Raw genomic sequence first — 142,452 nt, forward strand, 5'->3', positions numbered from 1 at the left:
ATAGAAGAAAAGGTTCTCCTCAAAAGGCTGGCTAAGCTAAGAATAGAAAGGAATGATAACAAAGGCAGCTGTCCCAGACTCTCTGTCTGAGCCAGCTGACTGTGATTGGCCATTAATCAGAAACAACCCCATGAGACCAATCCCAGATGCACCTGTTGCATCCCACAGCAGCAGATAACCATTGTTTGCATTGTGTTCCTGAGGCCTCCCAGCTTCTCAGGAGGGAAAATCCTAAGGGAGCACTGAAACTGATTTTCCATAAAAGATGTGTGTGACACTGTCCCAGGCCAGTGGCCGTGCCTGGGGCTCCCATCCTCGCTGAGATCCCAGCCCAGGGTGAGCAGGTACAGCTCTCCATGGAACACACACCCTGCCTGGCACCGAGAGGGGCACACGCAACGCCTGGGGCTGGCTGTTCCCCCTCCAGCACCTGTTTATGAGCTGGTGGTCCCACAGCTCCCGTCCCACCCAGCTCTGTGCCAGCTGGCAGTGTGCCACCAGCCCTGCTTCCAGCTGGGTTCCAGAACTCCAGCCTTTGAACGCTTCCGTGCTTCCCTGCATCAATACCCTGGGAATGACACCAAATCCTTGGCAATGTTAAAAATACACATTTATTACCCCACATGTGCAATGGCTTCCGACAGTATCTGCAAAAACACAGCCTTATCATAACTTAAATATTCAGTGATGTGGTAAAATTGTCATGCAAGAAAATTACAGGAATGTATTAACATAAAATACAATGATATATTTACATATATCTGCACTGAAATAGTTTTTAAAAATACCCTCTCAAGGCAGCAGGATTTCAGTCCAGGGTCAAGTCCATATTACTGGTATTTTTGCTATTATTTTATTACTCTTAAACTCTTTTGGCAAGCTCTGGAGTAATAGAGAATTGGCAACAGAAGAAACATCAGGACCTGACCTGCCATTTTTCTTATGCACAAAATTCCCAGTGAAGGCTGTGGAATTCAATGCAAACACTTAAAAATACGCAACTTTGCAAAACTTTGTAACACAACAGAGATAAGAAAACAATCTCATGGCAAGTGATTAAAGGAGAATAATTCATAGGTGCTGTAGACTTTTCACAGCAGATAATGGCACACACCGTATAAATCTGTCATACAAAAAATACAGGTATTTAAATATTTATGTACAGAAAATTCCTGTGTTCTGGCTGTGGTGGAGGTGCAGCCCAGAGCTGGGACGTGGGACCAGGGCTCTGTCACGAGTTCACTGTGAGGTTTGCTCAGCAGCAGCAGCAGCAGCAGCCAGGGCTCAGCCAGAACAAGGGCACCACCACGGGCACCACAGCTATGCCCAGCCTGTGCCAGGGCAGGGCCAGGGAACACCCACGGGAGCGGCACAGGGAGCAGAGGGGATCAGAGCCCAGGACTGCGTTGTGGATGGGGTGAGCCGGACATGGGACGCCGTGGCAGGAGCCACAGAGATGTGCAGGGCCAACAGGACTGAGCTGGGCTCAGCGGGCACTGGCTCCTTACAGGGACACGGCAATGGGGACACAGGAGGGGCCCAGAGTGGGGCACGGGGGGCAGGAGCACTGAAACCCTCCACAGGGGTTCTGACAATGACAATAACTCTGAGCTGTTGTCACTGCTGCTCCTATCATTTGTCCCTTTTCCAATTGCTCTTTTCGTGCCATTTCTACTGCAGGAGCTGAGTGCAAACAGGTGGCAATGAAACCTTGTCCCCTACGGGCTCCGGTGAGGTTATGCCCTATATTATTTATGACCAAAGCCAAGCACTTCAGCGCTGTGTCCACGTGTCACTCCCAGCCAGCACAGTGACCCACAGCTCTGTGTCCCGGGGCTGCTCTCAGGGACTCAGGTCCAGCAGTGTCCCCAGCACACCCTGGGATGCACTGCTGGGTTCCAGGGCGCTGCCCAGGCAGAGTGATTCCCCTGGGCAGGAGCCGCTCCCTGGCATCCCCAGAAGCCCTCCTGGTTGGTGCCAGGTGCTGCTGAGCTGAGTTGCACAGAGCACTGGAGAAGGGGAGCGCCGCAAGGGGAATGGGTGAGCGACAGAGAGAGGGCTTGGGCTGAGAAGGCTCAGCTTGAGAAGCAAGCCAGCTCCTCCCCACACACACCAGCCCCCAGCACACTTGTCTCTTGTCCTAAGGAAGCAATGAAAACATCAATTACACACATCCTGTAACTGCCAACACCTCTCCTGGCCTGACAGCTTCTGGCTGAAGAGGATGTATCTTCACACTCATCTGTGGGATGGTTTGGTCAAAAAATCAGCACTACTCCTTGTCATTCCAATAGTCCAAAATTTTGCTGTTATTTACAGGAAGTTTCCAAATAGTGCAATGGAATTCACTGTAAAACCCTACCCACAGTGCTGGAGTAAATCACCTGCAATTCATAACTGGCTCTGCCCTGAAAAAAAACATGCAACTGGAGCCAGAGCTGCAGCTCCCCTCCTCCTGCACAGCCCTAAAGAATTCACTGAAAACACATCTCTGCACAAGTGCAGCCACACACTGATTCCCACATAAAACTGTGGGAGACACACATGCCGTGCCCTTGCCTGTGGAAGATCATTTTGTACCATTCTGCCTTTCTGGTTTGTTCATGGAAACAAAAACCGCAGCAAAACTGGTGCTGACAGAATGTGATCTGTTAAAAACACCTCCCATCCGTTTCTGCATCAGGAATGCCCAGCAGGGGTGCAAACACTGCAGCCTGCAGTGCCTGGCACAAACAGCTGCTGATGGCTGATGGTGACTGTGGTCCCACCACACACCTGGAGCAGTCCTGTGGCACTGCAGGGCTCGGGCTCACAGCAACCAAAAACCCCTCCCTCTGCAGCAGGGTCAACAACCAACACAGTGAAGGACCTGCAACAAGAACAGCAACACCCACAGCTGGAGCAAGGGAAGATTTCCCGTCTTAGTAAGAAGTTAAGACAGGTATTGGCAAATTATATACAGTACTTGTACTTTACACTGAAAATAAAGTAAATCGAAGGGTGAAATACAATATTCCTGTCTTTCATAACCAAGCAGCCTTGCAAGGCCACCCACTCTGCCTCCAACAAAACCTCAGCCTGTGATAAACTGTGTCCTCTGAGCCTGGGCACACGGAGCCAGACCCTCCAACCCATTCCACAGCTCCTCACTGCCTGCAGCAGCCACGTCAAGGAAGAAAACACTTTAAATGCATTCTGCATCTCAAATACACATTGAACCATTAGCCAGCCCCTGAAGAATCCGTGGAGTGCACACAAAACATTTATTTGCCTTGAATCTGAAGGAACTGACAGGTGACACAGGGACAATGAGGTGCCTGGGACACCCTTGTGCTGCAGGACCCAAGCAGCTGGAGGCTCCCAGGAGCTGGTGCCAGAGCCCTGGGGCTGCTCTGGTTTGCACAGGGATTGCCCATCCCCAGAGCAGCATTTGTGAACAGGGAGTGCCAAAGCCAAGCTCACACCACCTCTTTGGCCTTCCTCCCTGCTCCTTGTCTCTCCCCGTGGGGCCCAAGGACATGGCTTCGTTCCCTGTCCTCTCACTGCATTAAAAACGTGTGGATCAGCAACCTGACACAAAAACAGAAAGACTAAATAAGTTGATCTCCTCCTGACAAGTTGCATAGGCCGTATCTTCCCCGACAGGCAGCCATGGCCGGGGCAGTCCTGTGTGAATCTGGCTTGCTGCAGCTCTCGGGGGCAGCTGGGCTGGGCTGGGCTGGCCATCCTTGGTGCGGGGCAGTCCTGTGTGAATCTGGCTCCTGGGCTGGCCATCCACGGCCCGGGCAGGGGCAGTCCTGTGTGAATCTGGCTCCTGGGCTGGCCATCCACAGCCCGGGCAGGGGCAGTCCTGTGTGAATCTGGCTCCTGGGCTGGCCATCCACAGCCCGGGCAGGGCAGTCCTGTGTGAATCTGGCGTGCTCCAGTCTCGGGGCAGCTGCCGGTGCTGTCCGGCGGGCTCGGGTGCTCGGCGCACCTGAGGACAGGTGAGGGCGGCGGCCGGCCCGGCCTAGCTGCTGCCCGAGGAGCACACGGAGCTGCACATGTGCAGGGGCTCGGCCTCGGCCTCCTCGGTGCTCTCAGAGGCAGACACGGACTCGCTGGGCTGCTCCTGGCTCCTCTTTAGCCTGTGGGAGCGCAGGAACGGGAGTTACAGAGCTGTCCCCAAGCTGTCCCCACTCCCTGCTCCAGAGGTGCCTATGGCACAGCCACGGAGAATGGAGTCCTCCCAGAGCTCACACGCGGGTCACAACAGAGCCCAGAGTATCAGCAAACCACAGTGACCTGCTCTGAAATGCCCCGAAGCAGCCTGCAGGGCTTCAGCCCAGCCAGACCTTGGCCATGAGTGCCCCAGCACAGGCAGGCTCCTGCCAAGCCCTCCTGCACAGAGCCTGCCCCACGCTCTGCTCGCAGACCCAACAGCCCCAGCCCTGGGGAAGCCGTGGCTTTAATCCAGCACTTTCACTGCCTGCTGATTCCCACCAGGACTTCTCCAACCTGAATGATCCTGTGAATCTATTCTATGTGTTAAAGATCTCCACAATCAGAGTCCAACCCTCCTTGCCTTCATTTCCCAAAACATCATCTGCTGAAAGCAGGATGGGTGAGCAGGTGCCGCGGGGGAACGGAGGCAGTGTCACACACACGTGTTAAATCCCAGAAGTCTCTCTACAGCATATTTTATTTAATGGCACTCAATAATCCTTGATCTTGCCTCCCATTGTGGCTGGAGCCATTTTTCACACACAGGCAGACCTGAGCTCCTCTGCTGACACCAGTCACCTGGGGCTAAGCCGGCAGCAAGGTGCTCCTGGCTGTCAGCCACTGGCACTGATTCCTAAGGGAAGTCAGAAAAAAGAGCATTTTTCCATAAAAAAACACCCCACACACTCACTTCTCTCTGTTGAAGATGACAAAGTCCTGCTGGATAGCTTCAAGGCATTCCTGGAGATAGTCATTTTCCTATTGAAGAAAAACAAAACATGCATAAGCAGCCCCATCTGCATCTCAGCACTCCCAGCTGTGTGCAGGAGCCTCTAGCTGTGGGCAGGAGCCCCCACACCCCTGAACCTCAGCCCAACAGCTGGAGGCAGCAGGGCTGGTGCCATCCATGGCAGCAGTTTTCCATAAAACACAGATCACACCGTTCCTGAGATAAACATAACTCATTTCCCCATGTATCCTGTATTTTGGGAGTGCTGTCAGCCCGAAGGGAGCTCAGGCAGCGCGGGGAGAACCCAGCACACAGCCCACGTGTGGGAGCTGCTGCCTCGTGCCCAGCCTGGGGCTGTGCAGGGACAGAGGCTGAACACACCAGACCTCTGCTGCTCATCTCACTTCCCAAAGTACACACTACTGTGAAAGTCTGATCAAACTCCATAAGAGGATATGTGGTTGTTGGAATGACTCCCTGGGCAAACGTTTTCATCAAAACAAACCCATGGCTCCCGCAGTGTGGCAGTCACAGCTGCAACACCCGCCCAGATCCAGCCTCTCCCAGCTGCATGTTACCCCAGGGAGCACATACAGACTGCGAGCTGTCTTTGCTGTTATCCCTTGACTTGTTCTTGGCGAGCCTCTTCTTCTTCTTGTGCAGGGGCCGTGACTCCAGGATCATCTCCTCCAGCTCGAAGGTGGGGTCGCAGTGCAGGCGGCCCTTCTGCCAGGACAGGGGACACACTGGGTGAGGCACAGCGAGACCCGGGGCCCCCTTGCCCCCCAGCAAAGCTGCTCTCACAGCGGCTCCCGCAGCGCGAGGAGCAGCCCCTGCTCACGCAGGCCAGGTCCCCACTCACGTTGGGGACGAAGGCCGGCTCCACGCGCTTCTCGCTCACGTCGCTCCACACCACGCCCGAGAGCTGGGCCGAGGCCTGGATGTGCGCCAGGCAGGAGAAGCGATGCTCAGGATTCACCGTCAGCAGCTGGGGAGGGAAAAGCGCTGCTGAGACAGCGCTGCACGGAGCAGCATCCCTGCCAGAGCAGGGAGGCAAGGCAGCCAGCAGCAGCCTGCACGGCCAGCTGCGGGGCTCAGCCACGCCAAGCAGCCTTTCTGCTGGGGGAAACAGAGACCTTACTGCAGGGAAAACACCCAAGAAAACGTTCTGCAGGCACCCCAGCGCTCGGGGGGGACATGGGGGTCCCCTCCTGGCTGAGGGGGCTGCTGGCACACACCTGGTGAGGATGGATTCCCTGGCAGCCCGGCTGCCCAGCAGATGGCAATGCAAACCCACCGAATGCACTGCCACAGCCTCTGCCGGCAACTCCTCATTAAACTGAATCTAATTATGCAAATTGCCCACCCAACATTAACTCATATCAGAGGCACTTATTTGCTGCCGGCAGCAGCTGCATCTTTCCTACAACAAACTCACCAGCTACTTTTCAGAGTTCTCAAGCAAGCCAGAGCTAAGCCAGCTGCCCAACACATCCCAGCTTTCTGCAGCAGCAGCACGAGGAAAGCAGCAGAGCACTCCACAGAGCTGGAACCCCCAGCAGCTCCCACAGCCATGTCAGACCCTTCAGCCCCAAAGAACAAGTGAGAGGGAGCAGCCAGTGCTGCCCTGCAGCTCCACCTCAGCTGCCATCCCAGCCAGAGGTGCTGCCTTTACAGGTGACACTGACCATGGAGAGGATGGGATGCTGGAAGGCACAATTCTAGCTCAGCTGGGAATCTGACTGTCACACCAAAACCAGATTTTTTGCTTCCCTTGCTATCAAACATCATGCATCTCATTACAGGGATAATAAACACACAGCACACATAATTAATCATAGGGTCCCAGACTGAACTGGGTTGGAAGCTCACCTTGCCATGGCAGGGACACCTCCCACTGTCCCAGGTGCTCCCAGCCCCAGTGTCCAGCCTGGCCTTGGGCACTGCCAGGGATCCAGGGGCAGCCACAGCAACAATTCCCAGTTCCCAATATCCCATCCATCCCTGCCCTCTGGCACTGGGAGCCATTCCCTGTGTGCTGTCTCTCCATGCCTTGTTACCGTCCGTCTCCAGCTTCTCCTGGAGCCTCTTTAAGCACTGCAAGGTGCTTTAAGGTCTCCCTGGAGCTTCTCTTCCCAAAGCTTAACATCCCTAACTTTCCCAGCCTTTTGTAAATTACTATAATTACTCTTATTATTCATTGTTTATTAATACGCTGATAATTCTCCAGCTAGTCCTGCCTGCACAGCAGCTGCCATCCAACCCCAAGCCACCCCAGAAGGACAATCCATCCAGCAGTCCATGCAGCTCCATGCAGCAGGGCCCTCACCTTGCGCAGCAGCGCGACCATTTCCTTGGACCAGGCCGAGGAGTACTGCACGCTGACGGTGCTGAAGAGCTGCACCAGGGACTCCACGGGGTTGTTGGAGTGGATGTCGTACGGCCTCTGGGGACAAGAGCACAGGGGTGAGGCGTGCCCTGTCCCTCTGGGCCAGCCAGAGCACACGTGGCGGGCCGGGACGGCCGGAGCCCTACCCAGCCCCGCAGCAGCTCGTAGGCCATGATGCCCAGGGACCACCAGTCCACCTCGAAGGAATAGCCCGTCCCGCCGCTCAGGAAGGAGTGGAAAATCTCTGGGGCTGAGCAGAAAGGCACAACACACAACAGGTTATTCATTGTTCTCTACTCCAGTAGCTCGTGTCAGTCAGTGCACAGCGCTTAGGGTGATCTTCCTGCACGGCTGCTCCGGGGCAGGCTGTGTGAGGCAGGGGAGCACAGCTGTGTGCCTGCCCTCACTGGGAACTGGGATGGCAGCCACCTGCAGGGACAGCCCTCCCAGCACAGGACAGCACAGCCACGGGCCCCAGCAGACACCGAGTGCAAGGCTGGAGCCAGAGAGGGATGGGGAGCGCAGGAGGAGGAGGCTGGATGGGATGAGGAGGGCAGGGCAGGATGGAGGGGACTGGACAGGATGGACAGAGGGCAGGCCAGGACAGGACAGGATGGGATGGGGTGACATGCCAGTCCCGATGCCTTCTCATTGGGAGTTCCCCTTCTCAAACAATTGGGCTCTGCTGAAGCACTTGGACACGAGCACCAATGTCCTAAATTAACAGGAGGGCCCTGGCTGGGGCAGCGTGTGCTGAGCACACAGAACGTGACACAGGCACCAGGGCAGTGATTGTCTCTTACCCATGTATGGCTTTGTCCCAGCCAATGCTGTCGCTCTTTCCCCGTCCCTAATGATGGTTGCAATATTAAAATCTGTTAAATGGGCATGACCTTAAATAAAGACACATTTTAAGAAGGAATTAATGGCAGTGCAGTGTCAATGCAGAGTCAGAACACATTTGTTTCATAAGCTTCTGCCCTCAGACATAGTAGCACAGACACGGGCAGGTCAGGGTCAGATCCCATGGATCCCAAAGGTTTCCCAGGATTTGGGCTGGCCAGTGATTGAAGGGTAGGCAGCTTTGGGTTTTGATTTTGAATCAGACTTGGAGCTAGCCAGCAACCCCCAGCATCTTCAGCACTGGCCAAATTGCTCTGGCCAGAAGCTACAGGAGTGAAAAAGACACCAGGGAAACACAACACTATCACAGAACCACAGAATGCTTGGGTTGGAAAGGACTAAAAGATCATCTTGTTCCAAGCTGCTGCCATGGAGCTTCCACTAGACATGGGTGCTCCAAGCCACTGAAACCACTGAACTGCAGTGACTCCAAATTCCCAGGGCTGAAGTTGGGCTGACCACAGATCACTGCACAGGCCAGTTGGGTGACCCTCCCCACATTAAAAAGCACAGGGATGTTCAGGCAAACATGATCCAGTAAAAGCAGAGCAGCTTTTCCCACACTTTCCGCAGGTAAAAAGATATCCAGTACTCGGGACAGAATCTGTCCCTGGAATGAATGAGGGAGCAAACAAAGAGGAGCAGAGTGATCCTACCTTGTTCATCGAGGAGGATGTTGTCTGGTTTTACATCTCTGGGAAAAGAAGGAAGATTACAGCAGATGGAATCTCAGTCAGGCCAGGGATGAGACTCAATGACAAAAATCCTGCAACTGTTTGTCTATCAAAAGTTAGGAACAAATTAAACAAAAATATTCTAAAATAAGGCAAGCCCCTTTATGATGGACTAGAAATAAGCATTTCCTGGGCAACTTGGTGAAAAACTGGAAGGATTAGACTTGTTTAGGAAGGAAAGAAATTCCCAAGGAAAAGGAATAACAATACTGGGGATATTTGTGCGAAGCCCTGGATGGCTTTAACACCTGCCCTGAAATGTTCAGTGCCCAGTGAAGCGTCAGACTCCCTCTGGGTGGTGGAGGCAGGACCAGCCAAGGGGGATCCGGGAGCAGCACCATGAGCACCCTGGCCAGCAGGGTGGGTGCAGCAGGCCCAGCAGAGCTGTGGAGTTACCTGTGGATGATGTGCTGGCTCCGCAGGTAGTCCAGGGCCAGCGCCATCTCACAGATGTACAGTTTGACTGTCTCCTCAGTGAACTGCACGTTCTGCTGCAGGTGGTAGCGCAGGTCGCCTCCCAGGAGCAGGTCCACCACCATGAACATGTCCTCCTCATCCTGGAAGGAATACCTGCAGCACAGGGGAGGGGCTGAGCCTCCCAGGGCTCACAAAGCCAGCCAGGCTTTTCTCCTCTCCTCATCACACAGCTCCAGGGAGAACTGCACATGGCCCCACCAAGGGCACAGAATCCCAGAATCATTTGTGCTGGAAAAGCTCTCTCAGACCTTCGATGCCAACCATTTCCAGCCCTGCCAAGGCCACCACTGCCCACGTCCCCAGCTGCCACAACCACATGGCTTTTAAATCCCTCCAGGGGATTTAGAAGCCATAGGGACTCCGCCACTGCCCCAGGCAGCTGTGCCAGAGCTGGGCAGCCCTTTCGGATAGAAAATTTTCCCTTACATCCACCCTGAGCTGCCCTGGCCCAGCCTGAGGCCGTTCCCTCTGCTCCTGTCCCTGTTCCCTGGAGCAGAGCCCGACCCCTGGGCTGTGCCCTCCTGGCAGGAGCTGTGCAGAGCCACGAGGGCCCCTGAGCCTCCTTTGCTCCAGGTGAGCCCTGCCCAGCTCCCTCAGCCCCTCCCGGGGCACCAGCCCCTTCCCAGCTCTGTTCCCTGCCCTGGACCTACTCCAGCCCCTCAAGGTCCTTGCAGAGTTGGGCCCAAAACTGAAGATGTAGCTTTGCTGCTTGCACCTTCACAATCAAGTAGGTCCAGCTCAAGATGCTTGCTTGTTTTTTAAATCAATTCCTACACTAAGCAATGTTTCCCTGAAAGAGATGAGTATCCCAGGTGATGTCCCCCTGCTCACCCCGTCACTGTCCCTGAGCAGCTGTGCCATGTCAGCCCACCAGCACAGAGCTCAGGCTCTGCCAGCCAGACACTTCAGGGAAACTTCACATTTTCAACTGCAAACAATCTCATGAAACCTACTTAAAATATCTCAGCCTATCTTAAAGATGAATTGGAAAACACAACTGCTAATTTAACCAGATAAATCAGGAAAAGAGATTTATATTTACTGTGGAGTAAACCGCCTCTCTAAATCTGCTGTGGGTCCCACAGGAGACTGACAGCAGTGGGGATACACCAAACAACGCTCATTGTTATATTTGGTGACTGCACTTCCAAGGAAAGAGTATGTGGGATTGTATAATACTTATGAATCACTCACTTCTGCTCCCATCTTAAATGTAGGTTTATTCTAAAACTATGAGACTAAAGGGTTCGCTACGAGAACAAATTCTCTCCAGAATTTCATTGCTTGTCGGGAAAAACTTTTGCAATTGCTAAGAAACGGAAGAATATCAATATTAACTCAATTGGCTATTCTGGAGCAATGGATCAACAAAACAAATGTGCCACATCACCCACTCCCATCACTTTGGGTATAAAACTTCCTCAATTTTTAGAAGTCTCCCCCTCCCCACCAGGCTGGCTCACATGCAGCACTGCAGGAGGGGAGGGGACCCTTCACTGGGCAGGAAGGCTGAGAAAGGACAGATCACTGGAGCAGGGGGTCCAAGGCCTCTGCCTAGGGCTCATCCCAAACTAACCAACGACACTGGGATACAATGCTCTGCTTTCTAAAACTGTAAATTAGTTTTTCCTGCAAAATTTCATAATGATGTGTCTGAGCTCCAAAGGAATGTGTTTGATTTGGCCAGTGAGTGTGATGCAAAGCGTGCCAAGGGATGCTGGTGGGCTGAGGGGTCGATGTGGTTGTAGGGCAGATGAGACAGACTGCAGCCTTTGGCACTGCCTAGACAGGATACTTTTCCCAGGCATTGCCAACTCAAGCTATTTGTTAGATTTCAATCTGATTTTAAGAATGTTTTTTAAATTAGATGTTGCTCAGTAATGAGGATATTTCTGCCAGTGCACACAGAGTGAAGTCATTATTGAGCAACTTGAAATGCCAGTATTTGTAGTGATCTGCTGCTGAAGAAGTTATGAGAGCCCCTGGGATTATCGGGTGTGTGGCTCTGCGAGGCTGGGGAGGGGATGGGGAGGGAGCTGCTCACCAGAGATTGACCAGGAACACGTGCTCGATCTCCTGCAGGATCTCCAGCTCTCGGAACACGTTGCGCACCTCATCTCTCTCAATGCACTGCTGCTTGTTCATGTACTTCATGGCGTACATCTTCTCCGTGTCCCTCTTCTGCACGATGCACACCTGGGCACGGAGGAGAAAACAGTCAGGAGCACGTCCACACCCACATCTGCTGCTCTGGGAGCTGAGAGCACTCTGCTCAGCACCTCACGCCCCACACATCCCTGATCCCTAGGCGGGCACTTGTTCCTACGGACAGCAGCATGCCTGCTCTCGGTGTTGTGCCCAGCTGGGGAGTGCGTGGGCTCTGCTCCAGCCCACTGCCCATCGGACACTGCAGCTGCCTCCAGGCCATGATGGCTGGTCCGGAGAGCTTTCCAAAGGGACAGCGCTTCCAACAACTGTGTGGGAGCTGTGAGACACCTTGGGGCTCACTGTGCCCGGATGGAAAGAAGCGACAGACAGCCACAGCCACAGGGTTCTGTGCCAGCCTCGCTGCCCCGCTGCTCACACAGCACTGTCTGCAGGGCAGCTCTCACCTGCCCGCACATCGCTGGGCTCCCAAAGGGGACAGTAATCCCTTCGGGCAGCAGAAAGTGACCAAAATGCAAAGTGGTTACAACAACAAAGACCTGGTCTGGAGGGATACCCAGGTCTGTCCTTGAGCCCTGCTCTGCTGTGGGCACAGAGCCCCTGGGCCAGCACGGAGCCCCTGGGCTTGCACCGAGCCCTCGGGCCTGTCCCCAGAGCCCCCGGGCTGGCACAGAACCCTCGGGCTGACATGGAGCCCCTGGGCTGGCACCGAGCCCCCGGGCTGGCACCCAGCCCCCGGGTTGACATGGAGCTCCCGGGCTGGCACCGAGCCCACAGGCCTGTCCCCAGAGCCCCCAGGCTGACTCGGAGCCCCCGGGCCAGCATCAAGCCCCTGGGCTGGCACTGAGCCCCTGGGCTGACATGGAGCCCCTGGGCTGGCACCGAGCCCCCAGGCTGGCACCGAGCCCCCGGGCCTGTCCCCAGAGCCCCCGGGCTGGCACAGAACCCTCGGGCTGACAAGAAGACCCTGGGCTGGCACCGAGCCCCTGGACTGGCACCCAGCCCCCGGGTTGACATGGAGCCCTCAGGCTGGCACCGAGCCCCCGGGCTGGCACCGAGCCCTGAGCCCCTGGGCTGACATGGGGCCCCCAGGCTGGCACCGAGCCCCTGGGCTGACATGGAGCCCCCAGGCCTGTCCCCGGAGCCCCCGGGCTGGCACCGAGCCCCGAGCCCCTGGGCTGGCCCTGCCGCCCCCCTCAGCTCTGCTAATGACACCTTCATTACCAAGGTGACTGCTTTCCCAAGAGCTAATTAGCTAGCACGGTAACTCTTTAAATTACTAATGGCATGTCTACATCTGCTACAATTATGCCTGCCCTCTGTTAATTATCAGCCCTGGCGGTAATTAGGATGAGCTGGATACGCTCCCTGGGCAGCTCGGCCAGGGTGAGCAGGCAGGGAGCGGGTCCTGCTCACACTGAGCGGAACACGGAAAGGGAATTTCTGTGGGTGGCAGGGAACCGAGACAGGTGGGAGCCGCAAACGCTCCGTGCTCTACACGCTGCCACTAATAACCATGTGCAAGTGCTGATGGTGCTCGGTATAATATCATCAAGGACACGCTGCCGCCAGGAGGTGACAAAATAATGGGTGGTTATCGTTAGCCCGATATACCCCCTAATTAGCGATGCACAGGAATTACCGCGATTATTTTCCGCTGTCGCTACAACTGCGGTGAGAGCTGGAAATCAGCTGTTGTCATCACTCTCTGCACACCTCAGAGCTCACGACAAGGGCACCTCGTGGGCAGGGCGACCTGCGCTGCTTCCCTGCGTCTGGACCCCTCCGGTGCCCATGGGCGAGCAGAGCCAGCTCAGCTGCCACAGACTGTTCCAGATACAAAACAGAAGGGAAAACCTTCTTCATGCAAACTTAACAATAATAATAAACGACCTACCACATGCACACCACCGGCAGGATCCAGCCCCTGCCTAGAGCAGGCTGAATTGGTTGTATGTTCAATAAACCAGGCAAAAATATATTTTATATATTCTTTGAGCAGCAAAGCCCTAACAATTTTCCTTTAAAACATGGTCATTGCCGTAGAACTGCTCTGGAAACAATCCAGTCCTCTGGGTAACAGCCATCAAGGCGCTGAGCAACATTCTCCCCTGATGTCGGCTTATTCCACATTACTGCTGGAAGCTCATTAATTTCTAGGTCCTTTACTTTTTAGGTTGTGACTTGCTGTACCTTAATGAGTATTACATGTTATTCTGATGTCATTTGTCTCTTGTTTCTCCACAGTGAAAATGGGAGCCCAGCATAATAAATGAGAAAATGATGAAAACTTCATGTACTCTGTAATTATGATAAACAGTTTTCTGCAATGGAACAGCATCACCTCCACTCAGAGCAGCACCGGTTCCGGGCACTCTGGGAATGTTTGTTCTCTGATTTCTGCGAGAAAAGTGGATGTCAGTGGAGAGGCTGCCCTGCAGCTGAGCCCGTGGCGTGAGCGGGGGCTGCCCTGTGCCCGTGGGGCTGCCCGAGGGCACAGCGAGCCCTATGGACAGCTGGGCAGGGCACAGCGAGCCCTATGGACAGCTGGGCACAGCACAGAGAGCCCCAGGGACAGCTGGGCAGGGCACAGAGAGCCCCAGCGACAGCTGGGCAGGGCACAGAGAGCCCCAGGGCACATGGACAGCTGGGCAGGGCACAGAGAGCCCCATGGACAGCTGGGCAGGGCACAGAGAGTCCCACGGCCCATGGACAGCTGGGCAGGGATGCTGTGTCTGCAGCACAGCCACCAGCAGGTACTGATCACATCACACCGCTCTTGGTCGGGGTCTCACTCGGGTCAAACCAACACCAGGAGCAGTGCTGGTGCCGCCTGGCTGGGCTCAGCCACTCGGTGCCCCTGCCTCAGGCAGCGACCATTCCTAAAGTGCCCCTGCTTACAGACATGCATCAGTGTGTTTGTGTCCCCAAAATGGCAGTGACACAAAACGTATCTTTTTCTTTTTGTGCTTCTCTGTTCATGCATCAGTTCCTGGGGAAGGAATAAACATCTATTTGGTCTCAAGTCAAGAGTGCGTTTTTTAAATTAATCCATTTTCAGGCAAGTCTACAATGCAGAGCAAGGCAAGAAGCAGAAATGACTGTGTCCTCGTTCTGCACATTGCAGCCACACAAAGGCAGTGTTTGGTGGTTAAATACAGCCATTAGGAGAACGAGTGGAACGGAGCCAGCCCTGCGAGGCAGAAGGCGGGCAGCAGCTGGGAGCGGATTGCTCAAGACACGGCACATAAAAGCTTTCCCAGAGCCCCAGATACCCGGGCATGTGGGCAGCTGCCCATCCCGCAGGGACGGCTGGAGCCCCCAGGCACGACTGCAGCCAGGACAGGGACGGGCGACAGCTCCGGGCCCCCTTCAGCCCCGGGATGAGACAGTGACAACACCTGTGCTGCCACAGTGACATTACCTGAGTTATCCCAGTGACATCACCTGTGGTATGCCAGTGACATCACCTGTGCTATCCCAGTGACAATACCTGTGCTGCCACAGTGACATCACCTGTGCTATCCCAGTGACAATATCTGTGCTGCCACAGTGACAACACCTGTGCTATCCCAGTGACATCACCTGTGTTATCCCAAAGACAACACCTGTGCTATCCCAGTGACAATATCTGTGCTGCCACAGTGACATCACCTGTGCTATCGCAGTGACAACACCTGTGCTATCCCAGTGACAACACCTGTGCTGCCACAGTGACAACACCTGTGCTGCCACAGTGACATCACCTGTGCTATCCCAGTGACAACACCTGTGCTGCCACAGTGACAACACCTGTGCTGCCACAGTGACATCACCTGTGTTATCCCAGTGACAATATCTGTGCTGCCACAGTGACATCACCTGTGCTATCCCAGTGACAACACCTGTGCTATCCCAGTGACATCACCTGTGTTATCCCAAAGACAACACCTGTGCTATCCCAGTGACAATATCTGTGCTATCCCAGTGACATCACCTGTGTAATCCCAGTGACATCACCTGTGTAATCCCAGTGACATCACCTGTGCTATCCCAGTGACAATACCTGTGTTATCCCAATGACAATACCTGTGCTGCCACAGTGACATCACCTGTGCTATCCCAGTGACAATACCTGTGCTGTCCCAGTGACAATATCTGTGCTGCTATAGTGACATCACCTGAGTTATCCCAGTGACAACACCTGTGCTATCCCAGTGACAACACCTGTGCTGTCCCAGTGACAATATCTGTGCTGCTATAGTGACATCACCTGAGTTATCCCAGTGACATCACCTGTGTTATCCCAAAGACAACACCTGTGCTATCCCAGTGACAATATCTGTGCTGCCACAGTGACATCACCTGTGCTATCCCAGTGACATCACCTGTGCTATCCCAAAGACAACACCTGTGCTATCCCAGTGACATCACCTGTGCTGCCACAGTGACATCACCTGTGTAATCCCAGTGACATCACCTGTGCTATCCCAGTGACATCACCTGTGCTGCCACAGTGACATCACCTGTGCTATCCCAGTGACATCACCTGTGCTATCCCAGTGACAACACCTGTGCTGCCACAGTGACAACACCTGTGCTATCCCAGTGACATCACCTGTGCTATCGCAGTGACAACACCTGTGCTATCCAGTGACAATATCTGTGTTATCCCAATGACAATATCTGTGCTGTCACAGTGACATCACCTGAACTGTCACAGAGACAACACCTGAACAATCACAGTGACAATATTTGTGTTATCCCAGTGACAATATCTGTGCTGTCACAGTGATATCAACACCTGAACTGTCACAGAGACAACACCTGAACAATCACAGTGACAATACCTATGCCATCACAGTGACAACACCTGTGCTGTCACCCCAGCTGGCAGCTCAGCTGAATCCCTACCCTTCCCAGCCTGGCACACTGCCTCCAGCAGGCTGTGTCTTTTCTCCTTTAGAAATCCAACAACTTCTTGCCCTGCTGATTCTGAAGGAATTCATCAGGCTGAAATCCCCTCTCAGATGAGAGGTCACCTAATCATTTGACCACATGTCCTGACTTAGCCTTGCTATGCAGGGACAGCAGAGTGTTCCTGGGCTCAGCCAAAGCCATTCTGGGCAGGATCCATGCAGCTGGTAAACAGTGGGGATGGCTCTCCCTGGGCTGCACAAAGACCTTTTTTCCTCCTGCATTTGCAGAAGTGACACAAAGTGAAGGCACTCGTGGCCCCTGAGGGACGTCACCGTCACGGCTGGTGACAAACCCACAGCTGACTCAGGGATCTGTCTTTGGGTCTGAACTGGGAGCACTGGGTCTCCTTGAACTTCTGCTCCTTTGGCTTCTGCCTCTGTAAGACGAGAGCGATGCCCTGTAATCCTCCCACACACGGACGCTGTTGACTGCAGCTGAGCCACGGGGACATTTCAGCGTACAACCTGGATTTCACTCTTGTTTTCAGAGCAGAGGCAAGGCTCAGAGTCAGCCAACACTACACGCCTACATCAAACACCTTAATCTCCCCCAGTTCTGACCTGCAGCCACTGCTCTAGTTTATAAAAATGCTTCTTTGCAGTGGTTGCACCTTGCCCACATATATTGATTTCTCCTCCAGCTTCTGCTGGGTGTTTATCCCTCCCTGTTTTCCCCAGTATCCACAGAACTGCCATTTACCAGAAAGACTGAAAATTGAAATGAGGAGCATTAACATGAAATTGCCCATGGCACCCAGAAGCATCAGCAGGCTCTGGGACTGCGTGGGGAGAGAAGTCTCTGCTGTGGGGGCAGCACAGCAGCAGCCTCGGGGTGCTGGGGACACGGGAGATTTGTAGCCTCTGGAAGAAATGAGTCTTTCATCCTGAAGGACCAGAAGCAGTGAGAAGGCACTTGGCATGATGTAGAAACAGCTCAAGCTTTTCTGACAACTGATTTCATTTTGAGCACTAAATTTTACTTTGGAGATAAACTGCAAGGGCAAAGATAAGCTGGACAATTGTGTTCACTGGTTTTCTGAGCTTGTTGAGCAAAGAGTAAAGCAGGTGAGAAGGGCTTTATTGCACCTGCGCACTGCTGAAAGGATAACCTCAATACTGACTTCTAACAAGTTCATCTCCTTTAGCCAAGCTCTCTTGAATGGCTCAACTCTTACACCAAGCCATTATTCACTTTTCCCAGGGTTTTCATCCTTTAGAAAGTGGCTGGAGGGAGATCCGTGTCACCCAGCATCCCCAGGTCCCCTCTGCCTTGCTCTTGTAACAAGAATTGCAGGCAGAATCTTGTCAATTAGCTATTAAAAAAAAATAAAAAATTAAACTCTCAGCTGCTATCAGGAAAGCTGCAAACAGGGATCACTGTTCTGGGCATGGCCACAGCTGCACAGGACACAGAACTACTTCCCCTGGCATTCAAATGCATCTTTGTATCTATATTGTATTATGATGGTGCTGTTGGCAATTAAAATGCAACCCTTCACTGGTAATTAGCATCTGTGTAACACTGGTAATCAAAAACTTCATAACAATTTGTTCTACAATCCTCACAAATATCAAGATAAAATCAGCTAATCCAATTATTTTCTAGGCATAGCCAAGAGAACAAAGCCTACAGCTGTCTCTCAGGTGTATCTGCAGTGACACGATTCAGTGGCAGGGATTCACCCAGCACACGAGCCATGGGCACAGCTGGATGAAGCTGCTGGAAGCATCTCCCACAGGCACCCCAGGAGCAGCTCCCTGCACCAGCAGGCCCAGAAGGGGCAGGCAGTCCCTCAGGGATGCTGCTGGTCCCTCAAAGGGGCTCCCCCTCCACAATGCTGACCCAGAGCTTGGTGCCATGAGCACCAAGAGAGATGCAAACACTGATGGATACCAGCACCTGCAGCCCCTCTGCATCCCCTCAGGGCTGTCCTGGGAGGGAGCTCTGGGCACAGGAATCCTTTCACACCTACCCTTAGCGGGCAAGGGGCCCAGTAGCACCCAAGGGACGGTGGCACCACGTGCTGGCCCGGGGCTGCAGCTGCACACAACCTGCCCGTGACAGCGACACTCGCCCCACGCTCAGCGGGGACACGGAGCACAGGTAACTGTGTGACCCTGAATAAAAACTGACTCTGAATCAACCCAAACCCTCCACTGCTGGGCGGCAGAGCTCACTGAAGCAGCACTCTGTCCTGGAGCAGCTCTGCCAGCAGTGTCCCTGGCAGTGTTCTCTCAGCCATTGTCTCCAGCACACAGAGACCCGTCTGCAGGAGCAGGACATCTGCTGCCATCCCCACCTCCCCATGTGCCAGTGACCCAGCCCAGGGGACACCAACATGACAGGGCTGCTGCCTGTGACAACAGCACCCCTCAGTCTTTCCATCCAGCTCCCAGAAGGGTTGGGATGGAAGGACCCCAAACCCCCCCAGTGCCACCCCAGCCATGGCAGGGACACCTCCCACTGTCCCAGGTGCTCCCAGCCCCAATGTCCAGCCTGGCCTTGGGCACTGCCAGGGATCCAGGGGCAGCCACAGCTGCTCTGGGCACCTGTGCCAGGGCTGTCCACCCTGCCAGGGAACAATTCCCAATTCCCAATCTCCCACCCAGCCCTGCCAGGGAGCAATTCCCAATTCCCAATATCCCATCTGAACCTCTAAAGTTGCAGTGGTAGCCACACAAGAGGGACCCTCAGGGGCCATGCTCTAAGTACAAGGTTATCAGCTTGACAAATCTGCCTTCACATCTTTAAGTGCTGACTTTGTTTCCATTTCCAGACACCTTGCCACGTTTCACTCCTTAAGATATTTTTCATGGAGCCTCACAACTTTAGTTTTTCCCTGTTGAAAAGCTGTGCTTTTCCACAGGATTGATGGACTCATCTGTCAGAACACCATAAATCATTAAAATCCCTTTTATGCAGCACTGCTGTTCGCTGCAGCCAAGTTGTAACAGCAGCTGATGAAACTTTTATTCACAGCAAGTCTGTTGGTGTTTCCAGGTCGTGTCAACACTTCCATAAAAAATCTCTTTCTCAGCTGCTTATGCTAGAGCCAAAAAAGTCTTCTGACCCAAAATAACACCTGCTGTTCCCAACAGCCCTTCAGTGTGCTGTGTATCGGAGGATCACAGACTCCCAGACTGGCCTGGGTTGGAAGGGACCTTAAGGACCATCCAGTTCCAGCTCCCTGCCACGGCAAGGACCCCTTCCACTGTCCCAGGCTGCTCCAAGCCCTGTCCAAGCTGGGCTTGGATGCTTCCAGGGCTCCAGGGGCAGCCACAGCTGCTCTGGGCAGTCTCAGTGCCTTCAATCTTGAGTGCTAAGGATGTGTTTCGGTGCTTCTGAGCCTCCCTGGGGCTCAGCAGCCCCCTGTGGATCTGTGTCCCCTCTGGGTGTGCCCACACTCTGTGCAGGCAAAGGAAACCACATGTGCAGGTGCAGCTGGAGTGGCTCAAAACACGGGAAAAGCTAAGCATGTCCATGGTTTTGTTGTTTTGGTTTTTTTTTCCAGAATGAGCCTTATTCTGTTTCACTCACACAAATGGGACAGCCAGCACACTGAAACTATGTCAGGGAAAGCTCTCCTCATTGGCACCCTGCAAATGGGGCTGAGGCATCTATCAGGGAACATTTCCTCATTTCCCTGCAAGGAATCATGGAACGGGGCTGCAGAATGGTATCTACAGGGCCTGAGTCCTGACTTAATGCCATTTGAGGTGGTTCAGAGCAAGCATTTCCCTTTAATGTCACGCTGAGAAAATAAGGTCCCATCAGACATTAAGCAGATGTTTCTGTAATTGAGTTTGGATATGGGGGATTATTTGACTTGAAGCTCCAAAACACGTGTAGATTTCTCTTCCTCAGGAGAGACACTAATCCAAATAAACAAGGAGAAACTGCAGAAGTGACAGCAGAGAGCCCTGAAGAACAAAAAGGAAAGAGAAGTGGTTTTCCTTGCTTTTACTTGTCCTGGTTCTCCACCTCTCCCCCTGCACACCAGCTGAGCCCCATCACCAGCAGACACCCCAAACCTGGCGTCTTCCCTCAGGGCTCAAACACAAATGCAGACATTTGGGATGCCCCTCTGGCCACAGCCCTGGGCACATCTCTGGTGGGGCACGGGGTGATGTGCTGACCCCCAGGCCACGGAGCAGCCCCTGAAGGGCACAGGGCCATGCTGGCACCATGAGGGAGGAGCACAGCCCAGGAGATGTGTTCTGGAGCTGTCACACTGCCTACAGAAAGGCTGTCAGGCATCCACATTCTGTCTGGCTTTAATCACATGCTCAGAGATCTCTACTGGGCTTTTCTTTCTCAATAATTAAAGTAGAACGATGAGAACTCAGACCAACCTGCAGAGATCCCTGAAGACACTGTGACCCATCTTTCTGCCTTTTGGGTGGATCCAAACCTGGATCCAGCATTTCCTCCAGCTCAGCAGCACTCCATAGATTTATATGAGCACCTGGACCCCTGTGCACAGCCACAGCTAACGAGCACTGTCTGAATAAATCGTGCAATGTTTTCCTGTGGGCGACACACATTTTGAGTTATGTCTAGTATTTGGAGCCATCTCTCCTTATGGCCATGACTACATTCTGTGATAGGCTGGTTAAAGAGGCAAAATGATTTGTTTTAGCTACATATTTGACAGATATTGGGAACAGAAAGAAATCTAATTACTTCCAACGAAGATTGGAGGGCCTTATTTAATCTGTGAACGTAAATTGATGTTGAAGTTCCCTGACCCCAAGGCAAGAACACTGGCTGCGCTACTTTGAAAAGCCTCATCACTCATCCTGACCCGGCCCTGATGGGCACTGGCACTGAGACCCAAGTGGCCCCAATGTCCTCGTTTGTTTGTGCTGCTGCCACAACACGCCCCCAGGCACCAAACTTCCCTTCTGCGCTGAAGGAAACAAACACAGGTCTTTCTTTTCAGCCAAGAAAGGAGGGGATACTCGTGTTTCACAGTGCAAAACCCTCAGGAGGAATCAGCGCCACTTGCAGCCAAACGCTTGATTTTCCCTTGGCAGAAACTTGCTCCGTTGAGCTGGTGTTTAGCACCAGGCTGCACAAAGGGATCAGCTGAAAGGGCAGCTGTGGAGGCTGGGCAGGTGGAGATCCGTGCCAGAGTGAGGGCACAGGGCCACGAACCCCCTGCCCCTCCTGGCTGCTCCCCTTCCCCTGCACTGCAGCCGCCCACCAGCCGAACCCCAGCAGGCACTGCCTGGCCCCGAGGAGCCTGCACAAACCTCGTGAGCCTTTCTATCACACCCACCAAACAGCACTCCACTGCCTCAAGCTACCAAGACAAAGAAATGCACTTTATATTCCTCCATGTTTCCAAGGACAGGACTCCTCTGCCCAGGAACACCCTGCAAACGTCAGAATCTCCGAACCACAGGATGCCTTGGGTTGGCAGGGATCCTAAATCGCACCCAGTGCCACCCTGCCATGGCAGGGACACCTCCCACTGTCCCAGGTGCTCCAACCTGGCCTTGGGCACTGCCAGGGATCCAGGGGCAGCCACAGCTGCTCTGGACAATAACCTTACCCTGACAAGCCCAAAGACAGCAGCAGGGGCTAAAATCGAGTTCCAGAGCAGAGCAGAGCTGATCTGAGAGCCTGAGCATGCAGCAGCCCCCCAGAGCCCTGCATGGGCACACAGGGGGCACCATCCCACCATGGGTGAGGGCTGCCTCCTGGCAAACAGCGCTGCTCCAGCTGGGCTGGTGCTGGGTAATCCTCACTGTGGTTTGGTTTCACTGCGCCACTTGCTGTACATGAACAGATAAGTATTGCATACTGCACGGCCCTTTGTTGAGAGGAATTTTTAGCACTTACTTTTAAAAACAATTTTTAGATCAAAAGTAATAATATGGCACAACAATCTTACTGCAACTCCTTGAGAAAACGACAGGAACAGAAGGAATCTCGATGAATTTTGGACATAAATAGTAAGTAAACGGGAGGTGAGGGTGGAAAGCAGAGACACAAAAGGCTTCTGTTCAATAAATATGGTTTCCTTCCATACTCTTCTTTCTTTAAAAATTCTCATGGACTTACACTCCAGAGTGCTCTTCAAAGGGAGGTAGAATCCCTGACCATACAGATAAAATATAGTCTATCCCAAATGTGACAGGTCAGTAAGAAGAAAAAAGTATTAAGAAAAAATAAGAAAAGCCAATTTGCAATTGTCAAAGTGATCCTCTACTTACAGTTTCATTTCAGAGAACAAAATGGCCAGTTGGTACAAAAATGGAAAGCACTAAATTTAGAATTTGTCAGCATTTTCAACCCTGATATTTTAATTTTATGGAACTATTGAAACAGACGTGATTTTGCTGTGCACATTGCATAAATAACAATGTCCAGGCCTTTTCAGCAGGTGAGTCTTGCTGGGTTGCACCTGAGGGCCCCTCACCCCAGGCTTGGCAACAGCACCACGGATGGACAGAGCAGGGGGAAGGAACCCAGACCCACCAAAAACCACAGCCCAGTACCCATGCTGCTCCCAAAGCTGTCTGTGTTTCCTGGCTGTGCTCTCAGGAGCCCTTTGCAGTGACAGCCTGAGCAGGCTGACCCTTTGGGGCCCATCTGCAGTGCCCCGTTCCTGGGCTGGCAGTGGCATTGAGCACACAGAACATGACACAGACAGAAAGAGCAGGTGCCACGGGGCTTTCTGTCCCTGTCCCTGCCCCTGCCCCTGTCCCTGTCCCTGCCCCTCCCTGTCCCTGTCCCTGTCCCTGTCCCTGTCCCTGTCCCTGTCCCTGTCCCTGTCCCCTCAGCATGGGCAGGGAAGGCAGCGTGGAGCAGCCCCAGGCACAAGGAGGGCTCTGGTTTTGTAGAGCAGGGCTCTCCAGGCCACGGGCAGTGCCTGTCCCACTCCCAAACACAGCCCCACAACCCTTGAGCCCACACCTGGACCCCGGGGGCTCTGTGCAAGGGACCCCTCAGCTGGAGGGGACACCCACCCCTCCACACCACCTTTCTGATCCCCCTCCACAGGTCTACCCCACAACAGCCCTTCCCACATCCCCTTCTCGCCCTTCTCCACAGTCCAACACCGTTCATTGGGGAAACAAGGCAAATGGCGCCTCAGAAGACAGGAACAGAGGGGATTCCAAAGGTGAAGGGCTGTCAGGAAGACTGGGAGGGGTAGAAGCACCTGGTGTGCTCATCCCTGGGAAGGACCGTGCCTGGCAAGCCTGGCCCACACCAAGGCCCTGTCCCCTGGCACTGCCGCTGGCTCCAGGTGCCCAGCGCAGGCCGCGGTCCCTCAGCCTCAGCAAAATCATGTCAAATCCCCCAACACAACACTGTTCCTATTGTGAATTGTGCACCAGTTGCATCAGTTTCTGCTTCTATTTTTCATGCTCCATCTTTAATTCATTGCTGAGACGCAGGAAATCCCAGCGGCCTTGTAGTGGCTTGTGGGCAGCTCTGCCTTCACCACAGAGAAACCAGAGCAGAACTGTATCTGGCCTTTAGGAGCTGTGTCCATACAGCTCCCACGAGACTCAGACCAGTTTCTGAGCAGCGCGCGGACACTTCAATAAGAATTCATGAACTTTAGACCCACAAGAAGAGACAGATCCTGTGAAGAAGCGGACGAAGGCTCCTTCCACAGACACCATTGCCCAGAGTAACAACAGGGTACACCCATAATGCTCTGGACAAACCCAGGCAGTATTTCCTTAATAAACTCTATTTGCTGTATCATGCTGCTGTACCCATAATTTCATAGGAACCGAGGACACTGCTCCCTATCATTTTTGACATTAAGTGGTTTGTAATTGGATTGTCCAACCATGAGCATTAACACAACATCCCAAGCTCACAAGCTGCAGCTTCCAAGGACCTGTAGATGACCTCGATGTCCAACACAGCTTCAATTTTATTGTTGTCAAAAGCTGCATCTGACGCTGGAACCTTCCATCTCTCAGCTCCATTTATGAGCTGGTGGGGGTGTGGGCTATGATGGCTTGTCAGAACAAAAACAAGATGCAAATGCTGGCCACATTTCAGCCTCTGAGAAAATTGTAATTATCATTAGTGACAAAGGATGGGGTTTTTACTTTAAAAGTAAGAGGTTTTCATGTTGGCCATGTGAGAGCTGCAGTCTGGTGTGGCCGTGTGGGCCCTGCTGAGGGCAGGAGGAGCCTCTGCCAGCGGCACACAGGGGTACGGGAGGTTCTCCTGAGGGCAGCCCTAACAGAACTACCATCACATTTCCAATCATTAATCTGATCAATACCAAAACATTCTGCTCGCTGTCCTTTTAGGTGGGTGAATGTTTACAGAATTCTCTGATGCACTTAGGCTATAGAAGTCCCATAGAATAACAGAATCTTTTCAGCTGAGTTAAAAAAAGCCCTCCAAGACTGAGATCCAGTATTTGACCAAACACCACCCTGCCAACCAGAGCAGAGCACAGAATGCCACATGCTGTCATTCCTCAAACGCCAGCAGGCAGGGGTGGGCAATGCACCACCTCCCTGGGTAGCCAATTCCAACGTTTCTCCAAAGCCAGGTCACCCTGACCCAGCTCCATCCTCCCCTGCTTCCTCCGCAGCTCCTCCTCCTCCTCCTCCTCCTCCTGTAAGGCCTGTAACTCTGTCCTTTACCCTTCTTCAAGGCTGGCCCTGCTGACAAAGGGTCAGGGCTGGATTCAGGCACATCTGCCACTCAACAGGCAGCATATGCTGATCCATGAAAAGGTTTCCTTAATCAAAGACCTCAGAATGAGATCTCTTTGGGTTCAGGAGGGGAGGGGGAGCAGGGAGGTGTGGGTGGATTTTGTTGCAGAACCTAATGCTGAAAAACTCTCACATAAGAGCCAGAAAGAGCCTGAGCAGCCAGCTGCTGTCGAGGCTCGGTGCACACACAGGAGTCCACAGAAAGCACTGCTGCTGGCACCAGGCACAGCGAGCTCTGTCCCTGTGGCCCAGCTGTGGGCACACTCCTGCTCCCAGCCTGAGCAGAGCCCGTGCAGCCAGCAGGCATCAACAGGGCACTGACCCTTTGGGGACATCAGCCACCTCCTCCCCACCTGCCCCGAGCCACTGCCACACTCCAGCACCCACTGCCAGCAGTGCCAGCCCCCGGGGAGAGCTGGGGGGCCCAGGGCCATCAGTGCGAGTTGGGTCAGGGACCAGGCTGCTGCCCTCTGCTCTCTTACACCTCTTTCCTGCCCACAGGCCCCTGGCTGCTGCAGTGAGGGTCTATCCCTCCTCCCAACCCACAGCAGCGTGACTCACCCACAGGGAATGATGGGGGCTCAAATAACCCCAGGCAGCTTCTAATGCAAACGTTAATAAGGCACCGGGTGTACAATAATAACAAAGGTGGGCAGCTTGTTCGATAAATCATGGTCTTTTGAAGTCTGATCTTTTAGAAACCCCCCCAAACAGGTCCCCAGTGGGGAACTGCAGGATAATGCCCAGCCCCTTCCAGCTGAGCTCACTGCTCACCCAGTCACTGCAGACCCTTCAGTGGCATTCCCACTCTGTAATTTTCCTGCTGCTGCCCCCACAGCCTGAGATCCAGACAGTGAGGAGGTGCTGGACCCCACCACCCCTGCGCCTTTCATGCTCTGCCATTCTCTCCCGTGGCTTTTACCAATGACACACTCACAGCTTAGCAACATCCAGGAAAGAAGAAAAATCCCTGGGTACTACTGGGGACACGGTGTCAGCGGGTGGGTGCTCTGTGCTTTCTCACCCCCTGCTCCTGGTCACTGTCCCCAGCCCAGGCTGGGGTGCAATGGTGGAGCACGCTGTGGAATCAGAGAATCCCACAAAAATGGAATATCCTGAGCTGGAAAAGACGCACAAGGAGTCCAGCTCGTGTCCCTGCACAGACCCCCCAACAATCCCACCCTGGCATCCCTGGCAGCGCTGCCCAAAGGCTCCTGGAGCTCTGGCAGCCTCAGGGCTGTGCCCATTCCCTGGGCAGCCTGGGCAGTGCCAGCAGCTCTGGGGATGAACCTGTCCCTAGTGTTAATGTCCTTCACATCACTCCTGCTGCAGGCCCCATCTCCTGCATCCTGCAGGACTCCCTGGGCAGCCTCGGGGCCGGGCAGGATGGGCCCTGAGCAGCACGGGATGGCCCCACAGCAGCAGCTCTGCAGCACCCCAGCAGCCACAGACACCCCTCAGGCTGTGCCCTCTCCATCACCAGGCTGCCCTTTGACAAAGCCAAGGCAGCCCTGGCTCCAGAGCCTGCCAATGACATGGTGTGGGATCAAGTGACAGGAGCAGTGTCCAGCAGGGACAGCCTCTGTCCAGTCCTGGAGTGGCTCCAGCAAACCCTCAGCCTCAGGTGAGATCAAGGACAAGAAAGGAAAAATCAAGGGCAAAAAATATGTGTGGCAGCTAAATACCAAGGGATTAAGTTTCCAGCCTTTCTTTAGGGGGAAAAATCCAACATTTAAAAAGCTGGAAAAAAAGAAAATGGATCAAGCCAGTGTTGATGTCAAAGAGGGATTCAGTTGAGAATAGACTTGAAGGGAATTTTATTTATGGTGCAGCTACTGGGTGGGCATCTGTGACCTTTAGAAAATGGATTAAAGCCTTTCTATACCCAGCTCCAGGCTGTGTGAATTATTAAAGCAACAAAATCATGAAGTTGAAGCACTTGTACAAAGAAACCCAGACACAGCCAGCCCTCGCTGGGAGGGTCAGGGGAGCTGGGCACAGGGACCAGGGCCCCAGCTCCTCTGGAGCAAATGAAATCCAGGCCCCCACAGGCTCCCACCCCAGCATACTGGTTCCCTCTGGAAGATTCCATTTCCTGCTGCTGCCCATTCCAGCCCCAGCCCTGGTTTAATCCCCTATTTCCAACGGCACACAAAGGCACAAATCCACGCTGAAAAACTTCAGACGTGTTCTTATTTCTTCTCAGCAGTGAAGTGTAAATAATGAATTCCCACAGCCCCTTGGAAAAGGCAGCTGGGGCTGCAGAACCACGGGGGAAGCCAGGTGGGAGGAAGAGGTCAGGAGCAAACAGCCCCAGCTGCCTCACGGGGACTGAAGCCACAAGAGCCCAACCAAACCAGGCAGAGCTCCCGGTCCTGCAATGCCATCCCTGCCCTGGGACACCTCTGGTCTCATGCTGGCTCTCGAGAAGCACAATGAACCTCAGAGCATATTTCCCATGAAAACAGGGCCACAAACTGCACCCCATTCCAGAAACCCCCTCCTGGCTGCTGCTCCTTGGGAAATGGCATCTGAGCAGCCAAAACCTGGGCAACTGCTGCTGCTGCTGCTTGGAAAGGAGCCTGTGCTGCAGGAGGAACACTACGCTGATATTAAATCACTGAAAATCAAATAATATCACCTCTACTATGTGTGGAAAATATTCCACACTTGCTAATTGGTGCAAACATGGAATTGAACCTGACCTTCATTTGATTAACTGTATCTTAAAGCTGATTAAACCCATCTCTAAGAAACAGAAATTGGCCATTTATTGCAGATATGCCAGAACCACAGCTCTGGGGCTCTCAGGCTCTTCAAAAGGGATTTCTGAGCTCCTTTTCTCTTCCTTTCCTCCAGTTCCCACACTGAGGATGTCACCATCTGTCCTGAGAGGTGGACAAAGTGACTGTGGAAGGAAATGCTGTGCCCAAGGCCAGCCCAGGCACTGGCCCCAGGTCCTGTCACCATGGGATCACACAGTGCCACAGCTCCCACAGGTCACCCACACACCCAGGGTCTGCTTGCACACTGGCTCCTAAATATCTTCCTGAACGGGGCCAGAGAGTGGCTTAATCAGGCAAACCAAGTCATTCCTAAACTTTTAGTAACACTTGCCAGGTAGGTAGTTTTATGTTTTCTGTGATTAAATGTGAGTTGTAAATGACTTGGTAAACGCAAATGCTTTTCTCAGTGTCAGAGGAAATTCAGCATATTGACAAAGTCATCCAGAAAGATGACAGATGAATCATGTCAGCATTTTGTTGAAAGTGTGTGTACAGTTCTGCTGCCTGATAGAGTGCTCTGTGCTAGACTTAACCTTCCTGCAACACAGAGCACAGAGCGAGCAGCTGCAGGGAGCAGCCACAGGGAGCAGCTCTCTGCAGAGCCAAGGCACTCCTCTCCTGGGACAAGAACTGGTTTTTCTCTGTTTCGTATTCTGAGCAGAATTAATTTTCCAGGTGCTGCTCCTTAACAGAATAAAACCTCCTTGTCTGGAAAGTTTATATGTGAAGTATGAATCTTCTCCTATTGGCTCAAAACAAGCTGCTCGTTTTCACTGAGGTTTGGAGTTAGTGTTTGGTCTTTGATTGTGAGCTGAAGACACAAGACCTTGAGTGTTCCTGTTCTCACCAGGAGTGTCTGGGGAGACTTTCTTCCGCTGTTTGCCTTATCCTCACAGCACAAGGGCTGAGCTGGTATTTAATCATTCACCATCATTCAACAGAAGCCCAGCAATGTGACAGAGCTCTGCTGCACGCTTTCCCCTCTCCTTGCTCGAGGGATGTGGCTGCAAAGAGGGGTGAGTGTTTCAAACCACCCCCTCAAACCGTCACAGTGACTTGCACACGGCTGGCAATCCATTTCCATTACCCCAGAAGTCCCAGGCAGACTCTGATGGAAGCCCAGCAGGAATTCACGTGGGTGGGCTGTGCCAGAGCAGGGTAATGGATCTCCTGGTGTTCATCAGGGAGCTGAGGCTGTATGGGAACATCTTCTCTAGAAACAAGCACTGATGGCAGCACTGGGACCGAGTGTCCCCCTCTCAGAACAGCAGGACCCTCCCCATACAGACCACGGCTCATTTTGTGCTGCCACTGTTACATAGCACCAAAACTGCTTAATACACATCAAGTATTCAAAAAGAGATTTTGGTGATTGATAAATATTTGGGTTCTTCTGACCAAACAGGTCTCAGATCTCCTGGGAAAGTTCTGCTTTTGCAAAGTTTCCATCTTCCAGCCATCCAATCATCCAAGTATCCAAGGTCAGGCTGCTCCCCAGGCCATGGCCCAGTGGAACAAGACCTCATCAGGCTGTACCACAGAGGGAGAAGGCAAAGGACAGTGTGGGTCATCTCCAGAGCCAGATCTGCATGTTCTCACCATCGTGGCATCAGCTTTTATCAAAGTGTGATGGGAGAAACCAGCCAAGATGACCTGACCAGAGGGTTTGCCCCAGCACTCAGCTGTCCTGTTAATGTCCCAGGGCATGGGGACACCTGTGCCACCCAGTGAGCTGGGCTGGGCCCTTCCACAGCTCTGACACTGCACGTTTCACACTACTTCCATGGCCACGTCTGCCCCCAAAGCCCCAGGGCTGGCACACAGCCCCACCCACACACGAGTCACTGGGCAGGTGACTCTGCTGAGCCAGCAGTGTTGGGCTCAGCGCTGGCACTGCGCTCCCAGCTCGCACCCACCACACACAGGCGGGTGAGGCTGCACAGGGGCACCCGTGCTGCTGGCTGGCAGCAGAGCACAGGGACAGGAGCACTGCAGAGCTCCCAGCGCAGCCCTGTGCTCGTGTGACATCCCACGGGCACCGCACTGGCACTGCCAGGCAGGGGCAAACGCCAGAGCCACCTGCACAGGGACAGAGGGCCAGCCAGAGGAACAGGGAATGGAAAGGACTGACACTGGGAAACCAACAGTAACCGACTCCAGAGATACACAGCTTTTTGATCATCACCTCCCACATCCTCCCACATGCTTGGCAAGAAAAGCCAGTTAAAAATAAACAACAAAACCTCTTCAGCATAACGGATTTCTGATTGGGAAAACAGCCCAGAACTTCACAGAACCCTCCTGACCCGTGTGCCAGCTCAGTCAAGCATCAAGGACAACTTCCAGCACCTTCCTGCCTCACTGCCCCGCCACAACCCAGACATCCCCACTGAAAACACAGAGAATGCTTGCTGTAAAATGGCCACAATTGTGCTGGTAACTTACAACACATCTGTTGCACCAAGGTGCCAAGAATTACAGCAAAGCCAAATGGCAACAAGGTATTTTCCTGAACAATTTTTCCTGTGTTGACTAAGCAGCCATCATAAAAAATACAAAAATAAGCCAATTTCGGCCCCATTACTGTTCCAATAAACCACAAGTACATAACAGCAGACACCTGATAAACCATGCAAGACTGAGAGCTCCAGCCTACCTTGCCAAAGCTTCCCTTCCCAATGGCCCGGAGAATCTGGAAGTGGTCAAAGTTCACTACAAGGTAAAGAAAAAAGAATTTACATTTGTAAATGCTTTACTACACATAAGCTTGCATTTTAAAGAAGGCAGGGAGACAACTACAGAGCGTTGGCCAAGCTTTTATTAAAAGTTTTCCTCTGGGGAAGCTGCAGGACAGCAGCTGCTTTCCTTTCAAGTCTCTTCACGAGCTGGCAGAGGGTTGCATGAGGTTACTAAATAGTGGTTTAGCACAAAGTAAAATACAGCTTTAACCTGTGTGGATCTGGGGGAGCTTCACAGAGCTCAGGGGCAAACTGAGAGTGGCTGAGTGGCGAGCATGGTGAGACCCTGCCCCACGCTGTGCCCTGCCCACTGCCCACTGCCCCACTGCCCTCACTCCACAGACACTGACTACTGCCCCACAAACACTGCCCCAGCCCCACAAACACTGCCCATTGCCCCACAAACACTGCCCATTGCCCCACAAATGCTGCCCATTGCCCCACAAACACTGCCCCTGCCCCACAAACACTGCCCACTGCCTCTGCCCACTGCCCCACAAACACTGCCCATTGCCCCACAAACACTGCCTCTGCCCCACAAACACTGCCCACTGCCCCACAAACACTGCCTCTGCCCCACAAATGCTGCCCATTGCCCCACAACACTGCCCATTGCCCCACAAACACTGCTCCAGCCCCACAAACACTGCCCACTGCCCCACAAACACTGCCCCAGCCCCACAAACACTGCCCCTGCCCCACAAACACTGCCCACTGCCCCACAAACACTGCCCATTGCCCCACAAACACTGCCCCTGCCCCACAAACACTGCCCACTGCCTCTGCCCATTGCCCCACAAACACTGCCCCAGCCCCACAAACACTGCCCCAGCCCCACAAACACTGCCCCAGCCCCACAAACACTGCCCCTGCCCCACAAACACTGCCCATTGCCCCACAAACACTGCCCCACTGCCCCACAAACACTGCCCATTGCCCCACAAACACTGCCTCTGCCCCACAAACACTGCCCATTGCCCCACAAACACTGCCTCTGCCCCACAAACACTGCCCATTGCCCCACAAACACTGCCCCACTGCCCCACAAACACTGCCCATTGCCCCACAAACACTGCCCCAGCCCCACAAACACTGCCCCTGCCCCACAAACACTGCCCATTGCCCCACAAACACTGCCCACTGCCTCTGCCCATTGCCCCACAAACACTGCCCCTGCCCCACAAACACTGCCCCAGCCCCACAAACACTGCCCATTGCCCCACAAACACTGCCCACTGCCCCACAAACACTGCCCCACTGCCCCACAAACACTGCCCACTGCCCCACAAACACTGCCCCAGCCCCACAAACACTGCCCACTGCCCCACAAACACTGCCCACTGCCCCACAAACACTGCCCATTGCCCCACAAACACTGCCCACTGCCCCACAAACACTGCCCCACTGCCCCACAAACACTGCCCATTGCCCCACAAACACTGCCCATTGCCCCACAAACACTGCCCCTGCCCCACAAACACTGCCCATTGCCCCACAAACACTGCCCCAGCCCCACAAACACTGCCCCTGCCCCACAAACACTGCCCACTGCCTCTGCCCATTGCCCCACAAACACTGCCCCAGCCCCACAAACACTGCCCACTGCCTCTGCCCATTGCCCCACAAACACTGCCCCAGCCCCACAAGCACTGCCCCAGCCCCACAAACACTGCCCATTGCCCCACAAACACTGCTCACTGCCCCACAAACACTGCCCCACTGCCCCACAAACACTGCCGTGCCCCCTGTGCTCAGCCAGCGCTGGCTGTGCTGCAGTTGCTGCTGCCAAAGGGCAGCATCAGAGGACAGGGCCAGCCCTCCTCTCCCTTCACGGGCACACCCATCTGGAAGACATCCATGGCTTTTTCCAGAGCCAGCGTGGAGCAGTGAGGAGCAATGACAAGAGATGATCGTGCAGCTGTAACACTCAGCCACTGACTCCATCAGCTGCTGCTGAAACAAAATTATTTTTATACCAAAGCACTGCTGTGATTTAATTTAATATCAGTGTTAAATAAAGAAGACAAGGTGAGGAGGAGCTTGCTGATGGACTGAGCCCACCTGCTCAGATACAGCTGTCAGCCCTTGCCAGCTGTACCATGAGACCCTTCCCATGCATGGGACCCTCAGCACTCCTTGCCACATGTCTGGATGAAAAGAAATGCTTGGCATGGGCTTGGGGTTTGCAGCATGAGATGGTCAACAATGAGCACTGAGCCTGTTGGCTGGCCACAGAGACCAAAATCACTCAGGAGGAGTGGGAACAAAGAATTCACTATAAATATTACGAGTCCCACTCCCAGATCTTAAATAAATGCACATCTGTCATCTGTGAGGATGAATCAAGAGCCCACGCATGCTCATGGAGTTCCTATTACCCTTTTGTGCTAGGCTTATATCCAAAATATTGTTATTGTCACTTTTGTGGGACGTTTTCTGCAGGAGAGCTCAGAAAACTTTGCCAAATGAAACTGAGAACAGAATCTGGGCCAGCTCGTACTCCGTGTGTCCCTGCACTCCCAGTTCCCTCCCTCGGGATGCTGAAGGGCAGAAGCACCACGACTGCTCCATGTTTAGCTGGTTTAGTTGGTTTAGCTGACTGTGTGGTGATCAGTCAAAGGCTGCACTCCTTGATCTTGGATAAGGATTTTATTCCACCCTCAATGACTCTGTGATCTGCTCGAGATCTCTCCAGAGACCCCACAACAGAGCCCACGGGGACACCAGTATCCCCACAACCTTCTGACAGCCTCCCACATCTCCAGGGAAGGGCTCAGCTCCTCGGGTGCTGTGTCACCTCCTCATCACCTTCCTCCTCTGTGGGCCTTTTGTTTCAGCAGTGATTTTATTGAGGATTTTCCTATCACCCCACTAGAGGGGACGCAGTGAGCAATGCAAAACTGCAGCTTCAGCTTCGTAAGTATTCTGTCTGAAATGTTCTGGCCGAAGCATTTGGAGCAACAGATCAAATGTTTTCCAGTGCAGCCAAGTCCACTGGCTGACCTCCTGTCACCAAAAGGATGCCCATTCACAGGGAGCCCCTTGGAAGGGGGGCTTTTCTTGACAATTAAACCACATGCAAGTGCTCAGGATCTGCCGTCACTCCAGGAGGAGAGCTTTTGGTAATTCTTTGTTATAATGTTTGGAATATTGTGTAAAAAGGCATTGCCTCTGGGAAAACAAACCCCAAAGTGTCATTTCCATGTATCCATGACTACAACTGATCTGGGAAGCCTGCTCGAGTCAGCAGGCAGGAAACAAACCTAGAAATGAATATTCACCAGGCCCTTGAACCTATCAGAAGAGATGTCACTTTTAATAAATTAATACAGAGTTCTGCTGATGGGAAGTTGGGATGATGCACTGCCTGGCTTCCCAGTTCCAGTATTTTCTGCAGCATTCAGGAGGCAATCTGATAATTCTGTGTAGGTAAACAATTCTATGATTACACGATCCCGATAAAGCAAAAGCAATCTCAGCGTGTGAAGAAGAAAATCATAGTAGCAGTGTGCTGCTTTCTGTGCACAGCACAGTGGATTACTAAGAATGTTAACTTATCACTACGGCATTTGTGATTATCCCTAAAATAGAAATGTGAACCTGCCTGGAACAAGTGCGTATGCTCCAGAGGCTCTGCTCCCGGGGCTGACAGGAGAAAGCTGTCACTCACCCACGGGCAGCAGGGCTGGCTGACTCTGGGGCGCTGCTACGAGCCTGAGCCACAGACACAGCGGGGGCTCGGGTGGCAGGAGCAGCAGGGGACAGCTGCTGCTCTGCCAGGCCCTGCTCTGCTTCTGCACAGCTCCAGCAGCCGCAGGCTGGAGGGGCAGAAACAGCCCTGGCTTCACGAGGGGCCAGAGTCACTCACAGGGACCTGGAAACCCGGGGCTTCAGGAACCATTTCTGTACAGAGGCTGCTCAAGCCTGGAACAGGCCTCCTGCGGCCATGGTCACCATCCAAGCCCGGCAGGGCTCAGAAGGCACTTGCACAATGCCCTTAATGGCATGCTTCAGCTTTGGGCACTCCTGAAGCACCAAACCCAGGGACTAGGTCAGTCTAGGTGAGTGGGACTAGTAGGAGCCTTACAACTGAAAATATTCTGTTCTTCTGTTCCACCCCATCCCACCCCATCCCACCCCATCCCACCCCATCCCATCCCATCCCATCCACACCTGCAATGTGCAAACAGGAGGAGCTGACTTGCCCCCCAGAGCCAGCCCATGGCCTGTGCAGTGTGCAGTGCCCAGGGTGCTCCCTCAGCTCCCCACAGGAACAGGACACTCACTGCTCCAGCAGCTCCTCATCTCCGTGGCACCTCGGCAGGGAGGGGAACCACGGGACAGGAGACGCTGGCATTTGCCATGTGCCGCTTCCCGGCTCTGCCTGGCACCAGTGACAAACCATGAATCACAAATAAAATAAATACCATAGCCTGGCTTTGCTGTGGCTCTGTTCTCCAGTTCCAGGAATGCGTGACGAGCGGGACGGCAGGGGTGGCAGGGATGGATGGCAGGGATGGCAGGGGTGGCAGGGAGCAGGGATGGATGGCAGGGATGGATGGCAGGGATGGATGGCAGGGATGGATGGCAGGGCTCCACGTGCCCACAGGACCTCCCCAAACCTCACGCAGCCCAGCCCTGCCCACTGCACAACAGAGTGCCAGGTGCTGCTCTGACATGCCTGTAATTAAGATCTCATTGTAATCACAAGATGTACTGTGGGACAAAGCCGGCTGGATACACAGCTTCCACTTGTGAAACAGAGAATGAGGAGTACATTTCCCAATTTCCCTGCAAAAATTCATTGCACAGAAGGATGAGGGATGCAAAAAACAAAAAAAGGGCTCTTCACTATTTTAAAATTATTAATGTTTTCATTACATTTTGCTATTTATTCTGCATTCATTTGCAAGATACCCAAAAGTAATACTTCAGAGACACAGTGGACTCCCAGAGAGTGTCCAACATCAGGACCTGGTATTAATCTCCAGCAGCAGGAGAACAATATAGTAGGATGCAGTTAGCAAACCTGCTCTACAACACCCTCAAATCTGGGGAAGCCAGCAAAATAAATCACATGTTAAGGTTCAAGTCAACCTTTTACTTCTCAGCTGCATGTTTTCCAGCATCATTAATACCAACAGGAACATTTAACTCCAAGAATTATTCTCTTCAACACTAAAGGCCTAAGAAATAATTTTTAAATCTTGTAACAGCAAATGTGTCAGGGTAGTATGACATGATCCACTTTCTATTAATGTATTTCTAGACATTGGCATAATAAATAGCATTTCTCTACTCAATGTCTTCTGCAATGTAGCTTGGAAGAAGCACCCCACTAACTGATGTGGAAACATTAAATTGTGCCCACAGAAACCCCAAGTTTGCTGCCACAAATGCTGAGTTTGATCTGGCAGGAAGGAGAGGCTCAGCTTAGCTGCAAAGCCACCACTCACAGGGTGACAGGGGAGGTGATGCCACCTAGGCAGGGACAGAGGGGGCATCAGGACATGGGAATGGGCACCTGCACGGGGGCCTGGGCAGGCAGGGCAAGGGGACAGGAGAGGAGCCCAGCAGGATGAAGAGATGGGATCTGGGCAGCTCTGGAGCTCTGGGGGCCTGGGCAGGGACAGAGGGGGCATCAGGACATGGGAATGGGCACCTGCACGGGGCATGGCAGGCAGGGCAAGGGGACAGGACAGGAGCCCAGCAGGATGAAGAGATGGGATCTGGGCAGCTCTGGAGCTCCGGGGCCTGGGCAGGGATCAGGCCCAGAAGGGAAGGAGGCAGAGCCACACGGGCAGCAGCAGCAGCACAGAGAGCATCCCCAGGGATGGGATGAGCTGCCAGGAGCAGCAGGGAGAGGGGCAAGACAAGGGAGGGCTGGGAGGACTCGTTTGGAAAGCTCTCACACCGGAGGATCGGCCTGGGTGAACTGGAAGGGGGGGAAGATCAAAGGTGGGGTTTGTGCTCAAACACAGAGCTATTGATGGAGAGAGGGAGCACAGGGCCTTGGGGGAGATGTCAGCAGACCCTCCCCAGCCTGAAACCCCTGGAACACAGGGCATCCAGCCAGAGGCCCATGCAGGGCAGGACACCACTGCTTTCCCTGCTGTCCCTGCAGAAAGCACAAGCAGCAGCCTTGGTCTCCAGCATCTCGGGCCAATCTGCTTTGCCTATTCATAGGCACAGAGAAGATTACACAGGTGAGGGAAATGGAAATACAGTGTAACATGGCTGTCAGGAACCTCGAGTGAGCATTCAATACCCAGGAATCCAGAGAATGCTAGTAGATAATGGAAGAAATTAAAGGTACAATGCCAGCCCAGTGCTATAATGAGCCCCTTTAGGAACCACAGACTCAAACCTACTATTAGGAAGCAACTCTAAAGTCGTGTAAAAACAGAGACTTTTTGTATAATTAAAAATGAGTCCCTGCAACTCTGTAAGGAATCAAATGCACCATGCAAAGCAACTACCTAGGAAGACTGGGTAATGGATATGCAATACAGAAATGTTTGCATTGGCCAGAAACCATTCCTAAACAGCAAAAAAAATACCCTTTGCATTGGCCAGGAGCCCTTCCAAAGAGTGTGAGCAGGTTGCATTCACCTGATCTCCATCAGCGAGCTCAGGAGGCACTGGAGAAGGAAGCCCAGCACCTCATCCCTTGTGCTCCATGACCCTGACCAGTGCTATTTCTGTTAGAAAAACATGTGTAACTGTGCAACAGCAGCCAGGGAGGCCAGCAGGGCACTCATTAACCAGCTGGGCCCTGGCTGGGGCGGGTTAACGAGCACGAAATGAGTTCACAGTGGTCCCAAAGCACAGGAGATGTGGTCACACACACACAGGAGGGTGAGCAGGGCAGCCACTGCACACCTGGACACACTTCCTTCACCTGTTCCCAGGAGCAGCCACTGCACACCTGGACACACCTTCCTTCACCTGTTCCCAGGAGCAGCCACTGCACACCTGGACACACCTTCTCTCACTGTGCACAGCAGCCACTGCACACCTGGACACACCTTCCTTCACCTGTGCACAGCAACCACTGCACACCTGGACACACCTTCCTTCACCTGCTCCCAGGAACAGCCACTGCACACCTGGACACACCTTCCTTCACCTGCTCCTGGGAGCAACCACTGCACACCTGGACACACCTTCCTTCACCTGTTCCCAGGAGCAGCCACTGCACACCTTTGTTATCATTCTTTGCCATTCTATTCTTAGCTAGCGTGCTGCTCCTTTCTTCTACCCTTTTAGTATAGTTTCAATGTAATATATATCGTAAAATAATAAATCATCCTTGTGAAACATAGACCCTCATCTCCTGCCTCATCTCAGACCCCTGTGAGCACGGTCACAGCCAGGCTGTCCCCAGACACAGCTGCAGGCAGTGCCACAGCAGCACCAGCAGCTCTGCCCCACAGCAGCACTCCCACCACTGCACTTCTTGGGTTCTTGCTTTTTTCCTTATTTCTACCAATAAGAAAATTTTATTTCAAGGAACTATAATTGATTTATGCAAAAAAAAAATTAGAAAGCCTTTATAGCACATGTTTTTAGTAGCATAATGTTAGCAATAAACAGCTGCTGGATGTTACTTAATGTTTCTGCAGCATATGTTAGGAATGATAAATGGCTGGGTTTCGGTGCCTCATGAAAGATTGAGGCTGTACCGTGTTCAGGGCTCGCCTGGGACTGCTGAAATCCCCAAAGTGAACAGAAGCACCTTTGTAAAGCTACGTGAAAATTAATTTTAGACAAATTAATTCCAACCAGGTTTGTAAAGTTGGCTGGAACAGGACACTGAATTAATTGCCTCCATTCATTTGTTGACAACACGTAAAATTGCCTCTTCTAGAGTGTTTTCAATACTGGCCATGCCAGTACTTTTTAGCACAATAAAGACTCTTCTGCAGTTTTATTTTAAAAGATATAAAAGGAATAAAGAGTTATACAAAATTAAGTGATTGAGCTCAAAGGAAGTCTTCATTTCTCCTCTGAAGAAATCTGAATTTCAGGTGAAATATCCAAACTGGCTATTATTCACTGCTACTCTCAGCTCCTCGCCCAGCTCCACATCCTGACCATGCAGGATTCTGCAGCCCCTGCCCTTCTCTGCACACTCCAGGCCCTCAATGGCAAATACAAGGCTGAGAACAAAGTTTGGGGTGCCTTTGCCGTTTCCATTCAACACTAAAAGCTGACAAGCAGTTCTGCTCAGCACAACAGGAGGTTTGGGGTTGATCAGCCTGAGCTCACCCCTGTCCCTGGGAAAACATCCATGGTTTTATGCAGGTTCTGCATGTTCTGGCCCTTCAGTGTCCAGGTCTGCTGAGCAAGCCCAGCTTAAACACAATTAAGGAACTCTCACAGGGATGTAAAAGCCTTTAGTAATCAGAAATAAAATCCAGCCAGCAGACATACACTGTTTCCAGGAAGAGACTCATCACTGCTATTCTAAGCCAGCTGAGTCCTCCCAGGTCTATGAGATGATGGCTACCAACATCTGATGAAGCAGGAGTCCACAGGGGACACTAGTGACGAAGCAGGAAGCTTGAGGAGGAAGAAATGCAGAAAATATTGTTGAAATCTTTAATTAAATTCAGGATGTGGAAGTTCAAGAAGCATCTCCAATATTAAATGTAGCAGAGATGGATCACAGAGTCACAGCATCCCAGACTGGACTGGGTAAGAAGGGACCCCAAATCCAACCCAGTGCCACCCCGGCCACCTTCCACCATCCATCCCTCCATCATGCATCCATCATGCATCCATCATCCATCCATTCATCCATCCATCCACCATCCATCCATCCCTCCGTCCATCCATCATCCATCCATCCATCCATCCATCCCTCCATCATCCATCCATCCATCCATCCATCCATCCATCCATCCATCCATCCCTCCATCATGCATCCATCCATGCATCCATCCATCCAACCATCCATCCATCATCCATCCTTCCCTCCATCCATCATCCATCCATCCATCCATCCATCATCCATCCATCCATCCATCCATCCATCCATCCCTCCGTCCATCCATCATCCATCCATCCATCATCCATCCATCACCCATCCATCCATCCATCCATCATCCATCCATCCATCATCCATCCATCCATCATCCATCCATCCATCATCCATCCATCATCCATCCATCATCCATCCATCCATCCATCCATCCATCCATCCATCCATCCATCATTCATCCATCATCCATCCATCCATCCATCATCCATCCATCCATCCATCCATCCATCCATCCCTCCGTCCATCCATCATCCATCCATCCATCATCCATCCATCACCCATCCATCCATCCATCCATCATCCATCCATCCATCATCCATCCATCCATCCATCATCCATCCTTCCCTCCATCCATCATCCATCCATCCATCCATCCATCCATCCATCCATCATCCATCCATCCATCCATCTATCCATCCATCCATCCATCATCCATCCGTCCATCCATCCATCATCCATCCATCATCCATCCATCCATCCATCCATCCATCATCCATCCATCCATCATCCATCCATCCACCATCCATCATCCATCCATCCATCATCCATCCATCCATCCATCCATCATCCATCCATCATCCATCCATCCATCCATCCATCCATCCATCCATCCATCCATCCATCCATTATCCATCCATCCATCCATCCATCCATCCATCCATCCATCCATCCATCCATCCATCCATTATCCATCCATCTATCCACCCAGGTGCTCCCAGCCCCAGTGTCCAACCTGGATCCTGCCAGGGATCCATGGCAGCCACTGCTGCTCTGGGCACCTGTGCCAGGGCCTCACCTCCCTCACAGGGAAGGAATCCTCCAGTATATCCAAACTAAATTTAACCTCTGTCCGTTTAATCTTTTAAAATCAAAGAAAGTAATTTCATTAGAAATCCCTTTGATGGGATGTGTGTGTAGCCTCATGGGACCCCAGCTCAACAGCTCATGTCCCTGAATTTAACTCCAATAAATGTTTTTTAGCAAGAGAGGGTTTATGTCACTGCAGCCCTCTCAGAGCAGTCCTCCCTTAAGTACAAGTGCACCCTTGCACTGTACCATCAGCCACAGCCCCCAGAACACACAAGGGGTGGAAGCTGAAGGTGACCAAGTCCTCAAAACTCCCCTCCTGGCCCAGGCTCTGCAGAGGCTGCACTGGACCCTCGACTCATTCCCTCATCCCAACTGTCCTCACCAGACCCATCACTCATAAAATATGGATACTGCAGCACTCCTCAGCCTCCACACTGGAGCAGGAAACCTGCCCTGCACCCTCGAGCTGCAGCTGAACTCTAAAATATTTAAGCCCATCCAGAGATGCTGGATGAATTCTGGAGGCGGGACAGCAGCAGGGCTGGCAGCTGAGCTTATGCAAACCCAAATTTAGGTGGAAGGAGGATGTGTCTGTGCTGGAGAGCTCTGGATCCCCATGCTGAGGACACCACCAGTGCTGTCCTGCCCACAGGGAGAGAGGCCCTACAGCCAGGAGGAGCAGAGCCAGCTGCTCTTATGGCAGCCTGGCCAACAGCCACTGTCCTCTTTGGCTTTGGCAGCCGCTCCAGTGGGATGTGGGATGGAATCCCCAAGAGCAAGGGCAGGATCAGCATCCCACAGCCTGTGCTGCAGGGGCAAAAGGATGACAGGGACCTGCCAGCCCGTGTGGCACACATAACCCTGGGCACAACAGCAGGAGCTCTGTTGGGTTCTCTTCTGAACACAAGCAGGAAAACAATTAATGGCAGGTCTTACTGCTCTGTGGGGAAGCAATTCCAGCAGCCAAACTCCATTGCCTTGTCTGAAATTTCCAGAAGGCACAGCACTGGAAGGCAGTGGTACAGGATCCTCTGGCTACTGAGCCAGTGAGCTCCATCCTGCTCCATCCCTCCATCCATGGATCTATCCATCATCCATCCATCCATCCATCCATGGATCTATCCATCATCCATCCATCCATCCATCCATCCATCCATCCATCCATCCATCCATCCATCCATCCATCCATCCCCTGATTTAGTGTTTGCTCTAAGGTTTAATTCTGTCTGTGCCAATCAGAGTCACACTGCCTGGGTGAGGGGCAGATTGAGCTGTGCTGTTCTGGCACCATTTTAAAGCAATAACCACAGTTCAGTTCTGTCTGATACAACAAGGACAGATTTTTTTAACATGTATGGCATGGTAATAGTTCCACTGAGTGTCCCCAACTTGCAGTGTAATAAATACAGGGATTATATCAGAAATAAATCTGCTTATTTCCATGAGTTTTGCTCACCCTGTGGTTCTGACTGTACAAGGGAAACCATTAAACAAGAAGTTAATTCTTGAAAGCATTTCAATTCACAATTTAGAGAAAAGTTGTTCTGTGACAAAGCCCCCTCTGAGGGTCTGACACACAAACTGCTCCCCACCCTCAGGTTTTCAGTCCACCTGTGCCCTGAGAATGAGACCAGCCTAAATCCTGGCCCCTCCCTCAGCAGGAACCTTCTTGGAGTGAATTCACAGAGCCGAAAGGATGCAAAGGGTTTGTGCTGCCATCCTGCCCAGGAGCGTGTCTCACTCCACCTTGCATGCTCCAGCCTCGCCTCTATGTTAATCACTTCAAAGTTGCTAAATTATTCACTGCTCAGAAAATACATTTTCATTTCTTAGAGCTGGCAGCCAAGAATGACTTACAGAAATAGGTCATGCTCATCCCATAGAAGAATTACCATACACTTCATCTGCTCCCCTCCCCAGTTTCCATTTTTAAGCTCTGCTCCACGTGAGGATGGGCCAAATTTAAACAGTCTGCATTTTTCATGCTGCTCCCACTGTCTCCACCATGTGCCCTGACTTTCCATTTTTAATAAACTGTACCCAGCAGAAATATTAACAGACCAACTTCTGTCTGGTGTTCCTGTAAACCCGAGCAAAGCTTTAATGATAACTGCAAAGGAAACAACCTCAGTTTTCCAATGGCACCACCCTGGCTTGGGAAGGCTCCAGGATGTCCAGCCAGGATGCTGCCAACCACTGCCCTTGGCCAGGAAGGGCTTGCACCTGCCTTGAAAGGGGGAGCAGGCTGTAGTTTTCCTTCTTTTCATGTTTGCTACCTAAATATCTCCAAAATAAACAGATTTTAATGCGAAAAACAAACAAACAAACAAAAAAAAAAAACCAACAAAACTTCTTGCTGGCACATTTAACTTTCTGGTTTTACACATCCCCAAACAAAACACAATTGGCTGAGGCCTGCTCTCAGCAAGCTGCCAGCCAGGATATGCCCAGGCTGCTGCTGTCTGTTGGGTCCACAGGAATTTCCCCTCACTGGGAGAAACAAGAACAAGGGCCCAGTTCAGGCTTTGTGCCCCTGCTGTGCTTTGCACAGGCAGAGCCAGCACTGGATTACCTGGAGACCATGCTGGTGCCTGCAGGGACTCAGCCCAGGGGACACAAGTGGCACATGAAACCAAACTACAGCCCAGGGGACACAAGTGGCACATGAGAGCACAAAGCAGACCTTAAATAGCATCGAAGACTCACAGACTGGTTCTCTTGGAAGAGACCTTAAAGCTCATCCAGTTCCAATCCCCTGCCATGGGTAGGGACACCTTCCACTAGAAGAGGCTGCTCCAAGCCCCATCCAGCCTGGCCTTGCGTATTTCCAGGGCTGGGAATGCACAGTACCATCGCTAGAACTGATGAGACAGAGGAAAATCAAGACTGAGCCCATCCTGAAGGCAGGGGAGGGAAGGAAACTGAGTGTGGCAGGTGCAAGGGAGGATGGAGAGGATGGATGACCTCAACGATGCCCCCGAGGCCATGGACAGCCACCAGCCCTGTGCTCTGCTGCCGGAGCCATCTCCGACCCAGAGTGAATCGCGCTGCCTGGCTCGCTGCGCTGCTCGTTGAACATTCTGCAGCGCCAAGCGTCCCCGAGCTGTGCCACCCACAGCACCAACGCAGGGGCTCCTGTTGCCCACAGGAACGGAGCAAAGAGTGGAGCAGAATCATCCCCAGGCTGGAGAGGCTGCAGCCCGTGGGGCACGCCTGCAGCTCCCAGGGACAGAGAAGGGAAAAGCAATGAGGAGAGCTCCTCTATGCACAAAGGCAGAGCTTGGGCATGCTTTGCCCTCTGGAATCCTCAGGAGACGTTTCTGACTGACTTTAATGGGACACAGATTCTCCCCGCAAGGCTCTGGGAAGCGCCACCCGCTGCAGCAGCCGGTGCTCGGTCTGGTTTAGCCAGTCTGGTTTAGCTCAGTCTGAGCACCATTAGAACCTGCCTTAAGCCAGCCCAGAGAGCCCAGCGCCCCCAGCATGGGCCAGCCCTGCAGTGCCCAGCCCTGGCACAGCCAGTCCCTGCAGCCTGGCTCTGTGCTCCGGACACTGTTTGTTTGTGATTCACACCACGAGAGGGGTGCTGAAACACAGCGCAGCTGCCCTGCCATATGCAGCGGATTAATTACTGTATCATTTGTTCCCATGGCAGGTCAAAGAGATCATTACCAACTCAGGAACAGGGTGCTAATAATAGTATTGCTCCCAACCATATTCCAGCATTCAGCTTGTTCCGATTGTTCGGCTCAATAACAGCTTACACTAATTCCCACCAACTTTTAGCACCGTGTATTGAGGAGTTCACACTCAAACGGCACAAATTCTAATTCACAGCAGGATTAACTCTTCATGCTTTCAACTTAATTACGTGCAGTCAGGCGGCTCTTGATGTTCCTTCCTCCTTAGCTAAACCCAAGCACACACATTTCATGATTCCCGTGTACGTTCACTGATGGAGCTAATTAGGACTCCTGGGGGGCCAAGTGCAACTTTTCCAGTGGTGTGTAAACTGAAAACAAAATGTTCCAGAAGCCACGCTGCGCACCCAGGCTCTGCGAGACAGCTCGCTCCTGTGACTCTGCAAAACCCGACCGTGTTTGCTGGGAGAAAGGAAAAAAGCTCAGAAAGTGCTGCCCACAGAATCACAGAATTGTTTAGGGTGGAAAAGTCCCCTGAGACCATTGAGTCCAATCATACCTCCAGCACTGCCAAGGCCACCACTAACCCATGTCCCCAGCTGCCACATCCACAAGGGTTTTCAAATCCCTCCAGGGATGGGACTCCAGCGCTGCCCTGAGCAGCTGTGCCAGGGCTGGGCAGCCCTTTCCAGGGAGGAATTTCCCTGGTAGCCAATATGAGGTCTCCATACTGCTGTTACCAGCCCGTGCAGCATTTCCATGAGCACTCCCAGCCCCGGGCAGCAGAGGCAGGAGTGCAGGCACAGCAGCACCTGCAGCAGGCAGGGCTGGGAGGGCTCTGAGCACCCCGGCCCATGCCCCATGCCCCGAGGCGTGTCCCAGCCAGGCACACCGGACACGAGGAGCAGACAGTGGGCACACAGCGGGCATGGCCTGGCAGGCAGGACCGCAGAGCACACTGTGCCCCTGGCAGCTCGGCAGACACCCTGATCATGGACCAACAGCCCATGGACACAAACATCTGCAAGGCTGAAGCCACTGCAGAAAGCAAGGCAGAGCTGTGTGTGCCCAAGAGCTGCTGGGCTCTCTGTTAAACACTGGGCTCTGTGACTGCAGTACCAGCAGTGCCTGTTTGGAACAGCCTCAGGGAACCCTGCTCTGAGAAACTGCTCAGCTGCCTCCCGAGTCTGCAAAAAGAAATATTCAAACCATTAAACTGCCATCAAGATACTGCTGATTGAAGGATGACTCCAAACTCGGGGGACTGCCCCAGCAGCTGTGCACCCCTCTGGATCCCAGCCACAGCCCCAGCTTCTGCACACGGGCAGAAAAGCAGCAGCAGGCTCCTGTGCTGCTCCCCAGCCAGCCCATGGATCACCTGTCCAGCTCCAGGTGGGCATGGCTGTGTGAGGGAGGAGATGCTGGGATCACCATGTGCAGGTGGAACCATGGCTGTGTGAGGGAGGAGATGCTGGGATCACCATGTGCAGGTGGAACCATGACTGTGTGAGGGAGGAGATGCCCAGGATCACCATGTCCTGGTGGAACCATGGCTGTGTGAGGGAGGAGATGCTGGGATCACCATGTCCTGGTGGAACCATGGCTGTGTGAGGGAGGAGATGCTGGGATCACCATGTCCTGGTGGAACCATGGCTGTGTGAGGGAGGAGATGCCCAGGATCACCATGTCCAGGTGGGCATGGCTGTGTGAGGGAGGAGATGCTGGGATCACCATGTGCAGGTGGGCATGGCTGTGTGAGGGAGGAGATGCCCAGGATCACCATGTGCAGGTGGAACCATGGCTGTGTGAGGGAGGAGATGCCCATGGTCACGGTGCCCAGCTCCGGGCAGGAGCGCTCCGTCCTCCAGGCATCGATGCCCGGGAGTGGAGCCGCCCTGCCTGGCAGAGCCGGTGCCCAGTGCCCGGTGCCAGCACAGCAGGAACCTGCCAGAAACCAATCGGGAGCCTCCTCCCAGTGCTCCTGGTGACAGGGATGCCACGGGGAGACAAAGAGGATCTGCATTCGGAAAAGCCCAGGATCAGTGTGGCAGACAAGCAGACGGTGCCATCTGGAGCTGAGGGCTCCTGGTACCTGTCACTGCCATTTATCCTCCCGGTGATGCGGCTGTGATGCGCTGCATTTACAGCAGCTCCTCTCTGACAGGGTCCTGAGCAGCAGCTGCACACCCACAACCTGCACACAATCACTGATTTCCACAGAACCAGGGCAGCCCTTGAGCCAGGACTGCCGGGGCTGGCACTCGCTGTCCCATCCTGGCTATCAGTGAACCAGAGTGATTAAATACACACACACCTCTGGCAGGGTTCAGGCTCTCCCATCCCATCCTGGCTATCACCAAACCAGAGTGATTAAATACACACACACCTCTGGCAGGGGTCAGGCTCTCCCATCCCACCCTGGCTATCACCAAACCAGTGATTAAATACACACACACTTCTGGCAGCCCACAGGCTTTCCTATCCCATCCTGGCTATCACCAAACCAGAGTGATTAAATACACACACACCTCTGGCAGGGTTCAGGCTCTCCTATCCCATCCTGGCCATCACCAAACCAGAGTGATTAAATACACACACACCTCTGGCAGCCCACAGGCTCTCCCATCCCATCCTGGCTCTCAGTGAACCAGAGCAATTAAACACACACCTCTGGCAGGTCTCAACCTCTCTTATCACATCCTGGTTCTCAGCGAACCAGAGTGATTAAAAACACACCTCTGGCAGCTCTCAGGCTCTCTGAGCCCCCTTTGCCTGCCAGGACAGTGCACAGTGAAGCCACACCATGACTCACCTCCAAACAGGAAAAACCTCAAACCCAGCATCCAGCTGATGCCAAAAGCACCCAAGTAAACTGACAAGGGAATGAACTCCTATGAAACGCCATAAATATAACTTTGAAATACCCAAAATACGCCAGTGAAGCCCTGCCTTTGCTCAAACTGTGCAATTACCCCCAAAGAGAAAAGCAGGGGAGCAGCTGGGGACAGCACTGGGGGCCATCCCATGCTCTCACCTGCCTGTGGCACTGCCCAGATCCCTCCCCCGTCTCCTCACACACCCTCTGCTTTGCCTACAGCTGGGTCACATCTCACTGTGAACAGCAGTGAAATATCAAATTCAACAAATTCCTGATAAACTGTAGAATCAATTGAATGAAATCAAAACCTTTCCCTTCTCTCAGCCTCTGTTTTCACACTTGACATCTCGAGCATTTTTCAGATAGATTTAATGAACAGAAAGTGTTCTCTTTTTTATTCCCTGGAGGCAAATACTATTTTCTACCTCCTGGGGAAAAAATTGTTCAAAATCTACTTCCTTTTGATCAAGAAACAGAGAGTAAAAGACTAAATGTTTCTTAAATTAGCCTACTAGTATCCAGAAATACCAAAAAGCCATTATAATGGCTACATATATATATCTTCATACAATGGAGAATATGTACATTTGCTGCAAGAGGAGGGGCCAAGTGCGGTGCTCGTGGTAAGGATGGAGCTCCAGGGTCTGACAGGCACACAGATACACCCTTCCTGGGAAAGCTGAGAGCACAACCTGATTGTCCCTTCCAGCTGGAGACCAGCGTCCCACCACAGCCTCACCCCTGCACAAATGACACTCGTGGGGCCATAGGGAAAAAAAGTTCTGCATTTCCAAAAATTCCTCCTTCTCTTGCCTTTTCCTCCCCTTTGCGGGGCAGTTTTCCAGGAGGTGTTCAAACTGCTGGGAGGTTTCTATCCCAGCCCTGGAGCTGTGCTTGCCCAGCGCAGAATGAAGGCTGTCAGCACGCTGGGAGCACAACCAGGCTCTGAGTGCTGGGAGAACCTGCTCCCCTCCCACCCCCGGGGCTGGGCTGAGCCATTCCCCACCCAGCTGCACCCCAGGGACAGAGTTCCAGCAGGGACACAACAGCCTGTGCAACCAGAGCGTGGCCACAGCACCGGGCACGGGAGAACTGCCTGCCCTGAGCTCCTCATCCTTCTGTGCCATGGCCACGGAGTGCCCAGCAGAGCCCAAATCCCCAGCACAGAGCCCAAATCCCCAGCACAGAGCCCAAATCCCCAGCAGAGCCCAAATCCCCAGCACAGAGCCCAAATCCCTTCGGTGCCATGGCCACGGAGCTGCCCAGCAGAGCCCAAATACCCAGCACAGAGCCCAAATCCCCAGCACAGAGCCCAAATCCCTTCTGTGCTATGGCCACGGAGCTGCCCAGCAGAGCCCAAATCCCCAGCACAGAGCCCAAATCCCTTCTGTGCCATGGCCACGGAGCTGCCCAGCAGAGCCCAAATCCCCAGCACAGAGCCCAAATCCCCAACACAGAGCCCAAACCTCCAGCACAGAGCCCAAATCCCTTCTGTGCCATGGCCACGGAGCTGCCCAGCAGAGCCCAAATCCCCAGCACAGAGCCCAAATCCCCAGCAGAGCCCAAATCCCCAGCACAGAGCCCAAATCCCTTCTGTGCCATGGCCACAGAGCTGCCCAGCAGAGCCTGCCCATCCCCAGCACAGAGCCCAAATCCCACCCAGAGCAGCACTGCAGCCCTGCCTGTAAACAATGCCAGTGTCTCAGCTACCTGTTTGCAATTCCTGCCAAGCATCTCCCAGGGAAACGGAACCGAGCGCTGACACTGAATCATCCCCAGACAGGAACCTCTCCACAGAAGGCCCTTCCCAGCTGCTCAGGCAAACCAAGGTTGACTTTGCAGATCCGTAGGCAATTGTTTTTCCTTTAAAAACTGCCATGTTAACTGCTGGCTGACTCCGCTGGCTCTGGCAGGAGCTGGGGAGTCCAGAGGCAGCTGCTGCTGCATCCCCAGTGCAGGAGGAGATGCTGGTCCAGCTGATGCCTGTTATTTTTTAAAATAAATATGTAATTTACAATATTGAACAAAATATGGAATAAATACCACTTGTCACTATCCAATGCTACAACTTCCCTTAAGCCTGTAATTACTTAGAAAAGCCTTTGACTACTGTACAGATCCCCCACAGATTTTCCCTCAGTAAGTTCAGGCTGAAGCTGATGACTGTCAGCTCAAAGACAGGAGTTGATTTCAGCCTATTTATCCTCCAGATTGATCTACCCCCCAGACAAGGAGAAGAAACCAATTGGATGTTGTTCATGTTTACTGAGAGCCCCCCAACAGCTCCAGCCCAGGCTGGCGTGGCCATGGTCACACTGCCCAGGTGCCCCCATGGGGATGGCTCTCACAGGGATGGCAGGGGCAACAGGGAGAGGGAATGGAGAGGACAGCCCAAATCCCAGGGGAATGGAGAGGACACAGCCCAAATCCCAGGGGAGAGGGAATGGAGAGGACAGCCCAAATCCCAGGGGAATGGAGAGGACACAGGCCAGCTTCCAGGGGAATGGAGAGGACACAGCCCAGCTTCCAGGGGAATGGAGAGGACACAGCCCAAATCCCAGGGGAATGGAGAGGACACAGCCCAGCTTCCAGGGGAATGGAGAGGACACAGCCCAAATCCCAGGGGAATGGAGAGGACACAGCCCAAATCCCAGGGGAATGGAGAGGACACAGCCCAAATCCCAGGGGAATGGAGAGGACACAGCCCAAATCCCAGGGGAATGGAGAGGACACAGCCCAACTTCCAGGGGAATGGAGAGGACACAGCCCAGCTTCCAGGGGAATGGAGAGGACACAGCCCAGCTTCCAGGGGAATGGAGAGGATACAGCCCAAATCCCAGGGGAATGGAGAGGACACAGCCCAAATCCCAGGGGAATGGAGAGGACACAGCCCAAATCCCAGGGGAATGGAGAGGACACAGCCCAATTCCCAGGGGAATGGAGAGGATACAGCCCAAATCCCAGGGGAATGGAGAGGACACAGCCCAGCTTCCAGGGGAATGGAGAGGACACAGCCCAGCTTCCAGGGGAATGGAGAGGACACAGCCCAAATCCCAGGGGAATGGAGAGGACACAGCCCAGCTTCCAGGGAATGGAGAGGACACAGCCCATCTCCCAGGGGAATGGAGAGGACAGAGCCCAGCTTCCAGGGGAATGGAGAGGATACAGCCCAATTCCCAGGGGAATGGAGAGGACACAGCCCAGCTTCCAGGGGAATGGAGAGGACAGAGCCCAATTCCCAGGGGAATGGAGAGGACACAGCCCAAATCCCAGGGGAATGGAGAGGACACAGCCCAGCTTCCAGGGAATGGAGAGGACACAGCCCATCTCCCAGGGGAGAGCTGGGGAATGGTCCCTGAGGCAGGAGCCTGCTGAGCCCCATCCCTGTGTGTCCCCAGGTGTCCCCAGCCAGACACACCTCACTCCCCTCTGCTGCCCGGCCCCTGGTACCAAGGCAATTCCGAGCTGGCTGCCCAGGTGGCACAGCCCAGGTGGCACAGCCCAGGTGGCACCAGGGAGGCTCCTGGGCACAGCCACGCCCCGAGTGCCACCAGCTGCAGGGCCACAGAACAGGCAGCGCTTTGCATCTTTAAACATAAGGTGTTTTTCCATGTCTTTTGGGCAAGAAGTACTCAAAATGCATTAATGTCTTGCTCTGTTAACAAAGAAACTATGGCAACACACACAGAGCTGCCAAGAGAATTACTGAAACAAGGTTTAATAGTTAATAAGCAGCCAGATGATGTCAGATTCATCTATTAAGACCAGTTTATATCTGCCTATTAGAACTTAATGTCCCAGAAAGTTGGGTTGGCCAGGATTAAATAGTCTTCCTTTTAGCCCAATTATCAGCAATAAAACCAATTTTCTAAAGAATAGGGTAGAGTTATCCAAAGTGTGGCCAGACCAAGCCTGTATTTTGTAGCATGCCTATAATGTTCCTTTTGTTAAGGAGCAATTTTCTAGATGTCAGAGACGTGAATCAAAATTTAATGTGTGTGCGTGTGTGTGCTATGGAAATGGCAATTGCAGCACTTGCTCGCAGCACACCCCGACTGCCAGGCAGCACAGGAAACCAAAAGCTTTTATTCCCATTTATGCCAGTGCATTTCTGAGTGTGCTGGAATTGTTCTTCTTTCTAATTGAGGTGATCAAGAATTCTTAAGAAATAATTTTCAGCAAAAATTAGTTTCCGAAATGGAATAATGAATATTTTATGGAAAAGCATTAAGTTGCAGATACACCTGCAGAGGGTTTTGTTTACGCAGCTGGCCATGTGCACCATGAGGAGACCCTGAGGAGCTCCTGACGTGGTGCTGGCCCTGGGAGCCTGCCCCATGGAGCTGGCTGTCCATGCCACCAGCAAACCCTCCACAGCCTCCAACCACTGCTTCCTTCCTGTGTATTAAAGCAGCCAGTGCCTCTTTTGCAGCAGCAGAAGTGTCTCTGTCCCTCTGCACTGTCACCTGGTGCCAACGTTCAGCTCGAGGTCCCTGGGCAGGGTCCCCTCCAGCCCCTCCCCACGTCCAGGCTTTGCTGTGGATCACACAGCCCAGTTCCAGGCACAGCTGCTGCTCCTGCAGGGCAGCTCCCTGAGGAATTTCCCCCAAACCTCATCCCTGCAGCTGCTGCCATGGCCAGAGCTGCTGATCTGCAGGGGATCCATGCCCTCAGCCTGCCTGACACTGCTCTGTCCCTGCCACGCTCTATTCTCAGCAGCTCTCACATCACAACCCTTGAAACCATCTCATCTCTGACCTACCACATCTCCTGCAACTTTCCTGCATTCCAGGCTCCAGTGCTGCTGAAATCAATCAGAAACTCTCAGAGCTTTCAGAGGCAAAGACAGGAGATTATTTCTGGGCAGCTCCCCGCTCTCCTGACTCTGTCTGACTCCTTCCGCTCCCTTACACTCAATGCAAAATTAAAATCCCTGGCAAAAAGCTCCTCCTGCACTTCCTAAAGCTTTTTGTACACCCGTCTCTAACCATGGCATCCAGCACTGGAGCTTCAGCTGACCCAGAGGAGCTGCCAGGCACTGGGGCCAGCCCGGGAGACATGGGGGGAATGGGGTGGTTCCCCAAACAGCACCCCTTGGGATCAGCCCCAGCTCCCCAGGCAGGAGCAGCACCCTGAGCTGCCCTGGGCACCCACAGCACCAGCACCCACAGCTGCTCTGAGCCCTGGGCACCCACAGCTGCCCTGAGCACCCACAGCACCAGCACCCACAGCTGCCCTGGGCACCCACAGCATCAGCACCCACAGCTGCTCTGAGCCCTGGGCACCCACAGCACCAGCACCCACAGCTGCTCTGAGCCCTGGGCACCCACAGCTGCCCTGAGCACCCACAGCACCAGCACCCTGAGCTGCTCTGAGCACCCACAGCACCAGCACCCACAGCTGCCCTGAGCCCTGGGCACCCACAGCACCAGCACCAGCACCCACAGCTGCCCTGGGCACCCACAGCACCAGCACCCACAGCTGCCCTGGGCACCCACAGCACCATGGCTCTGCCTGGTTGTGCCCCACTGAACAAACCTGGCACCTCCACACCACAGCCCAGAACTGGAACAGAGGCCTTGCACCAGTGCTCCCAGCAGAGCACATGGACAGGGAGGCCACCTGAGCCACCTGTGGGAGCCTGGGCTGCACACCTGGGCTGCACTCCTGCTCTTTGGGAACACAAGGTGCAGGATTTAGAGGGATTTCTCACATGGACACAACCCTTCAGCAAAGAAAAACCCTGAACAGCTTTAAAAGGCTCAGCTCCTCATGTGAACATCATGGCAGAGACACGGAAACGTTCTCTTCTTGTGAAGTGAACAGCTGAGGAACTTGCACCAGATGGACCATATTTGGAGCTCTCTCTCATAAATACAAGATTCACCATTTGGAATTGAGCGAGAGGAGCAGCTGTCCATTGTCCCACTTGAAGGGGTTTTGTTCACCAAATAAGCACAAGCCAGGTGTCTGTGGAAGGAAAATCACAGAATCCCAGAGCCACTGGGGCTGGAAAAGCCCTCCCAGTCCCAGCCCAGAGCTCTGAGTGCCAGCTCCAGGTGCCACCTGCAAGGATGGGCACTCCAACCCTCCCTGGGCAGTGCCTGAGCCCCTTTCCATGGGGCAATTCCTGCTGTGCCCACCCTGAGCTGCCCTGGCCCAGCCTGGGGCCGTTCCCTCTGCTCCTGTCACAGCCTGCAGTCAGTGCAAGCACAGAAAATGTGTCAGTGACCCCCTGACTCTCTATTACCAAGGAATCAGAATGATGATTACTGGAGTTTCAAAAGCAGACACAACCTGCTCAGCCACAGTCCTGTCATTTCATGCCAGGAGCAGTGCCACTGGAAGGGGTACAGCTATTCCCCCAATCCTGCACAAAGGAAGGGCTGGAATTTAGGGAAGGTGGCTTTTCCTGTCTGTATTTTTTTACACAAACCCCACAACAGCTACAAAAACAAGCAATAATTAAACTGCAACCTAATCTATTGTCTTTATTTAAGATAAATTATGGATTACTGTGTTATGGACACTCATTAAATCCAGAGGGCTGCTAAATAAAATGTATAAACATTCAGAACTGCCTGACCCAGTGCCCACATAATCCAATGGCAGACTCCCCTGACTCCAGCGAGGCCAGCAGCAGGCTGTGCCAGCAGGATCTGGGTCCTGCTGGAGTGGGAGGACAGGGAGCATAAATCTAAACTGGGGATGGGATGACTCAGTTGAGCCCGTTCGAATGAGGCAGACGATAAAAATACCCCAAAGACGTAAGGCAAGGCTCAAAAACACTGCTGTGCTTCCAAACCAGCACGGCTGGGCCATGCTTTCCTGCTCAGTGCCACAGCAGCTCTGCAGCGACACAGAGACAGGGCTGGCATCCGTGCGGGGTGCCAGCAGGGCTCAGACCCTCGGGGCTCTGCGCGCTCCCACCCCAGAGCACGGATGGGCACCCTAAAGCAATGAGGGGCACCCCAAAAGCACTGATGGACACCCTAAAAGCACTGATGGACACCCTGAAAGCATTGATGGCACCCCAAAAGCACTGACAGGACCCCCAGAGCAATGATGGGCACCCAAAAGCACTGATGGGCACCCAAAGGCACTGATGGACACCCAAAAGCACTGATGGGCTTCAGTTCTGGAGCAGAATAATCCATCTTTAATTTATTATTTTAAAAAGTAAATTTTCCATAGGAAAGTGGAGCTTCGCCTCTTTCAGAAATAAAGATTTTCTCTCCGTAATTGCCATTAAGTAATGGGCACTCATTTAATTAAAGCCCTCTGTAATTTGACAAGAATCTCTAGAAATATTTCCCCCTAGATTATCTCTTTGAGAGGTTTTCTGACAGGATGCAATTGATGGACTGACCTTCCCTGGGAGTGGGGGAGCTCACAGAGCCCTGTTTGGGAGCCTCAGGATAAGGGTTGGGGGATCTGAAACACAGTCAGAGGTCTCTTACACCCTCCTGGATAACCCTGGAGTCCCAAAGTACCTTTTCAGAAAGAATTTCAAACCCTTGCCTTGATCTGGCCTCGTCCCTGTCAATGGCTCCATGGAGTGAGGGGAAATGGAGCTGATGCCAGAGAGCGTTTGAAGTTCCTATTTTTAATTAATAATGTCAAACGTGTGCTGCACATTTCAATGGGGTTTGAGAGACGTGCTCATTGTAAATGATTCCTTGTTAACTAATTATGAAATGCAAAGTCATTGCCAATTTGCCATTGCCAGACAATGCTACAGCTGCTTTCACACGACACAATAGGCTCAGGCTTTAAGACAGATTCCTCAAAGGCAGCAAGTGATGAGCAGGAAAATCGGGCCCTTTTCATGATGGCATTGAGGATCCCCACTGTTCTGAACAGAGAACTTACTCAGAGCTGAAATGTTGTATTCCTGCTATGATACCCAAAGCTGCTGCCTCAAATCATTGAAGACACAGACGTGGCTTTCTCTCTTTTCTTACATTTCTGTTTGCTATCTCCCCCAGCACTGTGGGTGCCACCTGTGCCCAGCCCCTGCCCATTGCTGGCACACAGACCCAGGGTCCCCCAGCACTGTGGGTGCCACCTGTGCCCAGCCCCTGCCCGTTCCTGGCACACAGCACAGGTACCCAGGGTCCCCCAGCACTGTGGGTGCCGCCTGTGCCCAGCCCCTGCCCGTTCCTGGCACACAGCACAGGTACCAGGGTGCTGGGAGCTGCCCAGCTGACTGACACCAGTGTCAGAGCTGAGGCTGCAGGCTCACTCTGTGTCTTTAGTACCCATATCTCACGGCAGCAGAACATCTTTGTTTACGCCTAGCACACCACATGACATGCGGCAGTATATGAGGAAGGAGTGTAATTAAATCTCTACTCTAATTGTCAAAACAAACAAGCAACGTCTATTTTGCTCATTTGCCAATCGACATCTGCGGTGGCAATGGAAGGTGCAGGTGTTGGGGTGGATGTGGCTGACAGGAGGGGGCAGAGGCTGGTGGGACGGGTGACCAGGGGTGCTGGGCACTGGGAGCAGCTCAGTGCCTCGGGCACATCCCGAGCTCCATGGGGCATGGCAGGGCCGAGGGGCACAGCCAGGGGTGCCACACAGACAGGGTACCGGGATCAGAGGGGTGCCACACAGACAGGGTACTGGGATCAGCCCAATGTGCACCCTGTGCCCCCACCGTCCCTCAGAGCTCTCCTCTCAACTGCCTCTTAATTAACTGCCAGCAATTAGTGTCACCCAGCAGCCGCAGCAGAGTGCCTCTCAAAGGCCTCTCGCTGCCCTCCAAACACAGAGTGCATTAATCAGGAGTGATCTCAGCCAGGCTGTGGGGTCTGTGTGGCACCAAACCCACCTCCCTGGTGCCGGCCACGCTGTGCCAGGGCAGCCCTGGGCTCCAGAGGGGGACCAGTGCAGGATTGTGTGTGTGTGTGTCCCTCCTGGGGCACACTGATCCCCTAACGCCACCCAAGGCAACTCCTTCACCCGGGGGACACGCACAGAGGTTGGGGATGCAGGGGCAGCCACGGCCCTGCACTGGGTGTAGAGGGACCAACAGAGGGGACGAGCTTCAAACCACGTGAAGTGATCAGGCCAGAAGCAGCAGAAGCTCCAACAGCAGGACCAGGGACCAGTTTCCCATTCCCTCTGCCTCTTCCCAGCTCATGTCCCAGCACACCAGCTGCAGAGGTGCCTACCAGGGCACCCACAGGCTCCTGAGACAATGTGGGGGCACAGCACAGCCTGGGCTCCCAGCCCAGAGCACCAGGTGCTCCCTGCACAGGAATGGTCACTTCCACTCACCAGTCAGACTGGCATCTGTGACACCTGGACACCCACGGGCCTGAGAGAGGGCTCTGTGACCCACAGGGACACTGTCAGCACACCTGTGACACCTGGACACCCACGGGCCTGAGAGAGGGCTCTGTGACCCAAAGGGACACTGTCAGCACATCTGTGACACCTGGACACCCATGTGCCCCAGAGAGGGCTCTGTGACCCACAGGGACACTCAGCACCAAGGGCAAACCAACAAGAGCATCCCTGCTGGGCTGGGCTGGGCACACCTGGGCAAACCCTCTGTGCCAGAGCCAATAAAACAACCAAGAGTTCACCTGCAGGCAGAGGTGTGCCACATCCTGATGGACCAACTCCAGTACCACATCCTGATGGAGCAAACACCCCCTGGCAGCACCTGCAGAAGGATTGAGGTATGTAGGGCACGGCTCTGACAGCACTGCACAGCTCCACTCGAGCCCAACACCAACACCGACAGCACAGACCTACTTTGCAGCAAGCCTTGTGCTGCATTTGCATCGTGGTGAGACACAAAGGACTTGCAAGCAGTGGGGCTTCACTGAAAGGTTTCAAAACACTCCTGGGGGATGGAGCTCCCACTGGGGTCACGCATGGGAAAGCTGATCTGTCTGCCAGAACAGCCCCAGTCACTCCTCACACAGATCCTGAGAGAACACCAGCGTGGGACACACGGGGGCACAGAAAGGGAACCTGTGTGGACAGGAACATCCATGGTGCATCCCCATCCTAGAGAGAGAATCACTCCTGCAAGTGTGCCTGTACCTGTGGCACCGCAGCCATGCCCTGTGCTCAGTGCCCATTCCTGGCTCTCCCCAGCAGTGACAAGGCTGTGGCTGGTGTACCTGTGGCACCACAGCCATGCCCTGTGCTCAGTGACCTGTCCCCAGCAGTGACAAGGCTGTGGCTGGGGTACCTGGGGCACCACAGCCATGCCCTGTGCTCAGTGCCCATTAGCCATGCCCTGTGCTCAGTGCCCATTCCTGGCTCAGGCACAGGTGTCACCTCTCCCCAGCAGTGACGAGGCTGTGGCTGGGGCAGAGGGCAGGCTCTCTGCTCAGACACACCCACAGCTCCAGGCAGAACGATGCCAGCTTTGGGCTGGGCTGGCTCCAGTATCTCACCTGAGCAGGTGAGGCACACACAGTGAAGGAGGGCTGTGTCTGCTCAGGCACAACGAGAGCAAAGGGGCTGTGCACAGAGGGCAGAGCTGTGCTGGGGCTCCTGTAGGGACTGCCCAGCGTGTCCCAGTGCCAGGCCGGGGTGGCACAGGGGACCCTGCCCTCACCCCGACCAGCCCTTCCCCTTGCCATGGCAATACAGAGAATAACGAGCCATCCCAGAGATGCACCAGCTGCTAACAGAAATCCAATGCCCTTTTTCATGCTGTAACCTCATCCCACCCTCCTGCACCCGCACAACTGCGTCCTGCAGAGAGAGGAAAGGGGAAAACAACAGGGCTTTGTACTGAAAGATCAGGAAACAGCTCACAGACACTCAAAGCACACAGACCATGGCTAACTTCAGTACTTGAGAAGGCTCTGAGACTGTACTTGGAAGACTTAAAATGTTAATTAATAGAAGAAACAGCAATATTAATAATTAAGAACACTTTTCCAAGAAAAAGCCACATTAAATCAGTCACCACAGGTAACTGAAGCCCTCAGACCTGGCAGGTTTCTTCTGTGCACCCAAGGAGAGCCACAAAAGCTGCTCAGGGCAGAGAGGAGAAGGAGCCACCCACATCTTGCTTAACTTTATGTTCTAGGCAGCAGTAAACAGCAAGGGATTGTGACAAACCTGCTGGGCTCACAGCAATGACCACTGTGTGATGGATCACACACAAGCATTTTTAACTGAGAACTTAAAAACTGCTGAAAACAAGACAGAATTCAGCATTCCTTTTTTTTAAAAATCACACAACAGGGTTTAGGAGGTCTGAGACAAACACAGCTCATTTGGGGAACAACCTACCCCATTCTCTTTGATATCACATATTCCATCATTGATTTTATGTCTCCTGATCATCACTGCTTTTTCCAAATCTTTATCCAGAAGCACTGCAGTTTCCTGCCATATGTAACAGTCCCAGGACAACGACTCTTTGTAACATAGAGAGCCTAAGAATATTTTCTACAATCAGCTGCTTCTGGTTTTCCATCAAAAGAGGCTTTTACTACTTGCCACACCAGCAAATTCATTGTGGGTCATGAAAGACAGTCCTGTTCCTCCTGCTGGGGCTGGTGACAGCTACCAGAGCACTGGGGAAATACAGCAAAAACTCAAATTGTGCCCCAGCCATGCTGCATTTGAGCTGCAAGAGATGCAACAGCAGAGACATTTCATTGGGAAATGCCATTTCCTTGTTTTCCAGCAATGCTGCACACACGGCACTGAAGGATGGTCTCTGCTGCAGCATTTCACACTGCTGGAGCCCCAAAAAGCAAATCAAAAAGAACAGAAAAGAAAAACCCTGAAAAAGAGCTGACCTGGCAGCAGGGCTCATGTCTTGGTAACTGGACGGATCAGCACCATGAAAATACATGAAAATACAGTGATGTCTGCTTTGGGGCTGTGGTTTTCAACATGGGCACGTTGGTGGCTGCACACCCTCCACCAGCAGCTCCTCCATGGCTTGGAAAGGGGCTCGGGAGCTGGCACTGCCCAGGGAGGGTTGGGGTGCCCATCCCTGCAGGCGTCCCCTGGGGGTGGCGCTCAGTGCCCGGGCTGGGGACAGGGTGGGCACGGGCACAGCCGGGGCTCCATGGGCTGGCAGGGCTTTGCCAGCCCCAGGGCTCTGGGATTCAGCGTGGAACACCTGTTCCCGAAGGCACAGTCCCTGCACTGAGTGTGTGTACTGGAGCTAATTCAGACAGCCCAGCTGAGGCCGCTTCCCCACGGCAGCCTTGTCAACACAGCGATGATGGCTCGAAAACAAACTCTGGATTTCCCTCTCGAGAGCAGCCACTGTGGGGTGAGCAGCTCCAGGGTGCTATTTCGGGCTCACCGTCCTATCTTTGTCCCAGAGGCTCGTGAGCAGCAGACGTGCTCCCAAAATACCTCTGGCTGGGACAGGGATGCGCTGCTCACAGAGCTGCTGCCGCAGCAGCCGAGGGGCTGGGCAATGCCGCTGCTCTGCCCCGGCCCTCCCGCCTGCCACCCACTCACCTGGGGCTGCATGGGACCCCAGGGCAGGTGGGCACCAGCAGCAGCTCCGGGAGCTGCAGGGCCGAGGCTGGAGAGCACCAACACTGGGCAGCACCAACACCGGGCAGCACCAACAGGGCTTTGGTGACTCTGGCACCACCACTGTCCCCACATGCAGGTCTGTCCTCTGACACCCACTGAGCTGGGCAGGCATTTCCCACAGCTCTGGCCATGGAAGAGGCTCTCTTCAGCAAAGAAGGAAAATTAGGAGCAGGACAGTGTGAAAGAGAGGCTATCACAGCCATGTGCTGGCAGGGACAGTAAATCTGGGGAGGAAAAAAGCACCACAGGAGAGTGTGAGTACCTGAAGATATTTTGCTGGAGCCCAGGTGGGAGCAGTGATCCCCTTTGGAGCTCCCCGTCCAACAACAAGCCTGATCTTCCTTCTGGAGGTGTCAGAACAGATTCACCCCATGGGCAGCCCCAGCCGAGCTCACAGGGACCGGGCTGGCCCGCCTGCCCCTGCACGATGGGTCACAACCACCCAGCATTCATTTCAGCTCCAGCAGCAGAGAGCAGACCCAAATTCACAGCAGATGTCAAACAGAATTATTCACCAAGTCCAAATGCTCTGGGGAAAGCAGACATCCTACTCCAGTGATGGAATTCTCTGGAGCACAGTGATGTGCTCTGGCTTGGAGAGAGGGAACATCTCCTGTCAGGGATCACCCACAGCGGGGGAGCCAGGGCTGGCAGCAGCACGGGGAGCAGGGCATGGACCCTGCATGGGCTGGGCACCACCTGCTCACCCTGCACAGCCCGTGGGGCCCTGGCACTGCCCTGCTCACCCTGCACTGCTGGCCCTGGCACTGCCCTGCTCACCCTGCACAGCCCCTCAGGCCCTGGCACAGCCCTGCTCACCCTGCACAGCTCCTGGGTCCCTGGCACAGCCCTGCTCACCCTGCACTGCTGGCCCTGGCACTGCCCTGCTCACCCTGCACAGCTCCTCAGGCCCTGGCACAGCCCTGCTCACCCTGCACAGCTCCTGGGGCCCTGGCACTGCCCTGCTCACCCTGCACTGCTGGCCCTGGCACTGCCCTGCTCACCCTGCACAGTTCCTGGGGCCCTGGCACTGCCCTGCTCACCCTGCACTGCTGGCCCTGGCACAGCCCTGCTCACCCTGCACAGCCCCTCAGGCCCTGGCACAGCCCTGCTCACCCTGCACAGCCCCTGGGGCCCTGGCACAGCCCTGCTCACCCTGCACAGCTCCTCAGGCCCTGGCACTGCCCTGCTCACCCTGCACTGCTGGCCCTGGCACTGCCCAGCTCACCCTGCACTGCTGGCCCTGGCACTGCCCTGCTCACCCTGCTCTGCTGGCCCTGGCACAGCCCTGCTCACCCTGCACAGCCCCTCAGGCTGTGCTGCCCAGCCCAGATGGGGCTGTGCCAGCTCAGCATCCCAGCAGTGAGCCCTGGGCACCAGGGCACCCATCCTGCCCAGTGCCACCCTCCCTGGGACACCATGGAGCAAACCCCAGGGACTGACCCCGGGCAGCCCCAGCGAGGGAGCAGCAGCAGGGCTGGCAATGGAAAAACCCCACAGAGCACAGAGCAGGAGCAGCAGAGGGGCCTCTGGAGAGCAGAGGGGGAGGCAGGGGTGCCCTCGGAGATGCCAAGCTCAGAGCATGGAAAGATCCAAACCAAGGCCAGAAGAAGCACTAGCTGAAATGATTTCCCAAGTAGTGCTGAGGGGCAACACAGACTGAACTGTTTGTTGATGTTACTCAGCCTTTTGAGAAACAGAGGCAATTTGTTCTAGTTAAAAGAAACCTGCTATTTTTTAAATAAATCCACAGATTGATCTTTACATCAGAAAGCCGTGTAGAGAAACACACAACAGGCTGGAAGTATTCATTAATCAATCCCTAAGTTTGCCTCGCTGCAGCTGTGCTTGTTTGGACACCTGCTTGCGATGCTCCTGCTGTGGCATTTCACATCTCACAAGGAACAAAACCCACGGAGCAGAGCAGCAGCCCCTGGCCCTGCACTCATCCACACAGAGCTCCTGGGCTGGCCCTGGCAGAGGGAGCCCAGCAAAGCCCGGGGCTGGCAGCTGCTGCCCGTGTCCCATGGCACAGCCTGCACCACCCCAGCTCTCCCAAACCCTGGTGCTGTTTCAGGAGCAGCACTCTGGGGAGCTGAGGGCTCTGTGCTGGGCTCAGAGCCCCATCCTGCATCCCCCCAGCTCTCCCAAACCCCTCGGTGCTGTCACAGGAGCAGCACTCTGGGGAGCTCACAGCCCCAGCCTGCATCCCCCCAGCTCTCCCAAACCTCGGTGCTGTTTCAGGAGCAGCACTCTGGGGAGCTGAGGGCTCTGTGCTGGGCGCACAGCCCCAGCCTGCATCCCCCCAGCTCTCCCAAACCTCGGTGCTGTCACAGGAGCAGCACTCTGGGAGCTCAGAGCCCCAGCCTGCACCACCCCAGCTCTCCCAAACCTCGGTGCTGTTTCAGGAGCTCAGGGCTCTGTGCTGGGCGCACAGCCCCAGCCTGCATCCCCCCAGCTCTCCCAAACCTCGGTGCTGTTACAGGAGCAGCACTCTGGGAGCTCAGAGCCCCAGCCTGCACCTCCCCAGCTCTCCCAAACCCCTCGGTGCTGTCACAGGAGCAGCACTCTGGGAGCTCAGAGCTCTGTGCTGGGCGCACAGCCCCAGCCTGCATCCCCCCAGCTCTCCCAAACCCCTCGGTGCTGTCACAGGAGCAGCAGGGCACAGCAGGAACCCCAGCGTGTCCCAGCCAGGCTCAGAGGCACCCCAGGCTCTGGCCAGCCCACCCCAGCAGGGCTGACATGGAGGCTCCACACACAGCCAGCACTGCCAGGAGAGGGGATTGCTCCCTCCCGCGCCCAAGGTCCTGCCAAGCCTCTTCTGTGCTGCAAGGGCCACTAATCCATGCCGGTTCAAAGTTCTGAGCAAACCTAGAATCAGGCTTGAATGTGAAATCATGGGGTCTGTTTGCATGGGCATGAATTATTCATGTGCTTACCATATGCAGCATTGAGCCTTTAGAGTGCAAATTATTGGGGACCAAGCTTTGGCCCTATTTTCTGTGAAGCATAAAGCACGTTCTCCAACAGCGCAAACAATCCAAACATAATGTGTATCATTTTCTGTGTTCCCTGCCGGCTGGTCCTGCCTGCCAGTTCCCATTAAGACTGGAACCAGTGCACAAAAAGCCAAGGGGCAGTGCGTGGCTCTCCCGTGGACCCTGACACTTGTTTCACAGGGCAGTCTAATGTGCCACATCTCCCACACTGCAGGTGGCCTGTATCCCATATCCTATACCCCATATCCTATATCCTACATCCCATATCCTATACCCCATATCCCATATCCTACATCCCATATCCTATACCCCATATCCTATATCCTACATCCCATATCCTATATCCCATATCCCACATCCTACGTCCCATATACTATATCCCATATCCTATATCCTACATCCCATATCCTATATCCCATATCCCACATCCTACATCCCATATCCTATACCCCATATCCTATATCCTACATCCCATATCCTATACCCCATATCCCATATCCTACATCCCATATCCTATACCCCATATCCTATATCCTACGTCCCATATCCTATATCCCATATCCCACATCCTACGTCCCATATACTATATCCCACATCACACATCCCATATCCCATATCCCATATCCTATATCCCATATCCTATATCCTACATCCCATATCCTATACCCCATATCCCACATCCTACGTCCCATATCCTATATCCCATATCCTATATCCCATATCCTCTATCCCATATCCTCTATCCCATATCCCACATCCTACGTCCCATATCCTATATCCCATATCCCATATCCCATATCCCATATCCCATATCCCACATCCCACATCCCACATCCTCCTGACAGTGAAACCCTGAGCGCGTGGGTGAAGGGGTGCCCATCCAGCAGCCGGGCCCAGAGCAGATTCCCCCTCAGCCAGAAATGTTTCTCCTGATGCTCACGGAGAGCAGGAGCCTGAGCTTCAGCCTCAGCCTGCCCAGCCCACCTTCCTGACCTTTGGCAGACACAGAATTAAGAGTACAGGAATTCTGCAAGGAACCAGCGTGTGCCTTCTGCCCCACCTACACACCAGTGCTGCTCTCTGCTGCCTCAGCTCTTGGCTTCCCAAACACTCCAACAGGTTATTCTCAATCTAAGTTTCTTCCCCAGTTTCTACCAAGTTTCCCTGTTCCTTGGGGGTTTTTCCCAGCCTGGATATCTGAAATATTCATATGATGGCCTTTTGTTGCCACCAGGGATCCCTCTGAAATCCCAGGACACAAATCCCACCCCAGTATTTTAAGCAGGGATGGCAACTTTTGTGAGTTGTGCATTTTCTCTTTCAGGGGTTAGGAGGGGGTTATGGTCAGGATAATAGTGGAAAGGAGAAAGAATTCCTTTTTCCTGGGCAAAGGCAGCTGAGGCAGGAATGGAGACCCCAAGTGACACAGCAGAACCTGCAGTGCCCCCACAGCCCCTCTCCTGCCCTCCCCACTCTGCTCAGAGCCACTCTGGGGCCTCCCCAGGGCTCCAGTGCACACATCATCCATGGAAACACAAAATACCACTGGTGCCTTGGGCCAGCTCAGCTGCAGCCAAGCGCAGCTTTGGACAATAAGGAACCTCCGTGCTTTGCAGGTCACCCTGCAAGTCATCGGCAGCCTTAGGAGCCCCCAGCTCTCTGCTGGAGCCATAGAACCAAGCAAAGGTATTTTCTGCACTAATAGACGACATTGATCAGCTTCCAGAAACATCAGCAAAGCTATAAAGACATTACATTGCAGTTTAATTTCATTTAATTTAATTACACAGCAGGGCTAACCATGGGCCTGTAAGGATTCACGGGCACAGGCAAACCAGCAAGGCACATAACTCTGAACATCATTCAGTGCCTGCATGTCCTCAGCACTGCCAGGTACTGGGGGAGCCCTGAGCAGCACCTGAGATGTAAATGAAGCCATCAGCACTGGCACACTGTCACACTGTCACACCTCATTGCCTGGCACTGCTCAGGCACGGCTGTTCCCACATTCCCAAGCACTTCTAATTCTCTACAACTGTCACTGAGAGCATTTTAATTCCTGGAGAACGGTGGCAGAGGGAAAGAGGACACTGACAGGTCTCTTCTCTTGCGCAGAGACGCTGAGCCGCTCCCAGGCTGTCCCGACACCTGCTCAGGAGAGAATCACCAGCCAGCACGGATGCCCTTGCTGGCACATACCTGCGCAGGTGCTGGCACACACCCCTGTGCAAGTGCTGGCACATACCTGTGCAGGTGCTGGCACACCCCTGTGCAGGTGCTGGTACAGAGGGGAGTGCCAGCACCTGCACAGGGCAGTGCCAGCCCTGCTGGGAAGGTCACCACGCCAGCCCTGGGACATGGGGGAAGGAGGGCACATCCCCAGCCACGTGCTCCTGCATGGTATTCACAAATCACAGGAAAGCCATTCCAAGCTGGTCATGAGGACCATTGCCTCCACAGAATACACCAAGTATTAATCTGATTTAATATTTCACTCAAATGGTACTTCCAGTGACTTCTCCTTGATTGTCCTTGTCCCTCCCTATGCATCAAGTGTCCTTCAAACTGCTGGTGTGTTTGTTCCTTTTTTGTTACTCCAGCTCCATGCAAACAGTCTCGGCTGCCCTGAGGGCTCATTTCACCCTGATCTCCTCTCCTCAGATCTCCACAGACACACGAGCCCCTCGAGAATGGCTTTTCCTGAGACTCGAGCCAGCACTGCTGTGAGGACACACAGCCAGCCAGGTGTGGGGACAGCACAGCCATTAAAGAGCTCAGAGCCAGTCACCCCATACTGCCCACGGCACCCCACACCTCCAAGCCTTGAAAGTGCTGAATTCCCAGGATTAACCCATTTCTGCATTGATGACACACGGCAAAGCTTCACGCCCGGGAAGGTTCCAGTGCTTGGCAGGAATGAGGGGCAGTGGCTGTGCTGGGCACAGAGAGCCCCGAGGGAGCCAGTCCCTGGGCACAGCGTCCCCGAGCCGGGGCAGCCGGAACAAAGCCCTGCTGGGGATGCTGAACACAGCTCTGCTGGCACCTCCTTGCAATCCCCACTCCCTCCTCCCCCCGCCTGCTTACTTAGCTACCACTTTGATCACACAGAAAGGCTTTTTTCCCTTGTGTTTAAATATCAGGGAAGGCATCTGTGCTCCCAGCCCACAGCCATCAAAGTCAGGCCACGGGAAAAGCTCTCCCTGCAGTCAGAGCAGGGAACACTCCAGTCAGTGGTGTGCAGAGCACGAGCACGGACATTAACACATCTGCATCCGACCCCAAATAAGTAACATTTGGGATTTTACAACTGCCTTACTGGGCACTGGAGCATAGATTTCCAATAAAAGGACACCATTTCCTGCCCAGGGCTTGCAAGCCCTGCCCAGCTGAGGTGACAGCCGGGTTCTGTGAGGAGCAGCCGGGGCAGGAGGAGCATGGCTGGCACCAGCAGCAGCAGGGACAATGCTCAGGGCACCAGGGCACACAGCCAGGCCATGCTGGCTGCCCCAAGACCAGCACTGATCACCTCAGAAGAGAGACAGACACTTCTCCTGATCCCTGGATCCATCTCCCAGGTCCCTCTCCCAGGACAGCAGGATGTCCCCAGACCTATCACAAGCACATGGCACCCAGGGACACTGCACAGCACATGGCACCCAGGGACACTGCACCTGACCTGGGACACTGCACAGCACATGGCACCAGGGACACTGCACAGCACATGGCACCAGGGACACTGCACCTGACCTGGGACACTGCACAGCACATGGCACCAGGGACACTGCACAGCACATGGCATCTAGGGACACTGCACCTGACCTGGGACACTGCACAGCACATGGCACCAGGGACACTGCACCTGACCGGGGACACTGCACAGCACATGGCACCAGGGAACCAGGGACACTGCACAGCACATGGCACCGGGGACACTGCACAGCACATGGCATCTAAGGACACTGCACAGCACATGGCACCAGGGACACTGCACAGCACATGGCACCAGGGACACTGCACCTGACCGGGGACACTGCACAGCACATGGCACCAGGGACACTGCACAGCACATGGCACCAGGGACACTGCACCTGACCGGGGACACTGCACAGCACATGGCACCGGGGACACTGCACAGCACATGGCACCCAGGGACACTGCACAGCACATGGCACCAGGGACACTGCACAGCACATGGCACCAGGGACACTTCACCTGACCGGGGACACTGCACAGCACATGGCACCAGGGACACTGCACCTGACCTGGGACACTGCACAGCACATGGCACCAGGGACACTGCACAGCACATGGCACCGGGGACACTGCACAGCACATGGCACCGGGGACACTGCACAGCACATGGCACCAGGGACACTGCACCTGACCTGGGACACTGCACAGCACATGGCACCGGGGACACTGCACAGCACATGGCACCGGGGACACTGCACCTGACCCAGGCCAGCCCTGAGCACACGCTTCCCACAGTCAGGCTGCTCCGCTGGGAGAGCTCCAGCCATGAGCTATAGAACTGGGAACGCATTTCAAAGTTGATTTTGATGCAAGTAGGATAAACACAGGCGCCTGCACTCGACCCCCTTACAAAACACCATCTGCATTCTGGTAGAGTCAAACAAGGGATGGGGGGAAAGCGATTGAGACAAAAACTAATAATGATGAAAGTCACTGGGCCGCACCATTAAAACCTTGAGCATCAGCAGAAAAAGCTAATTCAGCATCAGGACACGGACAGGAACCCTGGACCAGTGGCCTCGTGTCAGCGAGGGGAAGCACAGCACAGCACAAAGCAGCAGATGGCTTCACAGATTCTCATGTATATTTACACACAGTTTTTTTAGTAAACCGCTTTGATTCAGGAAAAACCACATCCAAAATGCAGTCTTGAAATTCCTCTTCAGACACAATTGCATAGAGAGATAAATCTTGCTGTGGTTTCCCCCCTCTCTCAAGTAACACAACTGTGGGCAATGCTAATAGCACTAAGTGTGCCCTGTATTTCCTCCTGCTCAGCCCTGGTGCCCGAGTCCAACAACTCTGCTAAGCATTTTCCAGATATCTGGGTTGAAACATTCCCATTGGCTTCACAATTACGGGTTTTCCTCACCTGGCATAAAAAATAAATGTAAAAGAAAAAAACAGTATTTTTTCTTCCAAAAAGGAGGGAGATGTCAATAAAGCTTGCTTGGCTGTTTCCCAGAACAACAGCATAATTCCTGCCCAAATGACAAAGAAGCCTCATGACTTCTGTGCCTCCTCTTGCTCTCCAGCTCCTGCCAGGAGGGCACAGCCGGGGGGAACAGGGACAGGAGCAGAGGGAACGGCCCCAGGCTGGGCCAGGGCAGCTCAGGGTGGGCACAGCAGGAACTTCCCCATGGAAAGGGGGCTCAGGCACTGCCCAGGGAGGGTTCAGTGCCCATCCCTGCAGATGGCACCTGGAGCTGGCACTCAGGGCTGGGACAGGGTGGGGATCCCTTGGTGGCCACAGCTGGGACTCAATGATCCTGGAGGCTTTTTCCAACCCAAATGATTCTGTGATTCTGTGAGACACCCCAGTGCCCCGTGCCCTGCACAGAGAGATGTGTCTCAGCCAGCAGACAGGCACTGCCCACCCTTCCCTTGGGCTGGAGAACAAACCCTCTCCTCGAGGGAGGAGTTGTTAAAAATCCTTACAGGTATGAATAACAAAGCCTGAAAAGTCCCTGCAGACAAGGGTGTGTTTTTCCTGATGGAAAACAGCCCATGGTGGTAACGCAGAACCCACAAGCCCACTACGATTCACTGCAGCTCACTGAGCCCTCCTCACTCCAGCACGCCCCAGCTCCGAGTGCTCCACCCTGCAGCCCTCCTGTTCTTTTGCCTTATTTTCCTCCACCCTGCAGCCCTTCTGTTCTCTTGCCTTGTTTTCTTCTTCCCATCCCTTTCCCCTTACTTTGTTTTTCCTCCTCCCCCTCCATTCATTAACTTTCTGTGTTCATGAACAGGGTACAATGCACCTCGCCAGAACTGAGCTCTCACAAAGGCATCCCTGGGCAGCATCTCCAGCTGGACAGGCTGCAGCTCCCTCCCAGCTGATGGACGTGCAGCTTGCCAGCTTTCTGTGGCACTGGAACCAGCTGGAGAGCGGCTCCCAGAGCCAGAGGAACCCATCTCCCCGTGCCAGGGCTGCCTGGGAGCGCACACAAACACACAGGCTCTGCCTCTCACAGTCAGCTCTCCTGCTAGTGAACCCCGGCTGTGAAATGCCAGAGTCTCTGGCAGGCTGTGGGCAAGCAGGAGAGCACGGTGGGCACGCTGCAGCGGGCAGGGCACCCCAAGGGGTCAGACAGGTGTGCCCAGCACAGAGCACCGGGCACACCTGGCCTCACCTGGCACCCCGAAGGGTCAGACAGGTGTGCCCAACACAGAGCACTGGGCACACCTGGCCTCAGCCAGCACCACGGCCACGGGAAGGCTCCTGAACAGGGGGATGGGGACAGCACAGCAGCCAGGAAGGGAAGCAAGGAGGGAGCAGCAGAGCTGTCCCTTGGGCACGGATCCCCAGAGCCCAGCTCTGCGCTGCCTGGCCCTGGATGGACCAGGAGCCAGCCCCACACAGCGGCTGAACCAGCCCAGCTCCATCTCTGCCACAGGACAAGCCCAGCCAGCACTGACAGAAAAGATGCTGAAAAAGTGGGGAGGGTTGAGAGAAGGTCCTTAGGACATACTCTGGAACACCAAGTGTACCCTCGGAGCCAGGCTTGGAGAGCTCAACACACACACCCCACCAAGGACAGCAGCAGCCGTGGCCTCCCAGGGACAGGGCTGTGACACATGAGCTCCTGCACTGCTCCAGAGGAGACCTGGGGCTGCACAGGGGCAGGCTGAGGAGAAATGGCCATTCCTGACAGGGGGACAGCAGAGAACCCTCTGGAGGCGGGTGTTCCACACCAGAGAGAGCACACACATCCCTGCCCACCCCAGGCTGAGGAGAAATGGCCATTCCTGACAGGGGAACAGCAGAGAACCCTCTGGAGGCGGGTGTTGAGAGCACACACATCCCTGCCCACCCCAGGCTGAGGAGAAATGGCCATTCCTAACAGGGGGAACAGCAGAGAACCCTCTGGAGGCGGGTGTTGAGAGCACACACATCCCTGCCCACCCCAGGCTGAGGAGAAACGGCCATTCCTGACAGGGGAACAGCAGAGAACCCTCTGGAGGCGGGTGTTGAGAGCACACACATCCCTGCCCAACCCAGGCTGAGGAGAAATGGCCATTCCTGACAGGGGGAACAGCAGAGAACCCTCTGGAGGCGGGTGTTGAGAGCACACACATCCCTGCCCAACCCAGGCTGAGGAGAAATGGCCATTCCTGACAGGGGGAACAGCAGAGAACCCTCTGGAGGCGGGTGTTGAGAGCACACACATCCCTGCCCAACCCAGGCTGAGGAGAAATGGCCATTCCTGACAGGGGGAACAGCAGAGAACCCTCTGGAGGCGGGTGTTGAGAGCACACACATCCCTGCCCAACCCAGGCTGAGGAGAAATGGCCATTCCTGACAGGGGGAACAGCAGAGAACCCTCTGGAGGCGGGTGTTGAGAGCACACACATCCCTGCCCACCCCAGGCTGAGGAGAAATGGCCATTCCTGACAGGGGGAACAGCAGAGAACCCTCTGGAGGCGGGTGTTCCACACCAGAGAGAGCACACACATCCCTGCCCACCCCAGGCTGAGGAGAAATGGCCATTCCTGACAGGGGGACAGCAGAGAACCCTCTGGAGGTGGGTGTTCCACACACATCCCTGCCCACCCCAGGCTGAGGAGAAATGGCCATTCCTGACAGGGGGACAGCAGAGAACCCTCTGGAGGCGGGTGTTCCACACACATCCCTGCCCACCCCAGGACAGCCCCGTGCTGCCCCAGCCCTGTGAGAGCAGCCAGTGACTCAGTGAAGCCCCAGACCGGTCCCCAGGCAGTCAGGGACAAAGACTGTAAGGTCTGCAGTGATTTGGAGTGTGATCTTAGTGCTGGTTGTGTTACTAGTGACTACAATAAACGTTAACCTTCTATTTACATACACCCTGACAAACTAACAGGGATTATCTGCTGGATTTCAGCAGTCAGGCTCATCCTTGTGCAGAGATCCGGCACAAGGAACCACGTACGGGCAAAACTGGACATACCAAACGGCCTTTTCCTTTTTATATTTTTAACTGATTTCTCATAATATTGTTGTCACTAGTAACTCTTCCACATTATGCCACACACAAACCCAAGTATCAACTGGCTTCTTTATCTAAGGAAGTTATTGGGATGTCTCAGGAGATCACCATAGCAACCGTGCCATGACAGTAAATATGAGTTCACTGGAACAACACTGTAATTGCTCTGAGCACACTCTAACAAGGAATTATGGAAAAGCAGGAGACATCAAGGAAGCAATGTGCCAATAACTGGGACACAGCAAAAGCGCTGATTGAAGGTACCTGGAGAGGTGCTTCCAGGCTCCTGCCAGCAGCCATTCAGCTGCAGAGCTCCCTCACCCTGGCTGGCTGCACACAGGCTCAGGGCAGAATTAAAAGCTTCTCAGAAAGAAATTTTGTTTTCAGAATGTAATTGCAGCGAAGCCTCCGATTTGAGTGTCTTTACTCGGCTTGCTCAGTGTGAATTGCTAATAAAAACGTGTTGGAGAAATCAACCAGCTCTTGTGCCAGGAAAAGTTTGCCTGATTTAACCCATCAGCTGCCAGAGCAGCACAGACAGGTGTGGTCGCCTCACCGAGGGCATCCCAGCAGACCCCGACCCTCACATCGCTGCACTCAGACCCAGACTGGCACATCGAACCCCAGGTTATCCAGCGCACAGTTCTAGCACCCCCACACACACAGGGATTTGTGTGTGTGCTCGGCTGGTGCCACAGGGCCAGCGCAGCATTCAGGAGCGCCCCGGTACCGGCACCCGTCCGCTGGCCCGGTGGCTCTCCCGACTCCTCCCCTACCCGCAGTCGAAGTTTCCTTCCTTTGCTCCTCTGAAATTGCACCCTGCACCCGAAATTTCGAATGCAACGGTGTTATCAACGGCGTATTCCTAACCCCCCAGTCTGTATTTTGGGGAAAGCCCCAGAGCCGCTTTCTGCACTGGCAGCCGTGCTCGGCGCTGATGCCGGCGGCACTCGGCCATCCAAGCGGGGCTGTCCGTGCACAGACCGAAACTTCGCTGCCGAGCCGTCCCCTCGCCCCCTTCCCAGCCCCCGTGGGGTGTCCGTGGGCAGGGTCCGCGTCCTGCGGGGAGGCAGCGCCCGGCCGGACCCCGCACCCGGGCACGGCCCCAGACCCGCTCCGCCGGGGGCACCGCCGGGGGACCGCAGGGCCGGGCGGGGCACCCCGGGACGGGCACCGCGGAACAGGGGGCACTGCGGGACAGGGCACCCCGGGCTGGGAACCGGGGCACCGCAGCAACGGCGCCGCCGGGGCAGGGCAGGGCAGAGTGCCCCGGAGCTGGGCATCCCGGGCAGAGCATCCCGGGCAGGGCAGGGCAGGGCGGGCACCCCGGAGCATCGCGGTCCGCACTCACCGTCCTCTCGCTCGTCGAAGACGGGTCTCTTGGAGGAGGAGGCGCTCGCTCCCATCCTCTTCTTCCACTTGCTCCAGGGAAACATCGGGGCAGGCGGCTGGCATGCCCTGCGGCCTCTCCCCGCCGGCCCGGCGGCTCCCGCGGCCGGCCCCGCCGCCGCCCTCAGCCGCCCCGCGCCCCGGCGCCGCCCGCCCGCATGGCAGCGCCCGGCGCCGCCGCCTCCCGCCCGCTGCCCGCGGCGGCCACAGCGCGGCGGGGCGGGGACACGGCGGGAGCGGAGCGGGGCCGGGGAGGCGGGCGGGGCCCAGCGGGGCGGGCCGAGCGGAGCGGGGCCGGGGCCGGGGGCCGGGGGCCGGGGGCGGGCCGGGGATGCGGGCAGTGAGGTGGAGCGGGCGGGGAAGAGCGGGGCGGGGATGCGGGCAGTGAGGTGGAGAGGGACCGGGAGCGGGAGCCAGGGGCGGGCCGGTGGGATGCGGGCGGGGCGGGCTGAGCGGAGCGGGGCCGGGCAGAGCGAATGGAACGGGGGATGCGGACAGCGGAGTGGAGCAGAGCGGGGCCGGCGCCCGGGGGCGGGCCGGGCGGAGCGGGGCCGGGGGCGGGACCGGGACGGACCGGGATGCTCCTCCCGGCCCGCCCGCATCCCCCGGGCGCGGGGCCGGGCTGGGCCGTGGCCGTGCCGAGGGCGGCGCTCCGGGTCCCCGCGCTGAGCCCCGCCCGGCCCGCTGTCCCCAGCCCGCTGGCCTCGGGCCCGTTACTCGAATCTCACGGCTCAGAGCGCACGGGCAGGAGCGGCCGCCGTGCTGCGGTACCGCCCAGCCCGGCCCGGCCCAGCCCAGCCCAGCCCGGCCCAGCCCAGCCCAGCCCGGCTCAGCCCAGCCCAGCCCAGCCCAGCCCGGCCCAGCCCAGCCCAGCCCAGCCCAGCCCGGCCCAGCCCAGCCCAGCCCAGCCCGGCTCAGCCCAGCCCAGCCCGGCTCAGCCCAGCCCAGCCCGGCCCAGCCCGGCCCGGCCCAGCCCAGCCCAGCCCTTCCCCAGCGCCCGGCCGTGCCCGTGCCAGCGCACACCGCTCATCCTGCCTCGCTCCCTGGGGCTCTCTGCCGATATCGGAGCTCACTAGAAGCCGTTCCCCCTTGTCCTGGCACTTGTAAACAGTCTGTCTCCATCCTTTCTGTAGGCCCCCTCCAGGCACTGGAGCCGCGATTAAGTCGCCACAAAGCTTTTTATTTTCCATGCTGGCCAATGCCAGCTCCCTCGGCCTTTCCTCATGGGACAGGTGCTCCGTCCCTCAAACCATCTCCGTGGCCTCCTGTGGGCTCGCTGCACGAAGCCGATGTGCTGGGGCGGCTCTGCCGGTGCGGTGTCACCTGAGCGGGGCAGGATTGCCCCTGCCCTGCTGCCCACGCTGGGGGACCGGCCCAGCACAGGGGGTTCATGCTCGCAGGGGCATGGCCAGCTCTCACCCACCAGCACCCCAGCTCTTCTCCCAGCGCCGCTCCCGACCTGCTCATCCCCCGGCCCGCCCTGGGACCAGGGGTTGCCCCAGGCCAGGCCGAGCATCAGCACTCGGTCCTGCTGAAGCTCATGAGATTGTTGAGCTGGAACACACTCGTGACTTGTGTTTCCACGGCTTGCTGAACTGGAATGTCCCGTGGAATGGCTAATGAAAATCATCTCTGGAATAACTCTCAGTGCCAGCAGACCATGTCAAGGGACAGCCCTGGAGCCAGTAGACCACAGCTGTAACACCAGCAGGACTTTCGTGGTTCCTGAGATGCTGTTTCCCAAGTTTTCATTTAAAATTGATGCTGTTTTCTTTCCCAGCATGTTTTGAAATGGATACATCAGTTATTGCTCCTCAGAGAATGTGTGCGAGCAGGCAATCATTATTTCAAAGAGCCTGGAAGTTGTAAAAGGATTACAATGGAAAGGTATCATTTAAGAACAGTTTTCCAAAGGCAAAGAATAGTTCTCAAAGAGTATTTCTTTGAAAAATCAGAAAGAATTTTCTCTCAAATAAAAAGATGGAACACCTTTATACAAGGCAGTAATTTTAGCTTTGTTTAGGTATAGGATTGTGTTTAAATACACTGTGAATCTCTGAGCTATCAGCTTTCCTCCTTCCTTTCTCCTGCCTTTACGTTCTGTGGGAAAAGTATGAAAGATGCCATCTAACAGCTCCAGTCAGTTGTCATTTCTTTCTCATTCTCCACTATTATTGGACAATGAAATCCAGAGCAGAGAGTCTTTTCCCAATAAATTTTCAAGATAGGATTGGGACATAAGGATGTGTTTGTCCTCATGCCAGAGGGGGATTTCAATCCATTCCATCTCCTAGTTCCTTTCCCTGTGCAGACACAGAGAGTGCGACATTGGGTTTGTTCAATTTATTCTCCATTGAGCAGCGTAGTAAGTGGTTTTACCTTCCTAAACAGGAGTCAGAGACAAAGAAAAGATCTTGTAAGTTTCTTGTTTGTTTTTTCTTTCTAGTGCTCCATTATTGTAGCAGAAATATGTTCATTTCAATTGTATTAATTTCCTACTTCAAGAACTCAAAAAGTGTCTCCCTGTCTGTTCCTTGGGCACTCGTGTCTGCCAGCAATTTTAAACCCAGGGAGGGACGTGCAGTGGAAGATGCTGATCCCCTCAGCAGCACCTGCATGTCAGGAGTCTCAGCACAGGTCACCCACCTCAGAGACACAGCTCCAGTCGCTGAGGAAAACGACCAGTCATAACTGATGCCAGTCCTGCAGGAGAGAAAAAGGGAAATCCAAAACCTGCTCTACAGTGGTCCAGTGTAGGAAAGGGAAATGGAGAGAAAATTCTGCCTTCTTACATATCCCGGTCTCCAGGGAAACAGAGAACCACTTTGTGTTTGAAATGAGGGAGTTTAAATAAAAGCTGACTTTCACAGTAATTTATTCCTCAAACATCTTTGGCTGTAGCTGCGACTGCACCTCCAAGGGGGCAAATGTGCAATTTGGGTGGCCAAAGGGTCGCAGGGAACGGGCTGTCCTTGAAAACACTTGGAGTTCATTTCTCCTTTTCCCAGTTTTTCCTCTTTGTTTCCAGTCCTGTTTAGTGGTTTACATTTTATGAAGAGACAATCAGGCATTTTACCAGTGGCAGTCCTGGGGATACTCTGCGTGCCTGGCAGTCCTGGCGCTGGGAGCATTCAGCAGATTGGGTGGTTTGCTGAGATCACAACAGACAAAGAGCTGCGAGAAGGTTCTGTTCCTCCTCGGGAAGCAGGAGGGAACCGTACGGAGAGCAGAGCTGCAGGGCGGGCAGTGCCCAGCCCGGCCTGAGGGCACTGCGTGTGCCAGGTGTGCAGGAGGGGCCGGAGCAGCCTGGCAGGGGCTCCGGGCTGGGAGCTCCGAGTGCTCGGGGGCTCCCTCCCAGTGCTGGGCCAGCACAGTGTGGGTCAGTGCAGCCTGTGGGTCTGTGCAGCCCTGGGTCAGTGCGGCCCATGCATCAGTACAGCCTGTGGGTCAGTCCCTGGGCCAGCACAGTGTGGGTCAGTGCAGCCTGTGGGTCTGTGCAGCCCTGGGTCAGTGCAGCCTGTGGGTCAGTCCCTGGGTCACTCCCTGGGTCAGTGCAGCCCTGGATGGGTCAGTACAGCCCTGGGTCAGTGCAGCCCTGGGTCAGTACAGCCTGTGGGTCAGTCCCTGGTTTAGTACAGTCTGTGGGTCAGTCCCTGGGTCAGTGCAGCCTGTGGGTCAGTCCCTGGGTCACTCCCTGGGTCAGTGCAGCCCTGGATGGGTCAGTACAGCCTGTGGGTCAGTCCCTGGGTCAGTCCCTGGGTCAGTGCAGCCCTGGGTCAGTCCCTGGGTCAGTCCCTGGGTCAGTCCCTGGGTCAGTACAGCCCATGGGTCAGTACAGCCCTGGGTCAGTGCAGCCTGTGGGTCAGTGCAGCCCTGGATGGGTCAGTCCCTGGGTCAGTACAGCCTGTGGGTCAGTGCAGCCTGTGGGTCAGTGCAGCCTGTGGGTCAGTCCCTGGGTCAGTGCAGCCCTGGGTCAGTCCCTGGGTCAGTGCAGCCCTGGGCAAGGGAGCTGGCACCACAGGGCTCCACCTGGCTGAGAGCAGAGCCTGCAGAGGGCACAGCCACCACTCGCACCTTTGGGAGAGTTGGTCTTTTCCCATCCACCTTTACTTTTGTGTATTCACTCTTTTCCCACAGATTCGGAGAGATAAGAGTTTTCCCACAGATTGAGAGAGATAAGAGTTTTCCTTCACTTCACCAGCCATGAAACCGCCTCCAGCCTTCCAGAATGGCATACGCTGAGCCAAACTCACTCTGTCCAGTCAGAACCATCATCAAAATCCACTGACATTCAATGGGCAAAGTCAATGGGCATTCATTTAACTGGGAGACGCAATAAAGCCAAATAAATTCTTTATTAAATTCCCGGATTATTATTTTAATGAAAGTATTTGTACCGGTTATTATCTCATCCCACTTTTCTGAAATGCCTCAGTTCTGCAAATGAATGAGTCTTCTTTGAGGAATGACTGATCGTTCTCATTCCCAAGCATCGTGAGCTGAGTATTTCACATTGTGTCAAAATTAGTATGAGGGAAACTGCAGATAATATTTAAACTTCCACTGTTAATCTCACATTTCAATTAAGCAGCACGGATCCTGGAGTTTTCCTTGTTCTGCTGTGCCCTACTGGGAGCTATTACAGTTCCCATTCTGTCGTGTTTCTGGTGGCACAAAATGATTACAATTTTCTCCTTTCACTGCTATAAATCAGGATCAGGTTCCCTGGTATCAGTGAAGCTATCCTGACTAAAACCAGCGTAAATAGAAATAGAACTGCCTGAAGCAGCATGATGTTCTTCATGGTTATCTGGTCTCAGGGAGCTGATGAAGCGGTTTCTAAACAAAAATACCACCAATTACCACAGAACTGCAAAGGAGGCCAATACTGTGAGAAACTCCCAATTTGGGCAGAGAAACAAGGGGGGCAAGATACCGTGATATTAAATTCCTTAAAAAGCCCTATCCTGGATATAATGACTGTAATTGCAACATGTTTATGATGAAAGGAATATTACTGTGATTCCCAAAATTCACATGCCTTCTTCATCGAGAAGAAAGCCTACAGAGAAAAGCCTGTGTTTATTTTTAAAAGTCCCTCTAACAGAACACATAATTCTTTCAATAAACATTACATAAGAGGGAAATTTCACATATTTTCCTATCATTAGTGTTTCTGTAAATACTGCCAATTCTATTTTTAAAGATGCTAATAGTAATGACTCGGAGCCAGCTGTTCAAAGTCTTTTAACACCACCACAGTTAAGTAATAGATTGTGTTAGAAGACAGAGGTTTGATGGATGGAGCACTGGGTGGATATGGGATTGGCTGGATGGTCACACACACAGGCGTGACCGGGGCCCTGTGTCCCAGTGGCACCCTCGGGGGCTGGGATGGGCACAGTTTAATGTCCCAGGCAGGGACAGTGGCACTGACAGTGACCTGAGCTGGGTGAGGGCCACGCTCCGGAGGGAAGGGATGGGGCACCCACAGGGCCCGGGCAGGCTGCAGGGCTGGAGCCAGGCTGGGAGGGCTGGGAATGCTCCCCGGGACCAGGGAAGGCTCCAGGCAGAGCTCAGAGCCCTGGCAGGGCCTGAAGGGGCTCCAGGAGAGCTGAGAGGGACTGGGGACAAGGATGGAGGGACAGGACACAGGGAATGGCTCCCAGTGCCAGAGGGCAGGGATGGGTGGGAGATTGGGAATTGGGAATTGTTCCCTGGCAGGGCTGGATGGGATATTGGGAATTGGGAATTGTTCCTGGCAGGGCTGGATGGGATATTGGGAATTGGGAATTGTTCCCTGGCAGGGCTGGATGGGATATTGGGAATTGGGAATTGTTCCCTGGCAGGGCTGGGTGGGAGATTGGGAATTGGGAATTGTTCCCTGGCAGGGCTGGGTGGGAGATTGGGAATTGGGAATTGTTCCCTGGCAGGGTGGGCAGCCCTGGCACAGGTGCCCAGAGCAGCTGTGGCTGCCCCTGGAGCCCTGGCAGTGCCCAAGGCCAGGCTGGACATTGGGACACCCTGGGACAGTGGGAGGTGTCCCTGCCATGCTGGGGTGGCACTGGGGGGGGTTGGGGTCCCTCCCTGCTCCCCTGCAGTGCCCCCGGAGCAGAGCAGAGCAGAGCCCAGGCAGCCCTGGATCCAGGCCTGAGCATGTGGCAGGGCAGGCTGGCACCCTCAGTGCCCTGCATGTGCCAGAGCAGCTCCGGGGCACCACGGGCCCTTTCCAGCCCCCAGTGTGATCCAAGTGCTGCCTCCCCATCTCCCTCCTGCCCAGCTCCCGCCTCCCACGCTGCTGAGGTAGCTGCAGCTCCTGCCGTTGCTTGTTTTGGTTTAGCCTTTTGCAGTATCAAATCTGTATCCTGATTAATTTTCTCTATGCTGTGATGCTTGCCTAATCGTGTGAGAGAGCCGGTTTATTTCAGCCGGTTTATTTTGAGCAATTCAGCCCTTTAATTTTTTGGTGACTTCTGCCTCCTTTAAGTTGTTGTTGTTGTTCTTTCCGTTTACACGTCTGTTTGCTTTTCTCCTTGTGCCATTCATTTATTTAGATTAACCAAATGTTTTACTAAGAAATTAAGGACATATACTGCTACAGTTTAATAGGATGCATTCTGAGAATTCAGTCTTTTAGTTCTGGCTGCTGCTTTGAGACTGGAGCTCGTGACTCTGCCTTGCTGAAAGTCAAATGAAGCTATGGAGGGACGTACTTATTGACTTTTGCTCTGCTATTTCTTTCTGCCTCATTAGGATAAAATCTTCTTCGACAGTGCCATGTTAAAGGAGTGGTATTGTGATACTGTGCTGATGCTGCAGAGAACTCAGGCTTCAGTGAGGAGCTTGAACTGGACAACCAGACTTGAAAAAGGAACACTGAAAGCCCTGCTTTAAGATGATTTACCTAAGTTGTGGTCCTTTCCCAGTCCACTTTCTCTCCCTGAAATGTCAGTGATCTTGTTTCACCATTACTATTGTGCTACAAAATTCTAAACACAATGCTGAGATCAAAACTAGCTGAAAAAATCCCTGTTTTAATTAATGGAATGATGTCATTGCTTTCAATCCTAATGTATTTTCTCATGTAACCTTAAATAAAATTACACTCAAATACTTTTTTGTTTTGGGTAAACAAATACAAAGCAATACTTCTTCCAGCGCTTCCTTGCCATTGATCCATTTGTATTTATCATTAATATTGCCCTCTGGTTTACAAATACTGCTTGTAATTAGGATTTAATTGCCTAAGTAGCCTCAAAGAAAATCTGTTCCAGGAAAACCATAATGTAATGACTAGTCATACCTGCTTCTTCTTAAAATCAGGTAATAGCCTATTTAGCATCATCTGTCTGTTCAAAGCAGAGTGCATCCATGCTGGGGAGCAGGTGCCTTGCCTCATTCTGTCCCAGTAAGGGGATTTCTTAAGAATTTGTGCCCAAAAAAAACCCAAAATAAAGTGTCCTTGCACACTTGCAGGGATGGGGCAGTCACAGCTTCTCTGGACACCCTACACATTCTTAGCTGTAGTCTCTAATTCCCGGATTTTATGTTTTTTAAGAAAAAATCCCAGACCAAATCCCTTCCATTTGCAGTTGGTGTAGGTGTGCATTCTTTAATGCCCTTTAGTTGTTCCTCCCCCAGAAACGTGGAGCCCCTGACAGTGCTCACGTGTGACATTTACACACCAAGGAGAGCCAGCCCCTCTTCCTGGGTTTCAAACATGTTTGTGTTTTTCTCTCTCAGAACTGGCATCAGAAGAAAATGTCCTATCAACAATTCCTGACAAATTGTTTCAGAAGCTGCCAGATCTGCTTTGGCTGGTTCTCCAGCCTGAAAGGATCAAAGCTTCCCCGTGCAATTGGTTACCACAAGTAAGATCACGGGTCACGCAGGCAATCTAATAACGACTGTATTTATCTTCCCCTTGCCTGACTGTAATGTCATTGCAACAGTCAGACTTTGAGATGGGTTTTTTTGGTACTGCCTTTGGTGCAGGGGAACGGTAGAGCAGCTTAATGTTGTTTGCTGAGGCTCAGATGAACTGAAAGGCCCAGCTGATTCTACAGGGTGAATCCAAACTCTTTTAACTTCAGAAATGTAAGAGCTGTGGCTTTTTGCTGTGAGGTTTGTACCATTTTCACTGGCTGGCTGTTTTGATGGTGTGCAGGGGAAGGGGAAATGCAGAGCCACGGTCACAAACCCCTTTGTGTCTCTCCTGGTGGCAGTGAGGGACAGCTGTGCCAGAGAGCTCCCCGTCCTTCTGCTGTTGATGGAGCCTGACAGGTGTTTATCACCCCTTGGGAGGGTTGATTGTCTGTCCCTGGCACATGAGGAGTGCATCACCACAATGACCCCACTCTGAGAAGGGACACTTGCTCTCCCCTTGCCATTGGCACCAAACTAACTTCTCACCAGCTTTGTGGATGTCCTTGAACAGCTCCTTGCTTCTCACTCCAGAACTGGAAGACAAGAAGTCCCAGTATGTGGTAATTAACTGGAACAAAGACCATTTTTTGCTGGAAGGAAAGAAAAGACCATCACAGACCAGCTTGCTTGCAGTAGTGGTACTAAAATAAACATTTCTGTGAGAATGTTCAGGAGGGAAAGGGGGCAGGAAAAAAAAACAACCCCAAACACAATATGATGGTGCCTCTGGGGAAATTCTCCATAGCCATTCCTCCCTGGCAGGGTGGGCAGCCCTGGCACAGGTGCCCAGAGCAGCTGTGGCTGCCCCTGGATCCCTGGCAGTGCCCAAGGCCAGGCTGGACACTGGGGCTGGGGCACCTGGGACAGTGGGAGGGGTCCCTGCCATGCTGGGGTGGCACTGGGGGGATTTGGGGTCCCTCCCAACCCAAACCTTTCTATTCCATGGTTCTATCTTGTGATGGAAACAAGGTGCTTAAAGGTATTTTAGGATCTCCTGTTTGTGCATCATTACATATTCCACTCGTGATTAGACAAATGCAGCAAATGAAGGTTATGTCTCCAAAAAAAAACTGGAAAACACCAAGGTTTAGAAATGTAGTTCTCATGTCGAATTTTTAAATTGGACAGGATTGAGAGTGTTTGATGTGGTTTTAAGTTGTGTGTTCCTCATTGTAGGAGGGGTTCCTCAAATCTAATGGCAGTTATTAGTCCCTTTATGTGCTGTGCTTTGTCTTGTTTGTGTTTTCCCACTGACTTCAACCAGCTGCTCAGCTTTTAGGAAATGCCCATCAGAAATATCCACTGAATATTCCTTAGTTGCCTTTTGTCCTTATTACATGTTGGTCCACAAGCTGTATTCCAAGCTATTTGGAAATTCTGCGGGTATCCTTTCCCTCCTTTTTCTGCTTTAAAGCCATTGAATTCCCCACTTCAAAATGTGAATGTGAACACAGTGCTTTCAGGCTTTGACTGAATTGAAATGTCTTAAAATATTGCCACAAATGTTAACGTGGTGTTGAACGGCTGCCAAAACGTTTGTTTCTCCTTCCTAGAGGTAACGAAATATTATGACTGAAACTACCAAGCTTCCTTAGTGTTTGTTTTGTTGAGTTTTAACAGCAAACAAGTCAATGAGCAATGGGAAATTAACCCAGCCCTTTGTCTGGAGAGTTTCATTGGAGCCGGTCTGCTGCTGGATGTCAAAGCTGTTTAAGGAGGGAATGTTTTTGCAGTGGTGTGTGAGCCCGGCCGTGCTCCTGTGTCTCGGGAGCTCGGGGTGTGACTGATGTTCCCCGGTTCTCAGGTGGATCACTGACCATTGTCTTGCGTGTGACACGGTGTCTGCTGTGCCCCACGCAGAGCTGCTTCCCAGAGCAGCAACACCAGAGCTTTCAAAGAAGGAAATTGAGGAAATTAAATAAAAACAGGGCGTATTTCCTTCTAATCTTATTATCAAAAATGGCTGAGCAGCTTTAGCTCAGATTTAGCCAGAGGAAGGCACTCAGCAACCCAAAGACTAAAGCTCAGCAAAATGATAAACAACAGCAAATGATGTGTTTATAACGGGGACAGCCAGTATCAGACTTTAAAGTGATAAGCAGGATTTGCAAAGATCAAATACTGAATATTGGAGCAGTGTATAATGAATGGGCATAAATGCAAACTTCAGATTGTCATGCTAGAAAGCTTTGGGCTGTGTTGTTTTCCAGCACTGATGTTGATGCTGGAGAAATGTGGATTTGTCTTGTGTGCCTTTCCTACTCCTTTCTGCTGAAGGAAACAAAGGCAGGAAAAATTAAAGAGGAAAAATATTCTTGTGTTTCTATTTAATTCAGTGAACTTTGCTTTTGCAGTTGCTACTCTATTCTGTTTTATTGATAAGGCAATTGGAAACTCTGCTTTTGGAAAGGAATCCTATAAACGAGCTCCCACAGAGCTTGGTGAATGCTCATTTCTGGTTTGAAGATGTCCAAGATTTTTGTCTCTCAGTGTTGAATTCTGTCCTTAGACCTTAAAATACTTTGATATTTATCTAAAGAATGGGATTAATTTATTGCAAACATGTCTTATGGTGGGTGGGGGGAATTATTTATGTTATTTAAAATGACAGAATCCTGGACTGGTTTGGGATGCAGGGACCCCAAATCCCCCCAGTGCCACCCCAGCATGGCAGGGACACCTCCCACTGTCCCCAGTGTCCAGCCTGGCCTTGGGCACTGCCAGGGATCCAGGGGCAGCCACAGCTGCTCTGGGCACCTGTGCCAGGGCTGCCCACCCTGCCAGGGAACAATTCGCAATTCCCAATCTCCCACCCAGCCCTGCCAGGGAACAATTCCCAATTCCCAATCTCCCACCCAGCCCTGCCAGGGAACAATTCCCAATTCCCAATCTCCCATCCAGCCCTGCCAGGAACAATTCCCAATTCCCAATCTCCCACCCAGCCCTGCCTTCTGGCACTGGGAGCCATTCCTGTTCTGGTGCCCCCGGGCTGTGTGCAGAGGGTGCTGAGAGCTGGGGGGTGACCTGGGGTGAGTGCCACCTGTGGTCACTGTGTATCACCTGTGGTCAGTGTGTGCCACCTGTGGTCACTATGTGGGTCACTATGTGCCACCTGTGGGGCACTGTGTGCCACCTGTGGTCAGTGTGTGCCACCTGTGGTCACTGTGTATCACCTGTGGTCACTGTGTGCCACCTGTGGTCAGTGTGTGCCACCTGTGGGTCAGTGTGTGGTACCTGTGGGGCACTCTGTACCACCTGTGGGGCACTCTGTACCACCTGTGGTCACTGTGTGCCACCTGTGGTCACTGTGTGCCACCTGTGGTCAGTGCCCTCTCAGACACAGCTCCCGTGCTCCAGCCCCCTGTGCCAGCTGCCCCTGCAGCCTCCTGGAGCAGGCTCTGTGTCCCAGCAGGATCCTTTGCAGCAGAGCTTTGAGCAGGGAATCCGAGCAGGTCAGGGAGCAGGGGGTGCCCTGGCTGGTGCCCCTCGGCTGCCCCAGGGCCGTGCCCAGCAGCCCAGGACACCACACACTCCATTCCTGCCTCACGTCAGCAGCCTGTTCCTGGAATAACTCTGCTCTATTTTCCCCAAGCTGAGCAGTGACACATCAAAAGGAATTATTTGAGTACTGGAGTGTCTCTGTACCCCCAGGACAGCAAGGGCCACAGCCTGCTGCCCTCCTGCAGGGAGGCTGGTTCCAGGCACTGCCTGCTCTGGCCAGGCCCTGGACCTGGGTTTGTGCCCTGCCACCCTTTGATGGCTGCGGGTTCCCAGGCTGCTCCTGAGCTCGGGGCTTTCCTGCCATGGGTGGCATTTGCTGTGGCTGCTGGTGCTCCTGCTGTGCTGCAGGCTGTGCTCAGCAGGCAATGCTCAGGAGCTCTGCAGGGACCCAGGGCAGCATTTGGGAGCATGGCACAGTGACACATGGCTGAGGGTTGAGGCTGCTGAGCTGGGCTGGCCCTGGCACGGCTGAGGTGCCCATTTGGGGTGTTTGGGGGTATGGCACAGTGACAGTGACACTGCTGAGCTGTGCTGGCCCTGGCACAGCTGAGGTGCCCATTTGGGGTTTTTGGGATCATGGCAGTGACAGTGACACTCCTGAGCTGGGCTGGCCCTGGCACGGCTGAGGTGCCCATTTGGGGTGTTTGGGAGCATGGCACAGTGACAGTGACACTGCTGAGCTGTGCTGGCCCTGGCACAGCAGAGGTGCCCATTTGGGGTGTTTGGGAGCACACAGTGACAGTGACACTGCTGAGCTGTGCTGGCCCTGGCACAGCTGAGGTGCCCATTTGGGGTGTTTGGGAGCATGGCACAGTGACAGTGACACTCCTGTGCTGGCCCTGGCACAGCAGAGGTGCCCATTTGGGGTGTTTGGGAGCATGGCACAGTGACACATGGCTGAGGGTTGAGGCTGCTGAGCTGTGCTGGCCCTGGCACAGCTTGGGTGCCCATTTGGGGTGTTTGGGAGCACACAGTGACAGTGACACTGCTGAGCTGTGCTGGCCCTGGCACAGCTGAGGTGCCCATTTGGGGTGTTTGGGGGTATGGCACAGTGACAGTGACACTGCTGAGCTGCGCTGGCCCTGGCACAGCAGAGGTGCCCATTTGGGTGTTTGGGATCATGGCAGTGACAGTGACACTGCTGAGCTGTGCTGGCCCTGGCACAGCTGAGGTGCCCATTTGGGTTTTTGGGGGTATGGCACAGTGACAGTGACACTGCTGAGCTGTGCTGGCCCTGGCACAGCAGAGGTGCCCATTTGGGTGTTTGGGATCATAGCACAGTGACAGTGACACTGCTGAGCTGTGCTGGCCCTGGCACAGCAGAGGTGCCCATTTGGGGTGTTTGGGAGCATAGCACAGTGACAGTGACACTCCCGAGCTGTGCTGGCCCTGGCACAGCTGAGGTGCCCATTTGGGGTGTTTGGGAGCACACAGTGACAGTGACACTGCTGAGCTGTGCTGGCCCTGGCACAGCAGACGTGCCCATCCCGGCCAGCAGTGCCAGCAGGGTTTGCTCCATCCCTCCCTCACATGCCCCTGGCATTGTCAGCAGTGCCCCAGGCTGCACAGCTGCCCTCAGAAACACCTGGATCAGGGACAGAACAGGACATGGAGCTGCAGTGGCAGCACTGACTCAGAGGAGCCCCCCTGCACTGCTGTCTTCTCTTCCAGTGAGTACAACACCAGTCTGTGGCACTGGTACCAATCAAAATATACCAATATACCAATCAGTACCAATCAATAATCTGTAAGGCCATCTGAGGTCAGTTTGGAGGCTGATCCATGATAGTTCTGCCTCAGCTGTTAGACTTGGGCATGTTTTCCTGTAGGCCTGGAATGAATTCTCAGTGTTCACCTTTGTCGATTAAACTTTCTGTTGTTGTCAAAAGTCACCTGCTCAATGACTGTGACACCTATGGAGGGGAGGCAGAAAAGTGACAAATCACTTTTATTTACCTGTGGCTGTTCCTAAATCTGGTTCCCCTGATTCCTGGAGAATTGTCATTAAACAGCAGAGATGAAAGTTCACTGCCCAGGCCTCAGCTGCTCTGCTGCAGAAGGGGCTCAGTGCAGTTATCACTCTCCAGCCACTAAAGAAAGCCCAGGCACTGCAGAGTTGTGTGGCTGCCTCTGCCCAAGAGTTCCTCAGAGCTGGCAGTGATTTAGGAGCAATTCCAGAGTGAAGCTCCTCAGGAGGGGCTGTGGTTTGAAACGGGAGTGCCTGGCTTGGTAAGGGATGCTGAGAGGTGCAGTGCCAGTTTGCCCCCTGGCATGGCAGTGCCAGGGCAACTTACCCCTGTACTCAGATCAGCATTCAGACCTCAGTGGCTTCCAGCAAGATAAAAAGAGATTGCATTTTTCCAATAGTGAAGTCATCTGTGACTCATTTTGATCATGTCTGCTTAAAAATAGATTCAGTTTCTTCGTAATAAACTATTTTAAATCTGATTGTATTCCCAAATAGTCCTTTACAAGTTGCATTTTCAAAGCAATTTCTGCTTGTTAATAGCACAATTCTTCCATTTTTGCATTTGTAATTTATTATTATTTTAAGTCATTTCCTTATTTGTGACTCATGGCATTATGAAAAGGTGTTCTGGTAATGAATTGTGCCTTGCTTAGCAAAGGTTTGGGTTTGGCTGGTGGGGATGCCTTCAGTGTGCTGAACCCCAAAGTGAGCAGTGCCCCAGGGATGGGTCAGGGCACGGGGATGTCACTGCTCTGACAGGTCAGGGCTCTGTAGGAGCTCTGCACACATTGCCATCCACGAAACCAGCAGCAGGAATCGCACAGCAGCACATTGAGTCTGTGCGATGAGCGTGGACTTTCAGTTTTATCCCACTTTTGTTACTCTGTACCATAATTACACCTATGGCACTTCTGGGCTGCATTTTTGTTTTGTAGGCAAGTTCTTCCTTTATGTGTTTTTTCTTGGCCCTTTTGCCTGCCTGGAGTATTTCCACTGCTCTGTGGTCCCAGGTAATTCCTCTTTCCTGGCCTCCCATCAGAGCTCATGGACTTGTTACAAGAGTGTGCAGGGACAGGACCAGGGGGAATGGCTTAAACTGAAAGAGAGTGAGTTAAGATTAGATATTGGGAATTGGGAATTGTTCCCTGGCAGGGCTGGATGGGATATTGGGAATTGGGAATTGTTCCCTGGCAGGGCTGGATGGGATATTGGGAATTGGGAATTGTTCCCTGGCAGGGCTGGGTGGGAGATTGGGAATTGGGAATTGTTCCCTGGCAGGGCTGGGTGGGATATTGGGAATTGGGAATTGTTCCCTGGCAGGGCTGGATGGGATATTGGGAATTGGGAATTGCTCCCTGGCAGGGTGGGCAGCCCTGGCACAGGTGCCCAGAGCAGCTGTGGCTGCCCCTGGATCCCTGGCAGTGCCCAAGGCCAGGCTGGACACTGGGGCTGGGATGGGATAATGGATGGATTGGGATGGGATGGGATGGGATAATGGGATGGGATAAGATGGGATGGGATGGGATGGGATGGGATGGGATGGGATGGGATGGGATGGGCTAATGGGATGGGATGGGATAATGGGATGGGATGGGATAATGGGATGGGATGGGATAAGATGGGATGGGATGGGATGGGATAAGATGGGATGGGATGGGATGGGATGGGATAATGGGATGGGACAGGATAATGGAATGGGCTAATGGGATGGGATGGGATGGGCTAATGGGATGGGCTAATGGCATGGGATAATGGCACGGCATGGACAGCATGGACTGAGCTTTAAGGTCCCTCCCAGCCCAGGCTGTTCTGTGACTCTGTGGGACACTGGAGGCTGACTGCACCCTGTTCCCTGACAAACTTTAACTGCAGTGGATGAAATGCCTGTTCTGCAGCCGGTGTGTGGCACACGTGCAGTGCAGTTAAACTCCCCTCCAGCTTCCAGTGTCGGAGGGACAAACCCAGGTGCCAGGGCAGCAGCCGGACTGCACGTTCCTGGTGTGGCTGGGGCAGCTCTGCAGGAGCAGGGTGGCAGGGTGCGGGCACCTCCTTGCTGAGAGGAGCCCCCCTGCCCTCGCCCCCAGCCCCGTCCCCAGGGCAGGGCCAGCGGGACCAGCTGGCTGCTGTGCCCACCGCGGTGCCCGCAGAGCTCCTGCCCGCCCCAGTGTCCCAGGGCCCCCGTGCCTCCTCTGCTGCCCCTGCCCTGCCTCTGCTTTTCCTTTCCAGCGTACCTTGTCGATATTGCGCCAGTTGACATTTCCAGGGAAGTGCTGTCAAACGGAGCTGCTAATCACACTGCAAGATTTGTTTTGTAACATTCCTTTCAGCTTTAATTACTGGTAATTTAGAACCAAAGAGCTGTGCCATGAGCAATGTATTTGTCATTTCTGCAAGTGAGGTTTTAGAGAAACATTCAAAAAGGGCAAATACGTTATTTCATGCTGGAACGAGGGAGGCAGACAGACACAGGCAGAATTTTAAGCAGCCAGCCTGTCAAAGGTGAGGCAGGTTGGACTGTACAGCTGAGCTGGGAAAGGAGATTTGCAGTGACTCCAGCAGTACAATGTGAAAAATATATCCTGATTGAGATTGGCTGGGGGGCTTTTGGTGCTGCGCTTCCAAAATACATCTTTATAAACCATATGTCCATCTAAGATAAATGTCAGGACAATGTACGACGCTACCTTTCTCTTACAGGCCTGGTACATTTATTTTCTCAAAGATTTACCAGATTTCAGCTGTTGTGCTTTTGTTCGAATCAAAAATAATGGGAAGTATTATTTAATTCTGCAAAATCCAGTTAGACTGGGAAGATTGCTTCTTTTGTTTTACTGCTATGAAACATGATTTATAAATGTTCATAAATAATCAGCAGAAACCCGTTTTCTGAAAAGGATTGTGCACCTTTGGCGCTGTGCTCCCACCTCAGCAGGCAGAGAGAGAGGCCTGAAGGTGACTGCCACCCCACCTGTCACCTTCCCTCTGCCTCCCCACCTGTCACCTGCTCTCTGTGTGCTGCACGTGTCTCTGCTCAGGGGACAATGGGTGCTCGTGGTTTCCCTGGGCAAGGAGGGGTCTGGTGATGCTGGGGCTGAGGAGCAATCAGCAGCAGAAAGCCACAATGAGCTACAAAGAAAACATGGAAAACTTCAGCTAAAAACTTCAGTTCCTTTTCTTTCATATGAGGAAAAATAATACAGTATAAAAATTATTTATCAAAATAATGCATTCATTTATGAGTGGGTGGTAGCACTGGGTTAGCTGACAAAGTTCATTCTGTCTGACTAAGCTTGAATAGGGCAAACATTTGCATAGAGAAACAGTCCAAAATTTTTAAACCGAATTTAGAAAAATCCATGAAAATTTGCAAAGCTATTAAGCAACAGGAGAATATAAAGCAAAAAGAAAAAATAAAAAGGAAAAATAAGAAAAGCATGCAGGCAACCTCTACAAGCATGACAGTCTGTTTTGGACTAGTTAAGAACCACTTGGCCAACTAAATAATTTAAGGTAGTATAGAGTGTCTGCCCAAGTGGAACTGGTAATGCTCATAGAAATCAGAAATGCAGGGAATCCCAGCCCCTGCCTTGGCTCAGCTGCCCAGCCCTGGGCACTGGCCCACCTCTGCCAGCCCTGGGATGCTCAGAGGGCACCAGGGCAGTGAGGCTGTGTGTGAGAGGCAGCAGCACTCACCCAGGGATGCTCAGAGGGCCCCAGGTTCTCACCCAGGGATGCTCAGGGGGCACCAGGGTCTCACCCAGGGATGCTCAGGGGGCACCAGGGTCTCACCCAGGGATGCTCAGAGGGCCCCAGGTTCTCACCCAAGGATGCTCAGAGAACACCAGGGCAGTGAGGCTGTGTGTGAGAGGCAGCAGCACTCACCCAGGGATGCTCAGAGGGCCCCAGGGTCTCACCCAGGGATGCTCAGGGGGCACCAGGGCAGTGAGGCTGTGTGCGAGAGGCAGCAGCACTCACCCAGGGATGCTCAGGGGGCACCAGGGTCTCACCCAGGGATGCTCAGAGGGCCCCAGGGCAGTGAGGCTGTGTGTGAGAGGCACCAGGGTCTCACCCAGGGATGCTCAGGGGGCACCAGGGTCTCACCCAGGGATGCTCAGGGGGCACCAGGGCAGCGAGCCCTCAGCAGGGCTGCTCTGGAGCCAGCACAGGAGAGGCAGGAGCAGCAGAGGAGCCTGGGCTGCAGGGCTGGGCTGGGAAAGGCTCCTGGCATGGCAGGCGCTCAGGAACCACAGCTGACATTCTACAGGGCATACAGGGGAAATCAGGATATGAGGGAAGAAAAGAGGACAGCTAATTAGCAGAAGACTCTGGGGGAAATGGAAATGCAGTACTGGCTGATACATGTGGAGGAAATGCCTTCTGTGTGCTCGTGTGTCCAGGGACACAATCACCACATTTGTGTACCACTGGTGCTCAGACCGACTTTAACAAAATAATTTAGTGCACTGTAAATACCCCATAAGTCAGTTTTAGAAGCAGCTCAATATTGTTCATCCACACACCAGAAGCCTGAGTGGTGTCTGTGTTTGCATGAGGTGTTTGAGCTCCTGTTCTTAGAGCAAATTCTGTTTGTCTCTTCTCACACTTTCTCTTTTTTTCCACCCCAGTATTGCAGTTATAAATTTACATTAGGAGGGCAGAATTAAGAAGTTGTCAGCAGAGAGGGAAAGATGCATTATTTATGGTCTGATGGATTCCAGAAGCCATTAATAATGGAAATGCTGGGCATACTCCCACAGAATGCCTCTTCTCACACTTATGCTTTCCTGTAATGAAGGCTAATTACTGTGGGTACCGTTACTATCAGACTGGAATTAGAGGTGTTAAATGTGATATCATTCAAGGAAATGCAGTAAACTTGGGGTATAAATAAGCTACTTGAAGTGCAAAACCATGTGGTGAAATATTAAAATACAAAAAAAATCAACTCAAAACACAGTGAGATGGGAAACTAAGTCAAAATACTGATGTACAGATGACACAAATTTTTTTAAACAAATCTCAGTTCCATGTGTGGTATCATTAAAGGCAACCACATGCACTCCCAGAATGTGACGTGATTATTGTCTTTGTGTTCTAAGACTTTGGTTTTAATTCTTGTTATTTTTAATTAGGCAGTAGTGTTGCTTAATTAGCACTATTTACCTTCAAGTTTTACACATTTTAGCACGGCCTGACAGCAAGCAGTGCGTTTTTCTAAGGAGACACGTTTTATCTGCCTTACCTGTGCTTAATGTTCGTGTCATTTTTCCACGTTGGTGAACATTTATTTTAGCGTGCACAGTGTGCAGAAAGCCGCTCCCTTAGATGTGAAGGTACCGGGGTCTCGAGTGGAGCTCCAGAGCAAGGCACCCTCTGAGAGACCCTCCTGGGCTGGAGGGAGCTGCGCTGCCCGTGGCCTGGGGGATGGATGCACAGGGGTGCTCAGCTTTGGAGTTCAGCTCTCCCAGGGCCCTGGACTGAGGCTGGTTCAGAGCACAGGAGCTGCACACGCCGCCCTCAGCAGGCTCGGCAGAGATGGCACTGCACCTGCCCCACTGAAGGGGGCTGGACAGGAGACCTGGCTGCAGGAAGGTTCCTCACACCCACTCCAGCCACAGCAGAATTAGTGGAATTAGTGTAAATCCATCATCTGGAAACCCTCACAGAGTTTTCCAGGAAGGAGACCACTGATATATTAAATAGACCTTTAAAAGAAAACTTCTGTACTTTTAAAGATATTTTGTGGTTTTAGAAGTCCAGCCCTAGTATGATTTTAAATCTAGGATTAATGATAGAGCTGAACCCCAAAGTTCCCTATTTCACAGAACTGTGAAATAGTGAGGTAAAGTGAATTATTCTTGTTGTTTTGCCAAGCTCCCTCACCATTTGTTAAAGCCTTCCTTTCCAACAAACAGCATACCTGAATCACTCTAACTAGAGATTTTGGGTTTTAACTCCCCTTCAGCGAGGCACAATCTTGAAAGTTTTCAGTATTTCATCGCTGTTCTTCAAAACAGCAAATCAAGCATTGTTCCTGCTGATTTTTGTCTGTATGAGCACACGGAGTTGTGTTGTGTTCTGTTTAACTCAAACAGGTTGGAACGACAAACCAAGCGTAAGTGAAGGTCTAGAACAGCGTTGTAGCTTAGTTCTGTGATCACGTTTAATGGTAGTTTACACAGTGTGTATTTAAAGAAAAATATTCCCATGGTCTTAATATTTAGAATCTGTGGGCACGGACAGGAGGTTTGGGAACCTTGTGTAACAGGCGAGTTTTGTGCTCCCTCCCACGGGGCCCATCTGTGAGTGCTGCGTGGAGCTGCCGCAGCCACACACGGCGTGCAGGGATGGCAGACTGTGCTGGGAATGCTGCTGCTGCGGGGCTGAGCATCCACTGGCTCTGCTCCACGATCCAGGGAGGCCCTGTGCTCGGAGAGAGACAAACCTGTGCTTGGACAGGCCAAACCTGTGCTTGGAGAGAGACAAACCTGTGCTTGGAGAGAGACAAACCTGTGCTTGGAGAGAGACAAACCTGTGCTTGGATAGACCAAACCTGTGCTTGGACAGGCCAAATGTGTGCTCGGAGAGAGCCAAACCTGTGCTTGGAGAGAGACAAACCTGTGCTGGGAGAGAGACAAACCTGTGCTTGGACAGGCCAAACCTGTGCTTGGACAGACCAAACCTGTGCTTGGACAGGCCAAATGTGTGCTCGGAGAGAGCCAAACCTGTGCTTGGAGAGAGACAAACCTGTGCTCAGAGAGAGCCAAACCTGTGCTTGGACAGACCAAACCTGTGCTTGGACAGGCCAAACCTGTGCTTGGACAGGCCAAACCTGTGCTTGGACAGGCCAAACCTGTGCTTGGACAGGCCAAACCTGTGCTCGGAGAGAGACAAACCTGTGCTTGGACAGGCCAAACCTGTGATCGGGGAGAGACAAACCTGTGCTTGGAGAGAGACAAACCTGTGCTTGGACAGACCAAACCTGTGCTTGGACAGGCCAAATGTGTGCTCGGAGAGAGCCAAACCTGTGCTCAGAGAGAGACAAACCTGTGCTCGGACAGACCAAACCTGTGCTCAGAGAGAGCCAAACCTGTGCTTGGACAGGCCAAACCTGTGCTTGGAGAGAGACAAACCTGTGCTTGGACAGACCAAACCTGTGCTTGGACAGACCAAACCTGTGCTTGGAGAGAGACAAACCTGTGCTTGGACAGACCAAACCTGTGCTTGGACAGACCAAACCTGTGCTCAGAGAGAGCCAAACCTGTGCTTGGACAGGCCAAACCTGTGCTTGGAGAGAGACAAACCTGTGCTTGGACAGACCAAACCTGTGCTTGGACAGACCAAACCTGTGCTTGGACAGGCCAAACCTGTGCTCAGAGAGAGCCAAACCTGTGCTTGGACAGACCAAACCTGTGCTTGGACAGACCAAACCTGTGCTTGGACAGGCCAAACCTGTGCTTGGACAGACCTGTGCTTGGACAGACCAAACCTGTGCTTGGACAGGCCAAACCTGTGCTTGGACAGACCAAACCTGCCCATCTCTGGGCAGCACAGTGTCTGTGCAGCAGCAGCTCTGGGCACACCCTGCCTGGGAGGGTGGCTGAGCTCTGGGCTGATGAGCTGGGCACCTCCAGGGGCACCCAAAGAATTCCTCACACGGTGAGTAAGCCAGGCTTTGGAGCACACTGGAAACGTACCCTCAAATGAATCAGCAGCAGGGAAATATGAAAGATCACTGCATGAGTTCAGTTCTGCACCTCTAAAGGTGTAATTTGAGATAAGGCTAAGTTTGTTTAACCTGAGATGGCAGCTGGGATGAAATGCAAGGTGTGCAAAAGCTTTCATTTCATGGTTGTCATCATTGCATGGCGCTATGTCACTTATTTAGAATCACAGGATGGCAGAAGGGTTTGGGTTGGAAGGGACCCTAAAGCCATGGGCAGGGACACCTTCCACTAGCCCAGGTTGCTCCAAGCCCCATCTAACCTGGCCTTGACATTTAAATCGATTATGTCAGAAGATCTCTCTTGTTTTGACTCACAGATTGCATCTGGGCCCTCGTAGTATGTTAATGATTATTGTAGCTCTTTGCTTTGCCTTTTTGCTTCCTCTGATACATGGAACATATTTTTAACTCCTATTCATCATGCAGAGAGCTCTGTCTAACTCAGTCATACACAGCTCATGTAATACTTATTTATACCCCAGTCAGCACTGGCAGGCTGTAAATGCTGCAGGCAAATGAGAGAAGCTGGGGTTGTATGTGGCTCTAACTCAGTCCTTATGTGCACATTAATTACGTCACTCTTGGCTTCCACTCTGTTTTTCTCCATAGTAGAGATCTCAGCACAGAGCTGGGATTTTCCACTGGCACTCCCTGCTCTGTTTCAGAATTCCCTGCTGTTTAACAGGATTAGTGGGTTGGACACATTTAAACCTTGCTGGGGACTGTGCACGGGGCTGGGTGACCCTGCCAGGGCACAGGCTCGGGCAGCAATGTGGGGTCATGCTCAGCCCTACGTGCCCAAGGCCAGGGCAGCCAGGGACCCTCAGCAGGGCTGTGGACTCAGCTCTGAGACCTTCATTTCTGCAGGGTGTTGGGGACAGGGCCTCTCAGACCTGGCATGAGCCAGAAACACTGAGCACTTAACCAAAGTGATTGTAAGTTGGATTAGCTTCTGCACGGTGGGATGGATAAACTCCAGGTGGAGGGCTTGCCAAATGATGAGATCTGTTAACCGTGTGAATCCATTAAAGATGAGATCCTTTAATATCTGTCAGAATGAAGCCACTGCTGTGCTCATGTACATCAATAGCTCGCTGGTTTCTTCAGAACACGGGTGGCTTTGTGAAAAATCCTTGGGAATAAAACATGCACGAAATAAAGCAGACCAACGAGCCCGTTTCCACTGGGAGGGCTGGCTGACACCCACACTCTGTTTTGCCTAAAGCCCGAGCAGGCTGGCCGGTGCACAGCCCTGCAGCCCCTCCTCTCCCTGCACACCAACCCTCGTGGTGGGGACTGCCCTTGGGTGAGCTGTCACAGTCCTGCGTGGGCCTGCAGGACACAAGGAAGGGGACAAGCCGAGAGTTTGGCAGCTGAAGGAAGAAACAATGAAAGATGTAACAGAAGAATTTCTTGCTGAGGAACGTGTAGGTGCAGCCCAGGGTTTTACTGGAACAGGGAAGGACAGCTCTGCACCAAGGCAGCTCCCTGGGCAGGTGAGCAGCCTCTGTCCTGTGTAACCAGGATCGTGCTGGAAAACTCCCCTTTTCCACTGAAAAAAAATAAAAGCAGTTTTATGTGCATTATCAAATCTGTATTGGATGAATGAATGGCATTTTGACATAACTGCATAGAATACTGTCACAGCCATGTCACAGTTGAGATGGCCACAATACACAGAGTACCATCACACACTTTCAGAAAGCTTCAACCAAGATACAGTCACACCACACCACATCAGAAGGCAACAAGCAGCTGCCCTCACCCTTCAGCTCACCCTTTTAGCCCCTGATGTTCACACACTGCACCTGTGTGCCCTCTGCTCCCTGGGTGGTTGCTCAGCACCCCTGGGCACTCCATGGCTGTCAGTGCTGCTCACCTGGGCACTCCATGGCTGTCAGTGCTGTCAGTGCTGCTCACCTGGGCATCCCAGGGCTGTCAGTGCTGCTCACCTGGGCACTCCGTGGCTCACTGCTGTCAGTGCTGCTCACCTGCTGCTCACAGCTGCACCACTGGGGATGGGCTGGGCCACAGCCCCACTCCCAATCACCCCAAACTGTGTGCCTATAGGACACAAACCAACTTTTCTATTTTCTATTATTGAAAATACTATTTTTTCTCCTGAATTGAAAGCACTATTAGGCTTTTTTATTTTCTCAGTTGTTACTTTTTGTATTCCTATTTTGGTAATTGTACCCTTGAATATCCAGATTCCTTCTACTGAAAACCATCAGGATTTTATAATACCGAATATGGCGGACTATAAAATCCTACAGGTAACTTATTTTTTCATTTCTAGTATGTGCAATAAGATAAATTACTATATATAAATATAAGACAAGAAGTTATGTTCCTTTATATTGGCATAGAAAACACTTTATGAATGTTTTATGCATCACATTTAGCAATGTACATATAATACAAACCCTATTGGAGAGAACGTATTGGTGAATCCTTTCTGAAACGGGGAAGTACCTGGTTGAGTGATGGAGAGAATAAACCCAGTGGAGGTGTTCTTCATTTTGTTTTTTGGTCAATAATTGCCACACCAGCAATAGGAGTCCCCCGCCCCCAGTACTCACTAGCATTTTGGGGGAATTGAGTAATGCCTGTAGTTCTGCATCTTGTGAATCGTGTTCCGTACTTTCACTTCTAAAAGTTTTGTGTCTGGATTGCCGCGCTGCTCTTCGATCCCTGGTTGAGTGGCCTCAGTAGTGACTCCTTTCTGTGAGGTGCAGGACGCTGTGCCCTTCCCTGCGATCCCAAAGCCTCCCGGTGCCTGCGGGATCAGCCGGGTGTGCTCTCGGCACGGAGCAGTGCCGGGCTCTCGGTGCGCTCTGAATTTAGAGCAGTGCTGTGCTCTCGGTGCGCTCTGAGCCCGGAGCAGTGCCGGGCTCTGGGTGCGCTCTGAGCCCAGAGCAGTGCCGGGCTCTGGGTGCGCTCTGAGCCCAGAGCAGTGCCGGGCTCTGGGTGCGCTCTGAGCCCGGAGCAGTGCCGGGCTCTGGGTGCGCTCTGAATTTAGAGCAGTGCCGGGCTCTGGGTGCGCTCTGAATTTAGAGCAGTGCTGTGCTCTCGGTGCTCTCTGAGCCCGGAGCAGTGCCGGGCTCTGGGTGCGCTCTGAATTTAGAGCAGTGCCGGGCTCTGGGTGCGCTCTGAGCCCAGAGCAGTGCCGTGCTCTCGGTGCTCTCTGAGCCCAGAGCAGTGCCGGGCTCTGGGTGCGCTCTGAGCCCAGAGCAGTGCTGGGCTCTCGGTGCGCTCTGAATTTAGAGCAGTGCCGGGCTCTGGGTGCGCTCTGAATTTAGAGCAGTGCCGGGCTCTCGGTGCGCTCTGAATTTAGAGCAGTGTCGGGCTCTCGGTGCTCTCTGAGCCCGGAGCAGTGCCGGGCTCTCGGTGCGCTCTGAGCCCAGAGCAGTGCCGGGCTCTCGGTGCGCTCTGAGCCCAGAGCAGTGCCGGGCTCTCGGTGCTCTCTGAGCTCAGAGCAGTGCCGGGCTCTCGGTGCTCTCTGAGCCCAGAGCAGTGCCGGGCTCTCGGTGATCTCTGAGCCCGGAGCAGTGCCGGGCTCCCGGTGCGCTCTGAGCCCAGAGCAGTGCCGGGCTCTGGGTGCGCTCTGAATTTAGAGCAGTGCCGGGCTCTGGGTGCGCTCTGAGCCCGGAGCAGTGCCGGGCTCTCGGTGCGCTCTCGGTGCGCTCTCGGTGTTCTCTCAGCACAGCAGTTCCGAGCTCTCGGGGCGCTCTCGCTGTTCTCCCGGTGTTCTCCCGGTGCTCTCCCGGTGTTCTCCCGGTGTTCTCCCGGTGCGCTCTCGATGTGCTCTCGGCTCAGCAGTTCCGTGCTCTCGGCGCGCTCTCGGTGTTCTCCCGGTGCGCTCTCGGTGCGCTCTCGGTGCGCTCCCAGCCCAGCTCCGCGCTCCCGGTGCGTTTCCAGCACAGGGCAATGCTGTCCTCTGGCGTTCCCCGGCAGGATCGCCGGCAGCACTGGGAGCGGCTGAGGCTGCTGTCCCGGGAGCACTGGGAGCACTGGGACAGGCTGAGGCTGCTGTCCCGGGAGCACTGGGGGCACTGGGAGCACTGGGGGCACTGGGGGCACTGGGGGCACTGGGACAGGCTGAGGCTGCTGTCCTGGGAGCACTGGGAGCACTGGGAGCACTGGGAGCGGCTGAGGCTGCCGTCCTGGGGGCACTGGGAGCACTGGGAGCGCTGGGAGAGGCTAAGGCTGCCGTCCTGGGCACACAGCCCGACGGATGCTGTCCCCTCTCACACCTGGGGTAGGGCTCTTTAGTGCTGACAGTGACATTAATGAGAACTTTGCAGCGAATTCTCATACTCTGATTATGTTTCATTTTTGCTCTCACACTAAGTGTATTTTTTTGCTCTTTTATCATGTGTTAGAAGCAGTTTTCATGTTCCTCGGGCATGACAGAGAATATTCCTTTATCTGACCCCAAAAATTTCAGTTTTCAAATAGTTGTTGGAACGGCTTAAAAAAACACAAGGCAGCCGCTTTTAATTACTGCACCTTAGAACATATTTCAGAGAAATGAAGGGATTGTCGGGGGTTTAGAACCCGGTTTGTGTGCTGAAGGCGGGCAGGTGAGCAGCCATGGGGCCACGGCACACCTCGGCTTTCCCGGGGTGTCAGAGGGATGTGAGCCCAGGCTCCGTGCAGGGTCCCCAGCCTGGGGACAGGGCCACAGGGAGAGTTCTGGAATGGGCTTGTTCCATGGGATTCTCGCTCTGGAGCTGAGTGCCTGCGGCAGCACAGGCGCTGCAGCTAAAATAGACCTGGCAAGAGTCCTGTGAGCAGCACAGAGGGGAGCTTGGCACAGCCAAATGAAGTGCTATAAAATGATTCAAACCTACAACAGTAATTCCTCTTGGTGAAAAACCTTGGGGTTTATTAACCTGAAGCACAGGTAAGGTGATTTGTCTAGGAAATCATTTGCTTCACAAAATATTTTTGAGGTTTAAAGGCATTCAACCGGGCAGGACAAAGGCAATTTTTTTTTTTTTTGCTGCTTAATTTGGAAAGTGCTGAGGGAAGGGCAGCAGAGCTCAGGACACAACTACTGAACAAGTGCCTGTAAATGGAGGGGAATTTTCATCAGCTTTCAGGGAAAATACACTGTGATTTAGTGTATATATAATATATTTTTATAGATTATATAATACTATAGATTGTATTAATCTATCTCATAATGAGAGGTGGTTCCAGACCCCATGGCTGTGGCCAGACAAGTCTGAGGTTCACTGAAAGTTAGTATATTAAGCAAAGCAACTGAAATAATAATTTTACCGTGTTTACTTAGATCTCTCAGAGAAAATAAACCAGAACAGCGTGTCAAACAGCACATGGGAAGGGAGAAAGCAGGAGGGGGAAATGAAAAGGGACATCCCACCAAAGGCAGCTGGGTTTGCTCTGGAAAGGTCTCCTCTGAGTGTGTCTGTCCCTGTGCTGGGGCTGGGCACTGATTCACTCTGTGTATCCCAGGATGGTCCAGCTGCCCAGGTGCACCCAGTCCCAGACTGCAACACTAACAGAGTTCCATAAAAATGATACCAAACACCAGCTAAGCTGAGGTGTTTTGTTGCTATTTTGCTGCTCGGATGAACAGCAGCAAGGAAGCACAGTGCTGCTCATGGGAGCAATTGTTTATCAGCCTTTCTGGCAAGTCTCTGCTTGACACAGTTGGGTCCCAGCCCTTTGAGTACACTGAGAATTCAGCTCCAGTCGCAGCAGAAAAGCTGTATGCATTCCATCGGATCAGGCATGCTTCAGTCTGTCAGCAATTTGGGAAACTGCAGCCTCTTTCCAGAAAGCATTGGTAAAAATAAACGTGTTATTTGTACATATTTGCATTGGGATGCATTTGGATCAGTTTTTGCATGGGGAAGGGCGTAGCCAGAGGTCAGGCAGTGATCCTGCCCCTTCTACGCTGCCCTAGTGAGGCACATCTGGAGGGCTGTGCCCAGTTTGGGCTCCTCAGGACAGGAAAGTCAAGGAGAGGGTCCAGCAGAGGCCACAGAGGTCATTTTGGGATGGAGCATCCCTGAGGTGAGGAGAGACTGTGGGAGCTGGGCCTGGCCAGGCTGGAGAAGGGAAGGCTGAGAGGGGACCCCACCAACCCCTCCAGATCTGCCCAGGGCTGCCAGAGGCCGGTGCCAGGACAAGGAGCACCGGCCAGGAGCTGAACCACAGCGAGTTCCACCCAACGTGGGGAAGAACTTCTCCCCCTGGAGGGGCAGAGCCCTGGAGCAGCTGCCCAGGGAGGGGCTGGGGTCTCCCTCTGCAGAGCCATTGCAAACCCTGCTGGCCACGTTCCTGTGTCCCTGCTGCAGGTGGCCCTGCCTGGGCAGGGGCTGGGCTGCGTGATCCCAGAGGTGCCCCCAGCCCAGCTCTGCTGTCCTGAGCCATTCCTGAGAGACCCAACGCCCTTTGGTGATGGTGATCCCTTAGCCCAGCTCTGCTGTCCTGAGCCATTCCTGAGGGACCCAGCGCCCTTTGGTGATGGGGATCCCAAAGCCCCGCTCTGCCGTGCCTGAGCCATTCCTGAGAGACCCAGAACCCCTCTGGTGATGGGGATCCCAAAGCCCAGCTCTTCTGTCCTGAGCCATTCCTGAGAGACCCAGAACCCCTCTGGTGATGGGGATCCCAAAGCCCAGCTCTTCTGTCCTGAGCCATTCCTGAGGGACCCAGAGCCCCTCTGGTGATGGGGATCCCAAAGCCCCGCTCTGCTGTCCTGAGCCATTCCTGAGGGACCCAGCGCCCTTTGGTGATGGGGATCCCAAAGCCCAGCTCTGCTGTCCTGAGCCATTCCTGAGGGACCCAGCGCCCTTTGGTGATGGGGATCCCAAAGCCCAGCTCTGCTGTCCTGAGCCATTCCTGAGAGACCCAGAACCCCTCTGGTGATGGGGATCCCAAAGCCCAGCTCTTCTGTCCTGAGCCATTCCTGAGGGACCCAGAGCCCCTCTGGTGATGGGGATCCCAAAGCCCAGCTCTGCTGTGCCTGAGCCATTCCTGAGGGACCCAGCGCCCTTTGGTGATGGGGATCCCAGAGCCCAGCTCTGCTGTCCTGAGCCATTCCTGAGGGACCCAGCGCCCTTTGGTGATGGGGATCCCAAAGCCCAGCTCTGCTGTGCCTGAGCCATTCCTGAGGGACCCAGCGCCCTTTGGTGATGGGGATCCCAAAGCCCCGCTCTGCTGTCCGGAGCCATTCCCGAGGGACCCAGCGCCCTTTGGTGATGGGGATCCCAAAGCCCAGCTCTGCTGTGCCTGAGCCATTCCTGAGGGACCCAGCGCCCTTTGGTGATGGGGATCCCAGAGCCCAGCTCTGCTGTCCTGAGCCATTCCTGAGGGACCCAGCGCCGGCAGCTGCAGCCATGGCCGGGGCGGGGCTCACCTTCCGGCCCCGCCCCCTGCTCGGCCCCGCCCCCGATGGCCCCGCCCACCGCACGGCCCCGCCCCGCGGGTGCCGGAGCGCGCCTCGGCCGCCAGGTGGCGCCAGGTGCCGGTCCCGCCCCCAGCCCGGCCCCGCCCTTCCCAGGCAGGCCCCTCCCCTCCCGGCCCCGCCCCGCCCCGTTTGGGCTCGCCCCCGCCCCGTCGCACGCACGTGCCCGGTAGCGGGGCGGGGCCGTGACGCCATGGCCGGCGGCGGGGCGGGGCCGTGACGTCAGGCGCGGCGGCGGCGGGCGCTCCGTGAGGTCACGGCCCAGCGGCCCGGCCCAGCGGCCCCGCCGGCGGGGAGCGGCGGGAGCATGGCCGAGCCCGGGGCGGCGGCGGGGGACGCGGCGGGGGCGCCGCCGCCGCGGGTGGGCGCGTGGGTGCCGGTGCTGGTGGAGCAGATGGTGAACGACACGCTGGTGGTGACGCTGAGCTGCGGGGAGCGGCGCTTCACCGGCGTGCTGCTGGACTGCTCCAAGAGGTGCGGCCGGGGATGGGGCACCGGGACCGCGGCGGGGAGCGGGGCCGGGGCGGCGGGGCCGCGCCGCTCCCGCGCTCTTTGTTCGGCCGGGCGGGACAAAGCGGCGGGGTCGGGACCGGCCCGGGGCACGCGGCGGGGGCGGAGCGGGGCCCCCGGACCGGCCGGACCGGCCGCCGCCCCGCACGTGGCCCCGGGGCCGGACCCCGGCCCTTGCGGCCGCAGCCCCCGCGCCGGTCGCTGCCCTCGCCGGCCTCTCTCCCCGCGCGGAGCTGCCCGAGCTCCCCCTGCCGAGCCCCCCCGGGGCCGGGCGGCGGTTCCGGCGCTGCCCGAGTTCTGCGGAGCCGAGCGGGCATCTCGGAGCGGGGCCGCGGCTGGGCTCTGCCCCGCGGGCGCCTCGTGGTCACGCACACCTGCCCGGCTCTGGCGGTGTGTGTGCCCGCGGCGGGGCCGGCCCGCTGTCCCGGGCACGGCCGGCTCTCCGGGGCTGTGCGCGCTGCCGGGCCGTGCTCCTGAGAGGAGCCGATTTGGTGCTGTGTGCTGGGGAAGGGACAGATCCGTGCTGCGTGGGAGCACGGCAGCCTCACCTCTCTGATCCAGCCTACGAGATGAGCAGAGCAGGAGTTCTGAGCTTCATTTTTGTCATTTATTTAATTTCACGTGGCTATCCCAGAGAATTTGAGTCAGATTTTCAAACGCTTTCAGGCACCTACTGCTGTGCAGAGTCCGTAAACCCACCCTGGAGTCTGGTCCCAGCCTGAGCAGTTGGTGTCCCTCGAGCACCCTAAACCATCCCTTTCTGCCTTCTCACATTTCAGATGTTTTCCTCTGCAGTGACGCTTCTTTCACCTGTTTTTTTTCACCCTAACCTTTCTTCGTTATTTTTCTTCATCTTGTTTCTTCCCTTTGCTCCTAGTGGGTCCAGGAAACAACCAGACGGGTGTTTTTCCCAGGCTTTGAGGCAGCTCTGCAGCCCGGTGCTGCCGCAGCCCTGTGGGTGGTGACACTGGGTGGGAGGCAGTGGATGCCCTCTGAGCCCGGGGGCTGTCCCGAGGGTCAGTGCTGGTTCTGCGGCTGTCCCCGAGGGTCAGTGCCGGTTCTGTGGCTGTCCCGAGGGTCAGTGCCCGTTCTGTGGCTATTCCGAGGCTCAGTGCTGGTTCTGCGGCTGTCCCCGAGGGTCAGTGCCCATTCTGTGGCTGTCCCGAGGCTCAGTGCCCATTCTGTGGCTGTCCCGAGGCTCAGTGCTGGTTCTGTGGCTGTCCCGAGGGTCAGTGCCCGTTCTGTGGCTGTCCCGAGGCTCAGTGCCCGTTCTGCGGCTGTCCCCGAGGGTCAGTGCTGGTTCTGTGGCTGTCCCCGAGGCTCAGTGCCCGTTCTGTGCCCATCTCCTGGTGCTGAGCGCTGCCCGGCCGGTGCTGAGCATGGCGGGCAGGAGGGGTGGTGGCCAGCGCAAGGGGACAGCCGCAGCCTCTGCTCCTCTGCTCGTGGCTCTCTTTGGGGACTCTGTGAGTGAGGCAGACCCTAGGGACTTGGAGCCAGCACTGCAGTCATGCCAGGCCTGGGCTGTGCAGGGGAGGAGAGATCTCGTTCATCCTACAGCACAGCACAGGAGTCGGCCTGGCAGTGGCTGGAAGGTGAAGGTCAGGATGTGTCCCAAAGGCAGCAGGAATTTATGCACTTGGTGCTGAGCTTGGAGTGCCTGCAGTGGGTGTGTGGCAGAGCTGTTTCTCCTGCTGCTGCTGCTGCCTGGCTGGTGGAGCTGTGTCCCCCCAGCCTGTCCCTGTGCACGGGTCAGCCATGCTCTGCCTGCACCCCCTGGGAGATGGGACTGGCAGGAGAGGAGCCCCCAGGCAGGTTGTTGGACCTGCACAGAAAGAGGAGATTACCCCAAAAAGGAAGGAGGGCCTGCATGGTGATTGTTCTGCTTTCTTGTGTGGTTTAAAGTGCTTTCAGCATCACACAGTAGATGAATCTGTTTTACTTAGTTGTGGCTGCTCCATCTCTGAAAGTGTTCAAGGTCAGCTTGGACAGGGCTTGGAGCAGCTTGTCTAATGAATGACATCCCAGCTCAGGGCAGGAGAATTGGAACTCTTGGATGTTTTTTAAGGTCCCTTCTAACACAGACAATCTCTAATGCCTTGTTTAATTCTCCTGAGCTGTCGTGCATGCTGTGGGGAGCGGAGCAGGAGGAAGGCCTGCCACCCTCAGCACCCAGGGCACCCCTGGCCATCCAGGTCCTGGCTGGACACCTTTGGTGTTTTGCCACAAAGGCAGGTACAGGTTTGAACCCCAGACTGCCTGCCTGGGTGTGCAGGGGCTCAGCCCATGGGCAGCAGAACTGCCTGCCTGTGCCCTGCCCGTGCCCTTTCTGCCCCCTGTGCCTTTAGGAATGGGAGGATGTAGGGAGCAGTCATGCCTGACCTTCCAGCTGCTGGGGAATTATTTGCAGAAAAAGTGCTCGTGTCCCTTCCTGCCCCAGCCTGGATGATGCAGCAGCACCAGGGCCTGCCCAGTGACTGGCAGTTATTTGCTTCCAATAAACTGGCTCTGCTCAGAGCAAGCTCCATAGTGTGTGTGCTCATGTGGAGATTTAAATGCTGCCACCGTGTTTCTGATAACAAGATTTGATAGCTTTGCTGCAATTGAACTTACTTTAAAAGTTTGGTTTTAGTTATGCAGGGATATAAATAAAGGAGGATGGCATCTCCCGTATCAAGCAGAAACTGGATTGAGATGACCAAGTCCAGTTGGCTGCAGCTGCCCCAGAAAGAGGGATTACAAGCAGGGTGAAATCCCATCAGCAGTATTTCCTGCTGCTTTAATCACAGAATCCCAGAATGGCTTGGATTGCAAGGGACATTAAAGCTCATCCTGTTCCACCCCAGCCATGGCAGGGACACCTCCCACTGTCCCAGGTGCTCCAGCCCCAGTGTCCAGCCTGGCCCTGGGCACTGCCAGGGCTCCAGGGGCAGCCTGTGCCAGGGCCTGCCCACCCTCCCAGGGAACAATTCCTGCCCAGTGTCCCATCCATCCCTGCCCTCTGGCCCTGGGAAGCCTTCCCCCCTTGTCCTATCCCGACAGGCCCTACTGAGAAGTTTGTCCCCATCTTTCTGACAGGCCTCCCCGCTGAAGCGGTGCCTGGCACAGGCTGACAGCTGGGGAGGACAGTGCCCTGGGTCTGTGGGCACATTCTGTGGCACAGAGGCTGTGCACAGCCCACTGGGGTTACAGGCTGCTCGTACATCAACACTACAGGCACAAACCATCCTGTGAGCGAACCTTTGGGTGCTCCACTGCTGCCAGGCAAGGAGCTCCATGCTGCTCTGGAGGGTGCAGTGACCTGAACAGGGGGAGTGGGCTTGTGTCTACACAAGGAGCAGTTTTCTGTTGTGACCAAGTCATGCAATCTCACTGCATAAAATAACCATAACTTACAGCCATCATTTCATTCAGAAATGGCCTCACTTTGGGGTATGAATGGTGCTGACATCTCTGTCTGGCTGTACAGACTGTACTGGCTTTCTGGGTTGTCATTTAAAGACACCTACATTCTTGGTTGTCTCTGTTTAAAAAAAGCCTCTTGGAACAAAAATATTTTGTTCCAAATTACGTGATTTCAACAGCTTAATCCTTTCCCAGTTAAAGTGTCATTTAACAGCAGGTTGTTGCACTTTTTCAGTAATGGGGCAGGACTTTGGAGGCTCCTCTCCATCAGGAAACCCATGGCAGTGGCTCTGTGCTGCTCTTGATGAGAGGTGTGGCAGAGTGGATGCCTTCAGCTCCTCTTCAGTGCTCTCTGTAACGCTTACCAAAGTGTCCCCCTCTGTGACACCCCCAAGACACTCCTCCCTTGCCTCAGGAAGGGTCCTTCCTTCTGGTGGTTGGAAAGAAAGCAGTGGCTGGCAAGGAGGGGAATGGGAATGTAGCATCCAAAACCCACTGGTATTTGGTCTGTACCTGTTCTCCATTCCTTTGTCTCTTTTTTGTGACTCTCCTACACAACATTTTGTTATTATTAAGAAGGCCCACGTGCTTCACTGATGCTGTGGTCTCTGCAGAAGTGTCTCTGGAAAGCCAAGGCAGGGAGCTTGCCCAGTCAGAGTCAGTGTTTCAGGGCAGAATCTGTCCCAGTGCTGTGTTAGCGTAATATTTCTAATGCCAGGCCAAGGGCATAAATTCATACATTTTGGAGACATGAATTGCAGTTATGAGTTTCAGCATTTCAGAGAGGATTTGCTTTTGCCAATATCCAGGCAGGATATTGTGTCCGGGCCTTGGTGGCCTGTAATGAGACTTGGCATTGAAGGACGGAGTATCACCATTGTGAACAAGCCTGCTGTTCTGGAGGAGCCGTGGGTGCCTCGTGTTACCAAATACAGCTGAATGTGGAGAGGAAGAGGAGCAGAGCTGTGTCTTGGTGAACCTGTGCACGTTATCCACCCAGGGCAGGGTATTCAGGTTCAGAATGAAAAAACTGGAAAATCAGCCATGCATCTGCACTGAGAAGAAGGGCAGTTTCATAGCTCCCTAGGCTAATCCAGATCACATCCCTCTTCTGGCCTTGCCAGCCTGCTGATGCAGTAAACTGCTTTGTGGGATAAAACTTACAACTTCTTAGAGCAAAACTTTGTGCAAAGAGTTCATAGAAATAGAGGTTTTGATCCCTGTGCCTTTTCTGGGAGAAGAGTAGGACACCTTGCCAGATTTCTGCACTGCGGTTATTTTTTTCAGTGGCAGAATTGGCTGCTTGATTGTAAAAGTCAATAGAAAGTGTTGGGTTCTCAGTACTGAAGCTGTGGGATGGCGGGATCTTTTGGGTTCCCAGAGAAGCACCTTTCAAAGCTCCTGACTGTGTTTCTTTCCCTCCCCGTCCTTCTCACCCCAATTTAGGTCTGGATTGTTCTGCCTGCCATCGTCCTTCCCGAAGCACGAGGAGCCTCCCGCCGGTGCCTGTGCTACTGGAGCCGCCGAGGGCAGGGCTGCCTCCGAGGGCAGGGCTGCCACCGAGGGCAGGGCTGCCGCCGAGGGCAGGGGTGCCACCGAGGGCAGGGGAGCTGCTGAGGGCAGGGGTGCCGCCGAGGGCAGGGGTGCCACCGAGGGCGATCCAGAGCCGCGGCCCGCCGGCCCCCTGCCCGCCGAGGAGCCGCTGCCGCCGCTGCTGCCCGCCCCGGGCAGCCTGCCGCCCTTCCCGCCCTACTTCGAGGGCGCCCCGTTCCCCCGGCCCCTGTGGCTGCGGCACACCTACAACCAGTGGGTCCCGCAGCCGCCGCCGCGGACTATAAAGAGGACGAGGAGGCGCTTGTCGCGCAACAGGGACCCGGGCAGGCTCATCATGAGCACCATCAGGCTGCGGCCCCGGCAGGTGCTCTGCGAGAAGTGCAAGAACACGCTGAACCCCGAGGATGCCAGCGCGCCGCGGCAGAACGCCAAGACCAGGAGGAAGCTGAGCATCCAGGACAAGGAGCAGAAGAAGCACGGCGACTCTGACTACATGGAGAAAAGAAACAAAAGGGAGAAGAGGGAGGATGACAAGTTTTCTGGGGAACTGGTGCATCGAACGCCAGTTATAAAAATATCCTACAGTACTCCGCAAGGGAAAGGTGAAGTGGTAAAAATCCCTTCCCGGGTTCATGGCTCAGTCAAACCGTTCTGTCCGGAGCCAGTGCTGCAGAACGGAGCCGGGGACCAAGAGGAGAGCGGGGACTCTGAACGGTGTCGACAAACCAAATGTTTAATGGACAAGTCAGCAGGCAGCCAGCTTGCTTCCATTCCAAAACTGAAGCTCACACGGCCAGTGCATTCCAGCGTGGATGTCCCACCCCCAAAGATACGGCTGAAGCCCCATCGCATCAACGATGGTGAGAGTGTTTCAATCTATAAGGCAGAGCTGATTGACGAAATCAATGTCCTCCAGAACAGCGGGGAGTCCGATCCCGGAGCGTTTTACAATGATGAGTCCGCCGACAGAAGTTTAGCTGAGATGTCTTCAGGCAGTTCAGGTGAAGATGATGACTTCAAAAGGTTTCCCCAGGGTAAAGATGGACATGATAACTTGGCTTTCCTCATGAATTACCGTAAAAGAAAAGCAGATTCTTCTAGTTTATCGGTGTGTAGCAATGACAGTCTAGATGAATCCAAGTCTTCTAGTTCAGAAGTGACATCACCAGAACTGTGTGACTTTTTGCCTGGTGATGATGCCTCTGTCTCTTCATCTTCAAAAGATGAGCGTAAAATTGTGCCCCCGCTGACAGTCAGACTGCACACCCAGAGTGTGTCTAAATGTGTTACAGAAGATGGAAGGACTGTTTCAGTGGGGGATATTGTCTGGGGTAAAATTCACGGGTTTCCGTGGTGGCCAGCACGTGTCCTTGACATAAACCTCAGCCAGAAGGAGAACGGGGAACCTTCGTGGCGAGAAGCTAAAGTGTCATGGTTTGGTTCTCCAACCACCTCGTTCTTGTCTGTCTCAAAACTCTCTCCTTTCTCGGAATTTTTCAAACTGAGGTTTAATCGCAAGAAGAAGGGCATGTACCGGAAAGCCATCACAGAGGCTGCAAAGGCAGTCAAGCACCTGACTCCAGAAATACGAGATCTCTTAACGCAGTTTGAGACATAACTTTGCCTCCAGTATCAGGTGAGTGATTGCTACACTAACGCTTGCCATGAAAAGCCTCCTAGTGTTTTTTTAATCTGTATTCCACTATTTGTTTGCATTTGTTTTTCCATTAAATCTGAGATTAGCAATTGACATGCTTGGTTGTTAGTTGGTGGGGTAATTTCAGAGGTGGTGAGAAGCTTAATTCCAAACTCTTTTTGGGGCCATGGGAATTGGAGCCCCTCTTCCCAGAGGGAAATGCTGGCCAGGCAGGACACTGTGAGGAAGCAGCCTGTTCAAAGAATTGATAAATCTGTAGCTGTGTGCCTGGAAGACTAACGGGCTTTCAGTTTCCTTGGGTCAAAGAACTAAAACGTCCACTGGAATTAATTTGACATTTTTCATACGTATGTGCTGGTGCCCAGCAGTTACCTGTAACAGTTTAGGACCCCTTTGCTCCCATCCTTCTGATCCCTCTGGTTTGGATTTCTTATGAAAGCCCTTTATGGCTCCTCAGAATGATTGTACCAAAAACTGGTTTTGTATTTCAATATCTCTCGCAGTACTTGGGGTTTGGTTTGTACCTAAATTTTCAGTGTTTCTCTGGGAATGGCCTGGATCAAATGAAATTCCTTTGGGCTTCACATCTGTGTGAGGACATTAGGTGGGAGTGGAAATGTGAGAGCTGATTCTTTGTAATGGATGGGTTTCCCTTTCTCATCAAACAGCCTGCCTGGCATGAAAATTTGGTGCCTAAAAATGCAGGCTGTGGCATGACTGGGAATACAAGTTCATGGGAAAATCCAGTGACTTGGATGAAACCTGGAATCATTTCACAACATTTCTGTCATCAGTGTCCCAACAAGAGCTCAGCTGTGATGGTATTAGTCAAGGGGGGATTAACTTTTGTTGAAAACCAGAGGTATCACTGGGAAGAGCCTCGAGTCAAAGGCCATGCTTTATGCAGTGTGGATCGTGATGTTGTCCCCTGAATGCTCTGCTCTGTTTCATGCTTGAAGGACTCTGTGAGCAAGCCGGGGCTGCTCCTCTGGACTCTTCATTATCTGAACTGTCATAATGCAGTGGGACTGGCACGGTCAGTGCTCATGTAATCCTGATGGGAAAAGGGGAGTTTTTCATACCCTCTGTCATGGGACTTGACCCCTTGCTTGAGTGTGATGAAGGACTTGCTTTGCTTGGGTAATGACTCCATCTCAGCAGGCCCGGCTGGAGTAAATAACCAGAGCATGACATATTCATGCTGTGTGCTCAGGGTGTCTGGACAACTGCAGCAGCAACATTTCAGCTTCCTTCTTGATCTTGCCCATAGAACTGCTGCTTAACTCTGGCTAAGGACTTTATTATATCAGGAGTGTTTGGATTGGACCCAAATTCCTATTAGCTAGATCAGGAGTATAAATAAACCTGCTGCCCAGAATGTACTGTCCTTGCCAGTGGAAGAGTCCTGGCCAATCCATGGCTCCTGTCTGGACAGTGCTCTGGTTAAAGGAGCAGCAAACTTCATCCTCTGAGCTGTGTTCACTGTGTGTGTGAGCAGTCTGGGACACAGGTGACGAGTGTCTCCATCGTCCCTGACATCTGTCCTTGCCCTTGTGGGTGCGGGCGGGCTGGCCTGGCCCAGCTGCAGGAGGAGGGACAACTTGAGCAGCACCTGATGCTCAGATCAGACAGACTGGCTGTGCCTGCCAGTGCATGGGGAGCGGGAAAGCTGTGGCAGAGGAGTCCCGAGCCCAGAGCTGGAAGCCAGAGTGGGAGCCCGCAGGGAACACTGGCTGTGGCCCCAGCAGGACCTGGCCAGGACGGGGCACAGGCTGCAGGGCAGGGCCTCCAGGAGGAGAGCAGCCCTTGCTCCAGACACCGTGGGATCTGAGCTGCAGGTACACAGCAGGTCTGTAAGCAGGGGAAAGAAGAACATCTGGAGAACACGTGGATAACAAAATAATGGGTTGGCCTGGGTTAGACCAAAACTTTCCTTCCCTCTGTGCTCTTCAGCCAAACCTCTGCATGTGTGTGTGGCTATATACATTTAGCAGATACCACTGTTTTGTTGGCCTCCTTCAGCTGGCTTTCCACAGGGGATTTCCTGCCTTACATGTCTGAGCTGAGCTGCCAGCACAGGCTGCCAGGCTGAAGAGAACATGACTGTTGGATCAAGAACTGCAAAACTAAAAAAGCAGAACTACACAACTGCCTGTGTTCCACATGTCACATTTACCTAGCTTCCCTATTAGACCAGCCTGTCTGGAGTTTTGGTGCATCACTTATAAAATTGCTTATTATTTCAGAGAATTGTCTGTACCTAGTTCTCTCCTTGCAGGAGCATTGAATTTTGTTGCTTTCCTTGATTTTGCACGAGGTAGAACTGAAATGTTTCTTTCAGCTGCTCATCCACTGCCCTTTCCTGAAGGATGGCATGAAAGGGCTTGGGCTGGAAGGGACCTTGAAGTCCATCCCATTCCCATGGGCAGGGACACCTCCCACTGTCCCAGGTGGCTCCAAGCCCCCTCCAGCCTGGCCTTGGGCACTGCCAGGGATGCAGGGGAGCCCCAGCTGCTCTGGGTAACCTGCTAACATTGCATGGGAACACTGTAAAATCCAACATGCTGGCCCTTCACCAGCAGTGGCACAAAGGTTTTTGTCGTCAGGATCCGTGAAGTGGCTTCAACCCTGACACCACTCCTGCTAATCCTGGCCACAGCACAAGTTTGTCACTGGTGACACTTTCTAGGGTGAAACTTTCTGTCTTCTGGCATGTGATGTGTTCTGCAGAAGGTAGCTACTGTAGGAAAAATGTACAAACACTGCAGGTCATTTGTGGATGCACAAAACTGGAAAATTTTGATTTGTTTTTTTTTCTTTTAACTTGGTTTGAGTTGGAAAAGCTGGTAGGATCACTTCTGTTACTGCTTTGTCCTTGGGGTTTCTTTGCAAGGAAAGTACTAGTCAGGTAATGACAGGGTTTTAATTAAGTAAAACAAGTTTCTGGAAAAACAACAGGCAGAATAGCAGCCTGTAGAACTCAAACTCGTACGACTTGGTTTAGAGCAGTGCCAGGAGAGTCATGTCAGCTCAGCATCTTCTCAGCTGCTCTGTAGCTTCCCTGGTGTGCGGCACCAAGCAGCCAGCTCAGGGCACAAGGAAGGCAGTGCCCCTGCCTTGGAGCGACAGATGCTCGCCTCTCCCTTGAGGAAAGCCCACCTGAGGGAGGGAAGGGGCAGCCAGGACCCTTGGGCTGGTGTCACACACGTTTATTGGGAATGAGCCACGGCTGTGGCTGCTGCTCCAGCTGTGCCTTGGGCTGGGGCAGGGAGGGAGGGAGGGAGACCCGTGTTCCCAAAGGCAAATCCAAAGGAATCCATCCTGTGGGGGATCAGGGGCTTTACAAGGAGCACGTGTTGCTCCAGCCCTGCTGTGTGGGGAGGGTGTTCCTGCTGGGACAGGCCCTTGGCAGGGCTGACTCTGCTGCTCTGTGATCCTCCTGAGCAGCTCCTCATGGCAGATGCCCCCTCCCTGCACGCAGACAGGCAGTAAACCTCTAGTAAAAACTGCTGGTAGGTTTTCATCCACATCTCTGCATGAAACAAGTTTACAAGATGTATATTCCTTTGCTTTTTCAGTCTGGAGAATCCTTTATTCTTCCCTTCTCTCCCCTGTCCCCAGGCTGTGACTGTGGCACCATTAAACTTGCAGATGCTGAAGGCTTTCATTTTAACTGCTATGAGCTTAATAGACCCTCAGTGTCAGTACATCAAGCCACCCATCACACTGCTCCTGTGTGCAGCAAACTCAGAGCTGGCTGCATGCTCACTGTCTGTAGAAACCACTAAAGTAAAACCTGGAATATCATATTGTGACTTCACCTTCAGAGGTGTTCAGGGCTCTGTGTGTCCAGCCAGTGCTGCTGCCAGCAGCTTGTGAAACAGCATAAGTCACTCCACAGCTGTATTTTCTAACACACCTTCCTGGTCACATGGAATATTTCAGTGCTGAAGATGAATGCTTGAGATTTTTCTTGCCCTGCTTTCCAGATGCTTCAGTCCACTCAAACCAGGCATCCAGCTTAATTGCTGTTTCACAGTCTTCCTGCTTGGAAGTCAGCGTCTCTGCATGCTAATACAAGGTGGGAGAGCAAGGTCAGGATAGGCTGTGCTGCATTTTTGTGTGCCCAGCGCTGGTGGCTGGAGCTGCTCGTTGGGTGCTGTCCTGCTGATCTGCCCGTTCCAAAAGCACTTGCCCATTGTGCCCAGGGGCTGCCCTTGGAGACAGCCAGGTCTGTGCTGCCCTGACCTGGCAGCGTGGCCCCTCTCCATCCCCTCTGCTCCAGGCACATCCTTTGGAAATGCCAATTGTGCTATTTCTAACTGCACCTGCGCCAGTGCCCAGAATGGGATTGGCTTTCAGAGCTGCACCCTCAGCTGCTGCAGGAGACTCTGTCCCCAAGGGCTTAGCAGCTCCCTGGGGAGCATGCTGGGCTGCTCCCGGGGCTGAGGATGGGGCTCCCAGCTCCAGCTGGAGCTTCAGGCCCTGCAGTGGGCAGGGCAGGGCAGCTGGGTGTCCCCAGCAGTGTCCCCAGCCCACAGTGCTCCCAGTGCCTCGATCCACACAGGATCAAGGGCTGTGCCAGGGGCTCAGGGCAGGGAATGGGAGAGATGCGTGGGCAAAGAACCTGGAAACCGGTTTCTCTGAAAGCTTGCAAATAAAGTAAAACCAGAATTTCTCTATGTTTTCCTGAATTATGTTTATTTACTTGTTTGGTGTTTGAACTCAAGTGGAGGTGTTGGAATTGCAGCTACAATTCCCCTTGTCCCAGCAAGCTGGAGAGCAGCAGGGTGGGAGCCAAGGGGCACCCGGGGGAGTTGTCTGGTCTCCCAGGCAGGCTCGGAGCTCATCCTGCCCTGTGGTGCTTAAACAGGTGTCTGTACAGCATTGAGCGCCTCCAAGGTGCTTTGGCCAGAAAGGAATCGGGGATTTTGGGAAACTTGGTGGTAGCTCTGTGTAGGGAAGGGTGCCTGTGCTCTGCAGGTGAGGAACAAACAGGATCCTCGCAGAGCAGCCGTGCCCTGCTAATGGCACATGCAGCTGCTTGGCTCGTGGGGCTGCCTGACACAGTGGGTGACACAAACTGTACAGCCACAGATGGGTTTGGGCTGGAGATACCTTAAAGATCATTTTGTTCCACCCCTGCCATGGCCAGGGACACCTTCCACTATCCCAGGTTGCTGCAAGCCACATCCAGCCTGCTGTTGAACAATTAAATATTTCTCATTTTCACTTTCAGGTATGAAAAGTGGGACTTTGATCCCAAAAATTGATGCGAAGGCTGTTGTTTTTCAGCCTTGATGTGTTCAGTTTTATCCATGAGTTGCCATCAGTGGAGCTGGCACCGAGGTGAGCAGGAGTGTGTGGGCTGAGTGACAAGCTCTGCTCCTGCTGTGAAAGGCTTACAGAGCTGCTCACCTGCGAGATGAGGTGAGCACGAGCTGGGATGTGCTGGTTTTGGCCAGGCTACAGTTAGCTTTTTTCACAGTGATGGATTTGGGGCTGCGTTTTGGATTTGTGCTGAACACAGGGTTGATAAAATAGAGATGTTTTTGTTACTGGTGAACAGGACTTGCACAGAGCCGAGGCTGTTCCTGCCCCTCGCACAGCCATGCTGGGGAGGGGGCTGAGGGTGTGTGGGAGGTTGGGAAGGGACACGGCCAGGACAGGTGACCCCAGCTGGCCCAGGGCTATTCCAGTCCGTATGGTATCATACTTAGTATATAAAGTGGGGGGAAGAAGGAGGAAGGGGGGACATTTGGGGTGATGACATTTGTTTTCCCAAGTCACAGTTAAATGTGGTAGGGCCCTGTTCTCCTGGAGGTGGCTGAACACCTGCCTGCCCATGGAAGCAGGGATTTCGTTTCTTGTTTTGCTTTGTTTGTGTGTGCAGCTTTTGCCTTCCCTGTGAAGTTGTCTGTCTCAGCTCATGAGTTCTGCAGCGTTTGTGCTTCCAGTTCTGTCCCCGATCCCGCTGGTGGGGAGGGAGCAGGCGGCTGCGAGGGTCTTGGCTGCTGGAGGGGCTGTACCACCACGTGGGGCCTGCTTTATTTTATTTAAATCTGCTCGCTGCAGCTGTTCTGTGTGCTCTCTCTACCTGTACAGAACACATGGGCTCTGCATTAGCCAGATAATGAACTCTGCACATCCTGAGATTACCTGCAGCTGAAATAGGCTTCTGGTGTCCGGCAGCAAGGGCACAGATGGGGCTTAGTACCTCAGCTGCTGGAGAGCTCATGCCTGGCATATCCACAGCCTGTGCCCCAGGGCTGCAGCTCTGCAGTCAGCCATGAGCGCTCTCTTGCTTCTCCCGGGGCTTTCTCTGCCTGAGCAGGAGCAGGAGCAGGAGCAGCAGGCCCCTGCCACGGGCACGGGTGGCAGTGTCCCTCGGCGTGTGAGGGCTGTGCTCCTGCCCGACCCAGGGTGCCCGTGGGCAGCAGATGGGTGCCCGTGCGGGTGAAGGTGCCCTCAGCTGGGCGGGAGGCTCCCTGGTGCCAGAGCTGTTCCGCGGGAACCTGTGGTGCCCTTCATTGGCCGTGTCCTCCTGGCCTGTCACTGCCCTGGCAGGGAGGAGCTGGGCAGGTGGTAATGGAGCTCTTCCCACTAAGCTGATGGATTTCTGAAGGAGTGGGTGGATGCCTTCACTGACGTACCAGTTCCTGTTTCACCTGCAAGAGTCTCTGCTAGTGCAGGATCAGCCAGCCTGAGTTTCTTTATGAAGTACATTTCCTGTGTGCTTTCTGCACCCAGAGAAATGAATTGTAGCAAATTACTAGTTCCACTTCCCTTGTGAGCGATGACGTGCTCTGTTATGATGCACGCCAATAACCTGAGCCATTTACTCATGTGGAAAACAGTCCTTTCCAAAGGCAGAAACCCTCAGTGCAGGATTTGTCATAGGGATGCTTGGATTATAGAATCTGAGAGCTCCAGTGTTGGAGAACACAGCTGCCAGCCTGCTCAAGTCAGCTGGATTGTGGTGCCTTGAGAGCTGGAGACAGTTCCAAAACCTCATGCATTGGGCCAGAGATGGGGATCCCAGCTGCCACCCTTTCCCCCCTCCTGCAGAGGAAGGCATGGGAAGGAAGGACTTCACCAGCTGGCTGCTAGCAGCAGCCTCTCTGCATTTCCCCCAAGGAGAGATGGCTGGAGAAACACGGATTTGGTGATGCTCGATTACAGCCTGCTGTTAATTGCTTTATGATTAGAAAATAATCCTCAGAATCAGCTGCTTGGGCTCACTTGGGGTGCTGCAAACTCCAAAGATAAGTTGTCTTCTGCACTCTGCTGCTGCTGCTCAATCTGGATTTATGAATGGCTTTATTTGATCCAAAACTTCATTTTTTTAATTATGAACAAGCACTTGGCTTCAGGGGAGCTGCCTTGGCTCTCCTTTGGACACCCAGCTTAGCACCCAGGCTGTCCTGAGTCAGCCCACAGGTGTTGTGTTAGTTACACCTGGGCCAAGGCAGCAGCATCACCTGCTGCTCCATGCTGGAAGTGGGTTTTTAAACATAAAGCCTGAAGCTTGCCAGGGATGAAGTGAGAGCATACAAGGGGCAGTCACTGTGGCTCCTTTGGACACATGAGAACTCCTGTGTGTGCACAGGCACCAGGGCTCTGTCATGGGCTGGCCATGCCCCTCGAGCCTGGCTGCAGGGCTGTGCAGGCACAGGTGCCCAGCCAGGCTGCAGGGCTGTGCAGGTGCCCATCCTGGTTTCAGAGCTGTGCAGGCACAGGTGCCCATCCAGGCTGCAGGGCTGTGCAGGCACAGGTGCCCATCCAGGCTGCAGGGCTGTGCAGGTGCCCAGCCAGGCTGCAGGGCTGTGCAGGCACAGGTGCCCAGCCAGGCTGCAGGGCTGTGCAGGTGCCCAGCCAGGCTGCAGGGCTGTGCAGGCACAGGTGCCCATCCAGGCTGCAGGGCTGTGCAGGTGCCCAGCCAGGCTGCAGGGCTGTGCAGGTACAGGTGCCCAGCCAGGCTGCAGGGCTGTGCAGGCACAGGTGCCCATCCAGGTTGCAGGGCTGTGCAGGTGCCCAGCCAGGCTGCAGAGCTGTGCAGGCACAGGTGCCCAGCCAGGCTGCAGGGCTGTGCAGGTGCCCAGCCAGGCTGCAGGGCTGTGCAGGCACAGGTGCCCATCCAGGCTGCAGGGCTCTGCAGGCACAGGTGCCCAGCCAGGCTGCAGGGCTGTGCAGGCACAGGTGCCCATCCTGGTTTCAGAGCTGTGCAGGCACAGGTGCCCAGCCAGGCTGCAGGGCTGTGCAGGCACAGGTGCCCATCCTGGTTTCAGAGCTGTGCAGGCACAGGTGCCCAGCCAGGCTGCAGAGCTGTGCAGGTGCCCAGCCAGGCTGCAGGGCTGTGCAGGTGCCCAGCCTGGCTGCAGGGCTGTGCAGGCACAGGTGCCCAGCCAGGCTGCAGGGCTGTGCAGGCACACCCAGGGACCGAGCTGCATGCCGAGGTTCCAGCATTGCAAGCCAAGGAGCATCCAGCTGTTTTAAAGCTGCTTGCTCTGTTGCTGGTAGCCCCAGCTTTCTGCTCCCACAGGACAGAGTCCCTGATACTTGCCCTCAGGAGCAGCTGTTGGCCCCTGTCCCCATGGAGGAGCCCCATCTGCCCTGGCAGTGCCAGGACCCTTCCCTGGGACCTGTTTGGCATCGTAGTTGTGGTGTGATTCTTTCTTCCTCCCAGTGAGGAATCCTAAAGAATCCAGCCTCCCGAGGGCTTGCTGTTACCTCCTCAGCCAGGAAATGCATTTTTTCCTGTTTAGACAAGATCTTTTCACTCTGTAATGTCTCTAAAGTGTCAGTGCTTTCAAAGCCACTTGAGGGACATTGTTCCAGGTCCCTGGGCCTCAGGAAGGTTTCCCTAGGTGTAAGGTGATAAACCTGCAAGTGAGATTGTTGTGTGTTCTTGAAAGTCTGTCTGTTCATCAGAAGACAAATAGTTTCTCCTGCAAGATTAGGTATGAACTTATACTCTGTTGGCTGCAGGTAATAGAACCCTGGGGTGAGACCTCCCAGTTTCTGCCAAATACTGAAAGAGTGTGTGAAACCTGATTGCAGCCCTTCTCTGGAATACAGCTTTTGGGACAGATGTTCCTGGGTATTGAATCAGCTCTTTGCATTCTGCATTGTGTGGGCAATGCTGAGGATCATTCTGGATGCTGAGTCTGAGTGAATCAGTGTCACTCTGGGTCCCCTGCCTGCAGAAGCAGTGCTGCTGCCATGTCAGCAGCTTTGGAGATGTGATCCTCTTCCTGTGTTTGGTGTTCTTGGTTCGTTGTGCTCTGTAAGTCACAAACCTCAGCTGGGGGTGGTTTGAAGGTTTCTGATCTGCTCTTCTGTGGTGTTAATGTTGTATGTCAGGAGCACAGATCCAAGCTGGTGTCTCCTGCCCTTCCAACTCAGCTGGCATGGCACAGACTTAGGGCTGGTCATATTCTTGTGCTGCTGGAGCTGCATTGCACTGGGAACAAGGTGCAGTGATGCTTCTGCAGCTGGTCAGAGTGCGTGGAGGTGTCCGTGCCATTCTGTCCCTTGGTTCTGCATCACCAATTGTTCCATGTGTCTTCTGGCTTCTTCACTTGAAGGCAAGTGGATTTTCCCCTTGAACTCTTGCAGGGCTTCCACACTGCAGCCTGGCTGGAGCACTGCAGCGGGCACCACAGCCTGGCACTGCAGCTGGGCACTGCAGCTGGGCACTGCAGCAGGCACTGCAACTGGGCACTGCAGCCGGGCACTGCAGCAGGCACTGCAGCTGGGCACTGCAGCCTGGCACTGCAGCGGGCACTGCAGCCTGGCACTGCAACTGGTGCACTGCAGCCGGGCACCGCAGCCGGGCACTGCAGCTGGGCAGTGCAGCTGAGCATTGCAGCTGGGCACTGCAGCGGGCACCACAGCCTGGCACTGCAGCCGGGCACTGCAGCTGGGCACTGCAGCAGGCACTGCAACTGGGCACTGCAACTGGGCACTGCAGCTGGGCACTGCAGCGGGCACTGCAGCCTGGCACTGCAACTGGTGCACTGCAGCCGGGCACCGCAGCCGGGCACTGCAGCTGGGCAGTGCAGCTGAGCATTGCAGCTGAGCACTGCAGCGGGCACCACAGCCGGGCACTGCAGCTGGGCACTGCAGCCGGGCACTGCAGCAGGCACTGCAACTGGGCACTCCAACTGGTGCACTGCAGCTGAGTACTGCAACTGGTGCACTGCAGCCGGGCACTGCAGCTGGGTTACTACAGCGGGCACCACAGCCGGGCACCGCAGCCGGGCACTGCAGCTGGGTTACTGCAGCCAGTCACTGCAGCCACAGTCAGCAGCTTGAGCACTTGCAGGTACTTAGAAAAGCTTCTGTACGGCTGCTCTCAAGGGGAGAATAATCCTATTTGGTAGATTGTGTTCGCAAAGTGGAGGCAGATGTTCTTCACGTGGCACGCTCCGTGGGGACTTGTGGCGGATTAACCTACAGTAACCCACCCGAACAGGGACTCCAGAGTCTTTAGCCAGACCAGAGATTTATTATCATCACTGCAATTCATATCGTGCGGGTCTTGGGGAAAATGCCACTCTTACTTTGGGTTTGTTAGCCTGGCAGCTTTCTCCCAGGCGGCAGCCGCTGCTGGCTGTGCCTGCCGGGCCAGCTGGGAGCAGCAGAATTCCTGGCTATATTTAGAGGGGAGCCGCAGCGTGTGCCTCGCCGCTCTGCCACAGTAACCTCTCCCTCTCTGCTCTCTCCAAGGTAACAGAAGACGAGCACGGCTGTTCTCCTAGCGGGTCACCGCGTCCGTGCGCCCGGACGGCAGCAGGGTGAGCTCCGGGCACGGCGCTCCGCGTGCCAGGCACAGGTGAAGGGACGCGGAGCTGGGAGCCTCGTCTGGCGTGAGGCAGGGAAGGCCTAAGCAAATCTTACCCTAGAATGAGAATTGGACCAGTCGGACGGCAATGAACTAGGAGAACAGCAAAAACCACAACTCGGAATGTATTTATTACTTAAAAGTTAGCTATTCTTGATAAAATTCCCCAGATTATTGCTGCTGCTTATTTTACTTACAGATTTCACACACTCGTTAATTTTAAAGCTTCCGAACTTTTATTCAATACTGTACCCTGAGAAATGTAATTGGGTCAGGACATGCAATAGAATGAAATCATTGTAGTGTCTTAAGTACAATGGACTCACTTTGTGTCTATTAAACCTTGGAAGATGTGCAACACACAGCAGTGTGGCTGTCATTGCGTGTTAAAGCTTTCTCGTGTCGTTTACTGCAGAGCAGGGCAATCAGTGGTTCCAGGTACACGAACAGGCAGTGCTGGGGACTTGGATGTCCTTGGGTCCTACCCCTGTGCTTTCCCAACTCCCCTGGAGGGGCAGCACGGCACAGCCTGGGCCTGCCCTTGCTGCATGCACAGGGTTCGTGCTCTGGCCAGGGAGGGAATCCATGTTCTGAGCTGAACATGAACATGCATATGAGCATGAAGTTGTATGATCACACTCTGTGAGTGGGATTGAAGGCCCTCTGAACATGCTGAACAGAAGGGTCCTCTCCTTACCCACGACCAAGAGGTGACTCATGATTCTGAACCAGCAACCAAACAGCTTTTTTTGCCAAATTCAAATGTTTTACAAACTGAAGTGACATGAACAGGATTTTGGAACTGTAACAGTTAATTTTTTGGGTTTGTGTTAGTCTGCCCTTTCCTTGGATTCCCTCAGTCCAGAGACATTAATTGGAAGTGGTCTGTTGCTTCTGGTGCTGGAGAAAGCAGTTGAGAGTGTCCCTGCTCAGGACAGTGCTGTCTGGCTGTGGGAGCTGCAGGATCCCTGCACTGCTCCTGTTCCTGTCAGCTGGACCTGCTGCAGCAAACACGGGATGAGCTCTCGCTGAGCTGGGGCGAGCAGGTCGGAAATCACACAGGCTCGTGTTTTCCTGGTTTGTGCTGCTTCACACTGTGGTCTCTGAATGTCAGCAAGAGAGCTCAGAGCTTCCCGTTTCAGCAGCAGTGTCACAAGGAGAGCTCAGCACCAAACCCCTTCTGCTGAGCCTCAGAAATCTGCATCAGAGCAGCAGGGAGGCTGTGGTGTACAACAGGAGATGTTGAACCAGGACAGCTCTTTCCCAAGGCCCATTTCAGTCACCTCTGCAAACAAATCAATGAGCCTTCCTGGCTTCCAAAAATAAGTGCAAGAAGGACAGCAGTATGTATCGGGAGGTGTGTTCCTGCACCTTGTGTGAAGCCTTTGTGCAGTGGTGTTTACCCAGGCTGGCAGAGGTGCTCCTGTGCTGGGAGTGCTCCTGCTCCAGGAGGAACAGCCTTGCCTTTCTTAGCTCCTGCCTGTCTGGCCTCAGGGGCTCTTTGTGAGGTTTTTTCTAGCATCTTCTTGAGCTGGGGCTGGCCTGATGGCTGTGAGGTGGTTTTTGTGTTTTCTGCTCTCACAGTTGTGCACTGTACAAAATCCCTGCCCCAAAGTGCTGCCAAGCGTTTGGCTGTAGCATTACAGCACTGAGCTGCAGGGAGGTACAAGCAGCCTTCTGTTCACTTAAAAAATAATTTTAAAAGGCAAACAAGAATAACCAGGACCCCACTCCTCACTGCTCCCAGGAAAAACACTTGTCTGCTCCCATCTCCATTGAAGGGCTGCTCCATCACACGTGTGGAAAGGCTGCTCCAAGGCTGAAGGAGATGCCAAGGACAGTAGGTGAGTGCTGGCCACGTTCCTGAGCAGGCAGCCCATGGCACTCGGGTGCCATGAACAGGCAGGAGCATTCTTCAGACCAGCTCTTCAGTCTGTGCTGGGTGTGAGGGAGCTGGGTGATACCTCACACGTGGGGCCACGGATTTTCTCTGGGCTTGGCTCATGGGATGGCTTGGGAGGGTTTGCTCAGGGCCAGTGTCCGTCCTGTAATCTGGGGTGGTCCCCAGGGTGGAGCTGTCTAGGGGATGTCCAGCTTTTCCCCACTGTGTCTGCAGTAAAGCCCCTGGTGTAGATCAGCCCTGCCAGCTGTGTCACAGCACGGTGGGAGCTGCTGGCCTTGCCCCGTGCCCCGTGCGTGGGCACAGATTGGCACTGCACGGTGGGAGCTGCTGGCCTTGCCCCTGCCCCGTGGGTGGGCACAGATTGGCACTGCACGGTGGGAGCTGCTGGCCTTGCCCCTGCCCCGTGGGTGGGCACAGATTGGCACTGCACGGTGGGAGCTGCTGGCCTTGCCCCGTGCCCTGTGGATGGGCACAGATTGGCACTGCATGGTGGGAGCTGCTGGCCTTGCCCCGTGCCCTGTGGATGGGCACAGATTGGCACTGCATGGTGGGAGCTGCTGGCCTTGCCCCGTGCCCCGTGCATGGGCACAGATTGGCACTGCTGGGAGCTGCTGGCCTTGCCCCTGCCCCGTGCGTGGGCACAGATTGGCACTGCCAGCTCGTGCCCTCCGGCAGGGCTCTGCTCCTGCGGGCGGAGGGGGACCGAGTGCCTGTGTCCCTGCCAGAAACCTCCCCTGCCCTCCCTGCAGGCTGCTGTGGCCAGGCAGGGCTCCTGCTGTCCCTGCACCTGGGTGTGTGACATTCCTGGCATTGCTGTGCCCTGTGGAGAGCAAACAATGGGCTGTTCCTGCCCTGGGCCCTGCTGCTGAGAGCTGAGGGCAATGCCAGTGCCAGCAGGCAGGGGCTTCCAGAGCTGCTTTGCTGCCCTTTGTGCCAGGGCTGGGCAGGGACCCTCCTCCAGAGAGCCCTGAAAATGTGTGTGCCAGGTCTCCTTGTTTTCTGTGTCCCTTGTGATGCCCATTGGTCTGACAGCTGTCTGTCTGTCTGTCTGTCTGTCCTAACACCAGCTTAAAGAATAAAAAAGAGGAGTGACATTTCAGTGCCACAGGTGAGTCACTGGATTTTTGACACTTTCCTAAGATCTGCCGCAGACAGTTCCAGTACAAACATGGTAACAGAAAATGGTGCTTGGGAGGCAGGGGAGTGCAGGGACACTGATCCTGCTGGGACTCAGCAGCTCGGTGCCACAGGTGGGTTAAACCCCAGCCTTACACAGCACAAACCACAGCCCAGCTGTGGGGCTGTGTGGGGGCTGCCAGAGCTGCCCCGCTGCCCCTCGGTGGAAAGATGACTCAGGTTTTAGCAAGGCTGAAAGGATGAATCTCGTAGCAAATTGCTTCTTTGCCTTGGCCATTGTGCAGATAAATGAAAATAATTTCTCAGCAAGTGCAAATACATAAGCCAAGAGTACAGTGATGGTTCATTTCTTAACTGGTTTAAAACACCTAGTGTGGAAGATTCTAAATATCACTTTTAATAATGTGAGGTTGGAATGGCTTAATTCAGTCTTTGACTGTGTCAGAGTAAAAGCTGGATTGGGTTAAAAACCTGAGTGTAACATTGAGGAATAGTGAGTGGTCTGTAGCATTCTCTGTGCTTCCCATCCAGTGCCCCCCTCTGCCACGGGCAGGGACACTTGTCCAGAGCAGGCTGCTGCAAGTCCCATCCAGCTTGGCCTGGAACACGTCCAGGGATGGGGCAGCCACAGTTTCCCTGGGCAGCCTGTGCCAGGGCAGAATTTCCAGTGTCCCCTCTGGCCCTGCCCTCTGTCAGTATGAAGCCATTCCCCCTTGTCTGTCCCTCCAGGCCCTTGTCCAAAGTCCCTCGCCATTATTCAAACCTAGCAGGATTTTTCATAATGAGGCTTTTTGCTAATATTCTAAATCCATAGATTAAATTTTGGAGCTGTGGTGGGCAAACCATCGTAGCACCTGCTTGTCTTTACCTGTGATGTTTCCCTAAATCTTCTCTTGCCTCTCTTCCAGCTTCAGGATTTCTGTTCTCTGTTCCCTCTTTGGGCACTTCCCAGGGATCCTGGGAAGCAGTTTTGCATTGATCTGTCCTGCTCACCTGGCTGTAGCCTCACTGCAGTAATCCTTCCTGAGGCTGAAGTGTAACTTCATGAGGAAACGGTGCTTTAAATGTGAAAATAGCTTTATCCTGGCAAACGAGAAACCTGCTCTTCTGGAATGTGGGAATTTTCTTATTTTACTAGGTCTTCAAATTATATACTGTCTGTTTTTTTATTCCTGCCTGTAGCAGAGGACTTCCAAGCAGCCTCGGTGTGTTTTTCTCTGTGTCTCAGGATTTATGGCTCTGCTGTCAGGCCAGGGATCGGCCTCAAGAGCAGCAGCCAGGTGGGAGCCCTGCCCCACACCTTTCTGCGAGCCAGGTGCTGGCCATGGCTTGGCCATGCCTGTGGCTCCCTCATGCCGGCCTGTCCATCCCTGCCCGCTCTGCCTGCAGCTGGTCATGGCCCTGTGCTGAGCCTGGGCTCTGGCTGCACGGAGGGACAGCCTGCACACAGGGAATGTGTCCCTGAGCACCGCAGGGAACTGGGCACGGCTGCCCCCCTCTCCAGGGCGGCTCAGGCAGGCACCATTAGAGGGCAGCTTGCTTTAATCCACTCAAACGTCTGTCCTGTATGGAAAATATTTCCTTTCTCCTAAACCCTTCTTTTCTAAAGTGCATCTCATAAAACACAAAGTTGGGCGAGTTGTTTTTAAAGCAGATTTCTGAGGGAAAGCACATAAACTGCGAACTGGTTTGCATTAGACACCAAAGCGTGGAGCATTTGGCTTTGATAAGCGAGGCCCGCCGTGGCTGGAAGCAGAAGGTGGCTGCGGCAGGAATGCTGAGGGCAGCTGAGCTGGCTCCAGGCACGGAGGGGCTGCTGTTCCTTGGCAAGTCCTTGGTGCCGCTGCGGTGCCGTGAAGGCCACCTGCAGTGGGTGGAGGTGGCACGGGGACAAAGCCTCGGTCCTGAGGGGTCAGGGGTCCGGGCTGGGGAGGAGGGGGCACGGCCGTGCCAGGGCTCAGCCAGCAGAGCCCATCCCTCTGTGTGGGATTGACCAGTGTCCAGCCTGGAGCAGGGAAACCTTCGGGGCCAAACCCCCTGAAATGCAGCATCTTCCTGTGTGCCTTTGCCCCCGTTCAGTGAAGGAGTGTCCCTCGTTTGCCAGGCGAGGCAGGGGAGACACTGGCACACCCTGGGCTGGAATGGGGCTGTGCTGCTGCTGCTGGCAGAGCTGGCATGGCCATGGTGACACCAGGTCACTCAGGCCACGTGTGGTGGCTGCTGAAGGTGGAGGTGGCTTGGGCTGGGCACCAGGGCTGGTGGGGAGGAGAGCAGAGGGGACGGGCAGGGCAGCCCTGGGCCGGTGGGACCTGGAATGAGGGGTGCCAGCCTTGCAGCCACATGGCACAGGGCACAGTGAGGGGTGCCAGCCCTGCAGCCCCACACGGGCACAGGGGAGCAGGGTCCCATGAGAGGTGCCAGCCCTGCAGCCCCACAGGGCACAGGGCACCAGGCCCCAGAGCACGGGTTCCCTGCAGAGGGGAGCTCGCTCTGCCCCCGGGCTCCCGGCTGGCTGCGTGGGACCCTCCCTGCTTTGATTCTGCTTTGATTCTGCTGGTGACTCTTCCCCCACGCCATCATTTTGTGCACGGCGTGGCTGCAGGAGCTGTAATGGCTCTGCGTGGTGTGGGTTTGCTGCTGGGTGTGAGCTAATGAGCAGCTGGGGATCAGGCTCTGCTGGTCCCAGCGCTGGCACCGCGGGGCAGCGACCCATGGGCACAGTGAGGGGGCACGAAGGGCACACAGCACCAACATCTGTATTGGCGGGGTTCAAATAGGAATCCTCACGTTACTGCAGCCTCTCCAAACCCTAATTATTTATAATTTCCACAGTTGAACCTCTGTTGCTAAAGAAAAATTGAATTTTCCCAGCGGCGCGGAGGCTTGGCTGATGAGTCACAGCGCTTCGTTAGCTAATCTTAGAGGCACTGTGAATTACTCACTGGATGCTGATACGGAGTAGGCTGAGAAATGCTCCTTTGGAGTGGATAATTTTGGAATTTGGGTCTCTTCCCTGGCAGGAGAGGGTGTGAGTGTGAGGGGGTTCAAAGCCATTATGTGGGTGCATGCTGGTCTCCCAAGGGGATCCTAACGCACCAAAAACTCAGAGCCTGGGCTGCTTTCTCCAGTCAGATCCATGGGTGAATTTCAGTGTGTGAGGATGTTTTAAATTTGGAAATAACTCACTGTGAGTCCATGGTGTCAGGTAGTTGGGGAAATGGCCTTAGTGAGAGAGGTCTGGGGAGGACAGGGTTTATTCTGGGAACATTAAATGTTGAAGTTGGTAATGGGGGAGCACAAAAGTGAGTTTGGGGTGGGATTCTTGGGGGTGTCCCATGCAGGGCCTGGAGATGGACTCGATGATCCTTGTGGCTCCCATCCACTGCAGGAGATTCTATGAATTCTGTAGTTTTCACATTTTCTCTGGAGCTGATGTTTTCTTTCAAAGCCTCCCCAAAAGGTGTGTGTCTGAGGAAGCAAGATCACATATGATCTCTGTGAAACGTTCCCCCTGGAAAACATGATGGGATCATGAACCTGAAATCCCGGAGTGCTCCCTGGCCAGGCACATGTCCCTGTGGGCAGCACCTGCCAGGCTCTGGCACAGCCACAGGGCAATGCCCGTGGGCAGCTGTCAAACTGCAGGACCTTTCAGGACCCTTTGGGGTGGTGGGAGGCATTTCCTGGGGGAGCAGCAGGGAATTATTCCTGCTACTGTAATGATTTTTATCTTTCTTTTTATTATGGCTTATGTGTGTGTGCACCAAAAATTTCATCAACATTTTCCCAAGTGGTTGTTCCCACCATGGCTTGAACTAACAAAGTTTATTACAGGTAATTTTTCTCCCTGGTGCCAGACGCTGTCAGCTGCTGATTTGTGCTGCCAGCTCGGCCTCAGGGGATGGTCCCTGACACACGAATCAGCTCCTGGTATGATAATTGCAGCAATTTCAAGAAACAGGAGTAGGGGTCTGGGCAGGAATTGCCTTTGGGAACATCTGTTTCACCTTTCTGTCTATGACCTCTTTCTGAAAGCATCTTTTCAATTAAAAAAAAAAGCTTGTTCAGTATAACCCATTCTTGGAGTGACTCACAAATGGCTGTGAGAGCTACACGAGTGCAACTTGTCCTGTACAAATGGTGGGAAGAGGATCAGGCTTTGGCAGGAGCCCCCATCCCTGGAGGTGTCCAAGGAGTAACTGGGCATGGCTCTCAGGGCTCTGGGCTGAGTGCCAACGAGGGCGTTGGTCACAGGTGTGTTGGAGCTCTTTTCCAGCCCCAGGGATCCTGGGATCCTAGGAGAACTCCCCAGCCTGTGTCTGCCACCCTCTGCTCGCATCCTGGTAACGCCAGGTTCTGAGTTTGATGGAGCTGTAGCTGCCCCAGGTTTGTTGTGTTTGAGACCTGAAATCCAGGGCATTCCCAAGGGAAGGCATGCTGCATGGACAGGGCCCAGCTCCATCTCTGCTCTGCAGGCCCCAGCTGGCTCTGTCAGGCTCCCGTGCCAGGCAGAGCCAGCACAAACGAGCCAGATTTGGCTGTGTGGTGCATTGGGCCCAGCTGGCTCTGGTCAGGCTCCTATGCCAGGCAGAGCTGGCACAGAGGAGCTGGATTTGGCTGTGTGGTGCAGTGGGCCCAGCTGGCTCTGTCAGGCTCCCGTGGCAGGCAGAGCTGGCACAGAGGAGCCGGATTTGGCTGCGTGGTGCAGTGGGGAGGGCAGTGAGGCACAGGGACCCCCCTGCCCCAGCCCCGTGCCAGTGCAGGGGCTGCTCCTGCCCCTCAGCCCAGTGTGGGGAGAAACCAGCAGCTCCTGGACACAAACTGGTGTCCCCAGCTTTGAGCAGGCTGCAGAAGGGCCTGGAGGAAGCTGGTGCTTGCTGAATTAAACATGTTCTGTAACCTTGTACCCTGCTGTGCCTGGTCCCAGCCTCACTGCCTGCGCCAGGGGCCTGCTGCTGCTCTCACCACGGCAGCTTTGCACCCCGATTTAATGCATCCTTGTTCCAAGGTTAAACTATTCTTCCTGTGCAGATGTTAATTATCAGCTGTAATTAATGGGTTCCCAACCCCCTCCACTACAGATACTGGTGCTGAATTATGACCAGCAGTTCAGAGCAGCTCCTGCACGGTGGTGATGGATGCTCTTTCTTGGGGGTCCCACCAGTGTTTCCTTTATTAGGAACCACCAATGTCTCTCTGGGAAGTGTGGAGCAGCATTCTGTTTGAAAAGCATTTTTTGTGCAGGGCTTTGGGCTTTTCCCTTTGCTACAAGTCAGCAAACAGAACTGCTGTTTACCAGTGCTGCCCTTGCAAAACAGGACCTGCAGCCCTCTGCGTGGGGGTTCCAGTGGCTGTGGCCAGATGTCAGGGCCTCCTGCCTTTGGGAATTTACGGGTGCAGTAACCATTCCTTCTGGAAGTACTTTGCATCTGCTGCGGAACAAAAACCCAGACACATTTCACACCAATATAGGTTGGACAGACTGCCGTTCCTGCTGGGTTTGGTGAAGCTGAATGTGGAATGTGTAGGGCTCTGGGCAGGGGACACACAGCCCGAGCCCTGTGCCCAGCTCAGCCGGCCCTCCCTGTCCCCTGTCCCTGTCCCTGCCCAGGGAGTGGCAGGGCTGGTGGCTGCAGCCAGCCCAGGCGGGAGGGACACGACAGGGACACGACAGGGACAGGGACAGGGACAGGATCAGGGACAGGGCAGGGACAGGGACAGGGACAGGGACAGGGCAGGGACAGGGACAGGGACAAGGGCAGGACAGGGACAGGAGCAGGGACAGGGACAGGGACAGGGACAGGGACAGGGGCAGGACAGGGACACGACAGGGACAGGGACGGGGACAGGGACAGGGACAGGGGCAGGGGCAGGGACAGGGACAGGGACAGGGACAGGGACAGGGACAGGGCAGGGACAGGGACAGGGACAGGGACAGGGACAGGGACAGGGACAGGGACAGGGCAGGGACAGGATCAGGGACAGGGACAAGGACAGGGACAGGGACAGGGACAGGGACAGGGACAGGGCAGGGACGGGGACAGGGGCAGGGACAGGAGCAGGGACAGGGACAGGGACAGGGACAGGGACAGGGACAGGGACAGGATCAGGGATAGGGACAGGGACAGGGACAGGATCAGGGACGGGGACAGGGGCAGTGACAGGGACAGGGACAGGGGCAGGGACAGGAGCAGGATCAGGGACAGGAGCAGGGACAGGGACAGGGACAGGGACAGGGACAGGATCAGGGACAGGGGCAGTGACAGGGACAGGGACAGGGACAGGGACAGGATCAGGGACAGGGGCAGTGACAGGGACAGGGACAGGGGCAGGGACAAGGACAGGGACAGGGACAGGGACAGGGACAGGGACAGGGACAGGGACAGGGACAGGGACAGGAGCAGGGACAGGGACAGGGCAGGGACAGGGACAGGGATAGGGACAGGGACAGGGACAAGGACAGGGACAGGGGCAGGATCAGGGACAGGGACAGGGACAGGGACAGGGCAGGGACAGGGCAGGGACAGGGACAGGGACAGGGCCGGGCCGGGAGCTGCAGCAGCCCCGGTGCCAGCAGAGGGGGAAGGGCTGGGGCTGACGGAACTGAAGGTGCAGCCCGGGCTGCAGAATCCGGCCACAAAGAGAAGTGAGGTCATGCGTGACACATCCCTGACCAATTGTGCTGTTTTCCTGTCTAGAAAATGTGTTCTTACTGCTCCCATCCGCTGCTGGGGCTGGCAGGAGCATTGCTGTCCCCGCTGCCAGCACAGGTCCCAGCCATCCCTCTGTGCCAGTGCTGGCACAGCATTCAGGGAGAGCTCAGCTCAGGGCCTCAGCTCTTTCCGAGAGCCCACAGCAGATTCAGGGCCGTGTCACATCACACAGGGGCCGTGTCACATCTCACAGGGGCCGTGTCACATCACATCTTCCACACAAACACGCTGCCAGGAGGGATCAGACGGGATCTCTTAGAAACTCCCTTGTGCCTCAGACATTGAAGGCAACTCTGCAGTATTGCAAATATTAATGTCTACGCTGGTAACATACCCTCCTTGCCCTGAACTGCTTCAAAATACAACAGCAAGCCATCACATTCCTGATGTCTTGGAGAGGAAGTCCCACTTAGGTCAATAAACATTTGTTTGCAGCAGAACTGAAAAGCCAGACAAACACAAGGAGCCTGTTGTTCCAGTGACTCGGGTCTCTGACTGAAAGGCAATAAATGAACTAGAAATCTAGTTATGCTGTAGAAATTGGGCATTTCAGACACTTTGTTTTGGCCTTTCAATCTCAGTTATTAGGCCTGGTTAACTAAATCCATGTACTGGCAATAATTTGTTGCAATGTTTGCAGTTGTCTCTATCAGAGTGTTCTGGTCAGGTCCAGCTGCAGAGGCAGCACAGCCCCCTGTCCTGGTGAAGCCCAGCAGCACTGGGTTGGATCTCACCCCAGAGAAGATCCTGGTAGATGGAGGGAGAGAAAAAGGGAGCTGGAGAGGCTGGAGGGCAGCAGGGGAAAGAGTGTGTGCTTCTCCAGGGAGGAGACCAAATGATGGGTTCTATATACGCTTTGAGTTTCCCTTTGATGGACTGGTCTCTCTCTCTTCTCAGACATGGGGACGGGAAGTGAATGTCTCTTTGAGACACAGGTTGTGGGCACCAGGACTGAGGGGAAGAATGCAGTGAGATATTGGAATTTTGAGCACTGGCAGTGCTGGTTCCCTCATGACGCGTTCAGAGGGGACTCAGGCAGCACTCAGAAAGGAGCTGTGCAGCAGAAATCCTTGCCTGCATTTGCAGGAGCTCCTCTGAGTGCAGGGAGGGCAAGGGGTCCCGCGGGATGTTGAGCTGGGCTCCCCTCGATGCTCGGACCTTTTAGTGAGGTCTGACGGATGTGGCCAGGAGCCCCTTCCTGGGGAACATGGTCCTGGTGGGACATGCCCGAGCACAGGGCACTGCTGCAGGGCGTCAGGGCACCGCAGGCAGGCTGCGAGCGAGCTGCAGCCACCGGCAACCAGTGCCCGGCCATGGAAACCTGACACTCCCTCAGAGAGGGAATGCGGCGCAGAACTAAATTTAGATGCTGTTGCTTGGGGAGCACGGTAAATGACAGCAGCGAGCTGCTGCTCCACGTGCAGCCCGTGCCGGGCTCCTCCGGGGCAGCTCTGCGGCGGGCAGCCAGCGGGAATCCCACTGAACCGGCGGGGAGACACGGGCAGCAGCCGGGATGGAGCGCCATAAATCACGGGCAGCAGCCAGATGGAGTGCCATGAATCACGGGCCTACGGAGAGCAGGCCCTTCGGTAAATGGCGAGCAGCGGCCTAGGGAGAGCAGGCCCTTCGGTAAATGGCGAGCAGGGCCCTACGGAGAGCAGGCCCTTCGGTAAATGGCGAGCAGCAGCCTAGGGAGAGCAGGCCCTTCGGTAAATGGCGAGCAGGGCCCTACGGAGAGCAGGCCCTTCGGTAAATGGCGAGCAGGGCCCTACGGAGAGCAGGCCCTTCGGTAAACGGCAAGCAGGGGCCTACAGAGAGCAGGCCCTTCGGTAAATGGCAAGCAGCGGCCTACGGAGAGCAGGCCCTTCGGTAAATGGCGAGCAGGGCCCTACGGAGAGCAGGCCCTTTGGTAAATGGCGAGCAGGGCCCTACAGAGAGCAGGCCCTTCGGTAAATGGCGAGCAGGGCCCTACAGAGAGCAGGCCCTTCGGTAAATGGCGAGCAGGGCCCTACGGAGAGCAGGCCCTTCGGTAAATGGCGAGCAGGAAGGAGCTGCCAGCAGCTGCTGGGCATGCAGGGAGCTGCTGGACCCTGCCCATGCCCATGCCAGTGCCAATGTCGGTGCCCGTGCCTGTGCTGGTGCCAGTGTGCCTGTGCCCATGCCCGTGCCCATGCCTGTGCCCATGCCGGTGCCAGTGCCTGTGTCCATGCCGGTGTTGGTGCCCATTCCAGTGCCCATGCCAGTGCCCATCCTGGTGCCAGTGCCTGTACCGGTGTGCCAGTGCCTGTGCCTGTGCCCATGCCGGTGCCCATGCCAGTGCCCGTGCCTGTGCCCATGCCGGTGCCCATGCCTGTGCCAGTGCCCGTGCCCGTGCCCATGCCGGTGCCCATGCCTGTGCCAGTGCCCGTGCCAGTGCCTGTGCCTGTGCCCATGCCTGTGCCAGTGCCTGTGCCGGTACCAGGCTCTCTCTCGGTGACCCGCGGGCTCCACAGGCAGCAGCCAGCCAGGGCCAGCACAGGGACTGGGCTGGTGACTCTCGCTGGCCGGGAACACAGGCAATACATACCTGGGTATATCAGCAATTAACAAACGAGGCTGCCAGCTGGCTGCGCTCCAGGCCAGCTGGGAGCTCGACCTTGGGCCCAAAACTTTCTGAGGTCCTAACCAGGAAACCTCCTAACCTTGAGCAAATGATTCCCTGCCTTTCTTGTGCTTCTGTTTCTTTTGCCCTGTTTGCCACTCGCTGGACAGGCTGATTGCAGCTGGCTGGGGTTTGGGGGCTGTGAATCAAGCAGTGTTTGAGCCGAAGCACACACAGGATCTGTTTTGTGACCTGGTCGTGTTTTCTAGGGAGTTTTCTGGCCAGGAGGGTTGTGCCACACCCAGCAGTGCAGGGATGCAGTGCAGCTGTCCTGGACAAACTTGGGCAGCTCCAGCAGGAATGCCCCACAATCCCCACATGAACACGATCTGTGATGGCGTCAGTGGTGGCAGGTGCTGCAGGCACAGGAGTCTTTAGAAAGGGAGAAGAAAATCTCCTCTCTCAGTCCTGCCCACCTGAGCACTGCTCCAGCAGTAATGAGGTGGGACGTGCTGACAGCCAGGCTGATGAGAGGTGCATAAGCTGCTAGCAGGACATCCTTCCTGATGTGCCATGACTGGAAATCCACTTGCTCCAGTGTAATCTGGCTTTGCCAGCAGGGATGGGTTTCCTGATAGTGGCCTTGGTTTTCAGCCTGGAGAAGTGGAGTGAGTGGGGTTTGAGCAGCTGTGGCTGCCCATCCATCACATGGCCACCAACACCTGGGTAGCTGGCTCCCAGGGACTCTTCTTGTGTTCTGTCAGTCTGAGCCCCTCTGAGCACAGGTTGGTGGCACCCCAGGACATCTCCAGCCTTTAAACCCCGCTGGTGACGTGTGGGGCTACGCAGGAGGATGGAGTGGCTGCCCTCATGCCAGCCTGCACATATTCATGTCAGTCTGAGCCCCTCTGAGCACTGGTTGGTGGCCCCTCAGGACATCTCCAGGCTTTAAACCCCACATGTGGGGCTACGCCAGGCAGTCTGCGCAGCCACGGAGTCGCCGCTGAGTCACACCAGGTGCAGCTCTGGGATCTGGGCCCTGACCCCTCCCAGAGCAATCAAGCCTCACCCAGAGGGAGCAGAGTTCTTCTCCTGGCAGTTTTAGCCTCTTCATGCATTGCACAGACAAGTCCTGCTGCCCTGACTGGCAACGAGAAGGGCAGAGGAGGGGCTGGGTGGCTGGAGGCAGCGGCGTGGTGCCCGTGGAGCAGGGGTTGGGGTGCCTCAGGCTGGGTGGGAGCTGCACCCCAGGGTCTGCAGCAGAGCCCCCAGCTGTGGGGCAGGTGGCCTGGGGATGCCATGGGGCTGTGGAACATGCATGGGGAGGAACCCTGGGAGTTTGTGTCCAAACAGGCAATGGCACCACAGAGCAAACGCAGCTCAGCAGAGACACAGCCCATGTGGAAAGGGAAACGGTGTTCACAAACAGGGTATTCATGGCAAACAGAAAAGCATCAGCTCTGTGTGTGTGACAGGAAGGTCAGGGATGAGGCACCTGAGCTAAATGCTCCATAAAGCTCTAGCCAAGAACACATTATCTGCCAGGGTCCCTGCTCCTGCTTGGGACTCAGCCCTGGGAATCTTGGCTAGGAAGTTTCCAAGGGGAAAAGTGTTACTCTCTTTAGCTCTTTGAGTCAATAGAGGAGAAGTTTCATGAAGGTGAGGAGCACATTTGAGAGCTGATCTCTGCTGGATCTGAATCTGATGGGCAATATGTTCCTGGGCAATATGTTCCTGGCCACTAGTGCATTGCTGGCTGTGTTATGTTCCCTGTCATCCTTGGGAAGCACAGGTCTTAGGATTAAGAAAAGGAATTGGAGAAGAAAAAAAGAGACATTTCTCTGCATCAATAATGCAAAATTTTCCTTTGAAAGAATCCAAGCAGCGGATGCCACTTTCCCTCCTCAAGCAGTGGATCCCAGGCTCCCACTCCCACCCTGAGGGCAGGGCTCTGGCTGGGCTGGCTGGGGGTCTCCCTCAGTGGCCACGCTGCTGCTTCCAGCTGGGGTCCCCGGGATTGACCCTCACATGTGGAGCACGCTCCCGTGGGCTGCTGGAATAGGGAGCCCATTATTTGTTTGGTGGTGTTCTTATCTGGGGCTGTCTCACAGCACCCTGTGTGCTTTGTGTGACTCATGGCTGCGCTGCAACAGACAAAGGGAATTAAAAGGACAAACAGGAGGTGGCAACCCATGTGTGAATGGGGAGAGGAAAGGAGAGTTAGCTGACCAGGCAGGGTGAGTGCCAGGGTGATAGGAATGAGCCTGTGCTTGTTCTGCATCTGGATGAGGCAGCTCGAAAATTCAAGGATTTTTTTAATAATTCTGTGTCCTTTTCTTTTGCCCCTGCTTGGTTTTTTTCACGAGATTTGAGGTTTCATCTGTCCAGGAACTCAGTATGGAAACTATAAATAGCTGTGACAGGGTCTGAAAGCTGAGCAAGTGAAATCAGAGGAGATTTATGGTTAAACCCTTGGCTGCTTGTGAGCACTGCCTGTATTGCAGTGCTGTAAAGCCATCCAGGAGGAGCTGCATTCTGTGCAGCTCCAGGGGTGCAGCCCAGGGAGAAACCACGCACTGACACTCGAGCTCGCTCCTTCTCCACTTGTGAAAGGTGGGGAACAGGCCACCATTCCCAGTACTCGTATTCAGCATGCAGAGGTCAGGAGCAGGCTGTGACATGTCTCGTTTGGCCTGGTGGGGATAAGTGTTGTGCTTATCACACGAGTGCACAGCCCACTGCACAGGCTGTGCTTTGTTTCCCATGGAGAGATGGCTGCTGGAGGGATCCACGGGATCCTCCTGGTGCCTGGCACAGCTCCTGGGGCTCGGGCCAAGCCCCTGCCCTGCTCTGCTCTTTGCCCATCTCTGTCCCTGCAGTGAGCATGGCTGGGGTGCTCAGCCATGGCTCACAGGGGCCCTGAAGTCTGAGTCATCCTCTCTGCAAATTCATCACTTACACACAGAAATGTCTATTTCAAAATAGGCTGTGGGCACTCAGAAACTCTTTTATGTAGTTGTTTGTTTATTCATGCATGAGGTTTATTTGTCTCCTGGGTTTATCCCAGGCCATAAGCACCCAGTGTGTTGCCATTTGCCATCAGGCGTTATTTTCAGCCACTCGTATGTGATGGCAAATACACTGTGGCTACTGCTTGCAGCCATGGCAAGTACTGCTTCTAAATAGCACAGGGCCTGGAGATGTGTGAGGGTATTGGAAACACTGTGGTTTGGGGGAAAGCTGCAGCTCTGCCTTTCACTAGCGAGTATCCACGTCTCCTGTTTGAGGCTCAGAGATCTGCCACAGCAATTCCTGAGCAGCCTGCAACTGGACCTGACGTCACTTGGCTGCTGGGGTTCAAAGGACACACTTTCAAAGGACATCAAAAGAGAGATTCTTCTAGCAATAACAACCAGAGCAACCATCCCTCTCCACAGTACCAGGAATGTGAGACTGGAGTGTTTGCTTTCCTTGGGATTAGTTTTCCATGCTGGTAGGATGTGTAAACAGACACACCAGGCACCTGGGCCACGTGTGACCATCCCACTGCTGAGCACACGTGTGCTCTGCACACTCGGCTTGGCATCTGCTTCATGCCAAGCCACCAGTGTGCATGGAGTTATAGAATAACCCAAAAGGCATGGGAGGCTGGTATTTATGAGCCCTGGGGCTGCTCACCCACGTGTGACACTGGCTGTGCTGCAGAGTTGTGCACAGATCCTCCTGCCTGGGCAGGGAGCCAGTGCTGGAGACCCAGAGCTGGGGCAGAAGCAGCCTGTGCCAGCACAGCATCACAGCATCCCCATGCTGCACCTCTGCGCTGGTGGTGGTAATAATAATAATAATAATAATAATAATAATAATAATAATAATAATAATAGTAATAATACCCAGCCGTTTTTATTGAAAGGCCACATACAAATGGAAGGGTCAGTATGTTTAGAACTCGTAGAAGAAATGTTCTTCTCATAGAGTATTGTATCCCTTTGGAATTCACATACGGAGAAGATTTAAGCACACAGCTTGGCTAGAATGAAAATAAAATCTTTGGCAGGATCACTGTGTGTCCATTTATAGCATCTGTGGCTGTGCAGGTTCTGGGCAGTTGTATCTGCATAACCAAAGAGTGCACACCGGGACGAACAGGATGGGCAGGGCAGAGGAGCAGGGTGGGCAGGGAGCCAAATCTGGCTCGGGCAGCTCAGGCCACAGGCTCACTTGGAAACACAGCCCGTCCTCAGGCAAGGTGTGGGTTAGAGAGCAGAGAAATCACTGGGTCATGGCTTTTTGGTAAGGGTGAAAGGAGGAAAAGGAAAAAACCCAACTGCGTTATTTCTGGTCACTCACCTCTGTGGCATTTACAGCCTAGGAACAGCTGCACAGCCAAGAACATCCCAGAGCAGCCTCTGCCCCACCCAAGGGAGTATCATCATCCTCATCCTCATCCTCATCCTCATCCTCATCCTCATCCTCATCCTCATTCTCAAGTTTTGAGAAATTTCAATAAATAAAAAGAAAAGCTTGGGAATTCCACGGGCTTCTCAGACCCACAGCCAGTGCCACCCAGCCCTGCAGGAGCCCTGGGGTGCTGGGGTGGGTTGGGCCCTCAGCTCCCACCGAGAGCCTGGTGCTGCTCCAGCCTGCTGGATTTATTGTCCCAGCCACCCCTCGCCGCTCAGCTTGTCTCATGAGTCATTAATGGTCTGTGATTGATACAGCTGTGCTTTGGGTTTGCAATAAGCACCCAGCTGAAGGCCTAAACCGGGGTTCATGTGCAATCAGGGAGTCCAAAAACTGCTCACGGGCCACGTGGAAAGGGCAGGATGGACCCAGAGCCCAGATCAGATTGAGGGGTTGGCTTTGCACTCTTCAGGAGCACTTTATTTCCTCCTGGCCTCCTGCCTCCTCTTCCCATCCATAACATAAAATGTTCTGAAGAAGGAAAAGGTGATCCAGTTCACCTCATCTCAGTGAAGTTGTTGTTTACAAGTACAGAGACAAGACGGAAGGGTCCCAAAACTCCAGTCAGTTCCTTGCAATAAAAATAGAATTTGGGGGACTTGCTGTGTAAAGTTGTTTTTGATAGCTATAAAAAGAAAATGGAAATGTTTCCCTTTGGTACATCTACATCCTTCCCACTAAATAAGCGACTTCCTTCTCTCCTTGCTGATTAGGAAGCTCTCCTCTGGAGGTTGGCTTTGATGTCTCAGGAAAACAAAAATCAAATTAGCAAATGTACAGGAAAGAATTAGCATGGCCCCATTCCCTGGGCCTGGAACGAGGGATTAACCCTCTGACTGATTCCTGCTGGCTTCGAGCAGGCCAAGGAAACGGGAGCGCAGTTGGCTTAGAGCTCCCCAAGGCCAGAACACCGTCAGGAGTGCGCCACTGCTCCAAGCCGTGCCCCGAGCATCCCCTGCACACTCTGTGGAGGGCAGCCCGAGAATCCCCTGCACGCCCTGCACACCCTGCACACCCTGCACATCCCCCTGCACACCCCCCTGCACACTCTGCACATCCCCCTGCACACCCTGCACATCCCCCTGCACACCCTGCACACCCCCCTACACACCCTGAACATCCCCCTGCACACCCTGCACATCCCCCTGCACACTCTGCAGACCCTGCACACCCTGCCGACCCTGCACATCCCCCTGCAGACCCTGCACACCCTGCACACCCCCCTGCACACCCTGCACATCCCCCTGCAGACCCTGCACACTCTGTGGAGGGCAGCCCGAGAATCCCCTGCACGCCCTGCACACCCTGCACACCCTGCACATCCCCCTGCAGACCCTGCACATCCCCCTGCACACTCTGCCGACCCTGCACATCCCCCTGCCGACCCTGCAGACCCTGCCGAGGGCAGCCCGAGCCCCCTGTCCCAGGCTACAGCATGCACGCTCTGTGGGCTGGCACAGGGCACCGCTCTCCACTCCTGGCCGTGTTTTGGGGCAGAAACAGAGCTCCCACTCAGATTGGTGTGAAACCAGGACTGTCCTGGCCAGCCAAGCTCTCACTGAGTGCCATGGGGTGGCTGCAGCACATCCCCGTTTCCAGCCACGCTGCTGGGACTGATCCCTGTGCCCCTCGCCGTGGGCTGGCAGGGGCAGCAGGAGCCCATCGGCCCTCCCGAGCCAGCCAAGGGCAGCACATTCAAGGTCTGTGTATGAGCACTGTTCTTCCATTCCCTCTCATTAAGCAAAGCCTCTGCCTTGTTTATCTGAGCTATAAATAGTTTTCCCATGTCTGCATTTGCTCTCGCTGCGGTCACTGACAGGCAAAGTTGGGGTTTGGGGATGGGGTTTTAAACCTGATGGGGTTTTTGCCTATTGCTGGTGTCAGAAAGGAGTGCAAAACCAGATTAAATACGTGGAGATTAAACAGAGAGATGTAGAAATGCGTCTAAAAATAACCCCAGGGCTGCGTAGGGCAGCAGTAATGCACGGGGCAGAGCAGGGCTGTGACGGTGACAGTGCCGTGATTGCCACCGGTGGCAGATGGGACCTGCACGGTCCCTGGCCCTGGCAGCCCCTCCAGGGCACTGCTGGCCCCTCCAGGACACACAGAGTGCTCAGGTTCTTGTCTTGGCAGCCCCTCCAGGGCACTGCTGGCCGCTCCAGGCACACACAGAGTGCTCAGGTCCCTGCCTTGGCAGCCCCTCCAGGGCACTGCTGGCCCCTCCAGGACACACAGAGTGCTCAGGTTCTTGTCTTGGCAGCCCCTCAGGGCACTGCTGGCCGCTCCAGGACACACAGAGTGCTCAGGTCCCTGCCTTGGCAGCCCCTCAGGGCACTGCTGGCCGCTCCAGGCACACACACTGCTCAGGTCCCTGCCTTGGCAGCCCCTCAGGGCACTGCTGGCCGCTCCAGGCACACACACTGCTCAGGTCCCTGCCTTGGCAGCCCCTCCAGGGCACTGCCGGCCCCTCCGGGCACACACCCCCCTCACTGGCAGCTCTGCAGCACCAAATCAAAGCTGCTCTGAGCTCCGGCCCATGCAGTTGGCTCTGGGGGCTCCAGCCCACCCTGAGCAGGGCTGCAGCTCAGGCGAGAGCAGGCTCTGGTGGGCCTGCATCTCCAGCTTTCCCGCTGGCCCTGCCCCAGGAGGGCTCGGACAGCGCAGGGCGGGCACGCTGCGGGGTCGCTGGGCAGGAGGTGCCGGCAGGAAATGGAAAATGCCGGAGCCCAGGAGGCCGAGGCCGGTTCCCGCAGCAGGGCCATGCCTGAGTAGGGCAGAGGAATTCGGGCTGAGGGCGCTGCTGGGCGGGGGAGCCGCCGGGACAGGCCCGGCACGGAATTAGCGTGTGGGCAATTCCCCGTCGGGGATTAGAACACCTAAGGGCGGAGGCATGGAAAATGTGGAGAGCGGGCACACTGGCTCCAAAACCTGCTCGGCAAGAAATAACCTTGGGCTGCTGGAGGTGGATCCTTGGGAAGTGTCATTTATGGACGGGGCGGCGGGCAGAGGCGGATTAGGGCTCTGTGAACAGACTCCTTTGTCTGCAGAAATGACTGCTGATAATGGAGACATTCCCCTCCCTCCTGGGTGTGTGTGTAAGCACCACTGATGTGTTTGCGCTGCCTGCTCCCTCCTGGAAACAGACCCACGTGTGTCCTGGCACTGCCAGCCCTGTGCTTCCCCACCGCACCTCACCTGCACCTGCACCTGGCTGCCACCTCCTGCCACCTCCTGCCACCTCCTGCCACCTCCCTGCCATTGCCCTGCCACCCCCTGCCACCTCCTGCCACCTCCTGCCACCTCCCTGCCACCTCCTGCCACCCCCTGCCACCTCCCTGCCACCCCCTGCCACCTCCCTGCCACCCCCTGCCACCTCCCTGCCACCTCCTGCCACCTCCTGCCACCTCCTGCCACCCCCTGCCACCTCCTGCCACCTCCCTGCCATTGCCCTGCCACCCCCTGCCACCTCCTGCCACCTCCCTGCCACCCCCTGCCACCTCCCTGCCACCTCCCTGCCACCTCCTGCCACCTCCTGCCACCTCCCTGCCACCCCCTGCCACCTCCCTGCCATTGCCCTGCCACCTCCTGTCACCTCCCTGCCATTGCCCTGCCACCTCCCTGCCTCTGTGACTCACAAACCATTTCTGCAAATCCCAGCAGCACGAGGGAGGACAAAACCCCGCGAGGGGCCCAGTATTCATTCCTACAGCTGTCACTGAGCATGCAGTGTCAAACACACCTGCCGTGAGTCACCCTGGAAAGCTTTCCATTCACATTTATTCACAGGAAGAGAGGTGATCAGTTCGGCTACAGCTTGCACAAATGTTTCACAAATAAAGGCTTTGGCGTTTAGTAACATCCAGGAGTTCCTTGAGGGACACTATATGACACATGGGGAAATGGAAACTTTAAATGTGGTGAGTCTTAGGAAAACTGAGGAAGTGCTTCCCGGGGGAATTTTTAAGTTGTTCTCCTGGTCTCTTGGAGCCCTTTTAAGCACTACAAGGAGCTCTAAGATCTCCCTGGAGCCTTCTCCTCTCCGGGCTGAATAGCCACAGCTCTCTCAGGCTGTCTGGTGCCTGCATCGTCTGGTGACGCCTTGAGTTTTTCTTTAATAATTTAATTTGATTTGCCTTCAGATTTGCCCAGCCAACCCAGGTTTCTCAGGTGCCCTGCCCTTGAGAGTGTGAGTTATCCCTGCCACCACTCCCTGTGCAGCCACAGAGCGGAGGAGCTCACACTGAGCACCCTGATAGCACTGACTCCTCACAGCTCTGTCACATTTCTACACAGCACAGTGGCAAAATCCACGTTTTTATGCCATGGTTGTTTTTAGTGACTTGTGATGATGTGAAATTTACCCTCTGAGCACAGCAGGCACTGCTGGGCAGGGGGCAGCAGCCAGAGTTCCTGAGCCCTGGGGCCACCTGCTCGAATGCTGCTGGGGGCTGGCGAGACCAGGCTGTCCTGATCCCATCCCAATTCCATTCCAATTCCATCCCAATTCCATTCCAATTCCATCCCAATTCCATCCCAATCCCATCCTGATCCCATCCTGATCCTATCCCAATCCCATCCCAATTCCATTCCAATTCCATCCCAATTCCGTCCCAATCCCATCCTGATCCCATCCTGATCCTATCCCGATCCCATCCCAATCCCATCCCAATCCCATCCCAATCCCATCCCAATCCCATCCCAATCCCGTACTGATCCCATCCCAATCCCATCCCAATCCCATCCCAATCCCATCCCAATCCCATCCCAATTCCATTCCAATTCCATCCTGATCCCATCCCAATTCCATCCCAATCCCATCTCAATCCCGTCCCAATCCCGTCCCAATCCCATCCCGATCCCATCCCGATCCCATCCCAATCCCATCCCAATCCCATCCCATTCCCATCTCAATCCCATCCTGATCCCATCCCAATCCCATCCCAATCCCATCCCAATCCCATCCCAATCCCATCTCAATCCCATCCCAATCCCATCCCAATCCCATCCCAATCCCATCCCAATCCCATCCCAATCCCGTACTGATTCCATCCCAATCCCATCCTGATCCCATTCCAATTCCTGGTGTCCCTGCACTGACTGAGGGAGTTGTGACTCCCTCAAATTAAACTCCCTCAAACTAAAGACTAAGTATTTGCAAATACTTAGTCTTTAGTTTCACCCTCTTGGATGCATGTTTCTTTAAATCTTTATATTCCATCAAGCTAACTCTGGGTGTTACCTTTCCTTGGGTTTAATTTAATTCCTGCTTTCAGCTTTGTGTTTTGCAGTTACCTCACTTGCAGGAGAAAGGCTGCAGGAGGACAATGCCTGGAGGAAACACCCAGCATCCAGCAGCAGGTGAAGCAAAGTGAAAATTTTCCAGGATAGAAATCCATTTTAATTTAGGTGAAATGTACATTTTTGGTTAGAAATCGTAGTTATTTAGCCAGACTGCAAGGCCTAAGCTCAGTGAAGTTACTTCAGCGAAGGACAGAGATAAAGGGGAGGAGACAGAAGATGATAGAGAGAGACAGGGATTGCTGTAAGGGCAAGTCAACCCGACCTCAGAATTCTTTCTGATAAAAAGGAACTGGTGGTAAAAGTCACACGAAACCCATAAAAATGAATATGTATTAATCCATTGTGAAACTGTATGCATATGTATTTGAGAGGGGGATAAAAGGAGATCTGAAGTTCTCAGAGGTACGCATGCCCTTTTTGAGGAGAGTTTTCTCCTCATGTGTCCGGCGCCGTAATAAACATACCGAGCTTTACAACTTTTATAAATTTGTGAGGCTTCTTCTTTTCTCCACAAAACACAGGATCCACCTCTCTGCCCTGACACTGCACCCCTGCCACTGGCCACCTCCTGGGACAGAGCAGAAAGTCACAGCAAGTCTCAGATTTTTCTGCAAGCTAGAAACAGACAGATTAACAACATCTTCAGAGAGAGGGGGAAAAAAGGAGCTGCATAACATATAATGCAGGGATGAAGTTCCAAAGTCTGGATGTGAAAATGAGAGCTGAAGGCTCTGAGAGGCTCATCTGTCACTGAAACCCTGCCGGTGACTAAGGAAAACGTCCAACCCAGAAATGTAGAAGTCATGAATCATTCCTGAAAGTCAGAAAATGTTTCCTAACTCGTATGACTTCAGAGAGCCCTCAGCATCCTGTTTGCCACTGGCCTTTGTTCCAGGCTGTGACTCAGGATCCACGGGGAGAGTCACCCCAAGGGAATGGAGGCACAGAGCTTGGCTTTGAAAAGCTCCCTGAGGGACACAGGGTTTTTTCCAGAGTGTACATGTGTGCTGCTGCTTGCCTGTCACTGGTGTGGCAGAGGGAGGAATATCCATCCCCTGTTTCCCAGGGCCCTGGCACATGGTGCTGGGGCTGGCACAGCACCAGTGTGGAGCAGCAGGTACTCACTGGGCACTGCCACACCTCAGCATGGTCCCCACTGCCCGACGTGGGCTTAGCTTACTTGTACAGGTATTTTTGTGTGTGTACATATATATATACACACATAGACACAGCTGTGTTTGTGTGCGTGTGTATGCATATCTACATGTATATATATAGCTCACTGTGGTTTCACAGAAAAATGGGAGAGCTCCTGGCCACAGTAACTTTGCAATTTCAAACATCCCTGTTCAGGGATGGAGGAAATAACTTATGGCTAATTTGGTGGGAGCAGAATGGGAGTTCAGTGTCCTGCAGGAGTTCTGGGAGTCAGGATTGGCTCAGTGGGTCTGTTCCTCCCCCTGCAATCCACACTGAGGTGTTCAGACCTGGAAGGAGAAATCACCA

The 142,452-nt window shown here is 54.2% G+C and overlaps 2 protein-coding genes across 2 annotated transcripts; one reads left to right on the forward strand and one right to left on the reverse strand.

Moving 5' to 3' along the window:
* Positions 1–1,915: 1,915 nt before the first annotated feature.
* STK32C (serine/threonine kinase 32C) lies at positions 1,916–72,425 on the reverse strand. The gene is made up of 12 exons (XM_058029427.1): positions 72,281–72,425; positions 30,706–30,761; positions 11,481–11,632; positions 9,356–9,529; positions 8,882–8,919; positions 8,126–8,215; positions 7,469–7,572; positions 7,263–7,379; positions 5,796–5,921; positions 5,528–5,659; positions 4,895–4,962; positions 1,916–4,127 (listed from the first exon to the last, which is right to left on the reverse strand). Exons 1-12 carry the CDS (start codon positions 72,363–72,365, stop codon positions 4,010–4,012), a joined length of 1,260 nt encoding a protein of 419 aa, XP_057885410.1. The 5' UTR covers positions 72,366–72,425; the 3' UTR covers positions 1,916–4,009.
* A 28,763-nt stretch (positions 72,426–101,188) lies between these two features.
* On the forward strand, positions 101,189–119,212 carry PWWP2B (PWWP domain containing 2B). Its single transcript, XM_058029117.1, has 3 exons — positions 101,189–101,355; positions 106,240–107,983; positions 118,736–119,212. Exons 1-2 carry the CDS (start codon positions 101,189–101,191, stop codon positions 107,963–107,965), a joined length of 1,893 nt encoding a protein of 630 aa, XP_057885100.1. The 3' UTR covers positions 107,966–107,983; positions 118,736–119,212.
* The last annotated feature ends 23,240 nt before the right edge of the window (positions 119,213–142,452 follow it).

Source organism: Melospiza georgiana, chromosome 8, assembly GCF_028018845.1.
Source record: "Melospiza georgiana isolate bMelGeo1 chromosome 8, bMelGeo1.pri, whole genome shotgun sequence".
In the NCBI taxonomy this organism is placed as follows: domain Eukaryota; kingdom Metazoa; phylum Chordata; class Aves; order Passeriformes; family Passerellidae; genus Melospiza; species Melospiza georgiana.

Coding starts and splice junctions, on each gene's coding strand:
- STK32C (XM_058029427.1), bottom strand. CDS start 72,365: ATGTTTCCCTGGAGCAAGTGGAAGAAGAGGATGGGAGCGAGCGCCTCC. Junction 30,762..72,280: donor CTTCGACGAGCGAGAGGACG/GTGAGTGCGGAC, acceptor TTTACCTTGTAG/TGAACTTTGACCACTTCCAG. Junction 4,963..5,527: donor GCAAAGACAGCTCGCAGTCT/GTATGTGCTCCC, acceptor TTTCTTCAATAG/GAAAATGACTATCTCCAGGA.
- PWWP2B (XM_058029117.1), top strand. CDS start 101,189: ATGGCCGAGCCCGGGGCGGCGGCGGGGGACGCGGCGGGGGCGCCGCCG. Junction 101,356..106,239: donor CTGCTGGACTGCTCCAAGAG/GTGCGGCCGGGG, acceptor ACCCCAATTTAG/GTCTGGATTGTTCTGCCTGC.